Source organism: Trachypithecus francoisi, unplaced genomic scaffold, assembly GCF_009764315.1.
Source record: "Trachypithecus francoisi isolate TF-2019V2 unplaced genomic scaffold, Tfra_2.0 Lachesis_group12, whole genome shotgun sequence".
Classification (NCBI taxonomy): domain Eukaryota; kingdom Metazoa; phylum Chordata; class Mammalia; order Primates; family Cercopithecidae; genus Trachypithecus; species Trachypithecus francoisi.
Window position 1 is genome coordinate 54511 of NW_022681457.1, and position 121896 is coordinate 176406.

A 121896-nucleotide genomic window follows, 5' to 3' on the forward strand; every position below is an offset into this window, starting at 1 on the left:
GCCAGGTGTGGTGGCCCATGCCTGTAGTTCCAGCTGCTTGGGAAGCTGAGGCAGGAGAATCACTTGAACCCAGGAGGTGGAGATTGCAGTCAGCCAAGATTGCACCACCGCACTCTAGCCTGGGCAACAGAACAAGACTCCATTTCTAAAAAATACCCCAAACCACCTATGAGGGAGGCCCACACATGAACCCCCATTTCATAGGGAGAAAACGAGGCTCAGAAAAATGAAATCATTGGCTGCTGTCACACAGCCAGAAAGTGGCAGGACTGAGGGCTAGCCCCTCACTCCTAGCCACGCTCTAAGAGCCTGGAAAGTACCAGAAAGCTGGCCAGCCATGTAAGTCCTTTTTACGTGAGCACTGTCACAGCCGCCCGTTCCAGGCAACCACACGTCATTCAAACCCAAGCAGCCCAGACCATCTCATCAGGCTTGGGGCTGATCTGCTTGGTTGAGAAGGAAAGGGATGGAGTGTGCTCATCTTACCCCTGCTTTCCACTGTAGGCAAGCTTGGAGAGGCAGAGGAAGAGCCCCAGACTGGGAGTCAGGACCCGGGGGCAGGCCCTGATGTCCTACATGGGGCCATACAATTAGCTGGGCTGGATACGCAGCCGAATCTCGTGAGACTTGGTTTGGTGACTGTCACGATGGGAAAACCCTTTGGGTCCTGCTTAAAGCCACAGGTCCTGTGGTCTGAGCACTTGCTTTGCACTTGCTGTATGCAAGATGTGATGCTAGATCCTCAGCACAGTCCATCAAACCCAATCCTCACAACACATCGCTCCCTCCCTGGGACTGAGTCCCTCCCTGGGACTGAGCTCCTGCATCTGACTAACATGTATTGGGCATTTACTGTATACCAGGCATTCTAAATGTGTTATGTGTACAGGATCCTTACACCCTTGTAAGGCAGGTAGGCCTGTCATCCCCATGTGAGATTTGGAAGAACAGAAACACAGAGAAAGACAGTGTATTCAAAGCCACTCAGATAAACTCCCAGAAAGATTAGGTGGTTGAGATGTTGAGAGTCAGAGAGTTGCGGGTTCAAATACTGGTTTTGCCTGTCCTCATTTACATAGAAGGACATTGGGCTGGGAACGTGCCCCGAGCCTGAGTCTCTTCTGTCAAATGGGGCAACTGATCAAACCTGCCTCATCCAACCCCTCTGACTCCTCTTCCTCAGCCACATTCCTGAATGTGGGGGCTGAGATCTCTATCACCCTGGAGCCTGCCCAGCCGACCGAAGGGGACAACGTCACGCTGATCGTCCATGGGCTTTCGGGGGAACTGCTCGCCTACAACTGGTATGCGGGGCCCACACTCAGCGTATCGTACCTGGTGGCCAGCTACATCGTGAGCACAGGCGATGAAACTCCTGGCCCGGCCCACACGGGGCGGGAGGCTGTGCGCCCCGATGGCAGCCTGGACATCCAGGGCGTCCTGCCCCGGCACTCAGGCACCTACATCCTGCAGACGTACAACAGGCAGTTTCAGACTGAGGTGGGCTACGGACACATGCAGGTCTATGGTGAGACACCCCCCAACACCCCCCTCTGCCCCAGCCGGGCCTTCCAACCTCCTTCTCAATCCTTCTTAAAAAAAAAAAAAAAAAAAATCCAACAAATGTTTAAACCATCAGTGAAAAAGTTTCTAAAATAACCTCAAAATGCTCATCTCCTTCAGGATGGCCTCCAGGATTAGACCTGCCTCCTAAACCCTTCTTTGTCCCTCCGGCTGAGGGTGTAGGGGCACAGCCACAATCTGGCCATGCCCCTTGTCTGGGGAAGGGAAGGCCCTCGGAGCAGGCGGTGCCCGGCCCCCTCCCCCTCTGTCTCTTGCCTCCACAGAGATCCTGGCCCAGCCCACAGTCTTGGCCAACAGCACAGCACTGGTGGAGCGTCGAGACACCCTGCGCCTTATGTGCGGCAGCCCCAGCACCACAGCCGAGGTCCGCTGGTTCTTCAATGGTGGGGCCCTGCCCATCGCTCTCCGCCTGGGCCTGTCCCCCGACGGCCGGGTGCTGGCCAGGCATGGCATCCGCCGGGAGGAGGCTGGTGCCTATCAATGTGAGGTGTGGAACGCGGTCAGTGCCAGCCGCAGCGAGCCCATCAACCTGACCGTGTACTGTGAGTCCTCCTGGCCCCACCAGAGATACCCAGTGTCCAAACCTCATGGATGGGGAAACCGAGGCCAGGAGAGGGGGCCCAAGGTCACACAGTGAGTCAGCAGGCAAGCTGGGGTTGAGGACCAGGGGCCCCTCTTAAAGTGCACTTGCCCTGGCCAGGCACAGTGGCTCATGCCTGTAGTCCCAGCACTCTGGGAGGCCTAGGTAGGAGGATCACTTGAACCCAGAAGTTTGAGACCACCCTGGGCAATATAGCAAGATCCCGTCTCTACTGAAAACATAAAAATTAGCCAGGTATGGTGGCACATGCCTGTAGTCCCAGCCACTCAGGAGGCTTGAGCCCCAGAGGCCGAAGTTGCAGGTGCAGTGAGCTATGGTTGCACCACTGCACTCCAGCCTGGGCGACAGAGCAAGATGCTGTCTCAAAAAAAAAAAAGAAAGAAAGAAAGGAAGAAAAAAACATATACTTGCCCCATATCCTAAAGGACTTCTACAGACCACCTTTACTATTGAATAACCCTTCAAAAGGAAACAGGGCCAGTTGGTTTGAAAAGGGAGCGGGGGAGGAAATAGTGTAATGGGAGGGGACACAAAATTTAACAATATAACCAAAGCATGCAGTCATTCCCAGGGGCAGCAGATGTGCAGTGTGGAATCCTGGGAAAATAAATCACCGAGGTACATGAGGACCCGTGATGTAGAAAAACTTAGTGCCTAGAATCCTAGAATCCTACAACCAGAGAATTCTGGACTTCAGAAGCACTGAATTCCAGACTCTGAGAATCTTAGAACCTCTAGATGCAGAGTTTCTTAGAATCTTAGAATCTAATCCTGAAATCTTAGAGTCTAGAATCTTGGAAGCATAGATTTCTAGAACCTTAGAACCTAGAAGCACCAATTCTTGAAGCCCTAGAATTCTATACTCTTAGAATGGCTTTGTCAGAAAAAAACAAAAAATCATTTAAGCTTTTTTTATTTGTCAATGGAGCCATAGATTTCAAAAATACCTTGAAATGTTATCTGGCCCAACACATTCTTTTTACAGAACAGAAAGCTGAGATGCTCTGAGAGGGAGTGATTCTCAAGATCCCAGAACAAGTTAGAGTTAAGGCCAGAGCTTTTTTTTCCCCTCCACTAGGCCAAGATATTCCCAGGGACCTAGCCTGGTGGAGAGAAAACCAGGGGTTCCCACCTCCACTCCTCCTTCCCTATACTGCTCCATCTCTCCCTCCTGCCCTCACAGTTGGCCCAGAACGTGTGGCCATCCTCCAGGATTCCACCACCCGCACAGGCTGCACCATCAAAGTTGACTTCAACACGTCCCTCACCCTGTGGTGCGTGTCCAGGTCCTGCCCAGAGCCTGAGTATGTGTGGGCCTTCAATGGGCAGGCCCTAAAGAACGGTCAAGACCACATCAACATCAGCAGTATGACAGCTGCCCAGGAGGGGACGTACACATGTATTGCGAAGAACACCAAGACCCTGCTATCTGGATCTGCCTCAGTCGTGGTCAAGCTCTCTGGTGAGTCACCCCCAGCCTGACCACCCCCCAATCCCCATGGAGGCCTCATCAGGCTGTGAGGGTTAAGCCACCATTTGCCCAAAAGAGAATTGGAACATAGTAGATTCACAGTTCATTGATGAGCTGTGACAAAGTGGCATATCAAGTGGATCGCTTTGCATCTGGGTCTAAAGGGAGACAGCCCATGTCCTGCTCACCTGGAGAACAAATGGCAAACCATTGTGGGTTGACAGAGTGGAAAATCACTCAGATGTCACTTCAGGTGGGTGCCACTGTTCTAAATTCAGTCACCAGCTGCTTAGGGGCTTGAGCTACCCCCCTACCACACAGACAGCTGAAATTCTGTGCAGCCAACTAGACTACCCAGTTATCTGACTCAGATGACGGGCATACACACACACACACACACACACACACACACACACACAACTGGAGAATCACAGCCAACTGCTGGCAAATGGAGAAACAGCTGGGGAGGCATTGTCATCTTGCTTCTGTCCTAAAATGACCTGAGGGCTGGGGCAGTGCAGGTGGTTGTCATTTCAGAGCCATTGCAATCCTCAGGCAACATTTTCTCATCTTCCGGGGATGGCGGCTTTGAATATTAAGGCCTCATTAATTCCACCTCAGTTCCTTCCCAAGTGGCCATCATCCCCGGGGGACAGTGGGAAATGGTCCTTCCCTCCCTCCCACTAACAGGCTGGGTCTCATCCAAAGGGTGGATTTTCACCCAAAGCTGAAATGGCATCCCCAGAGGTAAGTGTGCCTCCTGCTCCACTCACCTGGGGCTTTGGCAGCTGGTCTTGACGGGAGACAGGGGGATGGACCAGATGACCTCAGGCACTACCCCAAGCCCTGCCTGTGCAGGCCAAGATGGGGGGTGTCCAAGGTATGCAGGTATGTTCAGGGAGTGGATACACTGCTCCCAAGGGCTTCTAGTACTGTCAGCAACTCTGTGGCAGGTGCTGGGAGAGAGACAGAAGAAAAGGAGACTAATCAGATGGAGGAGACATGGCCTCTGTCCTTGGAGAGACGGTCCTGGGACAGGGAAACGTGGCTCCCTTATTCAAGGAATTGCTGCTCAAAGAGAAGAGGCAATGCCTCATCCTCCATGAGCTTCCAACCAGTAATGAGGGAGATATGACAACTCACCCTCAGTGGGCTCCTAGTCAGATGGAGGAGACACAGTGTGCACTTGGGGAGAATTTTCCTTCTGATGGGGAGACTTGGTCTCCAGGAGACATGGCCCTGTGTTTTTAGCATTCCTAGTCTGATGGGGTATCCACCTTTGGGGTACTCCTAATCTGATGGAGGAGTACAGGTCCCCACTTTCTAGGAATTTCCAGCCTGATAGAATAGACATTTCCTTCTAACTTCTAGGGTCCCCAACTTGATTGGAAAAACCCAGCAACAATTTAGAATTTCTCAATCTGATGGAGGAAACAGTGCTGCCACCTTGTAGGAATTTTCAATCTGATGGAGGAGACATGGCCTCCCACCCTCTAGATGGAAGAGCTATGGTTTACACATTCTGGGGTCTCTCCGTCTGACAGACACAAGTCCCAACCATCTCATGGGGAAGACACGGTCCCCATTTTCTGGGATTTCCACTCTGATAGGGGAGACATGGCCCCTGTATTTCGGGAATTTCCATTCTGATGGAGGAGACATGACCCAACCCTCCAGGGTCTTCCAGTTTGATGGGAGAGACACCTCTCAAAGGCTGGGAATTTGTAGTCTGATAGGGGAGACACAGTCCCCTAGCAGACACTATTGGGACCCAGAATCCACCTCCACCACGACACAAGTCACCTCCTTCCTCAGTCTCCTTCCCAGCACCCTACAAGGGGAGTGCCAGCCAACTAGGGGGAGGCCAGCAGGGGATGGGAGGGGGACACGATGCCAGATGCAGGCCAAGCTGACCCAGCCCCTTCGCTCTCTCCCCAGCTGCAGCAGTTGCCATGATGATCGTGCCCGTGCCCACCAAGCCAATGGAGGGCCAGGACGTGACGCTGACCGTGCAGGGCTACCCCAAGGACCTGCTGGTCTACGCCTGGTACCGCGGGCCTGCCTCCGAGCCCAACCGGCTGCTCAGCCAGCTGCCATCAGGAACCTGGATTGCAGGCCCCGCGCACACAGGCCGGGAGGTGGGCTTCCCCAACTGCTCACTGTTGGTGCAAAAGCTGAACCTCACAGACACTGGCCGCTACACACTCAAGACCGTCACACTGCAGGGCAAGACCGAGACACTGGAAGTGGAGCTGCAGGTGGCCCGTGAGTGTCTGGGAAAGGGCAAGGCATGCCCCTTTTTAGACAAGGGCTCCCAAAAGGAGCCTTTGCTTCCTCCATCAGGCTGGGGGACATAGACCAAAGATGGATATCCCTCCCCCATCAGACTGAAGGGAGAGGCCTTGTCTCCTCCGTTTAACTTGGGAGTCCCCAAATAGGGCTCTGCCTCTTCTATCAAACTAATGACCTACACCGTGGGTAGACTGGCCTCCTCCATCAGACTGAGGGTTGATAAAGGGGACCCCCATGCCTTCTTTCTCAAATAAGAGGTACAGCAGACTGAAGGTTTTAAAAGAGAAGGCATAGTCTGACGGTGGAGCATCCTCTTTCCTGCAGACAGGTGGACCCTAAAACATAGGGTCCATATTGGGGAAATGGGTTAATGATGGGAGTTTACCTCTCCTATCAGACTGCAGGCATAGAGTAAGGATGAATCAGACTGGGAGATCCTATGCAATGGGGATCATGTCTCCTCCTTTCTATTATCGTGAGGGCAAAGTTTCTATCATCAGATGGTGGAGTTTCTCTTTCAAACTGAAATAAGGATGGTCGACTCCATTAGGATGGAGGCTTCTACGTGTGGAAGTTGTGTCCCCTCCATCAGAATGGAAGTTCCCAGATGTTGGGCACCATGTCTCCCCATTGAACTGGGAGCTCTTAGAAGTCAGGAGCAATGTCTCCTCCATCAGACTGGGAGCTCTTAGAAGTCAGGAACAATGTCTCCTCCACTGGATTGGGAATTCCCAAATGTTGAAGACCATGTCACCTCCCTCAGACTGGGAGCTCTCAGATGTTGGGAACTGTGTCTCCCCATCAACTGGGAGCTTCTAAAGTCAGAAACTATGTCTCCTCCATCAGACTAGGAGCTCCCAGAGTCAAGCTCCATGTTTCCTCCATCAGACTGAGAGCTCCCAGAGTCAGGATCTATGTCTCCTCCATCAGACTGGGAGCTCCCAGAGTTATAGAACATGTTTCCTCCATCAGACTGGGAGCTCCTGGAGTCAGGGACTATGTTTCCCTCGTCAGACTGGGAGCTCCAGGAGTGAGGGTCCATGTCTCCTCCATCAGACCGGGAGCTCCCAGAGGCAGGGACCATGTCTTCTCCATCAGACTGGGAGCGGGAGCTCTCAGAGTCAGGGACCATGTCTTTTTCATCAGACTGGGAGCTTTCAGAGTCAGGGACCATGTCTCCTCCATCAGACTGGGAGGTCCCAGAGGCATAGTCCATGTCTCCCCCATCAGACTGGGAGCTCCCAGAGGCACAGTCCAGGTCTCCTCCATCAGACTGGGAGCTCCCAGAGGCAAGAACTATGTCTCCTCCATCAGACTGGGAGCTCCCAGAGTCAGGGACCATGTCTTCTCCGTGAGACTGGGAGTTCCCAGAGTCAGTGACCATCTCTCCTCCATCAGACTGGGAGCTCCCAGAGCCAAGGACCATGTCTCCTCCTGAGACTGGGAGCTCCCAGAGCCAGGGACCATGTCTCCTCCATCAGACTGGGAGCTCCCAGAGCCAGGGACCATGTCTCCTCCATCAGACTGGGAGTTCCCAGAGTCAGGGACCATGTCTCCTCCATCAGACTGGGAGCTCCCAGAGTCAGGGACCATGTCTCCTCCATCAGACTGGGAGCTCCCAGAGTCAGGGACCATGTCTCCTCCATCAGACTGGGAGCTCCCAGAGCCAGGGACCATGTCTCCTCCATCAGACTGGGAGCTCCCAGAGCCAGGGACCATGTCTCCTCCATCTGACTGGGCATCCCCAGAGGTCTATGAGTCCATGTCCCTACAGTAGGGCCAGGTTTCCCCCATTAGCTCTCAGACACTGGGGATAAGATCATTCCCCAAGTCTGGAATCTTGCCTCCCCCAGCAGCCAGAGCACTCTCAGAAGCCATGTCCCTCAGTTCGGGATGGTGCCTCCCCTATCACTGGAAATTTCCAGGATCAAGGACTCAACCACTGCCAGTCACCCACTTTCATCCATTCACTGATCAAACTCTGTTTTTCTGGGTCAGTGTTAGGGGAGAATGCTGTTCAGTGGCAGCAGGCCACCCCGACAAAGCCTCGGGATTCCTTTTCACCCATTCTCTCTTCTCACAGTCAACCTCCCTCCCTCGCACAAGGACCAACGCTACCTTCCTGAACCTGAACCTGGCACAGGCTGAGCGTGGGGTGGATTGGGTCACTGGGTGGCCCGGGGTGGGCAGGGGAGCAGAAGGGGTGGGGGCACTGGGGACCTGGTCCTCCATCTCTCTGACAGCCTCCTTCGTCCCCTCACCCCATCTGCCCCCACAGCCCTGGGGTAGCAGCGTGACCCTGGAGACGTCCAGAGAGAAGAGCTCTTCGCACCATCCTCTGGTCCTCGCCCTGAGTGGGAACCGCTCCCCCCACAGCAAGGATGCCAGGCTGTGGTCCTGCTGTTCTCCTGCCTCCACCCTAGAGCTAGAGCCACAGGGCCCCACTCCCTCGCTGAGCTGTTGGGGAGCCACCGAGGCCATAAAAGTCCTGGTTAATGCACATGTGTGTCAGCCTCTCCTTCCACCACCACTAGCCCTGCCATTTCCTGGCGGCCACACTCATTTCCTTTCCCGCCCAAGACTTTTCTCAGTCTGGGTGTGCACATGCAGGAGGATGGGCCCAGATCACTGTGCTCCACACCCCACTGCTGGATGCCAGGGCCTTGTGCCCCTCCCACAGTGCCCCAGGTTATATGTGAGAGTCCTGCTCCCCAGCTGGCCAAGGACTGCCCCTCTTGAGGCACCAGCATTCTGTGGGACATGGCTCTCCCCTACACTGCACCTCACTTTGTCACCTGGGCTCCAAAACAGGGCTGCTTGTGCTTAGGAAATGACCATATTTTGCAAGAAGACTTCCATCACCTTCTGGTAGTCCTCACCCATTTAATCAAAGACACAACTTTGTCCTGGGATTCCCTGTATGTCTCTCAAACATTACCTGCACAACCCTGAAAATATCTCCATCCTTCTCTAGCCACAGAAAAGACCCTGTGGGTGGATGAATGCAAGCGGGGAAGAGGTAGAGGCCAGGAGTGGAGAGCTGGGAAGTGGGGGCCAGAATGAGTGTGTCATTAATGGGAGCCACAGGCCCCACCCAGCTGCAATGCCCCACTGGAAAGCAGCTCTTGGCATTGGTCAGGAGTGGTGATGGCCGAGTCCAGGCTTAGAATAGAAAGACAGGTTTGGGCAGGGACGAGAAAGGCCCTTTTGGGGATGATTGTGTTGAGTTGGGGTGATGGGTGGTGAAAGACCTCCAGAATGTGGGTTAAAAATCTGTATCATAATCCTGCATTTGCCACGGATTCACTGGAGCCTCAGTTTGCCCATCAGTAAAAAGGTGTGGACTTGAGGTAGACCAGACTTTTCCAAACCATTTTTAAAAGACTCAGAGCCCTTTCTTCAAATGCAAGTTTACACAGCAGGTCAATTTATTATTAATATTTAAAATACAATGCAACAAATATAGCCCCAGCACAGTGGCCCATGCCTGTAATCCTAACACTTTAGGAGGCTAAGGTGAGAGAATCGCTTGAGCCCGGAAATTTGAGACCAACCTGGGCAACATGGCAAAATCCCTTCTCTATTTTTAAAAATAAATAAATAAATGAAACTAACTATAGATACCAATTCAATAGCTACACTCGTCTCCCCCAGAGTTTCTATAGAGTTGAAAAAAATTCCTTAAATTTAAATAACATTGGGATTAGCCAGACATGGTGGTGCACACCTATAGATCACTGGAGCACAGGAATTCGAGGCTGCAGTGAGCCATGACCGCACCACTGCACTCCAGCCTGAGCAACAGAGTGAGACTACATCTCATAAAAAATGTTACATTTTACGAATAAAAGGTAACACTTGGGGCCGGGCATGGTGGCTCAACCCTGTAATCCCAGCACTTTGGGAGGCCGAAGGCAGGTAGATCACGAGGTCAGGAGTACAAGACCAGCCTGATCAATATGGTGAAACCCCGTTTCCACTAAAAAGACAAAAATTATCCAGGCATGGTGGTGTGCGCCTGTAATCCCAGCTACTCAGCAGGCTGAGGCAGGAGAATTGCTTGAATCTGGGAGGCAGAGGTTGTAGTGAGCTGAGATCACACCACTGCACTCCAGCCTGGGCGACAGAACAAGACTCCGTCTCAAAAAAAAAAAAAAAAGTGACACTTGGACTACAGAAGCAACTAAAATACAAGGTATCAACCAGAATCAAATGACAGTAAAAGCATCATATACATCAAACCTGTGGGATAGCCACAGCCATCCTTGAAGAGAAAAATGATAGCTTATCAGCATTGAGAGTACTAAAGGAATGGCCGGGCGCGGTGGCTCAAGCCTGTAATCCCAGCACTTTGGGAGGCCGAGACGGGCGGATCACGAGGTCAGGAGATCGAGACCATCCTGGCTAACATGGTGAAACCCTGTCTCTACTAAAAATACAAAAACTAGCCGGGCGACGTGGCGGCGCCTGTAGTCCCAGCTACTCGGGAGGCTGAGGCAGGAGAATGGCGTGAACCCGGGAGGCGGAGCTTGCAGTGAGCTGAGATCCGGCCACTGCACTTCAGCCTGGGTGACAGAGCGAAACTCCGTCTCAAAAAAAAAAAAAAAAAAAAGAGTACTAAAGGAAAAAGACTTGAAAATGAACAAAACAAGCTTTCTACTCAAGACACTAGAAAAAGTCCACAAAATGAGCCAAAGAAAAAAGCTAAGGAATGAAGAAAGGTAAAAGCAGAAATAGATGAAATGTAAAACAAAACATGGCCAATAAAACCTAAAGCTGATTCTTTGAAAATGTAAATGAAATAGACAGACTTTTTGCAGATGTGATCAAAAAAAAAAAAAAGAGAGAGAAGTATAAATAAGGAACACAAATAATAAAGAGCTAAGGAGATTAATATGTAAGATAAAAGGCCCTGGGGTGGGTGCTGTCTCACACCTGTAATCCCAGCACTTTGGGAGGCTGAGCCAGGAGGATCACTTGAGCCCAGGAGTTCCAGACCAGCCTGAGCAATGTAGCAAGACCCCATCTCTACAAAAATTTTTCAAAAATTATCCCGGTATAGTGGTGCATGCCTGTAGTCCCAGATACATGGGAGGCTAAGGCAGGAGGATTGCTTCAACCCAGGAGGCCAAGGTTGCAGTGAGCTATAATCACCCTACTGCACTCCATCCTGGGCAACAGAGCAAGACCTTGTCTCTAAAATGAGAGGGAGAGAGAGAGAGAGAGAAAAGAGAAACTGGTCTGGTTGAAGCAAAGGTTGCTCAATAAATACACATTGACTGAAGAGGGATCTGTTGGTTGCTCCCCATACCACTGCCCACCCTGCTTCCATGACACAGACACTGCCTCCCTCTCTAGAAGCTGAAAACGTCAGATACTCACTTTCCCAAACTGCCTTGCAGCTACAAGCAGCCATGTGACCAATTCAAGCCAATGAGGAAGCAGAGAATCTAAAGTTCCACCCACTGACTCCACCTCACCTGAAGGGACCCTGAGGGAGCTCTATGGAGTTTTAAAGCTATTATCTAAATTGGTGGTCTCCATTGTGGGGCTTCTAGCTGGGACGTGAGGATGGACTTGAGCCCATACTGCTAACCCCAACACTATCCAGCCCAGAAAGAAGAAATAGCGTCTTTCTTCTGTGAGGATTCCCACCCTCACCCCACCCCCATCCACTCAAGTTCACATAAAAACTTGACATAGATGGGGCTAGAGTCTAGATATAACAGAAATTCTTGGCCGGGCGCGGTGGCTCAAGCCTGTAATCCCAGCACTTTGGGAGGCCGAGACGGGCGGATCACGAGGTCAGGAGATCGAGACCATCCTGGCTAACACGGTGAAACCCCGTCTCTACTAAAATATACAAAAAATTAGCCGGGCGACATGGCGGGCGCCTGTAGTCCCAGCTACTCGGGAGGCTGAGGCGAGAGAATGGCGTAAACCCGGGAGGCGGAGCTTGCAGTGAGCTGAGATCCGGCCACTGCACTCCAGCCTGGGCGACAGAGCGAGACTCCGTCTCAAAAAAAAAAAAAAAAAAAAAAAGAAATTCTTGGCCGGGCGTGGTGGCTCACACCTGTAATCCCAGCACTTTGGGAAGCCGAGGCGTGCGGATCACGAGGTCAGGAGATCGAGACCATCCTGGCTAACACGATGAAACCCCGTCTCTACTACAAATACAAAAAATAGCCGGGCATGGTGGCAGGCGCCTGTAGTCCCAGCTACTCGGGAGGCTGAGGCAGGAGAATGGCGTGAACCCAGGAGGCGGAACTTGCAGTGAGCCAAGATCACACCACTGCACTCCAGCCTGGGCGACACAGCAAGACTCCATCTCAAAAAAAAAAAAAAAAAAATTATCTTCAGTGGCTAGGCTGGGCGCTGTGGCTCACACCTGTAATCCCAGCACTTTGGGAGGCTGAGGTGGCTGATCATCTGAGGTCAGGAGTTCAAGACCAGCCTGGCCAATATGGTGAAGCCCCATCTCTACTAAAAATACAAAAAAATTAGCCAGGCGTGGTGTGATCAAGAAAAACAAAAACAAAAAAAAAAAACACAGAAATGTAAATAAGGAACACAAATAATAAAGAGCCAAGGAGATTAATATATAAGATAAAAGGGCGGCCTGTAATCCCAGCTACTTGGAAGGCTGAGGCAGGAGAATTGCTTGAACCCAGGGGGCAGTGAGCCAAGATCACACCATTGCACTCCAGCCTGGTAACAAGAGTGAAACTCCATCTCAAAAAGAAAAGAAAAGAAAAGAAATTCTCTTCAGTGGCTAGTAAGAGATGTTGGAACTAACATAAACCATTAGATGAAATAGATATACAGGGATTCGTTTATATGGCTAGAAGATTATTTTTCTCACATGTAAAAAATCTCCAGAAGCAAATTGTTCAGAGCTGGAATGGAGGCACTGTAGTGTCATCAGGGACACAGCTCTTTCTATTTTTCTGTTCCATTTTCCTTACCTTGGGACTTCTCTCCTCTCCATCACCTCATGGCCCAAGATGGCTGCTGGAGTCACAGCTGCCTCATCCATGTTCCAGGTAAGAAGCAGAAAGAAGGGGACAAAGGGAAACAAACAAAAAAAATTCCCTCTAGCCAGTTTATGAACTGTGCCCCTTTTAAGGGAACTTTACCTAAGGCCCATTCAAAAACCCCTGCTTAGATCTGATTGGCCAGCTCATAGTACCATGGTCACCCTAGCTGCAAGGGAGGCAGGGAATTTCAGTCATTGCCTTGGGTATGTTGCTGCCCCAATTAACATCAAGGTTCTTATATTAAGAAAGACTGAGAGAATGTCCCGGGTGGGCAACTGGCAGGCTTGGCCACTCCAAGCCTTGGAACTTCTACCTCCCCAGCTAGGCAAAATGGCCTTCCTCACCTGAGCCCAAGGAGTAAGAGTCACAGCCCCAGTAGCAGGGGTTTGGGAAAGATGGGAGCTGCTGCTCTGAGCTGTAATTGTGTGCAGTTGATGCAGAATGAGGCCAGCAGGAGGGGTAGAGGGAGGGAAGGAGAAGCAGCTCAGGTTTCTAGGTCAAGCCAGATCCCATAGCCTCAGGGTGTGGTGGAGGCTCAGATGTCCCCAAGATCAGGTCCTCTGTCCCTCTGGGCATCTCTGTGCTCTTTTACTGAATTATCCCAAGTAGTACAATCCCCTTCATTAAGAGTCTAGGAAATAATAATAACAATAACCACAAAATAATAATCACTCCTATATCTCCAGTATCAGTGTATTAGTCCATTCTCACATTGCTATAAAGACATACCTGAGACTGGGTAATTTATAAAGAAAAGAGGTTTAATCAGCTCATGATTTCTGTGGGTTATACAGGCTTCTGCTTCTGGGGAGACCTCAGGAAACTTACAATCATGGCAGAAGGTGAAAGAGTAGCAAGCACGTCTTCACATGGCCAGCAGGAGAAGAAGGTGGGGTGCTACACACTTTTAAACAAGCAGCACTAGGGGAATGGTGCTAAAACATTAGAAACTGCCCCCATGGTCCAATCACTTCCCACGAGGTCCCTCCTCCAACACTGAGGATCATAACTGGACATGAGATTTGGGTGGGAATGAAGAGCTAAACCATATCAACTGGTTTTGTCCTTTTTCATGCAAGATCTCAATTCCTACAGCAGCTCTTAAGAGAAGTTACTATCATTCCCCCAACTTACATGTGAGGAAACTAAGGCACAGAGACTTGAAAACTTTGCTCCAAGTCCCACAGTTCCCATGGGTCCTAGGTGGAGGTGCTGGTGGGGGAGTCCTCTCCATTCTTCAGCAGAGCAGGGGGTTTCAGGGCACAGCTCTGAGGTCAGACAGAACTCTTTTTAGCTGTGGGATCCTGGGTACATTGCTTGCTTTTCCCCCTTGTAAAATGGAGATGATAATACTGCCCCTGCCTCCTAGGATTGTTGAAAAGATTACATTAGTTAATACAAGTAAAGAGCCTGGAACATGGATGCTCAATAAGTGCCTATGACCCGGACTAAGATGTTAGTTTTTAACAACAGGCAGATGGAAAAAGCAAAGATAACATTTTTCTTTTTCTTTTTCTTTTCTTTTTTTTTTTTTAGATGGAGTTTCGCTCTTGTTGCCCAGGCTGGAGTGCAATGCACGATCTCGGCTCACTGCAACCTCTGCCTCCTGGGTTCAAGCAATTCTCCTGCCTCAGCTTCCCCAGTAGCTGGGACTACAGACATGCACCATCACGCCCAGCTAATTTTTTTTTTTTTTTTGGCATTTTTAGTAGAGATGGGGTTTCTCCATTTTGGTCAGGCTGGTCTAGAACTCCTGACCTCAGGTGATCTGCCCGCCTTGGCCTCCCAAAGTGCTGGGATTACAGGCGTGAGCCATGGCGCCCAGCCTCTTTTTTTTCTGTTTTTTTTTTTTTTTTTTTTTCAGACAGGGTCTCAGTATCATCCAGACTGGAGTACAGTGATGCGATCATGGCTCACGGCAGCCTCCCAAGCAGCTGGGACTACAGGCATGAGCCACCATGCCCGGCAATTTTTGTGTTTTTTGTGGAGTCAGGGTCTTGCTATGTTGTCCAGTCTGGTCTCAAACTCCTGGGCTCAAACAATCCTTTCACCTCAGCCTCCTAAAGTGCTGGGATTACAGATGTGAGCCACCACACCCCGCCTCAAAGATAACATTTGTCCTGGCGAACTTAATCCTACTAAGCAGGTTTGCCTCGATTTATGTAATATATGATGTTCTTTACATTGTAATCACTGAGATTTGCTTACAAAAAGTAATAATAGGCCAGAAGCAGTGCCTCATGCCTGTAATCCCAGCTACTTGGGAGGCTGAGGCATGAAAATCACTTGAACCCAGGAGACAGAGTTTGCTGTGAGCGGAGATCGCACTGCTGCACTCCAGCCTGAACAACAAAGTGAGACTCCATCTCAAAAAAAAAAAAAAAAAGTAATAGGTAGATCACGAGGTCAAGAGATTGAGACAATCCTGGCCAACATGGTGAAACCCCATCTCTACTAAAAACATACAAAAATTAGTTGGCTGTGGTGGCACACACCTGTAGTCCCAGCTACTTGGGAGGCTGAGGCGGGAGAATTCACTCGAACCCAGGAGGCGGAGGTTGCAGTAAGCCAAGATTGCGTCACTGCACTCCAGCCAGCCTGGAGACAGAGTGAGACTCTGTCTCAAAAAAAAAAAAAAAAGTAATAAAAGTAATAACAATAAATGCCTATGAGGTTTTAGAAACACAATGCTCATCATCACAGGTTCCAGGGTTAGGTGCTGTCAGCATAGATTCTCTGACTTGCCCCTCAAAGCTTCCCTTTGAAATGGAACTATCAATACATTGCCCAGATCTCTTAGATGTTTATTAACATAAACATCCTTGCAAGGAACACTGGCTAACACCTATTATCCCAGCACTTTGGGAAGCTGAGGCAGGAGGATCACTTGAGGCCAGGAGTTCAAGAACAGCCTGGGAAACATTGCAAGATCCTCTCTCTACAAAAACAAAAAAAACAAAAAACAGAATTAGCCGGGCATGGCAGCACTTGTCTGTCGTCCCAGCTACCTCGGAGGCTGAGATGGGAGCATTGCTTTCACTTAGGATTTTGAGACTGTAGTGAGCTATGATGGTGCCATTGCACTCCAGCCTATTAGACAGAACAAGACCCCGTCTCAAAAAGTAAAATACAATGAAATAAAATAAAATAAAAAATTTTATATCCCAGGCCCCTGCCTGGGCCCAGAAAACCTTTCTCTCCAGGGCGGGGACTTGAAAGCGGAATTTGTTTTGCTTTGTTTTGTTTTGTTTTGTTTTGAGACAGAGTCTTGCTCTGTTGCCCAGGCTGGAGTGCAGTGGCGCCGTCTCAGCTCACTTCAACTTCTGCCTTCCGGGTTCAAGCTATTCTTGTGCCTCAGCCTCCCGAGTAGCTGAGATTACAGGCGCTGGCCACCACGCCCAGAAAGCAGAATTTTTAACAAAGGGTCTAGGGAATTTTTGTCAGCTGGAAAGTTGGGAGACTCAGATGCAGAGACTGTCTGACAAAAAAAAAAAAAAAAAAAGGAAAGTGAGACACCACAAAGAAGAGGAGGTGACTTGCCAAAGTTACTCAACCATAAAGGAGTGGGGTCAGGATTTGGCCCAGAGAGGAGCAGGAACTAGTCCAGGGTCACACAGCAGGTTTCAGACAAGGGCTGAGACTGGCGCCCTTCACTGTCCTGAGCAGGTCCACAGTGGCTCCTCACCTCCCGCATAAAGCCACGAAACTCTGGTGGCACCGGGGGCCCTCAGATTCCACCAGCCGTGGGCGGGGAGGCAGACCACACCCCTCTCAGCCCCAATCCCTTCCCCCTTACCCAAGCTGCCTTTTCTCAAATAACCACACTGGGGAGGGCAGGGAGTCAGGGTGACCTTGAGGCCAGAATACACAATGGCCCAGTCCCTCTCTGGAGCCCTGCCAGGGAGAGGAAGGAAGCCTGCCCTGTTTTTTTCCACGGACTGGAATGTTGATTCAGGATGGAGAGCAGGGAGGAGGGAAGGGGGAGGAGGGAGAGAGAGAAAAAAGGAGGAAAGAGAAGGGAGTAGGAAGAGGGTGGAGGAGGGAGAAAAGGGGAACAGGGAAAAAGGGAGAAGAAGGAGGTGGAGGAGGTGGAGGAGGAGGAGGGATGGGGGAGGAAGAGGAGAAGAAAGAGGAAGGAGACAGACGAGGAGGACAGAGGAGGGGGTGCCAAGGCCAGACTTTGGGAACCAAGGAGTGAACCCCATCAGCTTCAGCCCATCCTGACACACAGTTTGGAGAATGCCAAGTCCAGAGAGGGCACCCCAAATCTGCAAGGTTGCACAGGACCAGTGCAGCCAAAGGGCCTCACCTGTGCGGCTGTCTCCTGTCTGTGGAGCCAGGAGCTCCCTGAGTCCCCACACAACCTTCAGACGCAGGTGTCATGTTGCACGTGTCTCAGAAGAGAAGACTGAGGCGCCCAGAGGTAGAGTCACATTTCCTGGAGCATCTCCCCTTTGGATCGGACTCCAGGGTCCTTACAATGGTCTGCAGGCCTGCCCGCCCCTCATTCCCTTCATCCTCTCCTCTCCTTCACTCACTACAGCCACCCTGGCCTCCTGGCTATTGTTTGAACAAATCCAGCAACTCCTTTCTCAGGGCCTTCGCACTGGCTGTTCCCGCTGCCAGCAATGTACTTCCCTCAGACACCTGCATCACTCCGGTCAGGTCTCTGCTCAAATGTCACCTCCTCAGAGGGGTCCCCTGTACACCCAAAGTTGTCTGGCTTTATTCTTCACAGCATTTATCGCTTACACAACTAACCCAACTTTATATTTTATAGTTCTTCTTTTTTTTCTTTTTTGAGACAGAGTCTTGCTCTGTTGCCCAGGCTGGAGTGCCACGGCACAATCACAGCTCACTGCAGCCTCGAACTCCTGGGCTCAAGTAATCCTCCTGCCTCAGTCTCCTAAGTAGCTGAGACTACAAGTGCTCACCACCATGATCTGCTAATTATGTGTGTGTGTGTGTGTGTATATATGTATATGTGTGTGTGTGTGTGTGTGTGTGTGTATATATTTTTTTTTTCCCCGAGATGGAATCTCGCACTCTCTTCCAGGCTACTAGAGTGCAGTGGTGCAATCTTGGCTCACTGCAACGTCCACCTCCCAGGTCCAAGTGATTCTCCAGCCTCAGCCTCCTGAGTAGCTGGGATTACAGGTGCCTGTCACCATGCCCAACTAATGTTTGTATTTTTGTAGAGACGGGGTTTCACCATGTTGACCAGGCTGGTCTTGAACTCTATCTAGAATATACAATATATCACACATTTCAACAGAAAAAAAAATCTGACTTTTTTTTTTGGGTGGGTGGCGGGGAGACAGAATCTCAATCCGTCACCCAGGCTAGAGTGCAGTGGCATGATCTTAGCTCACTCCAACCTCTGCCCTCCAGGTTCAAGTGATTCTTCTGCCTCAACCTCCTGAGAAGTTGGAACTACAGGCTTGCACCGCCTTGCCCAGCTAATTTTTGTATTTTTAGTAGAGTCGGGGTTTCACCGTATTGGCCGGGTTTCAAATTCCTGACCTCAAGTGATCAGCCCGCATCGGTCTCCCAAAGTGCTGGGATTATAGAAGTGAGCCATCATGACTGGCCATTTTTTTGTCTTTTTGATGACAGCATCTTGCTCTGTCATCCAGGCTGGAGTGCAGTAGCACAACTACAGCTCACTGCAGCCTCCAATTCCTGGGTTCAAGCAATCCTCCCACATCAGCCTCCCAAGTGAGTAGCTGGGACTACCCTGTGCACCATCACACCTGGCTATTTTTAACTTTTTGTGCAGACAAGGTCTCACTGTGTTGCTCAGGCTGGTCTCGAACTCCTGGCTTCAAGCCGCCCTCTTACCTCTGCCTCCTAAAGTGCTAGGATTATAGGCGTAAGCTGCCATGGCTGGCCAACAATATAATTTTTTAAACGGGCAAATTATCTTAACAGACATTTCTCAAAAGAAGACATACAATGGCCAACAAATATATGAAAAAATACTTAACATCATACTCATCAGTGAAACGCAAATCAAAACCACAATGAGGTATTATTTCACCTGAATTAGGATGGCTGTCATCAAAAAGACAAAAAATGGCCTGTTGTGATGGCTCATGCCTGTAATCCCAGCACTTCGGGAGGCCACTGTGGGCAGATCACTTGAGGTCAGGAATTCGAAACCAGCCTGGCCAATATGGTGAAACCGTGACTCTATTTTTGTAAAAATACAAAAATTAACCAGGTGTAGTGGTGCAAGCATGTAATCCCAGCTGCTAGGGAGCCTGAGGCAGGAGAACCACTTGAACCCAGGAGGCAGAGGATGCAGTGAGCTGAGATGGCGCCTTTGCACTCCAGCCTGGGCAACAGAGAGAGGTTGGTTCCCTTTCAAAAAAAAAAAGGAACAGGGATTCAACAGCTTTGAGGGCCATGGTGAGGATTTTGGCCATCACCCCGAGTGAAGTAGGAGCCACAGAGGCTGGATGGGTTCAGATTCAGGTCCTTTTTTTTTTTTAAGATGGAACCTTGCTCTGTCACCCAGGCTACAGTGCAGTGGCTCACTACAACGCCCTGCCTCCTGAATTTAAGTGATTCTCCTGCCTCAGCCTCCCCAGTAGCTGGGATTATAGGCATGTGCCAACACACCCAGCTAATTTTGTTGTTGTTTTGTTTTGTTTTTTGAGATGGAGTTTCGCTCTTGTCTCCCAGGCTGGAGTGCAGTGGCACCATCTTAGCTCGCTGCCTCCTGGGTTCAAGTGATTCTCCTGCCTCAGGCTCCTGAGTAGCTGGGATTACAGGTGCCCACCACCACACCAAGCTAATTTTTGTATTTTTAGTAGAGTCGGGGTTTCACCGTATTGGCCGGGTTTCAAATTCCTGACCTCAAGTGATCAGCCCGCATCGGTCTCCCAAAGTGCTGGGATTATAGAAGTGAGCCATCATGACTGGCCATTTTTTTGTCTTTTTGATGACAGCATCTTGCTCTGTCATCCAGGCTGGAGTGCAGTAGCACAACTACAGCTCACTGCAGCCTCCAATTCCTGGGTTCAAGCAATCCTCCCACATCAGCCTCCCAAGTGAGTAGCTGGGACTACCCTGTGCACCATCACACCTGGCTATTTTTAACTTTTTGTGCAGACAAGGTCTCACTGTGTTGCTCAGGCTGGTCTCGAACTCCTGGCTTCAAGCCGCCCTCTTACCTCTGCCTCCTAAAGTGCTAGGATTATAGGCGTAAGCTGCCATGGCTGGCCAACAATATAATTTTTTAAACGGGCAAATTATCTTAACAGACATTTCTCAAAAGAAGACATACAATGGCCAACAAATATATGAAAAAATACTTAACATCATACTCATCAGTGAAACGCAAATCAAAACCACAATGAGGTATTATTTCACCTGAGTTAGGATGGCTGTCATCAAAAAGACAAAAAATGGCCTGTTGTGATGGCTCATGCCTGTAATCCCAGCACTTCGGGAGGCCACTGTGGGCAGATCACTTGAGGTCAGGAATTCGAAACCAGCCTGGCCAATATGGTGAAACCGTGACTCTATTTTTGTAAAAATACAAAAATTAACCAGGTGTAGTGGTGCAAGCATGTAATCCCAGCTGCTAGGGAGCCTGAGGCAGGAGAACCACTTGAACCCAGGAGGCAGAGGATGCAGTGAGCTGAGATGGCGCCTTTGCACTCCAGCCTGGGCAACAGAGAGAGGTTGGTTCCCTTTCAAAAAAAAAAAGGAACAGGGATTCAACAGCTTTGAGGGCCATGGTGAGGATTTTGGCCATCACCCCGAGTGAAGTAGGAGCCACAGAGGCTGGATGGGTTCAGATTCAGGTCCTTTTTTTTTTTTAAGATGGAACCTTGCTCTGTCACCCAGGCTACAGTGCAGTGGCTCACTACAACGCCCTGCCTCCTGAATTTAAGTGATTCTCCTGCCTCAGCCTCCCCAGTAGCTGGGATTATAGGCATGTGCCAACACACCCAGCTAATTTTGTTGTTGTTTTGTTTTGTTTTTTGAGATGGAGTTTCGCTCTTGTCTCCCAGGCTGGAGTGCAGTGGCACCATCTTAGCTCGCTGCCTCCTGGGTTCAAGTGATTCTCCTGCCTCAGGCTCCTGAGTAGCTGGGATTACAGGTGCCCACCACCACACCAAGCTAATTTTTGTATTTTTAGTAGAGACGGGGTTTTGCCATGTTGGCCAGGCTGGTCTCGAACTCCTGACCTCAGGTGATCCACCCGCCTCAGCCTCCCAAAGTGCTAGGATTACAGGTGTGAGCCATCATGCCTGGTCCTGATTCAGATTCTAACAGGATCCCTCTGGCCATCAGGTAGAAAGAGACTACTGGGGGCAGAATTGTGCTGCAAGGGACGAGAAGAGCTAGGGGTCTCCAAGCTTTGAGCCTGAGTCACTGCAAGGATGAAGCTGCCATTTCTGAGGCCAGAAGCCTGCAGGCAGGGCTGGGTTGGAGGTCGGAATGAAGATATGCCTTGTTTAAGGCCAATGAGCAGGGAGCCTCACCCGAGGCACACAGGCTCCAGGCGGGAAGTTGGCGACAAGTTGTGGACTGTGGTTTTCACCTGCCTCGTGGGGCCCCCTCATCCTCTCCCCGAACTTCCCCTTACGCCCTGGTGGAGCCAGCTTTGTTTGTTTCCCTCCCATCATCCGTTTCATGATGGGGAAGGCTGGTTTTCCCCTAACCCAGCAGACACCTCTTCCCTCAGCCTGTCCCTGACCCTCCCACCTCGGGAAGCCCCAAGCGGGCCTCCCAGAATGTCCCGGCAGGATGGGGCTACTGCTACCATTCATCTAGCCAGATGAACCCCAAAAGGGGAAGTGGGTCACCGATAGTCACCCGGCCCATGGTCAGCTGGGGACTTCAGGATTTCATCCCTTCACTGCCCCACCACAGCCCTGGGAGCTTTCCATGCACGCTTCTCATCCTCCCCACATTTCACACGAGAAAACAGGGGCTCCAAGAGAAGCCCACACTCACCTAAGGAGCTCCAAAGATGGGGGCGTCTGGATTTGAACCCAGGTCCTGGCAGATGTTGTAAGCTCAGAGGAGAAGGCAGAGAGGGTGAACAGAACCCAGCCCTGCCCTCCCAGATCCAGTGGGAAGGCAGACTTGTCCCCAGGTAATAATGGCCCAGCAGAATTCACAGCCTGGGATGGAGGCGCCCAGGAGGCTGCAGGAGCTCAGAGCGGGTGCCTGACCCAGCCTGGGGTCAAGGAGGGCTTCCTGGAGGAAGGGACAGCTCAGCTGATACCTAGAGGATGAGTGGGGGTTACTAGGTGTAAATAGTGCAGGGAGAGAGAAGAGTATGTGCAAAAGCCCAGGGTTGAGAGGGAACCTAGGGGCTTCCAGCAAGGCGCAGCAGCTCACGCCTGTAATCCCAGCACTCTGGGAGGCTGAGGTGGGCGAATCATCTGAGGTCAGGAGTTCAAGACCAGCCTGGCCAACATGGTGAAACCCTGTCTCTACTAAAATACAAAAATTAGCCAGGCGTGGTGGCCTGCACCCACAATCCCAGCTACTCAGGAGGCTGAGGCACGAGAATTGCCTGAACTTGGGAGGTGGAGATTGCCGTGAGCCGAGATCACACCACTGCACTCCAGCCTGGGCAACAAAGTGAGATTCCATTTTTCTCTCAAAAAAAAAAAAAAGTGGGAACCCAGGGGCTTCTAAATCCAACCATGTCCTGGCCCTGATTAAAATCTCCTACGACTGCCCTGGCAAACTCTTTAGTTTGGCGTTCATTCATTCATTCATTCAATAAACATTCCCTGGAGTGCATTGTCAGTGTCAGGCCCCGGGGAACACAGCAGTGACCACGACAGCACCACCAGACTGTGACCCCGAACAGGGAGCTCATGAGTGCAGAGACATCTACTCCAAGACCTGAAGGAGGAGCAGGAGAGATGCTGGGGAAGAGGCAGGGAAGGGTGTTCCTGGCAGAGGGAACAGCCTGTGCGAAGGCCTGAAGGTAAGTTTTGCATATGACACCTTTGAGAAACTACTCATTGTCAACTGAAGCACAGGCTTGTTCAGAAGGAGTCAGCCTTGTGGACGGGTGTGGACTTCCTCCCAGGGCACCGGGGAGCCACCGTGGAGTTGTGAGCAAGGCAGAGGCAGGGATAGGCTTGTACTTCCGAGAGACTCCCCCAGCTGAGTGGTGAATGGAGTGACGCACAGAACCCAGTTTCAGGAGTAGTTTGGGACTTGGACCCAGGTCCCAGGGAAAGAGTCCAAGGAGCCCTTCTCTGGCCTTCCAAGGCGCCGCTCTCCCCAAGTTCCAGATGGAAGGCGTGCCCATGGCAACCGCTAGGTGGTGCCCGTACACCACCAGCCAGGTCTTTGTTTGCCAAAAGAAGATCAGGCCCGGAGCTGGACAGAACTGCCCCTGGGTCAGGAGAGCAAATCCTCTCTGTCTTTAGGTCCTGGCTCCCTGGCCAGGCATCCTGGGCCCATTTGACTCCCGGGCTCAGGAAGGAGCTGGCTGAGCTGCAGCGAGTATGTTCTTTTTTTTTTTTTTTTTTTTTTTTTTTTTTTGAGACGGAGTCTCGCTCTGTCGCCCAGGCTGGAGTGCAGTGGCCGGATCTCAGCTCACTGCAAGCTCCGCCTCCCGGGTTTATGCCATTCTCTCGCCTCAGCCTCCCGAGTAGCTGGGACTACAGGCGCCCGCCACATCACCCGGCTAATTTTTTTGTATTTTTTTTAGTAGAGACGGGGTTTCACCATGTTAGCCAGGATGGTCTCGATCTCCTGACCTCGTGATCCACCCGTCTCGGCCTCCCAAAGTGCTGGGATTACAGGCTTGAGCCACCGCGCCCGGCCTACGAGTATGTTCTTTATCTCTTTCCTCACTTTGGAATCTCAGACTGGAGCACCCTGGCTGCCACTTCAGACAGGGGGATTCTTACCTCCCTCATCAGACTAGCAGGCTCCTTGTCTCCCCACCAGTTTGAGGAGTTCCCCATTTCTATCATTCATTTGGAAGGTCATCAGCTCTCCCAGAAGGCATGGGAGCCCTTCCACAGCCCCATCAGACTAGGACTACCCGTCTCCCCCATCCGATTAGAAATGCTTTGTCTCATACATCATAATGTTGCTCCTCACCTTCCCTGACAGACTTGAAATACAGACTGGACACTCGTTCTTGCTGCAGAGGGCTGGAGTTTCTTATCTTCTTCACTGGATTTGAACAATCCTGTCTCCCTCATGGGATTTGGTGAGAGCTCCTTAGTTTCCTTATTTTTCCCACTGTGCTGGGCCGCCTTGTCCCCCACCATCAGATGGGGGAACACCTTGTCTCCCAGTCAGACCAGAGGGTTGGACTCCTCCGCCCTTGCAAAGGTTCCTGAGTCCTTCTTACATCCATAGGAGGAACCATGCCTATTTTACCAAGAGGGAAACTGAGGCACAGAGAAGCAAATACCACTTCTCTGTTGAGCTGCAGATGCCTCCCCCTCCTCCTCCGCCGACTGCTCTGCCCCCCCCTCTCCCGCCCCCGCCCCTGCCCTGGGTAACTCCCCTGGCACCGGGAGTAGGGGAATTTTGCCCTGCTGGCCTCTGCACCAACCACCTCCCCTTATCGGCAGCGTCACCAGCCACCGGTGGCAGCCCAGGGTTAAAGTCCAGAAAGAGCTCCGGCGCAAAGCGGATAGGGAGGGAGGAGTGGCGCCCAACCCAGAACGGGGACTCCCCGGAGGTCGACCTCTCACGCTGCTGGGAGCAGAGAGGATGGGCAGGGCTGTGTCCCATGGTAAGGTATGGGTTCAATTCTTCTTTTCTAGTGTGGTCTTGACCTTGGAACTTCACCCCCACTGGGAGCCTCAGCTTCTCCAGCTTTAAGGAGTCAGGTGTGTGAAAACGCCCCAGCTCTGGAGTCAGACTCCAGGCGTTTGAATGCCGGCTCCTGTAACCTGCTGTGTGAGATCTGGGGCCATCGAGCTTGTCTCTCTCAGCCTCAGTTTCCCCAGTTGTGCAATGAGGATCCCTACTGGGTGGTGGTGAAGGCTCCATGAGTTCACGCACAAGAAAACCTTGGGACAGTGGCTGATAGTGGCGTCAGCAAGCCAGCATGCACCCCACCCTTTCCTTCCAAGAAAATTGCCTCCTAAATCTATGGTTGGTAACCTTCACCCCTCCCTCTTTGACCTACCTCCTAACCGAGGCCCCCTGGTGTCTTGCTGCACAGCTGGTCTCCCTGCCCGCACCATAGTCAGAGGCATCTTTGGAAACCCAATCCTGACCCCCGCTCAGAATCTGCCACGACTCTGCAGTGCCCCAGGAGAAAGCCAAGTGCTGTACCGCAGCTACAGCCTGACCACTCGCTGCCTGTATTTTCTTTCTTTTTCTTTCTTTCTCTTTTTTTTTTTTTTTTTTTTTAAAGACAGGGTCTTGCTCTGGCCCCAGGCTGGAGTGCAGTGGCGCCATCTTAGCTCACTGCAGCCTCGACCTCCTGGGTTCAAGCGATCCTCCCACCTCAGCCTCCTGAGTAGCTGAGACTACAGGCACATGCCACCACACCTGGGTAAATTTTTAATTTTTTTTTAGAGATAGGGTCTCACTCATTGCCCAGGCTGGTCTTAAACTCCTGGGCTTAAGCGATCCTCTCGTCTCAGCTTCCCAAAATGCTGGGACTACAGGTATGCACCGCCGCACCCAGCCTCCTTTCTGGTTTCCTAATAAAGCCTTTTGTTCAACTCCTTCAAACACTTCCCCATACTCTTCAGGTCTCAGCTCAAACAGGCCAGGCCCAGTCCCCTTGGTCCTCTCTATCCTCCCTCTCCTGGTTCCCTGTACCTCTCCAAAAGCCCCCACCACCGAAAGAAGTAAAGATGTGGGGCCAGGTGTGGTGGCCCACACCTGTAATTCCCAGCACTCTGGGAGGCTGAGGTAAGTGGATCACCTGAGGTCACAAGAATTGATTGAACCCCAGAGGCAGACATTGCAGTGAGCTGAGATTGCACCACTGTACTCCAGCCTGGGTGACAGACAGACTCCACCTCAAAAAAAAAAAAAAATTGGCCAGGCAAGGTGGCTTATGCCTGTAATCCAGCACTCTGGGAGGCCAAGGTAGGCAGATCACTTGAGCCCAGGAGTTCGACCCAGACTGGGCAACATGGTGAAAACCCCATCTCTGCAAAAAATACAAAAATTAGCTGGGCATGGTGGTGCCTCTACTAAATAATACAAAAATTAGCTGGGTGTGGTGGAATGCACCTGTAATCCCAGCTACTCAGGAAGCTGAGGCATGAGAATCACTTGAATCCGGGAGGTGGAGGCTGCAGTGAGTCAAGATCATGCGACTGCACTCCAGCCTGTGTGACAACGCAAGATTCTCTCTCTCAAAAAAAAAAAAAAAAAAAAAACAGTCCCCACTCTGGTCCAGCCACCATCACAGATGGCCTGGACCATGCAGTCACCTCCTCACGGGGCTCCCTGCCTGGGTCCTTGCCGTGTGCCCGCAAGAACCTGTCTTTCCCCAACATGCAGCCACAGGGATCCTGTTAACACCTAAGTCATCAGGAGGCTAAGGCGGGAGGATTGCTTGAGCCCAGGAGGTCGAGGCTGCAGTGAGCCAAGATGGCACCACTGTACTCCAGGCTGGGCAACAGAGTAAGACCCTGTCTCTAAACAATAATAATAATAACAAATTAAATTAAATTGAAACCTGGCCTGGGCGTGGTGGCTCATGCCTGTAATTCCAGCACTTTGGGAGGCCGAGGCAGGTAGATCACCTGAGGCCAGGAGTTGGCCAACATGGTACGTGGCCAACATGGCGAAACCCTGTCTCTACTTTAAAAATATAAAAATTAGCTGGGCGTGGTGGCGCATGCCTGTAATTCCAGCTACTCAGGAGGCTGAGGCAGGAGAATTGCTTGAACCTGGGAGGCGGAGGTTGCAGTGAGCCGAGATGGCGTCAGTGCACTCCAGTCTGGGCAACAGAGTGAGACTCCATCTTAAAAAAAAAAAAGGCCGGGCGCGGTGGCTCAAGCCTGTAATCCCAGCACTTTGGGAGGCCGAGACGGGCGGATCACGAGGTCAGGAGATCGAGACCATCCTGGCTAACACGGTGAAACCCCGTCTCTACTAAAAATACAAAAAACTAGCCGGGCAACGTGGCGGACGCCTGTAGTCCCAGCTACTCGGGAGGCTGAGGCAGGAGAATGGTGTAAACCCAGAAGGCGGAGCTTGCAGTGAGCTGAGATCCGGCCACTGCACTCCAGCCTGGGAGACAGAGCCAGACTCCGTCTCAAAAAAAAAAAGTCAGATTATCCCTCCCCTGCCCAGAACCCTCCATGGCTCCCATCTCCCTCTGAGTAAAAGCCTATGTCCCTACAGCGGCTCATAAGATCCTGATCCATCTCCTTGCCACCATCCCCACCTCCCCATCCTCCCTTCCACTCTCCCCCAGCTCATTCTGCTCCAGCTACACTGGCCTCAAATAGCCGTTCCCACCCACCTCTGGGCCTTGGCACTTGCTGTTCCCTCTGCCTAGAACGCTCTTCCCCCAGATGTCCACATGGTTCATTCCCTCCCCTCCCTCAAGTCTTAGCCCCAAACGTCATTCCTTGGAGGGCCTCCCTTGGCCGCTGGATTTAAATAACAGCTTCGACTTCCTACCCTCCATCTCCCTCATTCCCTCACCAGCTTTATTTTTCTCCATAGCAAATACCTGCCATTGGCTGTATTTTCCTTGTCTTGTCGACTGTCTCCTGGATGGATGGAAGAGTCTGTGACTCCCCAAGGACAGGAATCTTATTTGTTCAGGACCGGGGCATGGCCTGAAAAACCTGTTAGCAGAATGAATGAATCGTATGTGTTTGTTTTGAAAAGGTAAGGCGTTCACAAGTTCCAAAATTCAAAAAGGACCAAATGGCAGTGAGCAGTCGCTTGCCTACCACGACTCTGCCCGTCCCCTCCTCAGTCCTGTTCTCACCTCCCAGTTTCCGTTCTTTTTCTTTTCCTTTTTCTTTTTTTTTCCAGTGGTGCCAGCATAGCTCACTGCAGCCTCAACCTTCTGGACTCAAATGACCCTCCCACCTCAGCGGCCCTAGTAGCTGGGACCACAAGCATGCACCACCATGCCCAACTAATTTTTGTATTTTTGGTAGAGACGGGGTTTCACCATGTTGCCCTGGCTGATCTTGAACTCCTGGGCTCAAGTGATCCATCCATCTTGCCCTCGCAAAGTGCTGGGGTTACAGGTGGGAGCCACTTCCCCTGTAATCCATGTGTACTTCCCTCTTTATGCAAATTGCGCATGGTCTTGCTGTGGCCTGCGTTTTCCCCTAGCAATACAGCAATACATCTGGAAGATCACACCGCATCAGCACCAGAAAAGCTTCCTCCTTTTTTTTTTTTTTTTTTTTTTTTTTTTTTTGAGACGGAGTCTTGCTCTGCCGCCCAGGCTGGAGTGCAGTGGCCGGCTCTCAGCTCACTGCAAGCTCCGCCTCCCGGGTTCACGCCATTCTCCTGTCTCAGCCTCCCGAGTAGCTGGGACTACAGGCGCCCGCCTCGTCGCCCGGCTAGTTTTTTGTATTTTTTAGTAGAGACGGGGTTTCACCGTATTAGCCAGGATGGTCTCGATCTCCTGACCTCGTGATCCGCCCGTCTCGGCCTCCCAAAGTGCTGGGATTACAGGCTTGAGCCACCGCGCCCGGCCGCTTCCTCCTTTTTTTAAAATAGTTGCACGCACAGTGTCGACTGGTGGACAGAAGAGAGCTCTTGCCGCAATTGTTATTTATTTATTTATTTATTTATTTATTTATTTATTTATTTATTTATTTTTTGAGACGGAGTCTTGCTCTGCCACCCAGGCTGGAGTGCAGTGGCCGGATCTCAGCTCACTGCAAGCTCCGCCTCCCGGGTTCACACCATTCTCCTGCCTCAGCCTCCCGAGTAGCTGGGACTACAGGCGCCCGCCACCTCCCCCGGCTAGTTTTTTGTATTTTTAAGTAGAGACAGGGTTTCACCGTATTAGCCAGGATGGTCTCGATCTCCTGACCTCGTGATCCGCCCGTCTCGGCCTCCCAAAGTGCTGGGATTACAGGCTTGAGCCACCGTGCTCGGCCCGCAATTGTTATTATATTTCGGGACTGGTGTGGCTTGATGCCTAGGAGCTCAGCATCATCTCTCAGACCCGGACTCATGTCGTAGCTCTACAGCCAGAACTCCTACAGGCTGCTGGTGGCATGCAAGCCCCGAGCAGCCACTTTGGAAAATGGTTTGCCAACTTCCCACAAGATTAAATATACACTTCCCATAGGACCCAACAATTTTATTCCTTGGTATTGACCCGAGATAAATGAAAACCTATTTTCACACACACAAAAAAACTGTATGCACACACTCACAGCAGCTCTGTTCATAATTGCCAACAACTGTAAACAACACAAATGTCCTTCAGCTTGTACGTGGGTAAGCGAGCTGTGGTCCATCCACAGAATGGAATATCACTCGGCAATGAAGAGGAACTGCTATCGATACACACAACATGGATGGACCTCAACTGCGTTATGCTGAGTGAAAGAAGCTAGGCTCAAAAATTACAGTATTCAGCCGGGTGCGGTGGCTCACGCCTGTAATCCCAGCACTTTGGGAGGCCGAGGTGGGAGAATTGCTTGAGCCCAGGAGTTTGAGACCAGCCTGGGCAACATGGTGAGACCCCATCTTTATAAAAATAATGATGATGATGATGATGATGATGGTGATGACGATGATTATACTGATAATAGCTACATTACTCCATTTACAAGACATCTGGAAAAGGCAAAACTATAGTGACAGAAAACAGACCTGTGGTTGCCAGGGGTGGGGTGGGGGATGGGCGTGACCCCAAAAGGGCAGAAGAGGGGTTTTAGGAGTGGTTGGACATATCCATATTTTGATTCTGTTGGTGACTACATAACCACATGAGCCTGTCAAAGCTTAAAGAACTGCATGCCCCACAGGTACTTCCGGAGGCCAAAGCAAGAGGCCAGAAGTTGAAGACCAGCCTGGGCAACAAGTGAGACCCCATCTCCACCAAAAATACAAAAATTAGCTGGGCGTGGTGGCATGCACTTGTAGTTCCAGCTAATGAGGAAACTGAGGCAGGAGACTCGCTAGAGCCTGAGAGGTCGAGGCTGCAGTGCAGTGGTGATAGCACCACTGCACTCCAGCCTGGGTGACAGAGTGAGACCCTTCCTCAGAAAAAAAAAAAAAAATTACACGCTGAAAAGAGTGGATTTTACTGTAGGTAAATTTGTTAATGATTTTTTGTTTTTAAAGGACTATGTATTCTGTAATCCCATTTACATGTCATCCTGGAAAAGCAAAGTTATAGGGATAAAAAGCAGCCAGATGTGGCGGCTCATGCCTGTAATCCCAGTACTTTGGGAGGCTAAGGCAGGTGGATCACTTGAGGTCAGGAGTTTGAGACCAGCCTGGTCAACATGGTGAAACCCCATCTCTACTAAAAATACAAAAATTAGCCAGGCGTGGTGGCTGGCACCTGTAATACCAGCTACTCAGGAGGCCGAGGCAGGAGAATCACTGGAACCCAGGAGGTGGAGGTTGCAGTAAGCCGAGATCGTGCCACTGCACTCCAGCCTGGGTGACAGAGCAAGACTCCATCTCAAAAAAAAAAAAAAAAGGCAGATGTAGCTGGGCACGGTGGCTCATGCCTATAATCCCAGAACTTTGGGAGGCTTAGGCAGGTAGATGACTTAAGGTCAGGAATTCGAGACCAGCCTGGCCAACATGGTGAAACCCCATCTCTACTAAAAATACAAAAATTAACCAGACACGGTGGCGTCCGCCTGTAACCCCAGCTACTGGAGAAGCTGAAGCAGGAAAATCACTTAACCTGAGAGGCAGAGGCTGCAGCAAGCCAAGATTGCGCCCCTGCACTCCAGCCTGGGTGACAGACCAAACTCTGTCTCAAAAAAAGAAAAAGAAAAAAGAAAAGAAAAGAGGCCGGGTGCAGTGGCTCATGCCTGTAATCCCAGCACTTTGGGAGGCTGAGGCGGGCAGATCACGAGGTCAAGAGATTGAGACCATCCTGGCTAACACGGTGAAACTCCATCTCTACAAAAAATTCAAAAATTAGCTGTGGTGGCAGGCACCTGTTAGTCCCAGCTACTTGGGAGGCTGAGGCAGGAGAATAGCTTGAACCCAGGAGGCAGAGGTTGCAGTGAGCAGAGATCACGCCACTGCCCTCCAGCCTGGCAATAGAGGGAGACTCCATCTCAAAAAAAAGAGGGGGAGCGAAGAAAGAAAAGAAAAGAAAAAGCAGATTGGTGTCTGCCAGGGTCTGAGGACAACAGGGGGAGATGACTGCAGGGACGGCACAGGGGACCTTTTCTGGGCGCTGGAAAAGTTCTACATCTTGATCAGCATATGATTAAATGATTGTACATGTTTATCAGAACTCATCTAACATACTTCTTTAATTTAATTTTAATTAATTTAATTGATTTATTTTGAGAGAGTCTCGCTCTGTCACCCAGGCTGGAGTGCAGTGGCAAGATCACAGCTCACTACGATCTCCACCTCCTGGGTTCAAGTGATTCTTGTGCCTCAGCCTCCCAAGTAGCTGGGATTATAGGCATGCGCCACCACGCCCAGCTAATTTTTTTTATTTTTTGTAGAGATGGGGTCTCGCCATGTTGCCCAGGCTGGTCTCAAACTCCTGGGCTCAAGTGATCTGCCTGCCTTGGCCTCCAAAGTGCTGGGATTACAGGCATGAGTCACCACGCCCGGCCAAACACACACAGTTGAAACAGGTGTATCTTATCGTATGTAAATTATACCTCAATACAGTTGATTTTCAAAATCTAAATTACTGGCCAGGTGCGGTGGCTCAGGACCGTAATCCCAGCACTTTGGGAGGCTGAGGCAGAAGGATCACTGGAGCCCAGGAGTTCAAGACCAGTCTGGGCTGCCTGGCAAGACCCTGTCGCTACAAAAAAAAAAAAAAAAAAATGCAAAAACTAGCAGGCATGGTGGCACACGCCTGTAGTCCCAGCTACTCAGAAGGCTGAGGTGGAAGGATCACCATATACCCAGGAGTTCAAGTCTCCAGTGACTTACATCGCACCCACTGCACTCTAGCCTGGATGACAAAGTGAGACCCCATCTAAAAAAAAAAAAAAAAATTCCTTTATTAAAAAATCAAAACCGTAGTGGTCGTAGGTAGCAAAAATATAAGAAAAGCAAGGAAATTATACCATAAAAGTCAGAATACAGGTTACCTTTCCAGGAGGGAGGGAGCTGTGAGGCATGAAGAGGCATGAAGGAACTTCTGAGCAACTAGTGACACTATGTTTTTTGTTCTTTTGTTTTTTTTTTTTTTTTTTTGAGACAGAGTCCTACTCTGTCACCCAGGCTCGAGTGCATTGGCGCAATCTCAGCTCACTGCAACCTCCACCTCCTCAGTTCAAGCAATTCTCCCGCCTCAGCCTCCGGAGTGCCTGGAACCACAAGGCGAGCACCACCACACCCCGCTAATTTTCGTACTTTTAGTACAGATAGGGTTTTGCCATGTTGCCCAGGCTGCTCTCGAACTCCTAACCTCAGGTGATCCGCCCACCTCAGACTCCCAAAGTGCTAGGATTAGAGGCATGAAGCCACCATGCCTGGCCCAGCAACACTATTTCTTAACCTAACTGTTTCCTTTACAAAAGTCTCTGAAACAGAACAGTGTATTTTAATTGTATGCAATTCTCCCCATGTTATATTTCATAATTTTCAGGGATTTTTTTTTTTAATCACACGATTCCAAATCTCTGTTCCTCAAATGACGTGGCTTTCCAGGGGGCAGTGGGCAAAAGTTCTGAGCCCTGGCACGGAGACCCGAGGGTACACTGGGAACCCACAGGAGAATTTGGGATCCAGAACACCAAATGCAATCTGATTTTCCCAGAAGTGAGCAAATGTACTGTGACTCTGTGTGACCACAGTGGGCTAAGCAGAGGCCACAAGCCAGCGCCTCCCCGCCCCCACCCCACCTCCTGCAGAGCGTGACATCAGTAAGAGTGGTCATCTATTTCTCTTCCCGCCAGCCACCCAGAGCCTGGCTGTCCCTGGGAGGAGGTGCAACCTCAAGAATCCTGGGCCAGTCCTGTTCTTTTTGGATGTGGAAATTAAGCCTGCCCAGGATCTCTTGGCTGACAGGCTGCGGTGTCGGCATTTGCTCCTGGCTTGTGACCACCTGACTCCGCAGGGATGAGGCAGTAGAGACAGCCCTGCCCCATCCTCAGTATCCTGGGAATGCGTTGGAGGGTAGGGTGGCCCAGACTGGGACACTGGGATGACAGTTGGGAACAAGGGAGGTGAGTGTGCCATGTCCCGGGCTCAAATGAGGAAGGGCCCAGTGTGACTCGGCTTTCCCAGGAGCCTGAGGGACTTTTGCCTCTGTATTTTTAAACCCTGGTGGCCACAGGGCAGGTTGTGGCCTTGAGTAGGGGAGGCACCGACTTCCAGGGAAAAGGCTGGAGTTTGACGAAAGGGACTGTCCCTTCCTCCTGGATGGGCACCATGCTCCACCCTGCCGGGGTGGGCTTGAGAAGAGGGGCTTCTAATTCAATGGGAGGGCTTGCCCCTACTCAGGGAGTGGCTAGGCTGATAGGGGAGGCATGATTTCCCCCAACTCAAGTCAAAGGAACCACAAATCTGGTGAAGCAGGTACATACCAGCTCCCTCCTGGGGAAATTTATATTTCCTAGTCTAGTTTGAGGGACAAAACTTAATTTTACTTGGACAGCACTCCTAGTCCCAGGAAGGATTTAAGCTTTACAGCGTAGTGAGCTCTAGTCTGATGGAGGAGGCAGGACCCAAACTCACCCTCAGGGAGGTTTCCTATGAGGGTGGAGGCATGTCCATTATCTTCAGGAAACTCTAGTCTAGTCTGACATTCATCCAAATGTCCTCGGGGAGGAGGGGCAAAATTGCTCCCCTCAATTGAGAATCTAGCAGGCATGCTGCCCCACCTTATTTTATTCTTCCTTTTAGATCTAGTCCTGAACCCAGATGCCCCATGCATCTTCAGGGAACTGATGGGAGAGACAAAATCCACTTTTAGAGATATCTAATCTGTGAAGAAGTCACACTTTCATTCTCAGGGAGATTCTGATCTGATGGAGGAGGAAGAATGCAATCCAAACCCTCAAGGAACTCTTACACTGACGGGAAACATGTCCCCACCTTGGGGGCCTCCAAGTCTGGTGGCAGAGGTCTTCCTCCCATCCTTGGGAAGCTCTAGTCCAATGGGGGAGGCACTCCCCCACCATGTCAGCGCCTTCTTTCCCTTACCTTCTCCCTGGCCTCTGGCTGCCTGAATGAGCACGGCAGGGGGCTTCCCCTCCCCATCTCCCTGGTGAATCCTAGAATCAGGGAACTTCTGCAGGAGGACACCATGGTTCCCCAGCCCTGGGACTTCCCTTTATCCGTCAGCCCAAGCCCAGGGCCTCACTGGGGGGCCAGACATGCCTGCCCTGCAGATCACGGCTTACCTATCACCCAGCCCCCATGACACCCTGGTTATTGCATGTCCACAGCATCCCAGGCCCCGCTGGGGCTTTCCATGCCTGACCTCGCCAGTACCCTACCCTGAGAAGGAGGAGTCTCTCCTCACTTTACAAACAAAGCTTAGACGGCATGGCACTTGCCAGAGGCCACGCAGCCAGAAACTGGCAGAGTGGGGAACAGACCCAAATAGGTCTGACTCCAGAGCCCCGGCTCTTTAGGAACAAGGATGAGGATGATGTATGTATACAGTCCTTGCTTTCTGCCAGGCAACCCTGCCAAGGGCTGTATTGCTGACTCACTAGATCTTCTCAGCCATGGTGTTGTTATTCTCATTGTCATTGTTCTGTGACTCAGACAGGGAAACTGAGGCCCAAAGAGATTAGATGAGTATGTAGCAGAGCCAGTACTCACAGTCAGGTTGTCTGACTCCAGTGCCATTGTCACAGCTCAGCTCCCCCAGAAGACAGACGTTTATAGGGAATTGGGCATGCAAAAGATTTATGGACCAGCCTGGGCAACATAGCAAGATCCCATTTCTGCAGAAATTTTAGAAATTAGCCAGGCGTGGCTGGGCACGGTGGCTCACACCTGTAATCCCAGCACTTTGGGAGGCCAAGGCGGGCAGATCACTTGAGGTCAGGAGTTCGAGACCAGCCTGACCAACATGGAGAAACCCCATCTCTACTAAAAATACAAAATTAGCCAGGCGTGGTGGCACATGCCTGTAATCCCAGCTACTCGGGAGGCTGAGGCAGGAGAGTCCCTTAACCCAGGAGGCAGAGGTTGCAGTGAGCTGAGATCCTGCCATTGCACTCCAGCCTGGGCAACAAGAGAGAAACCCCATCTCAAAAAAAAAAAAGAAAAAGAAATTAGCCAGGCTAAAGGAGACTGAGGTGGGAGCATTGTACCTGTGGCCCTAGCTATTCGGGAGACTGAGGTGGGAGACTCGCTTGAGCCAGGAGGTTAAGGCTGCAATGAGCTATGATTGCACCACTGCACCTCAGCCTGGGCAGCAGAGTGAGATCCTGTCTCTTACATACATATATATCTCTTAAATACATATATATACACACACACATATACATATATAATATATATAATATATATATATGCAGGGCACAGCACCTCAGAAAGGAAAGGGGGAAGCAAGAGGAGTGAGCAAGGGGGACCATCAAGTTGTAATGCCCCCCCACAGAAAGGCTTTTTCATTAGAGAAGTCCCACACTGGTCAGAAATGGCTAGCACCTCTGAACCCCACCTGTGATTGGCTGGAGACTGCCCAGGAGACCATGCCCTGGCTGGTAAGCTGAGGCAGACCTCAAAGAAGCCAACTGCCAACGTCAGAGGCTGTCGGCTATCTCTGCATGCCTGGCAGCAAGATCAAAAGTCCGTTTTTTTTTTTTTAATTTCTGAGACAGGGTCTCACTCTGTTACCCCGGGCGGAGTGCAGTGGCATGATCATAGCTCACTGCAGCCTCAGCCCCCCAGGCTCAGGCGATCCTCCCACCTCAGCCTCCCAAGTAGCTGGGACAACAGGCATACCACCACCATGCCGGAAGTTTTGTATTTTTTTGTAGAGGCCAGGAATGGTGGCTCATGCCTGTAATCCCAGCACTTTGGGGGGCCGAGGCAGGAGGATCACTTAAGGTCAGGAGTTTGAGACCAGACTGGCCAACATGACGAAACCCCATCTCTACCAAAAATACAAAAATTATCCAGGATTGGTGGCACATGCCTGTAGTCCCAGCTACTTGGGAGGCTGAGGCAGGAGAAATCACTTGAACCCAGGAGGCAGAGGTTGCCACACCCGCCACTACACTCCAGCCTGGATGACAAAGTGAAACTTTGTCTCAAAAAAAAAAAAAAAAAATTTTTTTGCTGGGCATGGTCGTGTGTGCCTGTAGTCCCAGCTACTTGGAAGTCTGAGCCAGGAGAATCTCTTGAGCCTGGGAGGTGGAGGGTGCAGTGAGTCAAGATCGCACCACTGCACTCCAGCCTGGGCAACAGAACAAGACTCTGTCTCAAAAAAAAAAAGTGTATTTTTTGTAGAGATGGAGTCTTGCTCTGTTGCCCAGGCTAGTCTCGAACTCCTGGGCCCTGGAGATTCTCCCATCCTGGCCTCCCAAAGAACTGGGATTAGAGAGATGCGCCGCCACACCCAGCCAACAGGTTTTTTCTTGAAGGGGGATGTGAGCTGCCTGTCTCTGTGGCTGCCACTCCCATACCTATACGAATAATAGCAATCATTCTAAAATAATATCTTCCATTTACTGAGACTTTCCTCTGTGCCAGGCCTGTGCTGACGTGTGTGAATTCATTTGACTCTCACAACACTGCCGGAAGGCATGCACTGTTTTTACCCTTGTTTTATACATGAGGAAACTGGGGCTCCGAGAGGGTAAATAAATCACTTGCCCAGGATCACACAGCTGGTAAGTGACAGAACTGGGATTCGAACCCAAACAATTAGACAGGGCCCCATTCACGGATGAGGACACTAGCCCACTAGTACCCGATTGTCTACTGTCACCTCGCTGAGACCACTGGGACCTTCCTTCCTACACCCCACCTTCCCAGACCCCCATCCACCCACCCAGGGCAGATACTGATCTCCACACTCCCCCCACCGAATCACCCCGCTGTGATCAAGGCAGCTGGCAGGGACGGCGGAGGGGTGGGCGAGAGCGCCTAGTCTCCCTGGCCTGCCAAGAGAGGATGTCGCAATCCTCTGACTCAGCGTCGTGCGTGCAGACCCTGCAAGAGGCAGAAAGGGGAAGATTAAGTCTTGGCTTAGGCCCCAGATGGGCTGATTCTGCTGAATGCCAGGAGCTCCCACAGCTGCCAAGGCTCCAGGGTGGGGAGGAACCAGGAGGTGCAGGCCATGCTCCAGGAAGCTGGCCCGCATTCACCCGTGGGGGTGGGGCAGAGCAGCCTCAGGGAGCCGTGTAGACTTCCAGCCCAGGGCCCAGACTGGAGGCAGCCTGACCTTGGGCATGTCCCTCCCCATCCGGGCCTAGAGTCTCTGTATCCCTCTGTCTGCAGATTTCACTTGCTCTCCCTGAGCCTCCCTAGAGACTCCAGTAGTTGTTCCTTCTCAAGCGACCCCTAAGTCTATCTCTAGTTTTTTTTTCTTTTTTGTTTGAGGCAGGGTCTTGCTCTGTTGCCCAGGCTGGAGTGCAGTGGCGCGATCTCAGCTCACTGCAACCTCCGCCTCCTGGGTTCAAGCGATTCTCCTGCCTCAGCCTCCCGTGTAGCTGGGATTACAGGCACCCGCCACCACGCCCAGCTAAGTTTTGTATTTTTAGTAGAGACGGGGTTTCGCCATGTTGGCCAGGCTGGTCTTGAACTCCTGACCTCAGGTGGATCCTCCAGTCTCGGCCTCTCAGAGTGCTGGGATTACAGGCGTGAGTCACCATGCCTGGTCCCTTAAGTCTAACTCTATTCCCTCCTGCTGCAATGCCATCCTCTCTCCACCCACGGACCCTCCCCATACCAAGAGGCAGCAGAGAAGAGCTCCAGGGTGCAGATCTCCATGGGTGTCCTCGGGCACGTGACTTTCCCTCTCCATGCCTCAGTTTCCCCATCTAAACCATTTCTTCCCAGGGAGAAGGGGTCTAGAATCAAACTGGAAGGGTGCGCCTGCAGTCTCCGAGACTCATGACCACTTCTCCCAGGTCAGAAGCGTGCTGGGGTCACAGGGACCTGGCTTGAAATTTCAGCTCTCCCCAGTTCCTCACCATGTGACCTGGGCAGTGAGTTCACTTCTCTGTGCCTGTTTCCTCCTCTATAAAATGGGGTTTTTAGCTGAATTTTCTTACAAGGTGTTGAGAGGATTACGTGGGCCAATTCTTAGTTGCAGCTCAGCCCAGAGTGAATGTTTCTGTCTCGTCTCCTCTGTGTATAGAAAAGGGTGAGAAGGAGGCCCTGGTCTGCTGGATAGGGTAAGGGTTAAGGCCAGCAGTGTGGAGACAGAAATAAACATTATTCATTCATTTATTCCACACACTTTTCTTTTTTAATCTGCTCAATAAGCCTGTGAAACAGGATCTGTTATCATCCTGTTATTATTACTATTACCATTATTTTGAGACAGAGTCTCACTCTGTCGACCAGGATGGAGTTCAGTGGCATGATCATAGCTCACTGCAGCCTTACACCTCAAGCGATCCTTCCATCTCACCCTCCCAAGTAGCTAGGACTGCAGGTGCCCTCCGAGCCCAGCTAATTTTTAAAAATTTTTTGTAAGTCTGGCGTGGTGGCTCACGCCTGGAATCCCAGCACTTTGGGAGACCGGGGTGGGTGAATCACAAAGTCAGGAGTTCGAGCCCAGCCCAGCCAATACGGTAAAACCTCATCTCTACTGAAAATACAAAAATTAGCTGGGCGTGGTGGCGTGAGCCTGTAATCCCAGCTACTCAGGAGGCTAAGGCAGAAGAATCACTTGAACCCAAGAGGTGGAGGTTGCAGTGAGCCAAGAGTGCACCATTGCACTCCAGCTTGGTCAACAAGAGCAAAACTCCATCTCAAAAAAAAAAAAAAAATGTAGAGACAGGGTGTCACCTTGTTGCCCAGACTGATCTTGAACTCCTGGTTTCAAGGCATTCTTCCTTCTACCTTGGCCTCCCAAAGTACTGGGACTACAGGAGCCCACCGCATGCCCAGCCCCATTCCCCATTATTAAAGTCACAAGGGGCTGGGCACAGTGGCTCACACCTGTAATTCCAGCTACTCGGGAAGCTGAGGCAGAATTGCTTGAACCAGGGAGGCGGAGATTGCAGTGAGCCAAGATCATGCCACTGCACTCCAGCCTGGGTGACAGAGCGAGACTGTATCTCAAAAAATAAAAACTAAAAAATAATAAAGACACAAGGAAGGCACAGAGAGGGAAAGCCACCTGCCTAAGGTCACACAACTGGCACATGAAAGAGCCAGGGCTCAAAACTGTGTCTCTAAGCCCACCATGTTGAATCCTATTTTCCCCAGTGAAGCAGGTCCTGCTATTGAAAATATAGGGCCGGGCGCGCTGGCTCAAGCCTGTTATCCCAGCACTTTGGGAGGCCGAGACGGGCGGATCACGAGGTCAGGAGATCGAGACCATCCTGGCGAACACGGTGAAACCCCGTCTCTACTAAAAAACACAAAAAACTAGCTGGGTGAGGTGGCGGGTGCCTGTAGTCCCAGCTACTCCGGAGGCTGAGGCAGGAGAATGGCATAAACCTGGGAGGCGGAGCTTGCAGTGAGCCGAGATCCGGCCACTGCACTCCAGCCTGGGCGACAGAGCAAGACTCCGTCTCAAAAAAAAAAAAAAAAAAGAAAACATAGGATATTTGATGAGGACAATATAATATATAATGTTATATTATTATTATTATAAAACTAATAGCAGCTAAATTGCATTGAGAGCTTTCTATACATCAGGCTCCATAGGACAGAGTCACATTTTCTTGATGTGATCCACTCTGCCAATGAGGAAGCTGAGGCTCCACGAGGTTAAGTAACCACCCGGAAGTCACAAAGCTAAGGATCAGGAGACAGGACTTGCACCCATGCCTCAATTCAAAACAAAGGAGGCCAGATGTGGTGGTCATGCCTGTAATCCCAGCACTTTGGGAGACCAAGGCAGGAGGATCGTTTGAGCCCAGGAGCTCGAGACCAGCCTGGGCAACACAGTGAGACCCCTGACTCTACAATTTTTTTTTTTTTATTAGCCAGTCATTGTGGCACATGCCTGTAGTCCCAGCTACTTGGGAGATTAAGGCAGGAAGATCACTTGAGTTCAGGAGTTCAAGGCTACAGTGAGCTATGATCCCACCACTGCACTTCAGCCTGGGAGACAGAGCCAGATCTTGTCTCAAAAAAAAAGCAGGACAAGACCCAATAATTGAGCCAGATGGGAACTTAGGCCCTGACCAGCCCTACTCTCTCCTCTTAGAAAGAGAAATTGAGGCCCCTAAGAGCAAGAAAGCTGCCTCAAACCTACAGACTTCCAGATGGAATTTCGTTTCCCTCTCAGGACTTTGAGCAGGTAAATTCCTGGCCTTTCCTCTCCCAGGATGGGTTGGGGGAAAAGAAGCAGCAGCTGGGCAGGAGATCTGAACAGGTACAAAGCGCGGCCTGCATGAGGGGAAAGTGGTTAGACACCAAGGAGAACTTCCGGGCCTCCTCTGGGAAGTTTCTGAGACTCATCCAGGGGCTGCCCCTGCGGGTGTGGGCCCTCCAGAGGCCAAGGCCCAGAGAAAGGAGACCCTAGTCCTTTCTGTCTGGGGTGCAAGGAGCGGGGGGAACAGTGGGGGCGGCCATCCTAGTTCCGCGTCCTCCGTTCCCGACATTGGAGGGAGGCTGCTATGGGAGCTGGGACTTTCCTGAGAGCAGAAGATTCTGGGAAATTAGAGACAGCTGCAGGGCGGGGCTGCCTCCCAGCCTCCCTTCCCTTCCCTCCCCTTGGTCCCCGCTGGCTCCGGAGGCAGGCCTCTCTACCCCTCCACCCCATGAGCTCCTCCTCCCCTAGTCCATACCTTCCATCCTCAGATCTGTTCCCCCAACCTCTTTCTCCTCCCTCAGATCTGGCCTCTACCCTCAGACTCTCTCCAAATCTTCTTCCCTCAGACTCCTCTTTCCCCTCCAACTCTCTCCTCCTCCCTCAGAGCTGCATCTCCTCACTTAGTGCTTCTCAGACTCCTCAGACTGTGCCTTCTCCCTCAGATACTCTCCCCTTCCCTCACCTCCTCTCGCAGACCCTTACCTCCTCCTTCAGACCCTCACCTCCTCTCTCAAACCCTCGCCTCCTTCCTCAGATGCTTATCTCCTCCTTCAGACCCTCACCTCCTCCCTCAGACCCCCACCTCCTCCTTCAGATCCTCACCTCCTCTCTCAGACCCTCACCTCCTCCCTTAGCCCCTCACCTCCTCCCCCCAACCTTACCTCCACCTTCAGACTCTTACCTCCTCCTTCAGACCCTCACCTCCTCTCTCAAACCCTCGCCTCCTTCCTCAGACTCTTATCTCCTCCTTCAGATCCTCTTCCGCTCTCCCACTAACCCATCTATTTCTTTCTCAGACCTGTCTTCCTTCTTCAGATCCTCCTCCTTCAGACCCTATTATCCCTTATCCAACCTCAGAGAACTTTCAGCACCCTCTCTCCCAGCAGCACCCTCTCTCCCAGCGGGAAGCTCTCTCCCAGCCCTTCAAAGCCCCCACAGGACCCATCACATCTTCTCCCCTCTCCAGTCCTGCTAGGTTGGAACCACTGCACCACCTGCCCCGAGATGCCAGGAGTGGGACAGGCTTGGGTGTCCTTCCGACCCTACCTCTGAGGGTCCCCACCCTAAGCCTCACCCCTCCAAACCTCAGCTTTCCTTTCTGTGCAGTGGGGTAGTGCTCCACACCCCTCTCCTGTTTCTGAGGGTCCCCAGAAGTGGGGTTGGGTGGGCAGGGAACACAGCACTCAGCCTATCCAACCCAATTCCTCCCCTCTCTTCCTTTGCTGTGGCCCCTGCAACACCAGCAGGCAGGGGTTGCCATTGGTCCCATTTTCCAGAAGAACAAACTGAGTCTCAAGATGGAATGGCTCGTCTAAGGTCCCACCGGGAGCAAGGGGTAGAGGTAGAATTTGAACACAGGTCTGTGATCGGGATGTTTCACCATGAAGGGGGGTAGGCAGAAAGGATCACGGAGGGAAGGGATGAGGCCTCTCCCCACAGCCACTTCTCACATCCTGGGTTAACGATCCACTCGGGTGGGGCCTGAGTCCGGCCAAAGTCCCTTCCCTGGGCCTCAACACCCACTTTCAAGGTCCCAGGGGACATAAAAAGTGCATAAAGATAGCAATAGAGATGGGGAGACAGAGACAGACGGGCGGGAGACAACCAGAGGGAGGTCAGGCAAGTTGCGAAGATAGAAGGAGACCGGGGGAGAGAACCAGAGAGACGCCGCATGCCCCCTGGGCAGGTCCGGGGTGCAGCTGCCATGCCCCGCCCTCTGTGTGCCCAAAGCCTCCCTCTCCACCTCCTGTGACTCAGTGACCCGGACTCAACCCCAGCGGCTGCCCCGCCCCCAGGGAAATCCGGGAAAGCCCCGGACCTTCGGGGCCCCACCCCGGGGCGGGGAGAGGCAGAGAAGGGGAGGAGACTGGGAAGAGTCCCGCCTCCTCCCTCCTTCCCTCCCATCTCCTGCTTGAGTCATGCCCCCAACCCGCCTGGCTTGTTCCCCACCCATCAACCCCTCTTCGCGGTGGGAGGGGAAGTAGGGGGGAAGCCAAACTGCTCCCCTCTCCTGCAGCACCGGCCTCGGTTGCGCTGACTCTGGCCTGGCGTCTGTGTCTCTTGCTCTCTCTCTTTCTCTCAAGATCTCTGCGCCTGTCTCCATGTCTCTTTCTGTGCACCTAGGATTTTCCGAGCACCCACCCCTGTGCCCTGTGGGCCCTGGCTGGGTGCAGGGCCCCCAACGCGGGCAAAGATACAATCAGTGGAGCGCTCCCCACCCTCACCCCACCCCCAGCCCCTTTAGACCCACAGCTGAAGAGACACGTGGAGTGGCAGAAATGGAAGAGAGGAGGGAGAGGAATCGTTCCTGGCCGCCTGCTGAGTGCCAGTCCTTGCCCCGGGTGCGTCTCTTCACTCCCACTAGGGAGGAAACGGCTCAGAGAGGGGAAGTGTTTGACCAAGGTCACCCAGCGAGGAAGTGGGAACCGAGATTCGAACCTGCGTCCCAGAGATGCCAAGGCCTCCTGAGAGGCAGAGAAGCAGACAGCAACTGAGAGACAGACAGATGGTGACAGACGTAAAGAGACAAAAGAGAGAGACAGAGACCGAACAGAGCACACAGAGACAAACGCGGGGGTGCGGAGAGAAACACCTACTCAGACAGAAGAACCAGAGAGACAGTTACAGACTCAGCGATACAGAGGCTGAGAGATAGAGCCAGAAACACAAAAACAGAGGCAGAGAGACTGAGAGCGGCCCTTGGCAGCAGGGCTGGGGACACCCCCCCACCCTCCGACCCCGCCTCCTCTCCCCCCACCCCTCCTTTCCTCCCGCTCCCCAGCCAAGGCCTGGCTGCCCCGGGCGCCGCGGGCCGGGAGGGGGCAAGCGGGGCGCGGCGCGGGCGGGGCGCACAGCAGGCTGCACCACAGAGCGGCGGGAGCAGCGGCGGGTCCAGGAAACCCCTGGGGCGTACGGGTGGCCCCGGGGGGGGCCCGGGGGCGGGGAGGCGGGCGGCCGGCACCGCCCCGGCCGACAAAAGTCCCTTCAGTTCAGCCGGCTGCAGGGGAAGTCCCGGCGCCCGGCGAAACCACCCTCCCGTGCAGCCGAGCCCAGCCGCTCTCCGGCCGCCGTCCCCGGCGGCCCCATGCCCCGATGCCCCGCGGGGGCCATGGACGAGGGGCCCGTGGACCTGCGCACCCGACCCAAGGCCGCCGGACTCCCGGGCGCCGCACTGCCGCTCCGCAAGCGCCCGCTGCGCGCGCCCTCCCCGGAGCCCGCCGCTCCCCGCGGCGCTGCAGGCCTTGTCGTCCCCCTGGACCCTCTGCGCGGCGGCTGCGACCTGCCGGCGGTCCCCGGGCCCCCCCACGGCCTGGCCAGGCCGGAGGCGCTGTACTACCCGGGTGAGTGGCCCCCCCGAGGGTCTGGGCCTGGTGGGAGCCACACAGAGCATAGGGTCACCAGAGCCAGGAGACACAGCTCGAGGCACAAACCCGTGTCTCTCCAGGAACCTGGGGGACAAGAGGATATAACCCCAGGTTCCAGGGATACAGATAGGAGATCATCAGGAAGCCAGTAAGCTGTGCCTTGGGACACAGGGATCTGGGGGTTTGGGGACCCTGGGGGGCAGAGCCCAGGGGCTGAGTGACATGGGGGGGCCAGGGACAATGCCCACTGGTACAAATATGGGGGTGTCAGGGAATCAGGACACAGAGCCTGGTGTCCTGGGGACAAAAAAGTACAAGCTCTTAAACCAGATGTGTAGGGTTATGAGGAAGCTGAGCTGGGCTGGAGAAACTGGGGTTCCTTGTATCCTGATATTAGAATCAAAGGAAGTCAGGGTAACAGAGACTGGGGTTCTAAGGAGACAGATACCGAGGATCTCAGGATGTCACAATCTCAGGAACCCAAGATATCTGGAGACATGGGCATTATGAAAACAGAGATGGGGTTCTGAGCACCCCAATACCTGGGATCACAAGGATCCAAGGAAATGAACCAGAGCTCCAGGGACCCAGATACCAGGGGGTGTTGAGGACCCAGGGGAACAGAGACCCGGGGTTCTGGGTACTCAGTTATGTGGGACCACAAGCGATCAGGGTCCTATTTGAGGTCAAGATCAGGTGGGCCGGAGGGGATCGGGGGACTGAAGATCCTAAGATTGGGTAATTCTGAGACTCTGGGTAATTTAGAGGCAGGATGAAAGATTCAGGAGTCTCCAGACAAAAAGCCTCAGGGCCCCAAGGCCTGATATTGGAGATACGGGAACCTGGAAACTTAGGAGTTCAAGAACAGAGGACCCATAAGGATCAGCAGAGGACAAAGACTACACAGTCTTCTCTCCAACTCATCTCCATCCCTGATCTCAAGAAGGGGTGTCCCCTACCACAGCTGTAGCCATGTCACCATCCCCAATTGACCCCCAAAGCTGCAGAAAGCCCTTCTCCAGAGCCCCAAGACTTTAGGTAGTTTCTGCACCTTCCACCCCATCAGTGTGACAGCTGGAGAGCCTCAAGCTATACGCATCAGGAATTCTGCCACGGCCTCCCAGCTTTCCCATTCCAAGAGTAAGAACGCAGGCCTCAGTTTTCCCCGTCTGTGTGATGGGTTGGTATAGATTTGCCTGCTGCGGTGGTCCCCCACCTTTTGTTTTTGTTTTGTTTTGTTTTGTGTTTTTGAGACAGAGTTTTGCTCTGTCACCTAGGCTGGAGTGCATTGGCGTGATCTCGGCTCACTGCAACCTCCGCCTCCCAAGTTCAAATGATTCTTGTGCCTCGGCCTCCGGAGTAGCTGGGATTACAGGCATGCACCACCACACCTGGCTAATTTTTGTATTTTTAGTAGAGACAGGGTTTCACCATGTTGCCCCGACTAGTATTGAACTTCTGAGCTCAGGTGATCCACCCGCCTCGGCCTCCCAAAGTATTGGTGTTAGAGGCATGAGCCACTGCGCCCGGCCTGCCATGGCCCCTTTTTTAACAGTTTGATCTAAAATTACCCACGCGTGGTGGTGAGCATCTGTAATCCCAGCTACCTGGGAGGCTGAGGCAGGAGAATTGCTTGAACCTGGGAGGCGAAGGTTGCAGTGAGGCAAGATCGTGCCACTGCACTCCAGTCTGGGCAACAGAGCAAGACTCCATCTCAAAAACAGTTTGAACAAGCTTCTGGTGACACCTCCTCTCTCCCTCCACTCTCTCCAAATCCACTCTACATTTATCCCACACCCTGCACCCAGCTGTTCATCAGCCACAAAATCACTCCGCAGACAGTCCCTCGGGTTCCCTGCTAGGTGATGATGGCTGCGCCCTCTGTTCTTAAGGGACCCTTTGTCTGATTGGAGATTGGGGTCAGAAGATAAGTGACAATGAGGGTGACCAGCCGTGGAGGGAGAGGAAGCTGCTGGAGCCCAGAGGAGGGATGTGGAAGGGGGTTTGTTTTAGGCCCTGAGGACCCAGTATGGGATACAAAAGGGACCTGGGAGAAAAGGTAGGTGACACTGCAGGATCAAAGATCTGGAAGTGGGGAGCGGGTTGAGGGTCTGTGGGTGTGGCCTCACCCACGTCCCTCCTCTGTCCTCCATTGCCTAGGAGCCTTACTGCCTTTGTACCCCACTCGGACCATGGGCTCCCCGTTTCCTCTGGTGAACCTGCCTACACCCCTGTACCCCATGATGTGCCCCATGGAACACCCTCTTTCTGCTGACATCGCCATGGCCACCCGTGCAGATGAGGACGGAGACACGTGAGTGACAGTCCCCTATTAAGGGGAGGGGTGGTTGGGAAGACCAGCTGTCCATAACACAGGGCCACTCAGCTCCCGTGGACCTGAGTCAGAACTCGGTCTCCACCGCAGGCTGTGTGACCTTGAATAAGGTCCTTCCCCTCTCTGAGCCTCAGTTTCCTCCTCTGAATAATGGGCACCCTGAGAGCATTTACCTCCTAGGACACTATTTTTGTTTGGTTTTTGTTTTTGTTTTTTTGAGACAGAGTCTCACTCTGTCGCCCAGGCTGGAGTGCAGTGGCACGATCTCGGCTCACTGCAACCTCACCTCCCAGGTTCAAGCAAGTCTCGTGCCTCAACCTCCCGAGTAGCTGAGACTACAGGTGCCCACTGCCACACCCAGCTAAGTTTTGTATTTTTTGATAGAGACAGGGTTTCACCATGTTGGCCAGACTGGTCTCCGACTCCTGACCTCCAGTGATCCACTCACCTTGGCCTCCCAAAGTGCTGGGATTACAGGCGTGAGCCCCAAGCCCACCCCTAGAACACTATTTTTGGAACAGTGGTCTTCAGATTTTTTATCACAACTTAAAAACAAGAACGACAGTTCATTGATTAACTTACTATATGAATTATACATGTAAAACTCCTATCACTGGACCTAGCATAAATGTTGAGTGTTTGTTAATATTACTATTACTTTATCTCAAACCCAGCACACACACACACACACACACACACACAACTTGAAATTAAAATTGCACAAAACGAAACAATACTCACCCTTACTATGTGGGTTCTACTTTGACATTTTCTTTTTTTTTTTTTTTTTTCCTATTTTTTTTTCTGAGACAGGGTCTCGATCTGTCACCCAGGCTGGAGTGCAGTGGTGCAATCATAGCTCACTGTAGCCTTGATCTCTTGGGCTCAAGTGATCCTCCCACCTCAGCCTCCTGAGTAACTGGGACCGCAGGCACTCCTCCCACACCTGGCTAATTTTTGTTTTTTTTGTTTTTTGTTTTTTGTAGAGACATGGTGGTCTTGCTATGTTGCCCAGACTGGTCTCAAACTCCTGGGCTCAAGTCATGTTCCCACCTTAGCCTCCCAAAGTGCTGAGATTACAGGTGAGAGCCACTGAGCCCAGCTTTACAGCTTTACTTTGCCATTTTCTATTCTAGTTGACTTCATTGTTTTGTGGTCACAGTCCACTACATTAATTTGAAGATCCCCTAAACTGATTTCACAACCCCCACGGTTTATCACCTGCAGTTTGAAGAACATGTTTGTGAGGCTGCTGAGAAGTGTTGCACGGGAGGGTTTAGTCTGTGCCTAGCACATAGTAAGCACTCACTACAATTGATCATCATGATTCTTATTATTCTATCGACCTGGGTTTGAATCTCAGCATGGCCACTTTCTCCTCCCTCTATGCCTCAGTTTCCCTGTCTGTAAAAACAGGAACCATCACGTGTGAGGGTCTCCGGGAGGAAGAAATGATATGATTTATACAAAGCGCTTATGTGAGAATTAGTCTGGGGCCTGGAAACCACAGGTGGAGATGAACAGGCCTACTTCTGCAGAGAAGTAGCAGGGGGGCTGCTCCGCCACTGGCCCACTGAGTGATTTCATGTCACTGAGTCTCAGTTTCCCTATTTGGAAACTGGGTCTCATAATAGCACCTATCACAATTAGGATTCAGTGAGATCTTGTACACATGTTTTAATACAGTGCACAGAACAGGGCTGGGCAAAGAGTAAGTGCTCAAAGCATGGAAATGAGTAGTGTTTGAGCAGAGCTCCCAGGGTAGGTTGCAGGCCATCTCCAGAGCCCTAGCAGGAGAAAGTGGCTGAGATTATAAAGAGCTAATAAAACCTAGTTCCCTCACTTTCTGGGTACCTCTGGGGGGTCATCTATGAAGTGGACTTAATTAGTCTCTGCCCCCAGGGGTGAACTCTCCATGCCGTTGAAAAGCAGTGTGCTTGCTAGAGGCCGCTCGGCCCACCAGTCTCCAGTCCCGGGCCCTCCCCCCACCTTCCCTCCCCGACTCTCCCCCAAGGCAAACACTTCTGCCTCAGCTGCCTGCTGGGGGAAATCCCTTCCCGCAGAACTTGACCGCAACCCAGCTGCTCTGCCTCCCCCACGTCAGCACCCGTCACTCACTCTCAGCCTCCCCCCTCCTGGCGCTTCCTCCAACCCTTAACCCCTTCCGCTGGGGCTGAGACTTTACCGGAACGGGCAGCGGCCCGGCCCCAGCCTGCGCCACCGGCTCCACTTCACACCCGCGGGGGCGGGCAGTGGGGGCGAGGGGGGCGGGGGACGCTAAGTCTGGGTCCCCGCAGAAGCCAAAAGGTTGGGAGGCTGGGCTTGCATCTTCTAACAGGCGGGTACGAGCCTTGGGGCATTTGGACCCCCAAGAGGTTAGGGACTGGGCAGCTAGAAACCTGGGGAGGGGGTGGGATGACGGGGGGCGGGGTGGGGGTGATGTTCTGAGTCTCAGAAGGCAGAAGTTGGGAAACTGTATTCCTTAATCTCCGAGGGGATGAGGAGCAGCTTGGCAGCTTGGGGACCTGGCACTCAGAGGGACTTCAGGGGCAGGACCAGATACAGAAATTTGCAGAGTCCCTTGCTCAAAACTTAAGAATTTCACGACAGCGGCAGCAGGACATTCTAAGCGCTGGGCGGGTGAAAATGCTTACGCCGAGGGGCCTGAAAGTCTCTGTCCCCAAAGGGGCAGGGATTGAGGCGCTATATTTCTGGGTCTCTGAGGGAACAAGGACAGGCAAGGTAGTTTGGGATCCTGGAGCTCCGAAGGAGGGGGGACGTCCTTATTCTTAAAGAAGAGTTAGGGCTATTTCTGGCTCCCAGAGAGATGTTGGGAGTGGATGCCGGGATAAGGAGGACTTGCAGCCAGCTGGAGTCTGAACCCTAACGGGTGGAGTTCCAGAGGGTCCCCCAGGCTGGAGGACTCGGGATTATATGCCCCCCCCAACACACACACCTCAAGGGAGCTAGGTCTTCTTTGGCTGGGCTCCCCTATCCCCCGCCCCATTCGAGGGTGGAAGTTGGGGTGCCGGGGGTGGCCAGGGTAGATCCCCGGCGGGACAGGCTTCCCTCCCCCGGGAGCAGGAAGCGGAGCCCCGCCCAGCAGACCTGTTACTGGAAGTCCGAGGGCTGGGTCGCCCCTCCCGTCCCCACTTCCTCCAGCCCCGCCCCACCCCCTGCGGCCCGCGCGTTTATGGGAACTCAGGCCTGGACGGTTTCTCTGAAATCATTCGCTCCGTCTGCCCTCACTTAACCCTGGCCGCCCCGAGAGGGACCTAGGCCAGGCGTCCTGGGAGACGCAGAGAAGCGAGGAGCCTTCCCAGGGACACCGGCCCCTCCCTCAACATTTTACTTTTAAATTTGGCTTTCACGAATTAGGAGTCAGGTTCAGCAATTCACCTGCGTGATCTCACCCTGGCATGTGGGCGCTGTACTTTACCTAAGAGTAAACTGAGGCTCCAAAAGGCCGCCATGGCTTTGCCCTAGCACATGGCTAGGCTAGGAGGGGTTGTGGCCCAATTTGCAACTCTGGCCCCAGGATTTCTGCATTTCCATCAGAACCACCTGGGAGGCTGGTTTAAACTGGATTCTACAGACACATTCCACAAGAGAGACGAGTGGTGGTGAGAAAGGAATTACTCAGTAAACAGACTTTAAATAAAGATCCTGCCACCCACTGTGTACACACAGTCCTCCTTGGGTCCTCCACTCTGTCCCCCATCCCATGCAAACATGCACAGGTGTGCACACGCACACGCGCGCGCACACACACACATCAGTCTCCAAATAGCTGTTCCAGGTTGGGGTCTCTGGAAACTGAGCAGGAAGTTCCCTGGAAATGCTCTCCATCAACACCTGTGGGATGAAGGAAGCCCATCTGGGCAGAAGGAGAAGTTGAGCTGCTGTGTCGCCTCCACGCGGCCTCAGACATCCCACAGGGAATATTGAAGCTAGAATGGCCTTCAGCATTGGGGTCAGGAGGCTAGGCCTTCTACGCTGGCATTAACCAGTGACTGGATGCCATTGAAGGGCAACTGCTCTTGATTCACATGGGGCGTGACCTTGGGCAAGAAGCTCTCTTCAGCTGAGGGTAATTCCCAAATGGTCTGAAAGTTGATGATCTTCCCAGAAGCTGAGGGAGTAAATCCTTCAGTCTGGAAGGGGGTTCTGGGCTGTACATCCTCCAGAACAATGGCCCCATCCCAGTTTGTCCTTATCTCCCTTTTAGTCAAAACTTTTGTTCCAGACTGGGCATGGTGGCTCATGCCTGTAATCCCAGCACTTCGGGAGGCTGAAACAGGAGGATCACTTGAACCCAGCAGTTAGAGACCAGCCTGGCCAACATGGTGAAACCCTGTCTCTACTAAAAATACAAAAATTAGCTGGGCGTGATGGTGCATGCCTGTAATCCCAGCTACTAGGGAGGCTGAGGTTGGATGATCATTTGAACCCGGGAGGCAGAGATTGCAGTGAGCGTGAGATAGCACCACTGCACTCCAGCCTAGGCGACAGAGCAAGACTCCATCACAAACAAATAAAATAAAATAAAAGGGTCCCTCTGGCTGTTGTGTGGGGGACAGACAGTAGAGCATAGGTGGAAGCAGGAAAACCATGAGGATGGAATTGTGCTAGACCAGCAGGGAGCCAGTGGTGGCTAAAGCAGGATGGAGGGAGTGGGTGGTAAATCAGGATGGAAGGAGTGGGTGGGGAGAAGTGTTTGGATACTGGGGACATTTTCAAAGCATTCAACACATTGGAGTTAGCATTGCCAACAGCATGAGGGTGAGAGGTGAACAGCTAGCTCCTAATGCCTTTATGTGATTCTTTACTCCCCCACCCCCAGGCCTCTCCATATTGCTGTGGTGCAGGGTAACCTGCCAGCTGTGCACCGGCTGGTCAACCTCTTCCAGCAGGGGGGCCGGGAGCTGGACATCTACAACAACCTACGGCAGGTGAGCCTGGGTCTGAGGGAGGAGGGCTGGGGCCTAGACTCCTGGGTCTGAGGGAGGAGGGTCTGGGGACCTGGACCCCTGGGTCTGAAGGAGGAGGGGCGGGGGGCCTGAACTCCTGGGTCTGAGGGACGAGGGGCTGGGGCCTGGATCCCTGGGTCTGAGGAAGGAGGGATTGGTGCCTTGACTCCTGGGTCTGATGGAGGAGGGCTGCAGGCCTGGGCTCCTGGGTCTGAGGAAAGAGAGCTGGGGCCTGGGCTCCTGAGTCTGAGGAAAGAGAGCTGGGGCCTGGGCTCCTGGGTCTGAGGAAAGAGAGCTGGGGCCTGGGCTCCTGAGTCTGAGGGAGGAGGGCTGGGGGCTTGGGCTCCTGGGTCTGAGGGAGGAGGGCTGGGGGTCTGGACTCTAAGTAGGGAGGTGCTCCAGGCTCCTGGTTCCTGGCGAAGAAGGGCTCTGGGGCCTTGGACTCCTTGTTCCTGAGAGGGAGGGGGCCTAAAGACCTCCCAGGTGAGGAGGGAGGGGCTGGGGACCCAGAATCTCGGTACTAGGGAAAGAGGAGGTTGGAGGCCCAGTCTTCTGGGTCCTGGGGAAAGAGAAACATGGGTCCCCCACTCTTGAATCTGAGACAGGAGGTGGCTCAGGTTTCTGTTCGTGGGGAAGACTGCAGGATGAGGAGTAAGGGTTCAGAAAACCTGAGGGAGGCAGGACTAGAGAGCAGGGCTGGACACAGAGCCCTCACAGTCACTGTTCCCCAGACACCGCTCCACCTGGCTGTAATCACCACATTACCGTCTGTGGTCCGGCTCCTGGTGACAGCTGGTGCCAGCCCCATGGCGCTGGACCGCCATGGCCAGACGGCCGCCCACCTGGCGTGCGAGCACCGCAGCCCAACCTGCCTGCGAGCCCTGCTGGACAGCGCAGCTCCTGGCACGTTGGACCTGGAGGCTCGCAATTACGACGGTAAGTGTCTACCGCGGGGCACGGCTGGGCTGTCCAGCGGACCTGGAGTCCATCAGCGGCCGCAAAGCCCCAGGCCTAGGTTTCACCAAACCTTCCCCTCCCTCAGGGCTCACCGCCCTGCACGTGGCAGTGAACACCGAGTGCCAAGAAACCGTGCAGCTCTTACTGGAGCGCGGTGCCGACATCGACGCAGTGGTGAGCGCGCATTAGGAGCTGGGAAGGAGCGGGGCCTTAGTAGGGGCGGGGTCCTGTCGGGGGCGGGGCCAGTGTGGGGCTGGCGTGGGAGAGCGCCCGCGTGGGGCGGGGCTTGGAGTATCTGACCCGAGAGAGGCTGGAACCCACGAATGGGATGCGGTCGAGATGGGGGTCGCCGGCTGCTGGAGCAGAGTTTGGAGAAACTCAAAGACCTTCCCTTCCCGCCGCAGGACATTAAGAGCGGCCGCTCCCCGCTCATCCACGCCGTGGAAAACAACAGCCTTAGCATGGTGCAGCTGCTGCTGCAGGTGCGTACAGCACGCCCTGAGCCTCGCGCCCACCCTGTCCTCTGACCGCAACCCGGCTCTGGCCCCAGCCTCTAGCTCTGACCCCGCCTTCCAGTTCTGGCTCTTGCTCCTGCTCCGCGTCCAGCTCTGACCCTTCCTTTAAGGCCTAGTTCTCTCAACCCTCGGGCTCCACGCCCCTGGCTACGAACATGTCCCATTCCTCCCCTGCCCCCTCAACGGCCTAGGCCCCGCCCTGCGATGGCCTGGCCGACCCCGCCTTCCAGCTAGGCCCTGTCCACGCATTGTCCTTCCTCCTTCCAGCCCCCCCGACTCCTTGGGGCGCGGGCCTCGGTGTCCAGCTCCGGTTCATTCAGCGCCGCCAGCGCAGTCCCGCTTGGCCCGCCCTTGGCTGTGGCTCCTACCTTCCTGTGACCCCACCCCATCCGGTGCCGCCCAACGTGCCGGCCACCTACCCGGGCCTCCAGCCCCTGTTCCCTTGCCGGGGTGACCCGCGCGCCTTCCTGACCCGGCCCTCCCGTCCAGCAGCACGGCGCCAACGTGAACGCACAAATGTACTCCGGCAGCTCCGCGCTGCACTCAGCGTCCGGCCGCGGGCTCCTCCCGCTGGTGCGCACACTGGTCCGCAGCGGCGCTGACAGCAGCCTCAAGAACTGCCACAACGACACGCCGCTGATGGTGGCGCGCAGCCGCAGGGTGAGCAGGGGCGGCTGTGGGCATGGCCCTTGCACACGTGTGTCCGCGGGTTGGTGGCAGGAGAGTGTGCCAGAGCGCAGAGGTGTGAGGGTGTCTGTGCCGCTGCGTGATGGGGAGTGGGTGAGTCTCTGAGAGCGAGGGTGTGAGTTCCAGAAATGAGGAGAGACTGGCACCAAGAAAAGAAGTGCCTTGCCCATCTTTTCCTACTGAGGGATGGAGAGGCCACCATCTGGATCCCGTGAGCTAGGAGGGATAGAAGGAGAGAGAGCTGTGAGGCAGGGGTGGCTCTATGGTGACGCCCATCTTCCTACAGGTCATCGACATCCTGAGGGGGAAGGCCGCCCGGCCTGCTTCCACCTCCCAGCCAGAACCATCCCCTGACCGGAGCGCCAACACCTCCCCCGAGAGCAGCAGCCGCCTCAGCTCCAATGGTGAGAAACCGCTCCCAACCTCCAGCCCTGGCGCCTCCTCCCTCAGACCCAGGAATCCCAACCCACAGCCCCTCCTCCCTCAGATCCAGGAGTCCAGGCCCCTGGCCTCCTCTCTCAGACACAGGAATCCCAAACCGTACCCCCTCCTTCCTCAGTCCCAAGATTCCAGGTCCCTAGCCTCCTCTCTCAGACCCAGGAGTCCAGACCCCTGGCCCCTCCTCCTTCAGACCGCAGCCCCTCCTCCATCAGACCCCCCAGCCCCTCCTCCCTCAGACTTCAGCCCCTCCTCCCTCACAGCCCCAGTCCCTCTTCTCTCAAACCTCAGCCCCTCCTCCCTCAGACCCAGGAATCCAGATTCCCAGCCCCTCCTCCCTCAGACCCAGGAGTCCACACCCCTGGCCTCTTCTCCCTCAGACCCCAGCCCCTCCTCCTTCAGACCCCAGCCCCTCTTCCTTCAGACCCAGGAGTCTAGGTCCCCAATGCCTCCTTCCTCAGACCCAGGACTTAAATCCCTAGCCCCTCCTCCCTCAGACCTCCTGCCCCTCCTTCCTCAGATCCAAGAATCCAGACCTCCAGCCCCTCCTCCTTCAGACCCCCAGCCCCTCCTCCCTTAGACCTAGATCTCAGGCCTCAGCCCCTGCTCTCTGGGTCTAGCCTCTCACCACCCTCCCCCTCTGTCTCTCTTCCTTCCTCAGGTCTTCTCTCTGCATCACCGTCCTCCTCACCCTCCCAGTCTCCCCCCAAGGACCCCCCTGGATTCCCCATGGCTCCTCCCAATTTCTTCCTTCCTTCCCCATCTCCACCTGCCTTCCTGCCCTTTGCCGGGGTCCTCCGAGGCCCTGGCCGGCCGGTGCCCTCCTCCCCAGCTCCAGGAGGCAGCTGAGGGGGATGGGGGGGCAGATCTTGGACTCATGAGGAGGGGCCCCCTGCCCTGTGGGGTCAACCCTTCTGGAAACTGTGAAGATCTCACTCTGCCCCCCCCCCATCTTCGGGACCAGGATTTGCACAGAAGCACATGCACCTGCCCATACAGCCCCTCTTCTGAGCACAGTTCCCCATCCCGCTCCCTGCCCAGGACTCTGACCCCCGTATTCTCAGGCACCAGTCCCTGTCCGTAATGTCACCCACACCTTCCATTTCCGTGTCCCCTCCCAGAGCTGGTGGACCCAGGGAACAGCCACTCCCCTCCACACTCTACCAGACAACTGAGGAGGGGAGAGGTGGGCTGTAATGGGCACGGATCACGATGTAAATTATTAAGCATTTTGGTTGGATTTCTTTTGTAATAAACTATTTTTGTACCATATCCCTTGGGTGCATGGGCCTCTTTCATGAGATGGAGCTGGCGGAAGTGTCTTCGTGTGTGTGCACACCCATGCACTGAATCCAGTTGACTCCCGGAGTGATATTGTGAGTCTCAGACAGACAATCTCCTATGTATCATTCTGGGACTTCTGGTGTGTTTGATTGTGAATGTTGCCATCATTGTCACTGTGCCATTGTTTCTAAGGAGAATATGGTGTGTGGTATCTTTTTTTTTTTTTCCCAAGACAGAGTCTTGCTCTGTCACCCAAGCTGGAGTGCAGTGGCACAATCTCGGCTCACTGCAACCTCCGCCTCCCGAGTTCAAGCGATTCTCCTGCCTCAGCCTCCTGAGTAGCTGGGACTACAGGCACGCGCCACCACGCCCAGCTAATTTTTGTATTTTTAGTAGAGACGGGGTTTCACCATGTTGGTCAGGCTGGTCTTGAACTCCTGACCTCATGATCCTCCCATGTCGGCCTCCCAAAGTGCTGGGATTACAGACGTGAGCCACCGTGCCTGGCCAGTGTGTGATATCTTTCCAGGGCACCCTGTTGGATTCCGTAGTGAGCCCGGGCATATGTGTTTCTGTAGTGTGGGGGTCCCGGTGATAACGCACAGCTGACTTCAGCCCCAGTCATCTCTGGCTGGCCGAGTGTGTGGTGTTTGGGAGTGTTCCTAATATTGAATCTGGGGTGATGCTGTGATTGTTGCGGTGTGACTGCCTCTCATGGCGTGAGGCACTTTTACTCAGTGGTTCCACAGGGCCTCTCTAATGGACCACATCTGTGGTTTTTTGTTGTTTTTTTGTTTTGAGACGGAGTCTCACTCTGTCGCCCAGGCTAGAGTGCAATGGCGTGATCTCGGCTCACTGCAACCTCCACCTCCTGGGTTCAAGAGATTCTCCTGCCCCAGCCCCCTGAGTAACTGGGATTACAGGCACGCACCAGCACGCCTGGCTAATTTTTGTGTTTTTAGTAGAGACGGGGTTTTGCCACATTGGCCAGGCTGGTCTCAAACTCCTGACCTCAGGCGATCCGCCTGCCTTCGCCTCCCAAAGTGCTGGGATTACAGGCCTGAGTCACCATGCCCAGCCACACATCTGTACTTTGACTCTGGGGTATGTCTCTGTGTGTCAGTTGGGGTTTGTAATGGTTTCCTGTTGCCACTATAACAAATCACAAATTCAGTGACTTGAAATGATGCTAACTTTTTTTTTTTTTTTTTTTGAGACAGAGTCTCACTCTGTCGCCCAGGCTGGAGTACAGTGGCACAATCTCAGCTCACGACAAACTCCACTTCCCTGGTTCAAGCCATTCTCCTACCTCAGCCTCCCAAGTAGCTGGGACTACAGGCCTGCACCACCACACCCGGTTAGCTTTTTGTATTTTTAGTAGACACAGGATTTCGACAGGTTGGCCAAGCTGATCTGGAACTCCTGACCTCAGGTGATCCACCCACCTCAGCCTCCCAAAGTGCTGGGATTACAAAAGGTGTGAGCCACCGTGACAGTCAAAGAATGCTAATTTATTCTCTTACAGTTCTGGGCATAACAAGTCCAAAATCGAGGCCAAGCATGGAGGTTCACACCTGTAATCCCAGCATTTTGGGAGGCTGAGGCAGGAGGATCCCTTGAGACCAGGAGTTTGAGACCAGCCTGGGCAATATAGTGAGACCCTGTCTGTACAAAAAAAAAAAAAAAAAAAAGCCAGGCAAGGTGGCAGGCACCTGTAGTCCCACCTACTCGGAAGACTGAGGTGGGAGGATAGCTTGAGTCTGTGAGTTCGAGGCTGCAGTGAGCTATGATCGCACCACTGACTCCAGCCTGGGCAACAGAGTGAGGCCCTGTCTCAAAAAATAAATAAATCAAAGAACCATGGTGTTAGCATCTGCTTCTTGTGGTGAAGGCTTCAGGCTGCTTCTACTCATGGCAGAAGGCCAAGGGAACCACACGTGTGCAGGGATCACGTGGCAGGAGAGAGAGAGAGAGAGAGAGAGAGAGAGAGAGAGAGAGAGAGAAAAGCGCCAGGCTCCTTTTAACATAATCTCTCATGGGCGTTAATGGGGAGAACTCATTCACCTTCCAGGGAGGGCATTAATCTGTTCATGAGGGATCTGCCCCTGTGACCCAAACACACCTCACATTAGGCCCACCTCCAATCTTGGGAATAAAAGTTTTTTGTTTTATTTTTTTGAGACGGAGTCTCGCTCTGTCGCCCAGGCTGGAGTGCAGAGGCCTAATCTCGGCTCACTGCAGCCTTTGCCTCCAAGGTTCAAGCAATTATCCAGCCTCAGCCTTCCGAGTAGCTGGAATTACAAGCATGCACCACCATGCCCAATTAATTTTTGTATTTTTAGTGGAGACGAGGTTTCACCATGTTGACCAGGCTGGTCTCGAACTCCTGACCTCAAATGATCTGCCCGCCTCAGCCTCCCAAAGTGCTGGGATTACAGGTGTGAGCCACTGCGCCTGGTCCAAATTTCTTCATTTTTTTTTTTGATAAAGAGTCTCACTCTATCACTCAGGCTGGGGTGCAGCAGGAGATCCTAGCTCACTGCAACCTCGACCTGGGCTCCAGTGAGGGGATCAGATTTCAACATGAGGTTTTGAAGGAAAAAATATTCAAACCACAGCATGGGGGTGTTTTCTGTTTGTTTTTTGTGGGGGTTTTTTGTTTGCTTGTTTGTTTAATCTGTGGGGGTTCTCTGGGTCGTCAGGTGAATTGCTGATAGTGAACATTTAATCACCATCACTCTGTAATGTAGTTGCATCTATGGGGCCAACTGCCTTAACAACTTCCTGGATGTCATTGCTGGGGTCCGTGAATGGCTGTGTGTGTGCACACAAACACTCATGCACACGCACTTCTGGATGGCCTGTGTGAGCACTGACTGGGTGACTTGTGTGTGCCTGTCCCTCCTGACCGGGACATCCATGCGTCTTTCTGTTTGCAACCGTGTTTCAGTGTTTCTGACTCAGACCCTGGGCTCTGGTATCTCTGAAGCTGCCAGACTTGAAGGGTACGTGAACGTCCTTTGCTGGCCAGGCACGATGGCTCACACCTGTAATCCCAGCACTTTGGGGAAGGCAAGGTGGGAGGATCACTTGAGGCCAGGAGTTCAAGACCAGCCCAGGCAACATAGCAACACCCTGGCTCAAAGGGAAGGGGAGGGGAGGGGAGGGGAGGAAAGAGAGAGTGGAAGAAAGGAAGGAAGGAAGGGAGGAGGGAGGGAGGGAGGGAAGGAAGGAAGGAGGGAAGGAGGGAAGGAAGGAAGGCAGGAAGGAGAGAGAGAGAGAAAGAAACAGTCTTTCTGTGTTTCCTGGTCACCATAGTGAGATGCTGTCTCTACAAAAGATGAAAAAATGTATTGGCTGAGCATGGTGGTGTGTGCCTGCAGTCCCAGCTACTTAGGAGGCTGAGGTTCAAGCATCACTTGAGCCCATCGTGTCAAGGCTGCAGTGAACTACGATCACACCACTGCATTCCAGCCTGATGCCAGAGGGAGATCCTGTCTCTCTTTTTTGTTTTGTTTTGTTGTTACCAAGTCTCACTCTGTTGCACAGGCTGGAGGAGTGCAGTGGTGCAATCTCGGCTCACCACAACCTCTGTCTCCCAGATTCAAGCGAGTCTCCTGCCTCAGCCTCCCAAGTAGCTGGAATTACAGGCATGCACCATCACGCCCAGCTAATTTTTTTGTATTTTTAGTAGAGACAGGGTTTCACTATGTTGATCAGACTGGTCTCAAACTCCCGACCCCAGGTGATTCGCCCACCTCAGCCTCCCAAAGTGCAGGGATTACAGGCGTGAGCCACCGCACCCAGCCAATATTTATGTTTAATCCTTAGAGCAACTTGCAGGTTTGCTCCAAGGTTTAAACATGAATATCAGTCAAGCTAATTGTGCTCCCCTCCTTGTATGCAGTGGCCGAAAACAGCAGTGCCCTCGGTAGTATACACAGCCTGCTGCATTAGGGGTGGCCTTAAGGGACCTTGGAGATAGCCCTTTCCAATGTATGTTCATGTTTCCAACTTTGACCTCACCCCAGTCTAGACTCCAGACAGGTATGTAAGGCGCCTTTGGAAAGCCTCAGGGTGTGGTGACCAGGGTTCACATTGGCTAAGGCATCACATCCATCTGCACCAAGCTGCAGAACATGGAACATGTGATCGAGGCCTACCCAGGGCCAAGTTCAAGTTTCCTGGCCACCAGAAGATCCGCATCTCAAGGAGGTGGGACTTTACCAAGCTTGGTGCAGATCAATTTGAAGACACGGTGGCTGAAAAGCAGCTCATCTCGGATGCTGTGGCATCAGGTACACCCCCAATCATGGGCCCCTGGAATAGTGGCGAGCCCTGCTTACTCACACCCACCAATAAATCCTGCTTCCTGTCCAAACTGATTAAAAAAAAAAAAAATGAACAGGGCACAGTGGCTCATGCCTGTAATCCTAGCACTTTGGGAGCTGGAGGTGCGCAGATCGATTGAGCCCAGGAGTTCAAGACTAGCGTGGGCAATATGGTGAAACCCTGTCTCTCCAGAAAAAAAAAAAAAAAAAGATCAAAGGAAAAACAAAAATTAGCCGGAGTGGTGGTGCACGCCTGTAGTCCCACCCACTCAGGAGGCTGAGGTGGGAGGATCACTTGAGCCCAAGAGGTCAAGGCCACAGTGAACCAAGATTGAGCCATTGCATTCCAGCCTGGGTGACAGAGAGAGAGACTCTGTCTCAAAAAAAAAAAAAGAGGGGGGGGAATAAATTATGTGCAGTACTTATTACAGGCCATGGCGCTGAGTAAAAGCTTCATAAATGGGAATTGCTGTTGCCATCATCTAAGAATTTTTGATAGTTTTGATGTCAGAGGAAAAAAAGTAGAGATGATGAGACCTATTATTTGTCCTGGTGGAAAAATGGAACAATGAGGTCATAGCCTAAATGTATGTTTTAGCTACATTTTTTATTCCACAGTTGTAACCAAATTAAAGAATATAGCTGGGCATGGTGGCACACACCTGTAGTCATAGCTACTCGGGAGGCTGTGGCATGAGGATCACTTGAACCCAAGGGTTTTAGACCAGCCTGGGCAACATAGTGAGACCCCATCTCTTAAAAGACTGAAGTGGCTCACATCTGTAATTCCAGCACTTTTGGAGGCCAAGGCAGGAGAACTGATTGAGCCCAGGAGTTTGAGATCAGCCTGGGCAACATAGCAAGAGCCTGTCTCTACAAAAAAAAAAATTTATATTAGGTGCCTGTGGTCCTAGCTATTCAAAGGTTGAGGCAGGGCACAGTGGCTCACGCCTGTAATCCCAGCAGTTTGAGAGGCCGAGGAGGGTGGATCACAAGGTCAGGAGATCGAGACCATCCTGGCTAACAGGATGAAACCCCATCTCTACTAAAAATACAAAAGCAAAATTAGCCGGGCGTAGTGGCGGGCACCTGTAGTCCCAGCTACTCGGGAGGCTGAGGCGGGAGAATGGCGTGAACCCGGGAGGCAGAGCTTGCAGTCAGCCGAGATCACGCCACTGCACTCCAACCTGGGCAACACAGCGAGACTCCATCTCAAAAAAAAAAGAGGAGTTTAAAGCTGCAATGAGCTATGATTGCACCACTGCACTCCAGCCTAGACAACAGAGACAGACCCTATCTTTAAAAAACATATAAAATAAAGGGCTTGACTAACATGGCCAAAGCCTGGGTAACATGGCAAAACCCTATCTCTAAAAAAAAAAAAAAAACAAAAAAATAACCAGGCATGGGAGCGTGCATCTATAGTCCCAGCTACTCAGGAGGCTGAGGTGGGAGGACCACTTGACACTGAGCGATCAGGGTTACAGTGACCTATGATTGCACCACTATGCTCCAGCCTGGGTGACAGAGTGAGACCCTGTCTTAAAAAATATAATAAATAAAAGAAGAAATATAGTAGCTTTTTTATTTTTTTTATTTTATTTTTTTTATTTTTTATTTTTTTTGAGACGGAGTCTGGCTCTGTCACCCAGGCTAGAGTGCAGTGGCCGGATTCAGCTCACTGCAAGCTCCACCTCCGGGTTCACGCAATTCTCCTGCATCAGCCTCCCGAGTAGTGGGACTACAGGCACCCACCACTCGCCCGGCTAGTTTTTTATATTTTTTAGTAGAGACGGGGTTTCACCATGTTAGCCAGGATGGTCTCGATCTCCTGACCTTGTGATCCGCCCGTCTCGGCCTCCCAAAGTGCTGGGATTACAGGCTTGAGCCACCGCGCCGGATAGCTTTTTATTTTATTTTTTCTTATTTTATTTTACTTTATTTTTTTTTGAGACAGAGTCTTGCTCTATCACCCAGGCTGGAGTTCAGTGGCACAATCTCAGTTCACTGCAACCTCTGCCTCCCAGGTTCAAGTCATTCTCCTGCCTGAGCCTCCCAAGGAGCTGGGATTACAGGTGCGCGCCACCACGCCAGGCTAATTTTTGTATTTTTAGTAGTGATGGGGTTTCGCTATATTGGTCAGGCTGGTCTTGAACTCCCGACCTCAGGTGATCCAACCACCTCGGCCTCCCAAAGTGCTGGGATTACAGGAATGAGCCACCATGTCCAGCCTATAGTCGCTTAAATAAGATGAGTGTCTATTTTTCTCTCACGTAAACCCAGTGAAAACCCGCATCTAGAATAGTAGCCAAGGATGTCAGAAATCGAGGCTCCTTCTACCTGCTTGTTCTGCTGACCTTACCTCACACTTCCATTGTGTGGTCCAAAATGGCTGCTCCAGCTCCTACCATCACATCCACAGTCCAACCATTGGGAAGAAGAAACAAAAGCCAATTGTATGCCCCTACCCTTTAAAGCTACATCCCAGAAGTCATACACATCATACACATCACATCCTATTTGGCCAGAATTCAGTCACATGACCACACCTATAACAACAGAGGCTGGGAAATATGGTTTTATCTGGGCGGCATTTACCCAGCCAAAATTCAGGGGTTCTGTTACAAAAGGAAGAGGAGAGAACGGTTATTGAGGGACCACACGTGTATCTGTCACAACCAGGGCTCTGCCACCAAATGACTAAATGACTCAAGGTGAAGTGACTTCAACACACTGAGCCTCAGTTTCCTCGCCTGTAAAACGGGAGTCCCCTCCACCCCTCGGGGTTGATGGGCTATTGGGCATTTAATGAGAGCGTGGGTGTCAGGCACTTGGCACAGGACCTGGCCCATCAGCAGCCTGGACTGTGTTGGAAGTCCTCTTGTGCTTGTGGGTCTAGGCTGTGGGTGATGTGGCTTTTTGTGTATGAGAAACTGTCCCTGGGCCTGAGAGCTGAACCCAGCACTGAACTTTGTAAGTAACTTCTCTAAAACAAGGGATCTGGCCTGTGTACACACGGAAATCCCCTCTCAGCCTCCTAGACCTTGGGACTGGGCATGTGTCCTTCCACACTCTTCCCCTTCCGCTGGAGAAAGGCAGACTCCAAAGATGGGGGAAGGCTCCTGCTTGGGGCCTCCGGCCTCCCAGCGGTCACAGAAAAGCACTCACAGCCTGGCCAACATGGTGAAACCCCGTCTGTACTAAAAATACAAAAATGTGCTGGATATGGTGGCACACATCTGTAGTCCCAGCTACTAGGGAGGCTGAAGTGGGAGGATTGCTTGAACCCAGGAGGCGGAGGTTGCAGTGAGCCAAGATCGTGCCACTGCACTTCAGCCTGAGTGACAGAAAAAAAAAAAAAATTAAGCACTCACCCCTCAACTTCCAAAGTTCCTCATGGGTGACAGTCCTAGCATTCCGGGGACAGCTCTAACGCCAGAAGTCATACCTTCAATGTATCTCTCAGGGCCCCAGTCACTTGTTCTCACATCGACTAAACCCAGGAAGGCAAAGGACATCTCTCCTAGATGTGTGCATGAAATCTGCCAAATTCTAAATGCCTGTGACATTCCAAAAAATGACTTTAAGAGCACTGGCCGGGCGCAGTGGCTCACACCTGTAATCCCAACCCCTTGGGAGGCTGAGGTGGGAGGACAGATTGAGCCCTGGAGTTCAAGACCATCCTGGACAACATAGGTAGACCCCGGCTCTAACCCCAAACATGGTGGCACGTGCCTGCAGTCCCAGATACTCAGAAGGCTGAGGTGGGAGGATTGCTTGAGCCCAGGAGCTCGAGGCTGCAGTGAGCTGTGACCATGCCACTGCACTCCAGCCTGAGTGACAGCGTGAGAGTTTGCCTCACACACCACACACACACACACACACACACACACACACAGTCAGGGCATCGTGGCTCACACCTGTAATCCCAGCACTTTGGAAGGCCAAGGTGGGTGGATTGGCCAGGAAACATCACAAACCCAAATCAAGGAGAACTTCTCCAAAATAACTAGCCTATAATCTTCAAAAATGTCAATTCCATGAAAAACAAAGAAAAGCTAAGGAACTGTGCCAGACTGAAGGAAACTGAAGAGATGAAAACTTTTTGCTATGACAGTTTGGGGATAGCTGGCAATTTGCATACAGGCTGCACTGTTAGATACTAGTGTCACTGAGAAATGGACACTGCTCCTCTGTACTTTGGTGGTGTAAGAGAATGTCCTTACACTTGGAAATACAACTGAAGCATTTAGAGGCAAAGGGACATAATGTCTGAAACTATTCTTGCAACTTCTCTATAACTTTAAAATGATTTCAAAAGAAAAGCAAATGATTTCAAAGTAAAAGTCATGGTTTAAGAATCTGTGGGTTTGACCGGGCGTGGAGGCTCTCGCCTGTAATCCCAGCACTTCGGGAGGCCGAGGCAGGCAGATCACTTGAGGTCAGGAGTTCGAGACCAGCCTGGCCAACATGGTGAAACCCCGTTTCTACTGAAAATACAAAAAATTAGCCGGGTGTGGTGAGATGAGCCTGTAATCCCAGCTACTTGGGAGCGTGAGGCACGAGAACCGATTGAACCCGGGAGACGGAGGTTGCAGTGAGCAGTTGGCACCACTGCACTCTAGCCTGGGCGACAGAGTGGAATTCCGTCTCAAAAAAAAAAGAGAGAGAAAGAAAAAAAGAAAGAAAAGTCTATGGTTTAAGGTTCTATGTTTCCGAGGATCTCTAAGTCTGTGCATGCATTTGTGGTCAGAGTCTGGGGAGTTGGGGGCGTAAATGAGCTGCTTTAGACACTGCTTTGAGGGTGTGACCCGGACCTTAGGGTGTGGTTAAGGTCTAGGGGTGGGGCTAGGGCCTTGGGGGTGTGACCACAGTCCAAGAGGCGAGGCCAGGGCCTCAAAGGTGTGGCCACAGTTTGAGGCGTGGCCGAGAAACTCCGTTCCCAAGGGAGGCGGTAACCCTGTACTCAGAGCGCCCTCTTGTGGCTATACTCAGGTCTCCACTTTTTATTTAATAGCTTTATTTCGTTTTATTTTTTTCAACTTTCATTTTAGATTCAGGGGGTACATGTGCAGGTTTGTTACCTGGGTATATTGCATGATGCTGAGGTTTGGGGTACGATTGATCCCATCACCCAGGTAGTAAGCATAGTACCCAACAGTTTTTCCGCCCTTTCCCCCTCCCTTCTTCCCTCCCCCCTTTAGAAGTCCCCAGTTTCTATTGTTGCCGTCTTTACGTCCCAGAGTACTCAACGTTTAGCTCCCACTTACAAGTGAAAATGAGCAGTATTTGCCTTTCCGATCCAGCCTAACTGTTTTATTGAGATATAATGTGTATACCATACAATTTACCTCTTTAATGTGTACAATTCTGGCCGGACACGGTGGCTCACGCCTGTAATCCCACCACTTTGGGAGGGTGAGGCAGGAGAATTACTTGAACTCAGGAGTTCAAGACCAGCCCAGGCAACACAGTGAGATCTCGTCTCTAAAAAAATTAAAATAAAATTGTAAAAAGTATACAATTCAGTGACTTGGTATAGTCACAGAATTGTGCAATTATCACCAGATTCTTTTTTCTTTGTTTTGAAATGGAGTCTATGTCACCAAAGTTGGAGTGCAATGGCACTATCTCAGCTCACTACAACCTCCACTTCCCGGGTTCAAGAGATTCTCCTGCCTCAGCCTCCTGAGTAGCTGGGATTACAGGCGCATCTCACCACGGCTGGCTAATTTTTGTTTTTTAGTAGACAGGGGGTTTCACCATGTTGCCTAGGCTAGTCTCGAACTCCTGACCTCAGGTGATCTGCCTGCCTTGGCCTCCCAAAGTGCTGGAATTACAGCTGTGATCTGCCCAGGCTGGCCAGTGACTGGCTTCTTTCACTTAGCATTATGTTTTCAAGGTTCATCCATATTGCAGTATGTATCAATACTTCATTCCTATTAGTGGGGGGTGACGTGCACCTGTGGTCCCCGCTACTCGGGAGGCTGAGGCAGGAGGATTGCTTGAGCCTGGAAGATCGAGACTGCAGTGAGTTGAGATCGTGCCACTGCACTCCACTCTGGGAGACAGCGCAAGACCCTATCTCAAAACAAACAAACAAAAAATCATTCCTTTTAATGGCCGAAGAATTTTCCGTTGTATGAGTAGACCACATTTTGTTTATCCATTCTTCAACTGATGGACTTTGGGGTTGTTTCCACAAGTCTTTGGGTAGATATATGCTTCCAGTTCTCTGGGATATATATATACACGTAGGAATGCTCTAGCCCTATGTTTAACATTTTGGGGAACTGCCAAACTATTCTCCAAAGCAGCTGCACTATTTTACATTCTCACCATCAGTGTAGAGGGTTCCAATTTCTCCATATCCTTGCCAACACTTGTGATTGTCTGTCTTGTTTATGACAGCCATCGTAGTGGGTGTGAAGCCGCATTCACTGTGATTTTCATGTTCATTTCCCTAATGGATCATATTGTGGAGCATCTTTTCCTGTCATTCACTTCATTTGTATCCACTTTGAGGCAAATCTGGAAAAAGAATTCATATAGTTACAAAGTGGATACAAAAAACCTGTCAAATCTGGGAAAAGAGTTCATATAGTTGCAGATTTTTTTTTTTTTTTCTTTTTTAGACAAGATCTCACTGGGTCATCCAAGCTGGAGTACAGCAACACAATCATAGCTCACTAAAGCCTCAAACTCCCAGGCTCCAGCAATCCTCCCACCTCAGCCTCAGCCTCCCCAGTAGCTGGGACCACAGGCAGCGTCCCACCACGCCCAGTTTTTTTGTTGTTGTTGTTTTGTTTGTTTGTTTGTTTTTTTGAGACGCAGTCTCACCCCGTCGCCCAGCCTGGAGTGTAGTGGCATGATCTTGGCTCACTGAAGCCTCCGACTCCTGGGTTCAAGCGATTCTCCTGCCTCGGCTTCCTGAGTAGCTGCGATTACAGGCGCGTGCCACCACACCTGGCTACTTTTTGTATTTTTAGTAGAGACGGGGTTTCACCATGTTGGTCAGGCTGGTCTCGAACCCTGAGCTTGTGATCCGCCTGCCTTGGCCTCCCAAAGTGCTGGGATTACAGGCATGAGCCACTGTGCCCAACTTGTTAGTCTCAAACTCCTGGCTTCAACCGATCCTCCCACATCAGCCTCCCAAAGTGACAGGATTACAGCCGTGAACAGCACACCTCTTCCAGCTTGTGGTGTTCACTGGTAATCTTTGGTGTTATTTGACTTATAGATGCATCACTCCAATCTCTCTGCCGCCATCATCATATGTTGTGTGTGTGTGTGTGTGTATCTGTAACTGTATCCAAATCTCCTTTTCATAAGGACATCAGTCAGATCTAGGACCTACCCTGATCCAATAGAACCTTATCCAAATCTGATTACATTTGCAAAGACCTTATTTCCATATAGGGTCACATTCATAAGTTCCAGTGAACACGAACTTGGTGGGGAAGGAAATGATTCAACCCAGGCTACTCATCATTATGTGTTTATGACATACACTGCTGGTATTTGTGTTCAGTTTATTCACCTTAATTGCTGCACAAGAGTTTATTGTGAGAATACACCACAATTTACATCAGGCTGCTGGTGGTGAATACCCACCTTGTTGCTACTTTCCTCCACTTCCGACAAGAATTAACATCCCTGAACATGTCTCTTGGTGTTTCTTAGGGCAGTATTTTTCAAACGGCCAAACAAGATCCATTAGTGGGTTGTGAAATCAATTTAGTGGGTTATACACAATTTTTCCTTTAATGAAATGGAATTAAATAGAAGCTATTAGAGTGCATGCTCATAGTCCGAGTGACAGCTCGTCTGTGAAACTTTTGCTTCAGGTGTCTATAGCTGTATTAATGTCCAGCAGAAGTGTTTATAAGCCACAGCTCTGAAGGAGGTAGCTGGACAAACGACCTGTCCATTTGTCCAAAGGTCTCGTGGATGCTGCTAAATTGCTCTCCAATGTTTGTTCATCTGCATTCATAGCAGCTCCTTGCCAACACTTGCATAGTCAACACTTTGAACTTTTGTCAGGCTAATGGGTTTTCAACCTGTTTGGTTTTGTTTTTTGAGACAGAGTCTCACTCTGTCGCCCAGGCTGGAGTGCAGTAACATGATTTCAGCTCCCTGCAACCTCTGCTTCCCAGGTTCAAGCGATTCTCCTGCCTCTGCCTCCCAAGTAACTGGGATTATAGTCATACCAGCATGCCCAGCTAATTTTTGTATTTTTATTTTTATTATTTATTTTTTATTATTTATCTATTTATTTATTTATTTTGAGATGGAGTCTCGCGCTGTCACCCAGGCTGGAGTGCAGTGCCACAGTGTTGGCTCACTACAACCTCTGCCTCCTGGGTTCAAGCAATTCTCCTGCCTCAGCCTCCTGAGTAGCTGGGACTATAGTCGCGCAACACCACGCCTGGCTAATTTTTGTATTTTGATAGAGAGGGAGTTTTGCCATGTTGGCCAGGCTAGTCTCGAACTCCTGACCTCAAGTGATCCACCTACCTTGGCCTCCAAAAGTGCTGGGATTACAGGCGTGAGCGACTGCGCCCAGCCTAATTTTTGTATTTTTAGCAGAGATGGAGTTTCACCATGTTGGCCAGGCTGGTCTCAAACTTCTGACCTCAAGTGATCCGCCCGCCTTGGCCTCCTAAGTGCCGGGATTATAGGTATGAGCCACCGCAACCGGCTCGATCTTTTTTTTTTTTTTTTTTTGGTCATTTTTTAATTTAAAGAAAAATTTTAAGATTTTCAATTCCTACAAGATAGTGGTGGGGCTAAGGAGGGGCTCAGGGTGCATTGGGAGGTTTGACTCTCATCCTAAGCCCCCTGCCCTATGACCTCAAAGGGCTCTTAAGAATTCAGTGTGCAAATGTTTGCAAAGCATTACACACAGGGCCTGACAGACAGCAGGTATTCAATAAATGCTAGCTATGGCGGGTGTAGTGGCTCACACCTGTAATCCCAGCATTGTGGGAGACCCAGGCTGGAGGATCGCCTGAGCTCAGGAGTTCGAGACCAGCCTGTGCAACATAGTGAGACATTGTTTCTATTAAAAATAAAAATTAAAAAAAAAAAAAAGCCAACATGGCAGTGCATGCCTGTAGTCCTAATTACTAGGGAGGCTGAGACAGGAGGATCACTTGAACCCCGGAGGTCAAGGCTGCAATGAGTGGTGATCAAACCACTGCACTCCAGCCTAGGAGACAGAGCAAGACCCTGTCTCAAAAAAATAAAATAAAGTAAAAGTTAGTTATTACTATTATTCTCTGATTCGAAGTTCTCTAGATACGTGCACATTTGCAATCAGAAGTTGGCCTGTTCTGATCAGGCATGTGGCTCACGCCTGTAATCCTAGCTCTTTGGGACGCTGAGCAGGCAGGATTGATTGAGCCCAGGAGATCCAGGCTGCAGTGAGCTATGATCAGTCCACTATCACTGCACTCCAGCCTGAGTAACAGAGCAAGACCGAGCAAGACCCTGTATCACAGGAAAAAAAAAAACAAAAAACAGAACTTGGCTTGGCCTGGGATGGGGCGTGGCGAGAATGCCTTGCTTAGGTGCGAGGCCCACAGCGCCCGCCCTGATGGCTGCCGAGCGAAGGCTGATGTTACAGGTTCTACAGGTTGGGTGAAAGCCACACCCAGCCACCCCTACGCAAACAAGTTGCTCCCCGCCCCGACAGTCTTGAACCCCATCCTCCCGCCTGGCTTCTTCGGGACTCAGGAGTATCTTAACTCTGGCCTGATTTCTCCCATGCCACACCATTATTAGGACCCAGAAATCTTGTTGCCAAATTCCTGCCCCCTCAGACACCCACTTGCCAACCCTTGCTTCTAGGGAACCCACGGGCCTTGTGGCTCTGTGCCTCCTTCCTCGGAGACAAAGAGATAGCAATGCCTCCCTGACCAGTTCCCCGTTGAAATCTCAGTTATCTGACCTTTAACCCCATGCCATGACCAAAGACCCAGACCTTCGACAAGGTGCTGTGTCCAAGTTCCACCTCCCGGTAGCTCCCGGCCCTTCCCATCCCCTCTCCAAGAAGAGTCCTGTGGCAGGGCAAAGTGGCTCACACCTATAATCCCAACACTTTAGGAGGCTGACGTGGACGGGTCACTTGAGCTCAAAAGTTCAAGACCAGCCTGGGCAACATAGTGAGACCCTGTCTCTACTAAAAATACAAAAAATAAAATAAAATAGCCAGGACTGGGGATGCGCACCTGTGGCCCCAGCTACTCAGGAGGGTGAGGTGGGAGGATCACTTGAGTCTGGGAGACAGAAGTTGCAATGAGCTAAAATCTCACCACTGCACTCCAGCCTGGGCGACAAAGCAAGACTCTATTTTAAAAATAAAATAAAATAAAGTAAAAAGTCCCAGGCCTCCCCTAGCACCTTGCCCGCCTCTGAAGGGACCCAGACATTCTACCTGCACTTCCCACCCACCCATTGAGAAGCCCCCTCCTATCGCTACCCACCAAAGCCACCCCACCCTGCTTCTTTTTGAGAATCAAACTCAAACCGCATCAGCTAATTTTTTTTTCTTTTTTGTATTTTTAATAGAGACAGGGTTTCACCATGTTGGCCAGGCTGGTCTGGAACTCCTGACCTCAGGTGATCTGCCTGCCTAATCGCCTGCCTCAGCCTCCCAAAGTGCTGGGATTACAGATGTGAGCCATCGCGGCCGGTCAAATTTTATTTTATTTTTAATAAATTTTTTAGAGATGGAGCCTCATTATGTTGCCCAGGCTGGTCTTGAACTCCTGGGCTCACGTAATCCTCCCACCTCGGCCACCCAAAATGCTGGGATTATAAGCATGAGCCACCGCTCCCAGCCTCCAAATCCCACCTCTTGAAGACGCACGTGCCAGATCCTCCAGCCCCCGCCCGCTTTGGAGACACTGGTACCTGCAGGCCCCTCCCCGGTTCTCTAGGGCCCGCCCTCTCCTTTCACTCTGGGCGACGCGGCGCCTACCCCGGTCTTTCCCGGCTTACGCGAGGCTCCCATGGCTGTGGCGGTGGCCCCGTGGGGGCGACAGTGGGAAGAGGCCCGCGCCCTGGGCCGGGCAGTGAGGATGCTGCAGCGCCTAGAAGAGCAATGCGGCGACCCTCGGCTGTTCATCAGTCCCCCTTCGCTGCGGGACCTGCTGCCCCGCACAGCGCAGCTGCTTCGAGAGGTGGCCCGTGCTGGGCGGGCGGCCGGCGGAGGTGGCCCCGGGGGTCCCGGCGGCTCCAGGGACTTTCTCCTCGTCTACCTGGCCAATCTGGAGGCCAAGAGCAGGCAGGTGGGTGCGCTGCTGCCGCCCCGGGGCCGAAGGGGTGCCAACGACGAGCTCTTCCGGGCGGGCTCCAGACTCAGGTGAGCCTTCGCCCCAGAACAAAGTCCTCAGGGGTGAGGCCCAGGTCTTGCTCCCAGCCCCCTCCTCCCTCAGACCCAGGAATCCAGGCCCCCAGCCCCTTCTTCCTCAGACCTAGTAACTCAGGCCCCATCCTCTTCTCCCTCAGACTCAAGGGTTCAGGCTCTAGTCCCTTTTCCCTCAGATCCAGGGGTCCAGCCCCCAACCCCTCCTCCCTCAGACTCAGGAGTCCAGGCCCCCAGCCCATCCTCCCTCAGACTGGGGAGTCCAGGCCCCGAGCCACTCCTCCCTCAGACTCAGGGATCCAGGCCTCCAGCCCCTCCTCCCTCAGACTCAGAGATCCAGGCCCCCAGCCCCTCCTCCCTCAGACTCAGGGATCCAGGCCTCCAGCCCCTCCTCCCTCAGACTCAGGGATCCAGGCCCCCAGCCCCTCCTCCCTCAGACTCAGGGATCTAGGCCCCAGCCCCTCCTCCCTCAGACCGAGGAGTCCAGGCCCCCAGCCCATCCTCCCTCAGACTCAGGGATCCAGGCTCCAGCCCCTCCTCCCTCAGACTCAGGAGTCCGGGCCCCCAGCCCATCCTCCCTCAGACTCAGGAGTCCGGGCCCCCAGCCCATCCTCCCTCAGACCCAGGAGTCCAGGCCCCCAGCACCTCCTCCCTCAGACCCAGGAGTCCAGGCCCCCAGCACCTCCTCCCTCAGACCCAGGGGTCCAGCCCCCAACCCCTCCTTCCTCAGACCCAGGAGTCAGGCCCCCAGCACCTCCTCCCTCAGACCCAGGAGTCCAGGCCCCCAGCCCATCCTCCCTCAGACTCAGGGATCCAGGCCCCCAGCCCCTCCTCCCTCAGACTCAGGGATCCAGGCCCCAGCCCCTCCTCCCTCAGACTCAGGGATCCAGGCCCCAGCCCCTCCTCCCTCAGACCCAGGGGTCCAGACCCAGCCCCTCCTTCCTACTGGAACCTGGAAAATGGGCCACCACCCAGTTTTCTCCTTCCTTGGGCGCCCACGCTCTCAGCCCCATTTTGCCTTTTCCTCGGTTACCCAGCAGCCCGATTCTGGTTCCCACTATCCCACTATCTCAGAATTCGGGGACCCTATGGGGCTTGCTATGTTGAGGATAAAATAAAAGTTAGCTATTACTATTATTATCTGATTCAAAGTTCTCTAGATGTGTGCACATTTGTGATCAGAACTTGGCCTGGTCTGGCCAAGTACAGTGGCTCACACCTGTAATCCCAGCTCTTTGGGAGGCCCAGCTGGGAGGATCAGGCCTCAGAATGTGGAGACCCCATGGGCTCCTAGGTTGAGGAGAGGTAGATGGACACACCCAAAGAGACTGATCATTAGGTCCCCGTCACGGTTTCTGCCTGGACTACCCACTTGGTCTTTAGTTCCTGAGGAACAGCTGGCTCCAGACCCAAGACCTGCCTGGAGGCCACCTCTGCTGTACTGCACAGAGGAAGAAACCTCAGAGTGACAGGGCAGACGAGGTTTGGGGCCCAGAGCCCAGAACAAGGTCTAGTTCAGTGACCCATGCCACTTCTTTATATCAAATATTTTGTAGTGTCTCTATTTTTTTGGTTTTTGGGACACAAGGTCTTGCTCTGTCACCCAGACTGGAGTGCAGTGGCACCATCATGGCTCACTGCAGCCTCAAACTCGTGGGCTCAAGTGATCCTCCCACCTCAGCCTCCCATGGAGCCGGGACCACAGGCGTGTACCACCATGCCAGGCTAATCTTTTTATTTTTTGGTAGAGAGGAGGTCTTGCTATGTTGGCTAGGCTGGTCTCAAACTCCTGGCCTTATGCGATCTTCCCATCTCAGCCTCCCGCAGTGCTGAGATTACAGGCGAGAGCCACCATGTCCAGCCAAGTGTTTCCTTAATTCATCCTGAAATGACATACAGAGGTTTAACAACCTACCCACCTATAGTTTTTTAATCACTATAATGCTCAAATTATAAGAGAGTGATAAAAGGAATTTTTTTCATAAATATTATCTATGTTTTAAATGACAATGCCAAGGCACAATCATTCTTGGAAGGCAGAGTTGACTAGTCAGACACTCGTACCTGTAGGTAGAACCACCATCATACAGAATCAAATAGTCTTCCCTTAATATATAGGAAAGCTGGATTTCTGCAAAATTCAGCATAATTTTTTTTCTTAGACATGGTCTCACTCTGTTGCCCAGGCTGGAATGCAGTGGTGTGATTTTGACTCACTGCAGCCCCCGCCTCCCGGATTCAAGTAATTCTCCTGCCTCAGCCTCCCGAGTAGCTAGGATTACAGGCACCCACCACCACGCAGTGATAGTTTTTGTAGTTTTTATTACAGACAGGGTTTCACCATGTTGGCCAGGCTATTCTCAAACTCCTGACCTCAAGTGATCCACCCACCTCAGTCTCCCGAAGTGCTGGGATTACAGGCATGAGCCACTGCGTCTGGACAAATCTAATAAAAGGCATATATATAGTTTTTAATTTTTTTTTTTTTTTTTTTTTTTTTTGAGACGGAGTCTTGCTGTGTCACCCAGGCTGGAGTGCAGTGGCACGATCTCAGCCCACTGCCACCTCCACCTCCTGGGTTTCAGCAATTCTCCTGCCTCAGCCTCTTGAGTAGCTGGGATTACAGGTGGATGCCACCATGCCAGGCTAGTTTTTGTATTTTCAGTAGAGACAGGGTTTTACCATGTTGGCCAGGCTAGTCATGAACTCCTGACTTCAAGTGATCCACCCACCTTGGCCTCCCAAAGTGCTGGGATTACAGGCGTGAGCCACCACGCCCAGCAGGAATGGACTCTTACCTTACACTGATGAGATAGAGTCCACAGCCTTATCCCTGCGGGTGTTCCCCGTGACGGGAGGAAGAGGGTGTCAGTGGGAGCCTCAAGGATAGCCAGAGTCCTTGCCCATCCCCACAGGCGACAGCTGGCCAAGCTGGCCATCATCTTCAGCCACATGCACGCAGAGCTGCACGCACTCTTCCCCGGAGGAAAGTACTGCGGACACGTGTACCAGCTCACCAAGGCCCCAGCCCACATCTTCTGGAGGGAGCGTTGTGGAGCCCGGTGAGTAAGCCCTTGTCCTCAGGGACCCTCAGCTCCCGAAGCCCCATCCCGCCCTGGCCCAGGGACCCAGGAGTCCAGGCCCACAGCTGCTTCCCTCCTGCAGAGCCTCCCATCATAGGCTCCGAGAGGCCTCAGCGGTGTCTCCCCCACCCCTCTCCCACCCAGGTGCGTGCTGCCCTGGGCTGAGTTTGAGTCCCTCCTGGGCACCTGCCACCCTGTGGAACCAGGCTGCACAGCCCTGGCCTTGCGCACCACCATCGACCTCACCTGCAGCGGGCACGTGTCCATCTTCGAGTTCGACATCTTCACCAGGCTCTTCCAGGTCAGGGAAGGCTAAGGCTGGGAGCCAGACTTGGGTCCAGGAGGAAGAAGAGGGCTGTAACCTGGATTCCTGGGTCTGAGGGAGGAGGGGCTAGGGCCTGGACTCCTGGGTCTGAGGGAGGAGGGCCTGGGGCCTGGACTCCTGGGTCTGAGGGAGGAGGCTGGAGGCCTGCACTGCAGGGTCTGAGGGAGGAGAGGGCTGGGGGCCTGGACTCTTGGGTCTGAGGAAGGAGGAAGCTAAGGTCCCAAACTCTTGAGTCCTGGAGAAAGAAGAGCTTGGGGTCTTGTAAAAGGGATATGCCTGAGGCTCACCATGGGTGTGAAGGAGGTGGCTGGATTCTCGGGCCCCTGGGGACTCCTTAGGGATGTGACTGCTTTCCTGGTCTCTCTCTGATCCGAACTCTACCCCACCCCAGCCATGGCCAACACTCCTCAAGAACTGGCAGCTCCTGGCAGTCAACCACCCAGGCTACATGGCCTTCCTCACCTATGATGAGGTCCAAGAGCGTCTGCAGGCCTGCAGGGACAAGCCAGGAAGGTAAAGGGTACAGGGCTTGGGAGAACAAGGCTGCAGGGCTCAGGAATCTAGGCTCTGGGCTGGTGCATGGTGGAGCCCAGATGTCCTTCCAAGAGTGGGAACAGAGGTACCCGGGACCCCAGAGAGTTGATAACTCAGAGGCAGGACACTGAGTGCCCCTCCCAGCCCGTCTCTTCTCTCGAGACCTCCTGTACTGTCCCATAATCCTGCAGCTAAGGGACAGTGCCCTCTGTAGCAAGGAGCCCGGAGACCCTGCTTCAGGGTAACGTCCATTTCTGGTAGGTCAGAGCCATGTTGCACCATCTGTTCAATATTTGGAGGGTGACTTTCCCACCTATTGGCATAGGAGACTGAAAAACAAGATGTGTGAGTCCTTAAATTATTTCAAGTCAGGAGTTTTGAGCTCTTGGGTCCCCCCCCCCCACCGCCCCCCCACCGCCCAACAATTCTCAGAGGGCTGAGAATTGAGCTGTCTAGAATACCAAGAGAATAGGAGGTCAGGTTTGTGAGTCTCTGCAGGGCTGAGGTGCAGGAGTAGGAAGGTGAGTGCATTAGCATTCTTCCAGTTACACTTCAAACTGATTTAAGGGAAAGGAAAAAGGAAATAATAAATTCCTATAATTGAAAAGGCCAGGCCTGGCACAGTGGCTCACACCTGTAATCCCAGCACTTTGGGATGCCGAGGCAGACAAATCAATTGAGGTCAGGAGTTCGAGACCAGCTTGGCCAACATGGTGAAACCCCATCTCTACTAAAAATACAAAAATTAGGCCTGGCACGGTGGCTCACGCCTGTAATCCCAGCACTTCAGGAGGCCGAGGAGGGTGGATCACCTGAGGTCAAGAGTTCGAGACCAGCTTGGCCAAGATGGTGACACCTCATCTCTACTAAAAATACAAAAAATTAGCCAGGCATGCGCCTGTAATCCCAGCTACTCGGGAGGCTGAGGCAGGAGAATTGCTTGAACCTGGGAGGCAGAGGTTACAGTGAGCCAAGATCATGCCGTTGGACTCCAGCCTGGGCTATAAGAGCTAGATTCTGTCTCAAAAAAAAAAAAAAAATACAGTCGGGCGCGGTGGCTCATGTCTGTAGTCCTAGCACTTTGGGAGGCCAAAGCAGGCAGATCACGAGGTCAGGAGATCAAGACCATACTGGCTAACAGGGTGAAACCTTGTCTCTACCAAAAATACAAAACGAATTAGCCGGGCGTGGTGGCGGGCACCTGTAGTCCCAGCTACTTGGGAGGCTGAGGCAGGAGAATGGCATGAACCCAGAAGGCAGAGCTTGCAGTGAGCCAAGATTGTGCCACTGCACTCCAGCCTGGGTGACAGAGCAAGACTCCGTCTCAAAAAAAAAAAAAAAAAATACAAAAATTAGCGTGGCATGGTGATGTGTACCTGTAGTCCCATCTACTTGGGAGGTTGAGGCACAAGAATCACTTGAACTCGAAAGGCAGAGGTTGCAGTGACCCAGGATCCTGCCACTGCACTCCAGCCTAGGCAACAGAGCAAGACTCTGTCTCAAAAAAAAAAAAAAAAACCATGAAGGAAAGAAAAGAAGGCCAGGGTGTGGGTTTCAGGCATGGCTAGATCCAGGTGCTCAATGGCTACTGTCAGGAATCATTTCCTGTTCATCCCCTTTCTCTGCTTTCCTCTGTTTGCTGCATTCTCAAACATGGTTTCTCCTCATGGTGGCAAATGACTTCTAGAAGTCCCAGCTGTGTACCCTACCTTCTTAGCAACCTCTGTAAGAAAGGGGGCACCTTGCTCTGACACTTCCAGCAAAAGTCCCAGAACAGACTCCCATCACTGTGGTCAGGGGTCCTGAAATGCGCTGATTGGTCAGCCCAGCCTTGTTTAAACTCCAGTGAAGCAGGGAGAGATCTCCAAATACAAACAGAGCTGTTTTTATCATAAAAGAGCCAAGCAGGCAAGAGGCAGGCAGGGATCTAGCACATGCCGTTGCCTAAAGAATGGGAAACTGGGGGTGAGGACTTAGACACTTGGATTCCCAACAGGGCGGGGGACTAGGAGTTCGCAAAAGGGACTGCGGTGACCACTGCCTCACCCCATCCTACTTACCTCTTCTTCCAGCTACATCTTCCGGCCCAGCTGTACTCGCCTGGGGCAGTGGGCCATCGGCTACGTGAGCTCAGATGGCAGCATCCTGCAGACCATTCCTGCCAACAAACCCTTGTCCCAGGTGCTCCTGGAGGGACAGAAGGATGGCTTGTGAGTCTCCATTCTGGTAGGAGGAGGGTGTCAGCAAAATCTGGTTCGAAAGATCTTGCATGTTGAGCACTGCCAGTAGCCACCACATTTGAGGTTGCAACCATTCACATAGCGGACATCTCAAATCTTGCAGTACTACAAGAGTCCAGCAGGTGGCAGTCAAAGGTCTTGAGGAAGGGGCACCTCTGAGGTTGGCACAAAGGGGCCATAAATAGGCCCCAGCCACAGCTCCAAGAAGTGTGTGAGGCGTTGGCCACAACCGCGGGGGCTGCATTCCTTGGAACTGAGCTCCAGAGCGTTTGATTCTATTTTCTTTCTCTTTTATTTTAGTTAATTTTTTAAAAATGAGATGGGTTTTCGCCATGTTGCCCAGGCTGGTCTCGAACTCCTGGGCTCAAGCGATCTGCCCGTCTCGGCTTCCCAAAGTGTTGAAATGACAGGTATGAGCCACCGTACCCGGCCAGCTTTTGCTTCTAGATATCAGATCCTGCTCTAGAATCTAGATTGATGGCGCAGAAACAGAACTGGAGAACTTGCTAGACTGGTGGTTTTCTTTTTTTCTTTTTTTCTTTTTTTTTTTTTTTTGAGATGTAGTCTCGTTCTGTCACCTTTGCTGGAGTGCAATGGCGTGATCTCGGCTCACTGTAACCTCCACCTCCCGGGTTCAAGCGATTCTCCTGCCTCAGCCTCCTGAGTAATTGGAATTACAGGTGCGCACCACCACGCCCAGCTAGTTTTTTTGTTTTGTTTTGTTTTGTATTTTTAGTAGAGACAGGATTTCACCATGTAGGTCAGGCTGGTCTCAAACTCCTGACCTCGTGATTTACCCACCTCAGCCCCCCAAAGTGCTGAGATTACAGGTATGAGCCACCACGCCCAGCCCTAATTTCTGGATTTTTAGTGGAGATGGAGTTTCGCCATGTTGGCCAGGCTGGTCTCCAGTGATCCTCCCTCCTCGGACTGCCAAAGTGCTGAGATTACAAGTGTGAGCCACCGCGCCCAGCCAAGAAGGCAGGTTTCTTTTCAGAGTTTCACCTTTGGCCAGAAATTTCTTATCAGTCATATCTATATGACTACTGACATACAAGAGAGGAGATAGGAAGATAGGTAGATAGCTAGATAGATTAGATAGATAGATAGATAGATAGATAGATAGATAGATAGATAGATAATTTGCAGTAATTATTAATTTTTTAATATATAATTTTTTCTGACGTTTTTGGTGGGGGCACGGTGGTTCACGCCTGTAATCCCAGCACTTTGGGAGGCCAAGGTGGGTGGATCACTTAAGGTGACCAGGTGATCACCTCAGACCAGCCTGGTCAACATGGCAAAACCCCATCTCTACTAAAAATTTTTTTCAAAATTAGCTGGGCGCTGTGGTGGGCACCTGTAATCCTAACTACTCTGGAGGCTGAGGTAGAATTGCTTGAACCTGGCAGGTGGAGGTTTCAGTGAGCTGAGATCACACTGCTACACTCCAGCCTGGGTGACAGAGCGAGACTCCATCTGAAAAAACAGAACAAACAAACAAAGAAAACATTTTTATTGTATTTTTGGTAGAGATGGGGGGGGGTCTCACCATGTTGCCTAGGCTGGTCTCGAACTCCTAAACTCAAGCAATCTGCCCACCTCAGCCTCCAGAGTAGTTAGGATTACAGGTGTGAGCCACACGCCTGGCCAATTTGCAGTAATTATCTTCTGTAAAATCACCACACACCCTGAATTATTGAATACCAAGCTGTTGCTCCCAGGGGAAATACATTCCTGGATCCTGAGTAGCTAGGACTACAGGTGCACGCCACCACGCCTGGCTGGGTCCCAACATTTTTGTCAACCAATCACAACATAGTAAACTTTACGTATGTTTTTGTTTAAAGACACTTTATTCAAGGCCGGGCGCGGTGGCTCACGCCTGTAATCCCAACACTTTGGAAGACCGAGGAGGGCGGATCATGAGGTCAGGAGATCGAGACCATCCTGCCTAACATGGTGAAACCCAGTCTCTACCAAAAATACGAAAAAAAAAAAAAAAAAAAATTAGCCGGGCGTGGTGACGGACACCTGTAGTCCCAGCTACTCAGGAGGCTGAGGCAGAAGAATGGCATGAACCTGGGAGGCAGAGGTTGCAGTGAGCTGAGATCACACTACTGCACTCCAGCCTGGGTGACAGAGCGAGATTTCGTCTCAAAAAAAAAAAAAAGGACACTTTATTCAGTACCTATCATTGGTTCATTAATATTGAACTTACAACCATCAGCACTATAACTTGTGTCTCAAGGAAGCTTATACAACACACACGTTTTCTCCATAAGACACATCACAACCTTCTTTCACTTAGGAACAAGAGACAACACTTCAGCTACTCTTGGGGACCATTTAAAGCAGAAAAATCAGAGGCCGGGCATGGTGGCTCATGCCTGTAATCCCAGCACTTTGGGAGACGGAGGCAAGCAGCTCACTTGAGGTCAGGAGTTCAAGACCAGCCTGGCCAACATGGTGAAACCCCGTCTCTAGCCAGGTGTGGTGGTGTGTGCTTATAGTCCCAGCTACTCGGGAGGCTGAGACAGCAGAATCGCTTGAACCCGGGAGGTTGAGGCTGCAGTGAGCCGAGATCGTGCCTCTGCATTCCAGCTTGGGTGACAGAGATTCCGTCTCAAAAACATAAAAATAAAGTCAATCATAGAAGTCCCTTCTTATTGTTTTTGCACAGAGGAGGATGCTGCATTAAAAAATATATATTTTTTTAATTTAAAAAATTTATTCGCGCCAGGCTCAGTGACTCACGCTTGTAATCCTGCCACTTTGGGGAGCCCGAGGCAGGCAGATCACCTGAGGTCAGGAGTTCAAGACCAGCCTGGCCAGCAAGGTGAAACCCTGTCTCTACTAAAAATACAAAAAGTAGCCAGGCATGGTGACAGGTGACTGTAATTCCAGCTACTTGGGAGGCTGAGGCAAGAGAATCGCTTGAACCCGGGAGGTGGAGGTTGTAGTGAGCTGAGATCGTGCCACTGCACTCCAGCCTGGGGGACAAGAGTGAGACTTCATCTCAAAAAAAAAAAAAAAAAAAAATTCTCCAGGCATGGTGGCTCATGCCTGAAATCCTAGAACTTTGGAGGCTGAGGTAGGAGGATCACTGGAGCCCAAGAGTTTGAGACCAACCTGGACAACATAGTGAGCCCCCTTCTGAATAAAAAGAAAAAAAATTAGATAGAGACAAGATATCACTATGTTGTCCAGGCTGGTCTCAAACTGCTGGGCTCAAGTGACCCTCCCTCCTCGGCCTCCTAAAGTGCTGGGGTTACAGGTGTAAACCACTGCACCTGGCCAGTGCTGCATGTTTTTTTGGTGTTTCTTTTTTTTTTTTTTGTGACAGGTTCTCACTGTCACCCAGGCTGGAGTGCAGTGACATGACCACAGCTCACTGCTGCAGCCTCGACCTCCCAGGCTCAGGTGATTCTCCCACTTCAGCCTCTCCTGAGTAGCTGAGACCACAGGCACGTGCCACCCATGCCCAGCTAATATTTTTAATTATTTTTTTTTTTTAGACATAGGGTCTTTCTGTGTTGCCCAGGCTGGTCTCAAACCCCCGGGCTCAAGCAATCCTCCTGCCTTAGCCTCTCAAAGTGCTGGGATTCAGGCATGAGCCACTGCTCCCAGCCAGGGCTGCATGTTTTATAAGCACTGTCTTTCTTTCTTTTTTATTTATTTATTTATTTATTTTTAAAAAGTTTTTTTTGAGACAGAGTCTTGCTGTGTTGCCCAGGCTGGAGTGCAGTGGTGCGGTATTCATTCACTACAATCTCTGCCTCCTGGTTTCATGAAATTCTCCTGCCTCAGCCTCCCGAGTAGCTGTGATTACAGACACGCACCTCCATGCCTGGCTAATTATTATTTTATTTGTTTATTTATTTATTTTGCTATTTTTAGTAGAAACGGGGTTTCACCATGTTGACCAGGCTGGTCTCAAACTCCTGGCCTCAAATGATCTGCCTACCTCGGCCTCCCAAAGCGCTGGGATTACAGGTGTGAGCCACCGCGCCTGACCAGCACTGTCTTATTTAATACTCATCACGGCCGGGCGCGGTGGCTCACGCCTGTAATCCCAGCACTTTGGGAGGCTGAGGCGGGCGGATCAGGAGGTCAGGAGATCGAGACCATCCTGGCTAACACAGTGAAACCCTGTCTCTACTGAAAAAAAAATACAAAAAATTAGCCGGGCGTGGTGGCGGGCGCCTGTAGTCCCAGCTACTGGGGAGGCTAAGGCAGGAGAATGGCGTGAACCCGGGAGGCGGAGCTTGTAGTGAGCCGAGATGGCGCCACTGCACTCCAGTCTGGGCGACATAGCTAGACTCCATCTCAAAAAAAATAATAATAATAATACTCATCACAAATCTTTGCCTCAGGCATGATCATGTCCATGTTACAGAAGAGGAAACTGAGGCCAGAAAGGTAGAGTGGCCCCAGCCAAGTCATACAGTGTGTTAGTGGGACAGCCACTGTGGGGCCCAGGTCAGGGATCCTGCACTGCTCCACATGACAGGCCAGGCAGGGCCACTAGCCTCAAGGACTCATGACCCGCTGTGGGTCTGAGGGTTCAGTATTTCATGTGGTATACATGTGGGGATAACTGGAGTAGCGCTGAGGCATGCCAGATAGGCTGAGGAAATGATCCAGTGGGAGACCCAGGGAGTCCAGACCTTGCTTCTTCAGTGTCCTGGAGCCCAGTGCTGAGATCTCGCCTACGACCCTGGTTCTGAGTCTCTCCGGTCCTTGCTGTGTGACCTTGGGTAGGTGCCTTTCCCACCCTGAGCCTTGGGTCACTGTCTGTGAGAGAAGCAGTGGTACAGGTGTTCTCAGAGGATCTTTCCCATCCTGATATTCTCAAATTCTAGGATTTGGTCACTTTCATGATCTGTGACGCTAAAATCTGTTATGCTTGGGCATGGAGGAGAAGGATGAGGTTCTAGAAGAGCTAAGCCAGAGATTTTTCTTTTTTTTCTTTTTTTTTTTTTGAAACAGAGTCTCACTCTGTTGCCCAAGCTACAATGCAATGGCACGATCTCGGCTCACTGCAACCTGTGCTTCCTAGGTTCTAGCAATTCTCCTGACTCAGCCTCCTGAGTAGCTAGGATTACAGGCATGCACCACCACGCCCGGCTAATTTTTATATTTTCAGTAGAGACGGGGTTCCACCACGTTGGCCAAGCTGGTCTTGAACTCCCGACCTCAGGTGATCCACCCACCTCGGCCTCCCAAAGTGTTGGGATTACAGGCGTGAGCCACCGCACCTGCCCTAAGCCGGAAATTTTCATCCCGTTTTCTGGTCTTATTCTATCTCATCCTTGTTTCTGGAGTTTGAGTCACTGAGGTTTTGTGTGCCCTACCTTGGGAGTCTGAGGGGGCATAGCCCTGCCCTGGGGTATCTGAGAAGATGCAGTCCCAACTAGAGGAGGGCAGAGGGAAAATAGCCCCAGGCCAGCAATGGATTGGGGACAAATCCTCATCTCAGGGAGATATGGGCCCTGCAGGGGATAAAGGTCCTTGTTCATCTGGGGGTGGGAGATACTGGATGGCCCTCCCGTCCCCCTCTCTTCCCTTCCCCCAGCTACCTCTACCCAGATGGAAAGAACCACAACCCAGACCTGACTGAGCTCGACCAGGCAGAACCCCAGCAGCGCATCCACGTATCAGAGGTGAGACCCGTGCCTGCACCCGCAGTCCCATTCCCTGACCCTGCCACCCCCACGTTGCCTTGGCTCAGAGGCCTGGGGTTGGAGTGTTGGCCTGGTGGCTGTGTGACCTTGGGTAAATCAGTTGACCTCTCTGAGGCTCAGTTATTCTCCCGGAGAATACGGCTCCTCCTGGCTCCTGGCTCTTTCCCAGGGGTGATCAAGGGAATAAATAAGGAACTGATGCTGCTGAGATCATCAGGACAGCTAATGCATTTAGGCATTTGCCAGCGATGGCCCTGTGCCAGCTCCTAATCTTCACAGCCACCCCACGAGTGAGAGAAAAACAACAATAATAAATACATAATTTATATTTTATTTACTTTTATTTTTAGAGACAGGATCTCTTCTGTCACCCAGGCTGGAGTGCAGTGGTGCGATCATGGCTCACTGCAGCTTCGACCTCCGGGCTCAAGCGATCCTCCCACCTCAGCCTCCTGAGCAGCTGGGAGTACAGGTGTGAGCCACTGCATCCAGCTAATTTTTTTATTTCTCTGTAGAGATGGGGTTTTGCCATGTTGCCCAAGCTGGTTTTGAACTCCTGGGCTCCAGCAATCCTGCCACCTCCACCTCCCAAAGTGCTGGGATTATAGGCATGAGCCACTGTACCTGGCCCTACATTTTTTTAGTATAAATATATCCCTTGCAATATTTGGGACATCTTTATACTTCAAACTGTATTCACTGTTTACATGAAATTCACATTTAGAGGCCAGGTGCCACCGCGCCCGTAATCCCAGCACTTTGGTAGGCCGAGGCAGGCAGATCACCTGAGGTCAGGAGTTCAAGACCAGCCTGGCCAACATAGTGAAACCCATCTCTACCAAAAATACAAAAATTAGCCGGGTGTGGTGGCTCACACCTGTAGTCCCAGCTGAGGCACTAGAGTTGGGAGGCAGAAGCACAAGAATCACTTGAACCCAGGAGGCGGAGGTTGCAGTGAGTTGAGATCACCCCACTGCGCTCCAGCCTGGGCAACAGAGTGAGGCTTGGTCTCAAGAAAAAAAAAAAGAAATTCAAATTTAGGTTAGGTGCAGTGGTTCATGCCTGTAATCCCAGTATTTTGGGAGGCTGAGGCTGGTGGATCACTTGAGCTCAGGAGTTCAAGATGAACCTGGGCAACATGACGAAACCCTATCTCTACAAAAAATGCAAAAAATTAGCCCACCTACTTGGGAGACTGAGGTGGGAGGATCACTTGAGCCTGGGAGTTGGAGGTTGCAGTAGGCCAAGATCGCGACCCTGTACTTCAACCTGGGTAACAGAGTGGGGCCCTGTCTCACCAAAAAAAAAGAAAAGAAAAAGAAAAAATGAAATTCAAATTTAGCAGCATCCAGTACTTTTATTTGCTAAATCTGGCACCACTGGGTGTAGACAACTGGGGAGAAGAAATCTCATAACAAGGAGTGAAGACATGGCCAGGCAAGGTGGCTCACACCTGTAATTCCAACACTTTGGGAGGCCAAGGCAAGCAGATCACTTGAGGTCAGGAGTTCGAGACTAGCCTAGCCAACATGGTGAAACCCCATCTCTACTAAAAATACAAAAATTAGCCACGTATGGTGGCTCATGCCTGTAGTCCCAGCTACTCAGGAGGCTGAGGCACAAGAATCGCTTGAACCTGGAGGCAGAGGTTGCAGTGAGCCAAGATCACGCCACTGCACTCCAGCCTGGGCAATAGAGCAAGACTCCATCTCAAAAAAAAAAGAAAAAGAAAAATAAATAAATAAATTTTAAAAACACACACAAAAAATGAGTGAAGACATGTAGGAGGCCGTTGGGCATGCCAACCTTGGACTTAGGAGAGGGTTCAGGTCTGGCACAGAATTTTAGTTTATTTTTTTTAAAATAGAAATGGGGTCTTGCTATGCTTCCCAGGCTGGTCCAGAACTCCTGGGCTCAAGCATTCCACCGGCCTTGGCCGCCAGAAATGCTAAGATTACAGGCATGAGCCACAGCACCAAGACAGAGGTTTGGGATTTTCTTTTTCTTTCTTTTCTTTCTTTTTTCTTTCTTTTCTTTCTTTTCTTTTTCTTTCTTTTCTTTCTTTTCTTTCTTTTTTCTTTCTTTTCTTTCTTTCTTTTCTTTCCTTTCTTTCCTTTCTTCCTTCCTTCCTTCCTCCCTCCCTCCCTCCCTCCCTCCCTTCTTTCTGTCTTTCTGTCTTTCTTGTTTTGCTCTTGTTGCCCAGACTGGAGTGCAATGGCGCAATCTCAGCTCACTGCCACCTCCATCTCCCAAGTTCAAGTGATTCTCCTGCCTCAGCCTCCCGAGTAGCTGGGACTACAGGCATGCACCACCATGCCCCAGCTAATTTTTGTATTTTTAGTAGAGACAGGGCTTCAACATAGTTGACAAGATTGGTCTCGAACTCCTGACCTCAGGCGATCCCCCCGCCTCGGCCTCCAAAGTGCTGGGATTACAGGCGTGAGCCACCACAACCAGCTGAGGTTTGGGATTTTCTTCCTGTGGCCCAAGTGGTGTCCTCGTGGCTGACACATGCCCCTCGCTGTCTTTTCTATCCTCTCACCTGCCAGGAGCAGCTGCAGCTCTACTGGGCCATGGACTCCACATTTGAGCTCTGTAAGATCTGTGCTGAGAGCAACAAGGATGTGAAGATCGAGCCGTGCGGGCACCTGCTCTGCAGCCGCTGCCTGGCTACCTGGCAGGTGGGTCTGACCCCCACGCCGCCTTCCTGGCTGGTCTCCCCCTCTCTTCAGGAAAAGCCCCAAGAGGATCTCCTCTATGCCTCATTGATCATATGGGGAAACCAAAGTCCAGAGAGGGCAGAGAGCTGCGGGCAACCACTGGAGGCCGGCTGTCTTTCCCCGGGCCTCTGCTTCCACCCCACTCTGCACACGCTGCCTCTGTTTCTGCCTCCCCGGCAATGTTATCGGTGGAAAGCTCTCCTTCCTTCCCTGCCTGGGTGATCCCCAGCTAGTGGCTTCACCTCTCTGAGCCTTAGCCTCGTCCCCTGGAGGACAGGGCTGAGAATAGTGACTTCCCAAGGGCTACAATGAGGCTGGGCATGGTGGCTCACGTCTGTAATCCCAGCACTTTGGGAGGCCGGGGTGGGTGGATCACTTGAGGTCAGGAGTTTGAGACCAACCTGGCCAATATGGTGAAACCCCATGTCTACTAAAAAAAAAAATAGGCCGGGCGCGGTGGCTCAAGCCTGTAATCCCAGCACTTTGGGAGGCCGAGACGGGTGGATCACGAGGTCAGGAGATCGAGACCATCCTGGCTAACACGGTGAAACCCCGTCTCTACTAAAAAATACAAAAAACTAGCCGGGCGAGGTGGCGGGCGCCTGTAGTCCCAGCTACTCGGGAGGCTGAGGCAGGAGAATGGCGTAAACCCAGGAGGCGGAGCTTGCAGTGAGCTGAGATCCGGCCACTGCACTTCAGCCTGGGCGGCAGAGCGAGACTCCCTCTCAAAAAAAAAAAAAAAATAATAATAATAATAATAATAATAATAATACAAAAATTAGACGGGTGTGGTGTTGGGTGCCTGTAATCCCAGCTGCTCGTGAGGCTGAGACATGAGAATCGCTTGAACCCGGGAGACAGATGTTGCAGTGAGCAGAGATCGCACCACTGCACTCCTGCCTAGGTGACAGAGCGAGACTCTGTTTAAAAGAAAAAAAAACAGGCCAGGCGCAGTGGCTCAAGCCTGTAATCTCAGCACTTTGGGAGGCCGAGACGGGTGGATCACGAGGTCAGGAGATCGAGACCATCCTGGCTAACACGGTGAAACCCCGTCTCTACTAAAAAAATACAAAAATCTAGCTGGGCGAGGTGGCGGGCGCCTATAATCCCAGCTACTCAGGAGGCTAAGGCAGGAGAATGGCGTGAACCTGGGAGGCAGAGTTTGCAGTGAGCTGAGACCCGGCCACTGCGCTCCAGCCTGGGCGACAGAGCCAGACTCTGTCTCAAAAAAAAAATAATAATAAAGAAAAAAATAAAAAATAAAAATAACAACGACAACAAAAAAAACAAGGGCCACAGTGAGGATCTGAGCCTGGAAGGGCCTGGCCCAGAAACTGCGGCCACGGCTCCATGGGGATCCCTGGCCTGTGTGCCCCCTCCTGACCTTGACTGTGGTTCCGTTCCTCTCTCACCTTCCCTCCCAGGTTTCCCTCCACATTCCCTTGCTCTCCATGACTCCTCTTCTCTCCTTCCGTCTCCCTTCCTCTGTCTGTCTTCCCCACATCAATCTTTTGGGCAGGGAACTCCTTGTTGGCCCAAGGGACAGGATGGAGAGCAGGGGGGCACTGACCCTTTCCCTCCCGACCTCCCCCAGCACTCAGACAGCCAGACCTGCCCCTTCTGCCGCTGCAAGATCAAGGGCTGGGAGGCTGTGAGTATCTACCAGTTCCATGATCAGGCTACTGCTGAGGACTCAGAGGACGGCAGTGACCAGGAAGGCAAAGAGTTGGAGCTGGAGCAGGTGAGCAGGGCCATCCGGGAGCTGGAATCCACATTCCTGAGGCCTGAGGGAGGAGGGACTGGAGCCTGGACTCCTGGGTCTGAGGGAGGAAGGGCAGGGTCTGGACTCCTGACTCTGAGGGAGGAGGGGCTAGTGGCCTGGACTCCTGGGTCTGAGGGAGGAAGGGTGGGGTCTGGATTCCTGGGTCTGAGAGAGGAAGGGCTGGGGGCCTGGACTCCTGGGTCTGAGGGAGGAAGGGCTGGGTCTGGACTCCTGTGTCTGAGGAAGGGCTGGGCCTGGACTCCTGGGTCTGAGGGAGGACGGGCTGGGGTCTGGACTCCTGGGTCTGAGGACAGAAGGGCTGGGTCTGGACTCCTGGGTCTGAGGGAGGAAGGCTGGGGTCTGGATTCCTGGGTCTGAGGGAGGAGGGGCTGGGGTCTGGACTCCTAGGCCTGAGGGAGGAAGGGCTGGGGCCTGGACTTCTGGGTCTGAGGGAGGCGGGGCCTGAGGCTGGACACCTGGGTCTGAGGGAGGAAGGGCTGGAGTCTGGACTCCTGGGTCTGAGGGAGGAGAGACTGGGGGACTGGACTCCTGGGTCTGAGGGAGGAGGGGTTGGAGCCTGTACTCCTGAGTCTAAGGGAGGAGGGCTGGGGGTCCTGGACTCCTGGGTCTGAGGGAGAAAGGGCTGGGCCTGGACTCCTGGGTCTGAGGGAGGAGGGGCTGGGGTCTGGACTCCTGGGTCTGAAGGAGGAAGGGCTGGGCCTGGACTCCTGGGTCTGGGGGAGGAAGGGCTGGGCCTGGACTCCTGGGTCTGAGGGAGGAAGGGCTGGGCCTGGACTCCTGGGTCTGAGGGCGGAAGGGCTGGGCCTGGACTCCTGGGTCTGGGGGCGGAAGGGCTGGGTTCTGGACTCCTGGGTGTAAGGGAGGAGAGACTGGGGGACTGAACTCCTGGGTCTGAGGGAGGAGGGGTTGGAGCCTGTACTCCTGAGTCTAAGGGAGGAGGATTGCGGGTCCTGGACTCCTGGGTCTGAGGGAGGAAGAGCTCAGGGACGGCACTCCTGGGTTCTAGAAGAGGAGGGCGCTGATAACAAGATTCTCAGGTCCTAGGGAACTAGTCTTTTGCTTCCCCAAGGGCTGGGGCTGTGGCTTTCCTTGGCTGTAACCCTCCTAAGTGTTGGTACGTTGTCTTGGTCTCCGTTATAGCCTGAGTCTAGAACAGTGCCTGAATGCTGGGGCTCAGGCAGGAGAACATGGAAGTGAGAAGAAAATGGCAGCTCACAAGTCCACTCTCCTTCCTCTGTCCCCTCCAGGCGCCCGTTTCGGCTCCTCAGTTGCCCCCACGGCCAGATCTGCCCCCCAGGAAACCCAGAAATGCCGGGCCGAAGGTGGTGAGTCAGGCACTGGTCTGAGGTTGGGGGCTGGGGTCTCCTTCACCTCCAGGGTCCCTGGTTCACCTGTGCACTCAGGGGTGCCAGGGAAGGGACTCATCCTTGGCACCCATTTCCAAGGCACCCATCCCCGCTGTGACCTCATCCCTTGTTTTCTTCCTGGCTCATTCCCCCCAAGGACTTTCTTTTTTTTTTTTTTTTTTTTTTGAAATCTTGCTCTGTCGCCCAGGCTGGAGTGCAGTGGTGCAATCTCGGCTCACTGCAACCTCCGCCTCCTGGGTTCAAGCAATTCTCCTGCCTCAGTCTCCTGAGTAGCTGGGATTACAGGCGCCCGCCACCATGCCCCACTAAGTTTTGTATTTTTAGTAAAGACAGAATTTCACCATGTTGGTCAGGCTGGTCTCAAACTCCTGACCTCGTGATCTGTCCCCTTCGGCCTCCCAAAGTGCTGGGATTACAGGAGTGAGCCACTGTGCCCGGCCTCAAGGACTTTCCTGCTCTCCTTCCAGCATCCCAGATGTGTCCTACCTCAGGGCCTTCTCACAAGCTGTTCCCTTGGCCTGCGCGGCCTTTCCTGAGGCTCGCCTTCCCATCCCTTCTCAGGGAGGCCTTCCCTGACCACTCTGTTCAAGATAGTACCCCCAGCTGGGGTGGTGGCTCATGCCTGCAATCCCAATACTTCTTTTTTTTTGAGTAAGAGTCTCGCCCTATAACCCAGGCTGCAGTACAGTGGAATAATCTCAGCTCACTGCAACCTCTGCCTCCCAGGTTCAAGCAATGCTCCTGCCTCAGCCTCCTAAGTAGCTGAGACTACAGGCATGTGCCACCATGCCCGGATAATTTTTGGATTTTTAGTAGAGACGAGGTTTTGCCATGTTGGCCAGGCTGGTCTTGAACTCCTGCCCTCAGTTGATCCACCCGCGTTGGCCTCCCAAAGTGCTGGGATTACAGGCATGAGCCACCATGCCCGGCCTGCAATCCCAACACTTTGGGAGTCCAAGGCAGGAGGATGGTTTGAGCCCAGGCATTTGAGACCAGCCTGGGCAACACTGCAAGACCCCAACACTACAAAAAAATTTAAAAATTAGCCCAAAGTGGTGGCACACACCCGTAGTCCCAGCTGCTTGGGAGGCCGAGGGGGGAGGGTCCCTTGATCCCAGGAGTTGGTAGCTCCAGTGAGGCATGATTACACCACCGCACTCCAGCCTGGGCAACAGAATGAGACCCTGTCTCTAAACCAATAAAGAAAAAAAAGAGTCTGTAATCCCAGCCCTTAGGGAGGCAGAGGCAGGAGGAAAGCTTGAGCCCAGGATTTCGAGACCTTTCTGGGCAATATAGTGGGACCCCGTTCTCTAAAAAGAAAAAAAAGGAAAGGGTGAAAACAGCACCGCTGTCCCTCCGGCCCCTGCTCTGCTGTATGTTCAAAGATCTTTCGCCACCTGGCAGAGCTTAGGGCTGGTTTTGTTGGCTTTTATCACTGTCAGGTTCCAACCTTCCTGCAGGTAAGGCCTTTGTTGTCTTCTCCATCATATCTCCAGAGTCCAGAACAGTGCCTACCACACACACACATCATAGGTGCTCAATAATTAGATGCCAAATGAATACACTGAAGTGAGTCTTCCCAACAGCACTATGAAGTCAAAAATGTTCCTCTCCCGGCCAGGTGCGGTGGCTCATGCCCGTAATCCCAGCACTTTGGGAGGCTGAGGCAGGTGGATCACTGAGTTCAGGAGTTCAAGACCAGCCTGACCAACATGGTGAAACCCCGTCTCTACTAAAAATACAAAAATTAGCTGGGTGTGGTGGTGCACGCCTGTAACCCCAGCTACTTGGAAGACTGTGGCAGGAGAATCGCTTGAACCGAGGAGCTGGAGGGTGCAGTGAGCCAAGATCGTGCCACTGCACTCCAGCCTGGATGACAGAGTGAGACCCTGTCTCAAAAAAACAAACAAACAAATGTTCCTCTCCCCATTTTCTGAAGGAAAAAAATTCAGAAAGGTGACAGTACTTGCCCAAAACCACACAGCCTGAGAGAGGAGAAGCCAGTGTTGGAGTCTTTAAGGCCCCCAAACCATCTACTTTGTTGTTGTTGCTGTTTTCTTTGTTTGTTTTTCTTTTGAGATGGAGTTTCACTCTTGTTGCCCAGGCTGGAGTGAAATAGTATGATCTCGGCTCACTGCAATCTCGGCTCACTGCAACCTCTGTCTCTGGGGTTCAAGCGAATTCTCCTGCCTCAGCCTCCCGAGTAACTGGGATTACAGGCATGCGCCACCACACCTGGCAAATTTTGTATTTTTTAGTAGAGATGGGTTTTCTCCATGTTGGTCAGGCTGGTCTCAACTCCCAAGCTCAGGTGATCCACCTGCCTCGGCTCCCCACAGTGCTGGGATTACAGGTGTGAGCCACCACGCCCGGCCTACTTATTTTTTCATGAGCCCTGTCCTGGCTTTCTTTTCTCCTCATGCCACCACCCCAGGGTTTTTGGGACCCTGGATTGCTGGGGAGAAGCAGATCTGTTAGCATCTCTGGCTGAGTACACACAGGCTTCGATCAATACTCAGCTGTCTTCAAACAAACAGCTCAGGAAGTCCGGGAACATTATTCAACCACAGCAAACAAGAGAGCCAGCAGGAAGCGGGGGGTGGCGGTGAAACCAGCCAGGGAAGCTAAAAACAGATCCAACCTGCCGCCAAAAGCAAATGGAAACATTAGGAGGCACTCAGCCGGCTCCCTGAGGACAGTGATGGGGGACACAGCCAGGATGGCAGACTGACAGGGACCTCGGGCCTGATGATGACACCTCTGCCTAGGCCGTACCCTCCACCTTGCCCGCCCTTTCCTCCTCTCCCCACACCCTGCCTGATTAAAATTCCAGTCCACTCCCACCTACTCTTTCATTCTTCAAAACATACCATGGAAGAGACAGCCTTGGGTTTGCTACTTCTCAGCAAGCCAACTGTCATAACTTTTTTTTTTTTTTTTTTTGAGCTTTGTTGCCCAGGCTGGAGTGCAGTGGCACGATCTTGGCTCATTGCAACCTCCGCCTCCCAGGTTCAAGCAATTCTCCTGCCTCAGCCTCCCGAGTAGCTGGGGTTACAGGTGCACGCCACCACGCCCTGCTAATTGTTGTATTTTTAGTAGAGACGGGGTTTCATTATGTTGGCCAGGCTGGTCTTGAACTCCTTATCTCCGGTCGTCTGCCCACCTCGGCCTTCTAAAGTGCTGGGATTACAGGCGTGGGCCCCGCCTGTCATAACTTTTGCTATGTGCCCGGCATTGCTTTTTTTTTTTTTTTTTAAGATGGGGTCATCCTGGCTAATACGGTGAAACCCTGTCTCTACTTAAAAATACAAAAAACTAGCCGGGCGACGAGGCGGGCACCTGTAGTCCCAGCTACTCAGGAGGCTGAGGCAGGAGAATGGCATAAACCCGGGAGGCGGAGCTTGCAGTGAGCTGAGATCCGGCCACTGCACTCCAGCCTGGGTGGCAGAGCAAGACTCCATCTCCAAAAAAAAAAAAAAGATGGGGTCTTTGTCTAGCCAGGCATGGTGCCGGGCTCCTGTAATCCCAGCTAATCAGGAGGCTGAGGCAGGAAAGTCGCTTGAACCCAGGAGGCAGAGGTTGCAGTGAGCCGAGATAGTGCCATTGCACTCCAGCCTGGGCGACAGAGTGAGACTCTGTCTCAAAAAAAAAAAAAAAAAGAAAGAAAGAAAGCAAAATGGGATCTCTATTACCCAGGCTGGAGTGCAGTGGTGCAATCACAGCTCACTATAGCCTCAATCTCCTGGGCTCAAGTGATCCTCCCTCCTTAGCCCCCAGAGTAGCTGGGACTACAGGTGCATGTCTCCACACCCGGTTCATTTTTAAATTTTTTTGCAGAGGTGAGGGTGGCGCTGCTGTGGACACTGGATGTGATGGGACTTGGGACTGTGTCAGTGGTCAGTGTCACTGTGGTTGTGATCTGTGTATGGTGCTGTGGCCCCTGGGGTTGCTCTCTGCACACTGCTGTTCTCCATCTGAGAAACCTACCTTTAGGGGACGACACTGCCATTGAGCTGGATCTCATCACCCCACTGAACACTGGGGACCTCTCTGACCCTCAGTGTTTTCTTGGGGAAAATGGGGACCAGCCTGACACAAGCCCCACGGGCTGGGTTTTTTTTGTTTTGTTTTAATTTTTTAATTTAATTAGAGACACAGTCTCACCGTGTTGCCCAAGTTGGTCTCTAACTCCTGGGCTCAAGTGATCCTCCTGTCTCGGCCTCCCAAAACGCTGGGATTACTGGCATTAGCCACTTCCTCTAGCCTCCCCATGAGTTTTGATGAAGCCAGTAAGCTCAGTCACCTATAACCTGAGTCATATCCATATCCTCTCCCTCACCTCTCAGAAATCTCCACTGGCGGCCGAGCATGGTGGCTCACACCTGTAATCTCAGCACTTTGGGAGGCCAAAGTGGGCAAATCGCTTGAGGTCAGGAGTTCAGGACCAGTCTGGCCAACATGGTGAAACCCTGTCTCTACTAAAAAATACAAAAATTAGCCAGGCATGGTGACAGGCACCCGTAATCCCACCTACTCGGGAGGCTGAGGTGGGAGAATCGCTTGAACTCAGGAGGCGGAAGTTGCAGTGAGCCGAGATCATGCCACTGCACTCCAGCCTGGGTGACGGAGCAAAAACTCCCGTCTCAAAAAAAAAAAAGAAAAAAAAAAGGCCGGGCATGGTGGCTGACACCTATAATTCCAGCACTTTGGGAGGCCGAGGCAGGCGGATCATGAGGTCAGAAGGTCAGGAGATCGAGACCATCCTGGCTAACAGGATGTAAAAATACATTTTGTGTATATAAAAATCCAAAAAATTAGCAGGGTGTGGTGGAGGGCTCCTGTAGTCCCAGCTACTCGAGAGGCTGAAGCAGGAGAATGGTGTGAACCTGGGAGGTGGAGCTTGCAGTGAACTGAGATCCCACCACTGCACTCCAGCCTGGGCAACAGAGCGATACACCGTCTAAAAAAAAAAAAAAAGAAAGAAAGAAAGAAAGAAATCCCCCACTGGCTCCTCAGGGCTCCAAGAACTCAAGCCAAAGTCCTCTCCACTGCCCAAAGACCTGGGGCTGGGGATCTAACCCTTCCCCACCTCTCTGATCTCCCCCACTCCACCTCCTTTCCAGCAACATTGGACCCTTGCTGCTCTTCTAACTTGCCAGCAAGCCCCCACCCACTTGAAGCCTCTGTCTGGATCCTTCCTGCACTCAGGCATCAGCTGGGTCATTCCCATCTCCAAGAGGCCTCCCCGGCATCTTCTCTCTCCCAGGTACTTTGAAGGAGACAGAATATGCTCTGAGACATTTCCTTTTTCAGGAGCTGATCAGTCACTGCAAGCCTCGGGCTCAGTAGAGCATCAGCTCCACTAGGACAGAGATAGTTTTCTGTCTTGTTCACGGCTGTCTTCTCAGAGCGAAAAACAAGGCCTTGGCCTGGCACAGTGGTTCATGCCTGTAATCCCAGCACTTTGGGAGGCTGAGGCAGGAGGAAGGTTTGAGCCCAGGAAGTCAAGGCTGCAGTGAGCTATGGTCATATTGCTGCACTCCAGACTAAGCAACAGAGTGAGACCCTGTATTGCTTTGTTTTGCTTTGAAACAGAGTTTAGCTCTTGTTGCCCAGGCTGGAGTGCAGTGGTGCAATCTTGGCTTATGGCATTCCCACCTCCTGGGTTCAAACGATTCTCCTGCCTCAGCCTCCCAAATAGCTGGAATTACAGGAATATGTCACCACGATTGGCTAATTTTGTATTTTTCGTAGAGACGGGGTTTCACCATGTTAGCCAGGCTGGTCTCAAACTCCTGACCTCACATGATCCACCCACCTCAACCTCCCAAAGTGCTGGGATTACAGGTGTGAGCCACCATGCCTGGCCCCTGTTTTTTTGTTTTTTCTTTTTCTTTTTTTTTTTAAAGAAAAGGAAAGAGAGAGAGAAAGAAAGAAAGAAAAGGAAAGAAAGAAAAAGAAAGAGAAAAAGAAAGAAAGGGAGAGAGAGAAAGAGAGGGAGGGAGAGAGAGGGAGAAAGGAAAGAAATGGAGGGAGGGAAGGAAGGAAGGAAGGAGAGAAAGAAAAGTAAAAAGAAAAGAGAGAAAAGGAAAAGAAAAGAAAGAAAGAAAGAAAGAAAGAAAGAAAGGGACTGACCCACTGGAGAGGCTTGGGAACTGTCTGTGGGGCGCATGAGTGAGCAGAAGGGCTGGACACATGGATGGACAGGCGGACAGACAAACTAAAACTTCTTCCTACACGAGTTAGAGGTGAGAGGGAAAAGGCAGCGTGGACTAGGGACAAGGCCAAAGGTCCTGTCAGACGGTGGCAGCCACCACTGTCACCCCTGTCCAGGGCCTGTGAAAGGACGTCCACCCAAGCTGCAGCCTAGCAGAGACATTTCTTTTTTTTTTTTTGAGGCGGAGTCTCGCTCTGTCGCCGGGGCTGGAGTGCAGTGCCCGGATCTCAGCTCACTGCAAGCTCCGCCTTCCGGGTTCAAGCCATTCTCCTGCCTCAGCCTCCCGAGTAGCTGGGACTACAGGCGCCCGCCACCTCGCCCGGCAAGTTTTTTTTTTTTTTTTTTGTATTTTTAGTAGAGACGAGGTTTCACCGTGTTAGCCAGGATAGTCTCAATCTCCTGACCTCGTGATCCGCCCGTCTCGGCCTCCCAAAGTGCTGGGATTACAGGCTTGAGCCACCGCGCCCGGCCGCAGAGACATTTCTTAATCTCCTCCTCCCAGGCACTTCTGGCCCTCCCCAGACTTCAGGCCCCTCTTATCTTGCCAAGAATTAAGGCTGTGGCCTCAACCGCACAGGAAGCCACCTCCAGCCCCCAGGCCAGGGAGGGGGCCATAGAGTAAGTGGAAGGGATTGGAGGGTGGTCTGGGACTCCCAGGTCTAAGACAAAGGGGACAGGGAAGAAGAGCAGAGGGAAAGGTTGGATGCCGGGAATCAACCACCTTCTCAAAATCTCTCCATTGCAGAGACTCCTAAAGGGGAACTCCCCTCCAGCTGCCCTGGGACCCCAGGACCCTGCCCCGGCCTGAAGGTCAGGTGAGTCCACTCCCTAACCCTCTCTGGCCCACTCCACCCCACTCCACCCTTCTCCACCTGGAGGTGACCTCATCTAACCCACCCCTCTCTCCACCTGCAGGGCACCGAGATGTGCTGCTAAAGGGAGCCCCAAGGGCTGGAAGGGGGTTGTGAAACCAAAATAAACTGCCAAGCCTTGTCTGTCCTCCAGGGTGCGAAGGAAGAGTGCAGTGGCCAGCAGGGGGCAGCAGGGGGCAGCGGGCCCAGGGAAAGAGCAGTCCCCAGGCCTGCTCCCCACCTGAACAACAGGAGTCCAGGCCCCAGCCCCTCCTCCCTCAGACCCAGGAGTCCATACTCCAGCCCCTCCTCCCTCAGACCCAGGAGTCCATATTCCAGCCCCTCCTCCCTCAGACCGAGGAGTTCAGACCCCCAACTCCTCCCTCAGACCCAGGAATCCAGGCCCCAGCCCCTCCTCCCTCAGACCCAGAAGTCCAGACCCCCAGTGCCTCCTCCCTCAGACCCAGGAGTTCAGACCTCCAGTCCCTCCTTCCTTGCACTGAGGAGTCCAGACCCTAGACCCTCCTCCCTTGGACCCAAGAATTCAGACCCCCAACCCCTCCTCCCTCAGACCCAGGAATCCAGGCCCCAGCCCCTCCTCCCTCAGACCCAGGAGTCCAGACCCCCCAGTCCCTCCTCCCTCAGACCGTAGTCCCTCCTCCCTCAGACCCAGGAGTCCAGACGCCCCCCAAGTCCCTCCTCCCTCAGACCCAGGAGTTCAGACCTCCAGTCCCTCCTTCCTTGGACTCAGAGTCCAGATCTTAGACCCTCCTCCCTCGGACCCAAGAGTTCTGACCCCAGCCCCTCCTCCCTCAGACCCAGGAGCTCAGACCCCCGCCCCTCCTCCCTCAGACCCAGGAATCCAGGCCCCAGCCCCTCCTCCCTCAGACCAGGAGTCCAGACCCCCCAGTCCCTCCTCCCTCAGACCCTAGTCCCTCCTCCCTCAGACCCTAGTCCCTCCTCCCTCAGACCCAGGAGCCCAGACCCCCCAGTCCCTCCTCCCTCAGACCCTAGTCCCTCCTCCCTCAGACCTAGTCCCTCCTCCCTCAGACCCAGGAGCCCAGACCCCCCAGTCCCTCCTCCCTCAGACCCTAGTCCCTCCTCCCTCAGACCCAGGAGTCCAGACGCCCCCCAAGTCCCTCCTCCCTCAGACCCAGGAGCTCAGACCCCAGCCCCTCCTCCCTCAGACCCAGGAGCTCAGACTCCAGCCCCTCCTCCCTCAGACCCAGGAGTCCAGGCCCCCAGCCCTCTCCACCCTCAGATCTTCAAATGGAATCTGGGACCAGGCACGGTGGTACACGTTTGTAATTCCAAGGCTTTGGGAGGCCAAGTGGGAAAGGTGGAGCCTAGGAAGCCGAGGTTGCAGGGAGCTGGGATTCTGCTATGGCAATCCAGCCTGGGTGACAGACCGAGACCCTGTCTTTAAAAAAAACAATGAAAAAAAAAGAAACTGGGCCCCCAGCCTTGTTTGTGATACCCAGGAGTCCTGCTCTCAGGATTTAGAAGTCCAGAATCCCAAGTTCTCAGAGAACCAGGCATCCAGCCCTTTCCTTCATCATGGCGAAAAAAATCCCTGCACCCAGACCCTGATATCCAGATTAAGTCCCTGGTCAAAAGACCACACATTTCCCCGATGGTTATCCACCTTGCCTTGCCACGGTCTGTTCTCATCCCTCTCTCTGTCCTTCATTCCTCTCTGACATCTTTCTCCCAGAGTAACTGCTAACTTCCAGTCAGTCTTGCTGAGGAAGAAGAAATACCACCTCATGATTCATCTTGGATTGACCTGAGCCTCCCTCCACCTTGTTTAAAATGCCCCATTCCCGGAGACCTTGCCCTGTGCCCAGCCCTGGGCTGAGCAATGCTGACCAGGAAGCAGTGATCACTGCCCCACAAGGGCTCACCTTCCAGTAGAGGAAAGAGATCTGTCCCTAGATAGTGATGACCCAGAGTGGGCGTGGCTGGGGTAGGGAATCCCAGGGGGCTACAGGAACCCAGAGTGGGCACCTCACTCAGCCTGGGAGGTCAGGGAGTGCTTCCAGGAGGAGGCAATATCTGAGCTGAGACTTAAAAGATGATGAGGCCAGACGTGGTGGCTCGTGGCTATAATCCCAGCACTTTGGGAGGCTAAGGCAGGCGGGTTGCTTGAGCTCAGAAGTTCGAGACCAGCCTGAGCAACATGATGAAACTCCATCTCTACAAAAAATTTGGAAAAATTCGCCAGGCATGGTGGCACATGCCTGTAAGTCCTAGCTACTCGGGAGGCTGAGGTGGGAGGATGGCTTGAGCCCGAGAGGTCAAGGCTGCAGTGAGCCGAGATTGCACCACTGCACTCCAGCCTGGGCAACAGGGCAAGACCCTATCTCAAAAAAGAAAAGAAAATTTTTTAAATGATGAAAAAGTATTCTAATGGACAGGAGGCTTGAAAGAATGTATCAGGGTCGGGCGCGGTGACTCACACCTGTAATCCCAGCACTTTGGGAGGCCGAGGCGGGCGGATCATCTGAAGTCAGGAGTTCGAGACCAGCCTGGCCGACATGGTGAAACCCCGTCTCTACTAAAAATACAAAAATTAGCCAGGCATGGTGACAGGCAGCTGTAATCCCAGCTACTCCAGACACTGAGGCAAGAGAATCACTTGAACCCGGGAGATGAAGGTTGCAGTGAGCTGAGATCACACCACTGCACTCCAGCCTGGGCAACAAGAGCAAAACACTGAAAAAAAAAGGAAGGAAGGAAGGGAGGAAAGGAGGGAGGGAGGAAGGGAGAGAGAGAGAGATTGTGAGAGAGAAAGAAAGAAAGAAAGAATTATCACAGATTTAGTTCCAAGCAACAGATGCCACCTCAGGGACAGAAAGGGAATTTATTGAGAGGATTTGGGGTCGCTTACAGAATCCCAGGAGTGAACTGGGGAATCAGGATTGGAAAGTGAGCAGGAAGGATCCTGGCAGCTGGCCAGCAATGGTAACCCAGCCACAGTGACACCACAGAACCGGTCTGATGAGGCCATGGTGGTGATGGCCACTGGACACTGTAGTTGTCTCGCTGCCTCTGCTGCCCCAGAAATAGGATATGGCTGCTCTTCTCATTCGCTGTTGCTGATAATAAATCACTTAACAACTTAGCCGCAAATGACAGCAATCATTGCATTAAGTCTCATGGTTGTTGTAGGCTGGGATTTGAAGAAAGGCGTGGCTGGTTTGTTTTGGCTCAGGATGCAAACAAATGGTGCAATCAGTGATGCTGGCCGCAGGGTGGCTGGGGGTGCTGGACAGGTGGGCATCTCTCTGTGGTCTTAGGGCCTCCCCCACCATGTGGTCTCTGCACTAGCCAGGTTGGGCTTCCCCACAGCATGGCTGCCTCAAGGTAGTCAGACTTTATATGGCCACTGAAGACCTAGGCAGAAGCTGCATGGCCTTTTCTAGCTCATTTTGGGAGTTCCGCAACTTCACTTCAGCTGAATTCTGTTGGTTGCATGCAAGTCACCAGACTACACAGATTTGAGAGGAGGGTGCCATAGACCCCACCTCTTGATGGAAAGAGTATCAAGCTCTGATTGTAGAAATACATGTGGGATGAAAGAGACTGTTGCAACATGGTGAAACCCCATTTCTACAAAAAAAAATAATAATAATAACTAGGAGTGGTGGTGCACACCTGTACTCTCAGCTACCCAGGAGGCTGAGGTGAGAGGATCACTTGAGCCCTGGAGGATGAAGCTGCAGTGAGCCATGATCATGCCATTGCACTCCAACCTGGGTGACAGAGCAAGACCCTGTCTCAAAAAGAAAAAAGAAAGAGATTGTTGTAGCCCTCTTTGGAAAATAGAATCTGTCCCAGCTGCCATGTGTGGCTGGAAGAGATGGCCAATTCCTGATATTCAAAAGTGTGGAAGGATTTGCCAAGTGTGGAAGGATTTGCCAAGCTTAAGTCACCTCAGCTCCAACAGATGCAGGAAAGCAAACATCCATTCTTGTTGGCTTCAACAGAGGGCCACAGAGGCTTTCAGACAGTAGGAATGTCCTTAAATGTGGGAAAGGGCTGCAGATGCTAGGTGATCCTTCCCCCAAAATATCTACTATACCCTACTCCTTTGGTTTTTTGTTGTCGTTGTTGTCGTGTTGTGTTTTTGAGACAAGGTCTCACTCTTTCACCCAGGCTGGAGTGCAGCAGCACAATCTTGGTTCATTGCAGCCTTGACCTCCCCAATTCAAGCGATCATACCACCTCAGCCTCCCCAGTAGCTGGGACTACAGGCACACACAACCACACCCTGTTAATGTGTATTTTTTGTAGATACGGGGTTTCGCCACGTTGCCCAGGCTGGTCCCAAATTCCTGGGTTCAAGCGATCCGCCTGCCTCAGCCTCCTAAAGTGCTGGGATTGCAGGTATGAGCCACTTTACCCGGCTTTGAATGTTCAATATCAATAGACCCTTTGCAGAAGTTCTTATCGAAACTCTCCCTGCACAACCATCTCTCGTTGTACAATCAAAAACGCATTCACGCTGCCACCCAAGACAAAAAATTTCAATAGTTCCATTTTCCAGACCTGAGACTGGAATCAGGGAAGAAACATTCCCTTCCAAATATGTCATTCTGCCCACATTCCACAAGCTGTGAGCTAGTTTTAAAGTTAATCGTCACACACTGTGCGAAAAATAATGGGAAAAAGGTCAAGAAAAGATAAGTCAGCTGGGCACTGTGGCTCCCACCTGTAATCCCAGCATTTTGGGAGGCTGAGACTGGTGGATCATCTGAGGTCAGGGATTCGAAACCAGCCTGGCCAACATGGCGGAACTCTACTAAAAATACAAAATTAGCCAGGCATGGTGGTGTATGCTTGTAATCCCAGCTACTTGGGAGGCTGAGGCAGGAGAATCGCTTGAACCTGGGAGGTGGAGGTTGCCATGAGCCGAGATCGTGCCATTGCACTCCAGCCTGGGCAACAAGAGTGAAACTCAAAAACAATGAAAAGGTAAGTCTGGCCAACCGTGGTGGCCCACACCTGTAATCCCAGCACTCTGGGAGGCTGAGGCAGGAGGATCGCTTGAGCCCAGAGTTTCAGAAAAGATAAGCCTTGTTACTTAAAATATATGAGGATATACACCTGTGACAGCATGGATGGAATTAGAACTTTTTTCTTTTTTTTCTTTTTTCTTTTTTTTTTTTTTTGAGACAGAGTCTCTCTCGTTGCCCAGGCTGGAGTGCAGTGGCCGGGTTCACGCCATTCTCCTGCCTCAGCCTCCCGAGTAGCTGGGACTACAGGCGCCCGCCACCACGCCCAGCTAATTTCTTGTGTTTTTATAGAGACGGGGTTTCACCGTGTTAGCCAGGATGGTCTTGATCTCCTGACTTCGTGATCCACCCGCCTTGGCCTCCCAAAGTGCTGGGATTACAGGCATGAGCCACCGCACCTGGCCTTTTTTTTTTTTTTTTTTTTGAGACCTAGTCTCGCTCTGTCACCCAGGCTGGGGTGCAGTGGCGCAATCTAAGCTCACTGCAACCTCCACCTCCCAGGTTCAAGCAATTCTCCTGCCTCAACCTCCCGAGTAACTGGGATTACAGGCACCTGCCACAACGGCTGGTTAATTTTTGTATTTTAAGTAGAGAGGGGGTTTCACATGTTGGCCAGGTTGATCTCAAACTCCTGACCTCAGGTGATCCACCCACCTCGGCCTCCCAGAGTGCTGGGATTACAAGCGTGAGCCACCATGCCCGGCCATTTTTGTATTTTTTGTAGAGACGGGGTTTCGCTATGTTGCCCAGACTGGTGTCAAACTCCCGGGCTCAAGCAGTCCTCCCGCCTCAGGCTCCCAAATTGCTGGGATTACAGACATGAGTCCCTGCGGCTGACCTGGACCTCAGCTTTTACCCTAAGTGAGGCAGAAGTCATGGGAGGACCCTGGGGCGGAAGAGTGACATGAGTTGACTCATATTTAAAAGGAATCCCTCAGGCTGTTTTGTGAGAATAAATTACAGGCGACAAAGGCAGATGATGGTACAAGACTAGTTTCTGCAAGTCTCCAAGGGGCCATGGCTGCTGTTTTGGTCTTTCTGACTTTTCTCCTTCATACACGTGCCATAGAGTTCTCCTTCCTCACCTAGAACCTCAGATGGTTAGGTTTCTTTCTTTCTTTCTTTTCTTTCTTTTCTTTCTTTTCTTTCTTTCCTTTCTTTCCTTTCTTTCTTTTCTTTTCTTTTCTTTTCTTTTCTTTTCTTTCTTTTTTTTGAGACAGAATTTCACTCTTGTTGCCCAGGCTACAGTGCAGTGGCAAGAGATCAGCTCACTGCAACCTCCACCTCCCGGATTCAAGTCATTCTCCTGCCTCAACCTCCCGAGTAGCTGAGATTACAGGCGCACGCCACCACGCCTGGCTAATTTTGTATTTTTAGTAGAGAGGTGGTTTCACCATGTTGGTCAGGCTGGTCTCGAACTCCTGACCTCAGGTGATCCACCCACCTCGGCCTCCCAAAGTACTGGGATTACAGGCATGAGCCACTGCGCGCAACCTCAGCTGGCTGGGTTCTTGAGGGAGGTGGAAGAGGGGGATGGCTGCTGAGAGGGCATGTACCAGGGTCCAGCCCAAACAGAAGGTGCACAGACCGGGGACAGAAGAGCTAAGGAGTGTGTGTCGGTGCTCACGGTGTGTGAGCTTGACAGCAGCTGGGACTGTCTTGGAGTGCTGCCGCATTCCCCATGAGTGAGTTTGTATTATGTATCCTGGGATGCTCCAGTCTGGGTGGAATCTGCACGTGAGCTTGTGTGCCTTGCAAACCTTCCCTGAGCACCTGCACTGTGTCTGGTCTTGTGCTGGGCGGGGTACCCAGGGGAGGGGCCCTTAGCTCACCACAGTGATCAAGACATCCCTGGTCCTGCACTCACAGGCTCACAGTCCCCAGCCAGGGACCCTCAGAGTGTGCAGGGCTGAGGTTGGGGAGCCCAGAGGGGGAATCTGACCCAGCCAGGGAAGGCAGAGGGGACTTCCTGGAGGAGGGGATGGTACAGCTAATCCTAAAGGTAATCTTTTCCGATGTAACAGTTGCTCTCTAGGATGGACGCAGTGGCTCATGCCTGTAATCTCAGCACTTTAGAAGGCAGGAGGATCACTTGAGCCCAAGAGTTGGAGACCAGTCTGGGCAACATAGTAATGCCCTGTTTCTATTACAAAAAAATAATAATAATAATAATACAAAAATTAGCTGGACATGGTAGCACAAGCCTGTAGTCCCAGCTACTTGGGAGGCTGAAGTGGAAGGATCGCTTGAGCCAAGGCAGTAGTTGAGGTTTCAGTGAACTATGATTGCGCCAGGGCAGTTGAGGTTTCAGTGAGCTATGATTGCGCCACTGCACTCCAGCCTGGGTGACAGAGCGAGACCCTCTCAAAAAAAACAGAAAAACAAAACACGTTGCTCTCCTGTGTGACCAATACATAAAGTAACCTTGACCAATCTAATAACTCCCAGGCTGACCTGTAATCCAAGCCTTCTCTGTGTGTCAGAGCAGGCAAAGCCCAGATCCAGGGCTACCCCAACCCCCAGGCTGATGAGAAGCCTGGGGAACCTCTCCCAGTGTGGCCAGTGACCCTCCAACCTCCCACGTTCTGACCACTGTCCCGGGCAACTAGTGACATCTAGTGGGGGCTTTTGTCCCAGTCTGACCTGGCCTGTAGGGGCCTTGGACGGTCGGACCTGGGACCCACCCTTCCTAGCAGTGGCTGGACGCCTCCGCCTTCCCACAGGTGCCCTGGCCTCTTCCCCTGCCCTCCTCACCTGCTCCGGCCAGCCTGACTCCTCCCCTCCCCACAAGGTTGGGAGGGAATGAAGGAGAGAGCAGGAAGGAGGAAGGGAGGGTGGCATTCCTGGGATTCCCTGGATAGGGGGAAGAGTGGGAGGGCCTTCCATGGGTAAGCAAGCGAGAGAGCACCCTGTACCCCACCCCCAGCCCCATTATCAAAGCCGTCTAGGAGGAACTGGATTTGAAGACCATTGAAGATAAAAGATTAAACTGGTTGACTCCAGGCTACTGGTCAGACGAGGAAAGCAGCCCAGAGCACTGACCACAGGGGAAAAGATCTCCGGGCATACTGGGAACAGCTGCTGGGGGCCACTGGTCAGGCTGCAGGGGTCACTGGTTGGACTGGGAGAGGCCAGTGCAGGCCACTCAGACGGCACGCTTGGGGCCATTAGTTACACTGGGAGAGGCCATCGCAGGCCACCGGTTGCAGTGGGGTCGGCTGGTTAAAATCGACAATGCCAGCCTAGGCTGCTGGTCACAGTGGGGACGAGTCCCCAGGGCCCGTGGTCAGAATAACGGGGAGAGGGTCCGGGATTGCCTGGTGAGATCCCAGCTCGAGTCACTGGCTACACTGGTCCATCAGGCCTCCCCGCTGCGGGCGCTGGTCAGTAAGCCTGGACAGTCCTGGGCTTGGGGGCGGAGGAGCCCCAAGCCTGGCCCCGTGCACTGGGAGGTCCCCTCCGGGCAGTGGGAGGTCCTGGCCCCGCGCCCGGGCTTGGTGGGGACAAGGGGGGCCTGGAGGGCGGGGCGGGGCGGGGCTGCCGGGGGCGGGGCCTCTAGCTCCCAGCCCCGCAGCGGCCGAGCTGCAGCCGGGGCTCAGTCGCCGCCGCCGCTGTGAACATGGAGCCCCCGGACGCACCGGCCCGGACGCGCGGGGCCCCGCGGCTGCTGTTGCTCGCAGTCCTGCTGGCTGCGCACCCAGGTATGGCTCGGGCTGAGGGCAAGGTGGGACACGGGGGAGGCCCCTGGGGACCCCGGGAAAGCAAGGAGAAAGGGCTTTACCCTGACCCCAGGAAGCAAAATGTGGGGACCCCAAGAAGGAGGGATATGGGAGTGTTGGAAGGTACACCTTCCAGTGAGAGATCTGGGGACAGCCGGGGAAGAGAACTGGGGATACCCAGGCGGTGGATCAGAGACAACTAGAGAAGTCAGCTCCCTTCCCACTCAGCACCCTGGAATCTGCGTCCCACCTGTCTCCTTCCTCAGACCCTGGAATTTGGGCCCCCAGCCCCTCTTTCCTCAGACCCAGGAGTCCAGGCCTCCAGTGGCTAGAATGGCTTCCCCCAGGGCACAGAGGATCAAAACCCCAGGGATTCCTCCCTCAAAGGTTCTCAAATTCTAAGAGGTCCAGGGACCCCTTAGAGAAGCGAGGACCATGTTTCCCCACACCAGCGATCCGTACATATTTAGGAGTTTCCAGAGTCCAGTATAAAGAACCCGCCTCCCTCAGGAAAGGGCTGGAGCACCAGCCATGGGCAGTGACAGTGGAACAAAGTGTTTCCAAGTGACAGGCCCCCTTCCTGGGGCCTCAGCTACATTTACACACCTGCATGGGCATGGCGATAGAAGGAGAGGAGGCCCTGGGTGGGGGGCTGGGGACACAGGGACAGAGAGATGAGAGAGATTGGGGAAGAGAGAGGACCTCTTTGCCTCCACTTGCTGTCTGCAGCTCAGACCCAGCCTTAGGCACCAGCCTGGCCCCCATCACCCCTCCCTGGGGACAAGCTGGGGCCAGAGGTGAGTGCCTGGGAATCCAGGCCCGTGGCACACTCATGGTCAGTAGTGGGTCCCCAGGGGTGGGGCTGGGCCAGACTGAGCGGAGAAGGGAAGGGAGTATCTAAGAAGCACTGAGAGCTGATGCCAGGATGCCAGACCAGAGGGTGAGGGAGGGTGGTGGTTTTCCTACAAGAACTACTCCACCAGGCCCCAGCCTCCTCTTCCCTCTGATCCCAGGAGTCCAGGCACTCAGCTTCCAAGATCCTGGGCCTCAACCTATCCTGTTGCTAGATGACTCACCTTATATCCCATTTGCTGTTGTATCAAACGGAGAGGGGGGCCAAGAGGCAGTTGGGGGCTCTGGCTCCAGGCCGGGCAGGTCTCAGCCAGCCTGTCCCTCCCACATTCCTGAAACCTGCCCAGCCCTGTCCCCCCTCACCACCCCCACACACCTATCCCGCCTAAGCTCCGGGCCCAGCCGCAGCCCACACCCCAGCCCCTCACTCATGGGAGAGAGGAAGAGACCCAGGAACTGAACGGTGCAGGTGCAGAGAGAGAGGCAGAGACAGGGACAGAGATGAAGACCCAAGAGGAGAGACACACGCAGAGGTGGAGACAGGGATGGAGAGAGACTTTTATCCATCATCATGGAGGTGGCCCTGCCCAGGGTGCTGGAGGCAAATGACTGAGCCAGGCCTGGCCCTGCCCTGGGGGGGTGGCATGTGCTCTCTTGGGAGAAGCAAGGGCCGGGGCAGTATTACCCCAGGGCCCTGTGCAGCCCAGAGGAGCAGCCCTGAGCTCTGCAAGTGCAGGGAGGGTTGGATTTGAGACCCAGAGATGCAGGGAGAAGGGATGGAGGGTGAAAGGATCTTAGGGAGGAGGGGCTGGGGGCCTGGACTCCTGGGTCTGAGGGAGGAGGGGCTGGGAACCTGGACTCCAGGGTCTGAGGGAAGAGGGGCTGGGGGCCTGGACTCCTGGATCTGAGGGAGGAGGAGCTGGGGGACTGGACTCCTGGGTCTGAGGGAGGAGGGGACAGGGGCCCAGACTCCTGGATCTGAGGAAGGAGGAGCTGAAACCTGGACTCCTGGGTCTGAGGGAGGAGAGGCTGGGACCTGAACGCTTGGGTCCTGGGGGAGAGAGGACCCTGTCTGGAGGGCTCTTCCTGTTGGTGTGGTGGACAATAGCTCAGTTGCCCTCTTGCAGATGCCCAGGCGGAGGTGCGCTTGTCTGTGCCACCACTGGTGGAGGTGATGCGAGGAAAGTCTGTCATTCTGGACTGCACCCCTACGGGAGCCCATGACCATTATATGCTGGAATGGTTCCTTGTGAGTGCTTGGGGCTGGGGGGCCTGGAGTCAGGGCACAGCAGGGCAGCAAAGGTTCATTCTCTCATCAGTGCCTAAGATCTGTAGAGATCCACCAAGCCACATTCCTTATTACAGATGGGGTCACTGAGTCCCACTGAGGAGAAGGGATTTGCAAGGTGCCCCGTGTCTGGGCACAGCTGAGTCTAGAATGACGTTGACCTGCTCTGGACTGTGGGCTCTTGAGAGAGAGAACAGAGGCAGACACCAAGAAAGCAGGAGAGGCTGGGTGCGGTGGCTCATGCCCGTAATCCCAGCACTTTAGGGGGCCCAGGCGGGTGGATCACCTGAGATCAGGAATTTGAGACCAGCTTGGCCAACATGGCGAAACCCCGTCTCTACAAAAATACAATAAAAAATACGGTAGTCCCAGCTACCCGGGAGGCTGAGGTAGGAGAACTGCTTGAACTTGGGGGGCGGAGGTTGCAGTGAGCCAAGATCGTGCCACTGCACTCCACCCTGGGCAAAAAGAGCGAAACTCCATCTCAAAAAGAAAAAGAAAGAAAAAAAGAAAGCAGGAGACTCGAGGGGTCAGGGAGGACTAACGAGGAGAAAAGGCTAGGCGCGGTGGCTCACACCTGTAATCCCAGCACTTTGGGAGGCCTTGGTGGGTGGATCACGAGGTCAAGAGATCAAGACCGTCCTGACCAACATGGTGAAACCCTGTCTGTACTAAAAATACAAAAATTAGCCGGGCATGGTGGTGCGTGCCTGTAGTCCCAGCTACTCGGGAGGCTGAGGCAGGAGAATCCCTTGAACCTGGGAGGCGGAGGTTGCAGTGAGCCGAGATCGAGCCACTGCTCTCCAGCCAGGTGACTTGTCTCTCTCTGCTTGAGAGACAAGCGGAGAGGGAGAGACGGAGAGGAAGAGGGATGGGACCGGAATGAGATGGAGAAAAGGAGACAGGAAAAATCAAGAACTGATAGGGAATGGGGGCAGAAGGTGGAGAGGGATAGAGGGACAGAGGGACCAGGGAGATCCATAACAAGAGAAAAAGAGGCAGAGCCAGGAGCTGCAGGGAGAAAGGGCCCAGAGAGAGAGAGAGACTGAGGAGCACTGGGACACCCGGAGCTGAGAGCCTCCCCTGTGCCCGCAGACCGACCGCTCGGGAGCCCGCCCCCGCCTGGCCTCCGCGGAGATGCAGGGCTCTGAGCTCCAGGTCACAATGCACGACACCCGGGGCCGCAGTCCCCCATACCAGCTGGACTCCCAGGGGCGCCTGGTACTGGCTGAAGCCCAGGTGGGCGACGAGCGAGACTACGTGTGTGTGGTGAGGGCAGGGGCGGCAGGCACTGCTGAGGCCACCGCACGCCTAAGCGTGTTTGGTAAGTGTCCACAGACATCCGCCGAAGGGAGGCAGGCAGGGAGGGGCACAGGGCAGGGGCTTCTGACGTGAACGTCTTTTTCACAGCAAAGCCAGAGGCCACTGAGGTCTCCCCCAACAAAGGGACACTATCTGTGATGGAGGACTCTGCCCAGGAGGTACCTCTCGGGTGAACCCTGGTCCCGGGGTCCTGGAGGAGGAGGAAACAGGACCCTGGACTCCTAGGTCTGAGGGAGGAGGGGCTGGGGACCCCTTGGTAATGAAGGATGAGGGGCAAGGCCCGGCGAGGTGGCTCATGCCTCTCATCCCAGCATTTTGGGAGGCGGAGGCAGGCAGATCACCTGAGGTCAGGAGTTCCAGACCAGCCTGGCCAACATAACGAAACCCCGTCTCTACTAAAGATACAAAAGTTAGCCAGGCACGGTGGTGTGCAACTGTAATCCCAGCTACTCGGGAGGCTGAGGCATGAGAATCACTTGAACCCGGAAGGCAGAGGCTACAGTGAGCTAAGATCACACCACTGCACTCCAGCCTGGGCCATAGAGCAAGACTCCGTCTCAAAAAAAAAAAAAGAAAAGAAAAGGAAAAAAAAAAAGGAGGGGCAGAGGAGGAAGACTCCTGTGTCCTGGGAAGGAGAGAGCTGGGGGACCCAGAATCCTTAGTCCCTGGAGGATGGTGCTGGAGGTCTGGGCTCTTTAGTCTGAGGAGTCAGGGACTAGGAATTCAGACTCCTGGGTCCTGGGAGAGTCACGAGTTAGGAGCCCGGTTCCTGAGTCTGAGTGGCAAGAACTGCTGAGAGAGGAGCCCCGACTTCAGAGTCCTAGCTCCAAACCCATGGCCACGCCTGTGTCTGCCTCAGATCGCCACTTGCAACAGCCGGAATGGGAACCCGGTCCCCAAGATCACGTGGTATCGCAACGGGCAGCGCCTGGAGGTGCCCGTAGAGATGAACCCAGGTGAGCAGCGCAGGAGCTCAGCGGGATGTGGGCTGGGGTGGGTGGCGGGACTGGGGCCTGGCTGACTGCCACCTCCCCTAATCTCTCCCAGAGGGCTACATGACCAGCCGCACAGTCCGGGAGGCCTCGGGCCTGCTGTCCCTCACCAGCACTCTCTACCTGCGGCTCCGCAAGGATGACCGAGATGCCAGCTTCCACTGTGCTGCCCACTACAGCCTGCCCGAGGGCCGCCACGGCCGCCTGAACAGCCCCACCTTCCACCTCACCCTGCACTGTGAGTCTGTGCTGGCCTTTGACCTCTGACCTCAGGCTCCACACCTCATGAGGCCTGACCCGCCACCTGGTGGCCTCACACTCCCCTGTGACCCTCCACCTCCCTACTTCATGCTAAAAAAATGTGCTAGTGCTGGCCGCTGACCTCTGACCTCAATTGGTCACACAAGCGCCATCATGACCTCTGACCTTCGACCTCCACTTAGCACCCTGGACCCCGTGGAGTTTATGACTACATGGTGCTTTACACTCTCTCACACTGAAGCAGGTCCCCCTGTGACATCTGGCTCCAAGTCTCACACTGACCCGTCGCCTGTACGGACCTCTGACCCTTGACCTATACTCACAGTTTATTTCAACCTCTGAACTCTGGCACTTTGCCTCAGAATAAATGTGAACCTGAGGCTTGAAACCTATGACCCCTAACCTTTGACCTGCCATAGCCCTCTACTGGGATGCAGGACTGACCCCTCGCCTGTCCTCTAGCCTTGACCCTTCCCCTGATCACGATTCCCATCTCCCTGCCCTTCCCTTAGATCCAACGGAGCACGTGCAGTTCTGGGTGGACAGCCCATCCACTCCGGCAGGCTGGGTACGCGAGGGTGACACTGTCCAGCTGCTCTGCCGAGGGGACGGCAGCCCCAGCCCGGAGTATACGCTTTTCCGCCTTCAGGTGACCCACCCAAGGATCCCTCTGGGATCGACCCCCCAGCCCCTGACCTCCGTGACCTACTAACCTGCATAACTTCTAATGTGGGACCTGGGAGGCCCCTGGCTTAGTCACCACCTGATCTGGTGGCCCACGAACTAAAAGGACCTCTGACCCCTGATTTGAGAGAGTCAGGACTTAGCATGCCACCTGACTTGACGAACCCTGACCACTGATTCTGGCTTAGCATGACGCTAACCTAGTGGCTTCTGACCTAGCATAAGCCCGCTGAACTAGGTGGCTTCTGAGCCTGGTTCCTTGTCTCCTGTCTCCCAGGACGAGCAGGAGGAAGTGCTGAATGTGAATCTCGAGGGGAACTTGACCCTGGAGGGAGTGACCAGGGGCCAGAGCGGGACCTATGGCTGCAGAGTGGAGGATTACGACGCAGCAGATGACGTGCAGCTCTCCAAGACGCTGGAGCTGCGCGTGGCCTGTGAGAGCTCTGGGGGAAGGGGCAGGCAGGAGGGGCCCTGGTATCAGTGCCTCTGCACCCTCCTCCCCACAGCCCTGAAGTTGCTCTGTCATCCCAGTATGCCTTCAACCCTTTCTCTGCATTTCTTGTGTTTTGGGGTTTTGTTTTGTTTTGTTTTTTCAGATGGAGTCTCGCTTTTGCCGCCTAGGCTGGAGTGCAATGGCGCAATCTTGGCTCACTGCAACCTCCACCTCCCAGGTTCAAGCAATTCTCCTGATTCAGCCTCCCAAGTAGCTGGGACTACAGGCATGTGCTACCACACCCAGCTAATTTTTTGTACTTAGTAGAGACGGGGTTTCACCATGTTGGTCAGGCTGGTCTTGAACTCTAGGCCTCAGGTGATCCACCCGCCTCAGCCTCCCAAAGTGCTGGGATTACAGGTGTGAACCACTGCACCCGGCCTTTCTCTGCATTTCTGTGGTATTTGTCCTGGTTCTCTGAACATCTGCCTCCATCCCTTCTAATCTGTCCTACACAAGGCAGCCAGAGAGACCAGAGAGCTCTCTTTTTTCATTTCTTCTAATATTTTTTTTTTAGAAATAGGATCTTGTCTGTTGTCCAGGCTCGAGTGCAGTGCCATGATCACAGCTCACCGCAGCCTTGACCTCCTGGGCTCAAGTGATCCTCCCGCCTCAGCCTCCCAAGTAGCTGAGACCACAGGTGCTCCACCACACCTGGCTAAAATTTTTTTTTTTTTTTTTTTTTTTTTTTTCAGAGACAGGACCTGGCTTGCTGTGTTACCCAGGCTGGTCTCAAACTCCTCATGTGATCCTCCTGCCTTGCTCTCCCAAAGTGCTAGGATTACAGGAGTGAGCCACTGCATCTGGTCAAGAGCTCTTTCCGTAGCACAAACCTGACCCTCCTCTGCTCAGAATCTGTCATGGCTCCCCAGTACCCTTGGGAGAGAGCCCAGGGGTCTCACCACAGCCTTAGAGGCCCACCTGGCCAGCTTCGCCATTAGTTGATCCTTCTCCCCAGTCAAGGCTATCTCCTCATCACCCCCCAGGATCCTCTGGTTCCCACCTTCACTGCCCATCCTCCCCTACCATCTGTTTCTAACCAATCCCTTGAATCCCAGGCTTCTAAGAACACTTTTCAGTTCACTTTTATCCAGACCCTGGGAAAAGGCTGTATTCTCCCTTAGCACTTCTTGCATATCCCTTCCTGGGGTAGACCCTGCACCAGACGCTGGAAACACATCTGTGAACAAGACAGGCCACCCCTGTTATTTCAGTAGGGAAGACAGATGGTAAATGCTAACAGATCCCTTTCAGTAACAACGGTGTATCTACAGGTGATACCACCAGTGAGAGAGAGCGGGAGAGGGGATTATTTTAGGTGGCGGGTGTTACAGTCTGCTTGCCTGGGAAGCACATTCTGATTTGGATGTTTTCAGGCAAGAAGTTTATGGGAAGTACCCCGGGATCCACACCTTGTGGATCTAGGGAGGTAAAGGAAGCAAGATTTAGCAAGATTTAGAAGTTGGACTGAAGTCTAAAGAAGGCCTCGGGCTGGGTACAGTGGCTCATGCCTGTAATTCCAGCACTTTGAGAGGCTGAGGCAGGAGAATTGTTTGAGCCCAGGAGTTCGAGGCCAGCCTGGGCAACAGAAGGAGACCCCATTTGTACAAAAAAAAAAAATTTAAAATGAGCCAGGCATAGCGGCACACTCCTGTAGTCCCAGCTACTCAGACGCCCAGGTGGGAGGATCGCTTGAGTCTGGGAGGTTGAGATTGCAATAAGCCAAGATTGTGCCACTGCACTCCAGCCTGAGCGACAGAGAAAGACCCCGTCTCTGGAAAAATAAAAATAAAAAAGTAGGCCAGGCGCCGTGGCTCATGCCTGTAATCCCGACACTTTGGGAGGCCGAGGTGAGTGGATCACCTGACGTCAGGAGTTAGAGACCAGCCTGGCCAACATGGTGAAACCCCCTCTCTACCAAAAGTTAGCCGGGTATGGTGGCAGGCGCCTGTAATCCCAGCTTCTCAGGAGCCTGAGGCAGGAGAATCACTTGAACCCAGGAGGCAGAGGTTGCAGTGAACCGAGATCATGCCATTGCACTCCAGCCTGGGCGACAGTGAGACTCCGTCTCAAAAAAAATAAAGAAAGAAAGAGGGCCCTCGGTCAGCCCCACAGGGCACTTGGAATCCAGGATGGCCCTTCACAGTTGTCCCCAGTTGGGGTGAGGAGGGCTGGGCCTTAATCACCCCTACATCAACCAGTCCTCAGAGGTGTGCTAGCCTTAGGCAAGGGGCTCTCAGCAGCTGAGGCAGTTCCCAGAGAGGGCTGACAGCTGCGGGCTGACAGCTGTCATCCTTCTCAGCAGCTGGTGGAATAAGTCCTTCCATGCTGTAGGAAAGATCTGGGTGTCCACAATAGGGTAGGTCAGGGAAGCCTCTGAGAAGAGATATTTGAGTGAGAAACCAGAGTGGACTCAAACGCAGAGCGGCCAGGCACGGTGGCTCACACTTGTAATCCCAGCACTTTGGGAGGCCAAGGCAGGTGGATCATCTGAGGTCAAGAGTTTGAGACCAGCCTGGCCAACATGGTGAAACCCGGCTCTACTAAAAACACAAAAATTAGCCAGGCATGGTGGCTGGCGCCTGTAATCCCAGCTACCCAGGAGACTGAGGCAGGAGAATCCGGGAGGCGGAGTTTGCAGTGAGCTGAGATTGTGCCACTGAACTTCAGCCTGGGTGACAGAGCAAGATTCTGTCTCAAAGAAAAAAGAAAAAAAGAAAAGAAACGCAGAGAGCTACAAGAAGAACACTGCAGACGGAGTGAGCAAGTGCAAAGGCCCTGGGGCAGGCCCCAACTTGGTCTGCTCAAGAAAAACAGCAAGACAACAGGGTAGCTGGGAGCACAGGAGGAGTAGGGGAGGGTGGGAGATGGTTCGAGAGGTGGGTGAGGGCCAGACCAGGCGGCATCTTTTAGGCACCCTCAAGAAGTTTGACCTGGATGCCAAGAGTATTGGGGAGCCACTGCAGAGTTTTATGCAGAGGGGAGGGATGACCAGTGGGTTGTTTTGTTTGTTTGTTTGTTTGTGTTTTGAGTCAGAGTCTCCCTCTGTCACCCAGGCTGGAGTGCAGTGGCATAATCTCGGCTCACTGCAACCTCCACCTCCCAGGTTCAAGCGATTCTCCTGTCTCAGCCTCCCCAGTAGCTGGGACTACAGGCGCGCACCACCATGCTCAGCTAACTTTGATTTTTAGTAGAGACGGGGGTTTCACCATGTTGACCAGGCTGGTCTCGAACTCCTGACATCAGGTGATGCACCCATCTTGACCTCCCAAAGTGCTGGGATTACAAGTGTGAGCCACCGCGCCCAGCCTGACCAGTAGGTGTTTTAAAGAGATCCCTCTGGCTGCTCAGTGGAGGATGAACAAGAGGGAGGAGCAGGCTAGTGAAGAGGTGGTCGGGACAGTCAAACCTGGGGCCAGAGATGGAAGGAAGCAAGAGGATCCGTCCTGAGAGCAGACTAGATAAAGACCTGTGAGACCAGGTGCAGGGGCTCACCCCTGTGATCCCAGCGCTTTGGGAGGTCAAGACAGAGGATCACTTGAGGCCAGGAGTTTGAGACCAGCCTGGCCAACATAGCAACACCTTGTCTCTATTTAAAAACAGAACAGAACAAAACAAAACTTTGCAGAAAAGATGTTTGGGGGTAACAGGGAGATGACCCCAAGGGTTGGGGTTTGAGCAAAAGGTTTGGGTGCTAAAGTCACAGAAGGGACACCTTCCACACCTAAGGTTATTCATTAACCTTGGGCTCAGATGTCAGCTCTGAAGAAAAGTAATTGACTTGGGCGTGTATTTTGGGGTTAGACTGCTAGATTGTTGGTTGGAGAGCCTAGATGGGAGAATGGAGATTTCATGGAGATGGGGTAAGCCAGGAGGAATACTTGCTGTTCTCTGCTTCCAACTGTTCATTCATGTTTGCACCCGCAATGGCCCCTGGAGAGCCCCTAATTGAGTGGGTGGGGGTCTGGGAAGAGTGACAGACTGTCCCCCACTGCAGATCTGGACCCCCTGGAGCTCAGCGAGGGGAAGGTGCTTTCCTTACCTCTAAACAGCAGTGCAGTCGTGAACTGCTCTGTGCACGGCCTGCCCACCCCTGCCCTGCGCTGGACCAAGGTGAGAGGGAAAGGAGCCCCCTCAGGCCCCGCACTCACACCCTCCTCTCTCCCCTCACTCCTCGCCCTCTCACAGAGTCCTCCTCCTCCTCTGCCCTCCCCAGGACTCCACTCCCCTGGGCGATGGCCCCATGCTGTCACTCAGTTCTATCACCTTCGATTCCAATGGCACCTACATATGTGAGGCCTCCCTGCCCACAGTCCCGGTCCTCAGCCGCACCCAGAACTTCACGCTGCTGGTCCAAGGTTCAGGGGGCAGGGAGGGGGTGGGCTTGGATGGGGACAGTGTGGGGTGTGGGACCTGGACAAACAGGACGAGTCCCTGAGTCCTTGGCTGGGGTCTCCTTCTTCTGCTCGATTCCTCTCTTCTCTCTCTCCCTCCTCTCCCTTCACTTTCTTTCCATCCCCACCACCCACAGGCTCGCCAGAGCTAAGGGCAGCGGAAGTAGAGCCCAAGGCAGACGGCAGCTGGAGGGAAGGAGACGAAGTCACACTCATCTGCTCCGCCCGCGGCCATCCAGAGCCCAAACTCAGCTGGAGCCAACTGGGGGGCAGTGTAAGGGACCTTCTTCTCCACCCTGAGCCCCCTCTCACTCATCCAAGTATCGCATCCTCCTTTACACTTCCTGGAAGACTGGACGTCTTTCACCTCTGCCCTCACCCCCACCCCTTGACCCCACCAGCTGGGGCCTGATTGGAGCCTCCACAGCCCGCAGAGCCAATCCCCGGACGGCAGGGTTGGGTGAGCAGCTCTCTGACCCTGAAAGTGACCAGTGCCCTTAGCCGCGACGGCATCTCCTGTGAAGCCTCCAACCCCCACGGGAACAAGCGCCATGTGTTCCACTTCGGCACCGGTGAGTGACTGAGGTGGTGGCAGAGGAGCCAGGTGTGGGGCAGACAGAGCTCACTGCCTGACTCGTGCCTCTCTCTATCCTGTCCCTGCAGTGAGCCCCCAGACCTCCCACGCTGGAGTAGCCGTTATGGCCGTGGCCGTCAGCGTGGGCCTCCTGCTCCTCGTTGTTGCTGTCTTCTACTGCATGAGACGCAAAGGAGGCCCTGGCTGCCGCCGGCGGCGGGAGAAGGGCGCTCCGTGAGTGGCCTGCTATCTGCAATGACCACCATAGCTTAACCCCATCCCTACCCTCAACCCCAAGCTCAACCCATAACCAACCTCAACCACATCTTATCCTCCACCCTACATCCCACCACATCCACCTCCATCCCCAAGCTATCCTCATCCCCAGCTACAGCCCCAAACCCAACCCAGACTAATCCACAGCCATCCTCAACCCATCCTCATCCCCAGCTACAGCCCCAAACCCAACCCAGACTAATCCACAGCCATCCCTGACTCCATCCTCATCCCCAACTACAGCCCCAAACCCAACCCAGACTAATCCACAGCCATCCCTGACTCCATCCTCATCCCCAACTACAGCCCCAAACCCAACCCAGACTAATCCACAGCCATCCTCAACCCATCCTCATCCCCAACTACAGCCCCAAACCCAACCCAGACTAATCCACAGCCATCCTCAACCCATCCTCATCCCCAACTACAGCCCCAAACCCAACCCAGACTAATCCACAGCCATCCCTGACTCCATCCTCATCCCCAACTACAGCCCCAAACCCAACCCCAGACTAATCCACAGCCATCCCTGACTCCGTCCTCATCCCCAGCTACAGCCCCAAACCTAACCCCAGACTAATCCACAGCCATCCCTGACTCCATCCTCATCCCCAGGTACAGCCCCAAACCCAACCCCAGACTAATCCACAGCCATCCTCAACCCATCCTCATCCCCAACTACAAACCTAAACCCAACCCAGACTAATCCACAGCCATCCCTGACTCCATCCTCATCCCCAGCTACAGCCCCAAATCCATCCCCAGACTAATCCACAGCCATCCCCAACTACAGCCCCAAACCCAACCTAGAGCCATTCCCAAACCCATCCCCAAGCCAAAATCAACACCATCCCCTCCCTAATCTCCTCTCCTGCCCCTAGTTCAGTCTCATCCCCAACTCTATCCCTGTCTCCAATCCCAACCCTACCCCCAATCTCTCCTCAGCTCCAGTCCATAACCCCCTTCAAATCATCCCCATCTAAACTCCTCTCCAGCCCTGGCCACATCCTCATCCTCCCCAACCTCCAGCCCCAACACCCATCCCCCTGAGCTCACCCTTAACTCCAGTTTCTCCTCCAATCCCATCTCTCACCATCCAGCCCTCACCTAGCCACTTCCCAACCCTAGTCCCCCACCATCCCGAAGCCAACTTCACCCGTGTCCCCATCCCCAATCACCCTTGTCCCCATTCCTGACTCCAAATCCAACCCCTAAGCCTCCTCAAGCCCCTCCTCATCTAACCTTGTCTCCACCCCTAACCACATGGCCATCTTCACCTCCAATCCGTAACCATCCCAGACTGATCCTAAAACCAACTCCAGCTCCGTTCCCATCTCCAACCCCAATAGCATCTGCATCCCCATGCCCAACCCTAACCCCAGTGCCATTATCAGCCCCTACCGCATCCCCATGCCATCCCCACCCAGCACACCCCCATCCTCACCTCCATCCCCAGCCACATCCCAGCCCCACCCACCCCCATCCTCAGTTCTTCCCCCCGCCTTGTGCACCTCCAACACGATGCCTCCACCGGATGCCTCTTCCCCGCAGGCCGCCAGGGGAGCCAGAGCTGAGCCACTCAGGGTCGGAGCGGCCAGAGCAGACCGGCCTTCTCATGGGAGGTGCCTCTGGAGGAGCCAGGGGTGGCAGCGGGGGCTTCAGAGACGAGGTGGGTGAGGGCCTGGGCACCCTGGTGAGAGGGACCTGCTGGGCAGTGGAGCATGCCCGTGGGCACAGGCTGACCTCTCCATCCGCTCCCCAGTGCTGAGCCAAGAACCTCCTAGAGGCTGTCCCTGGACCTGGAGCTGCAGGCATCAGAGAACCAGCCCTGCTCACGCCGCCCCCACCCCCGCCTTCCCTCTTCCCTCTCCCTGCCCAGCCCTCCCTTCCTTCCTCTGCCGGCAAAGCAGGGACTCACAGCGGCTGCCTGCCTCTGGGAGGGAAGGAGAGGGAGGGTGGGTGGGTGGGAGGGGGCCTTCTTTCAGGGAATGTGACTCTCCCAGGCCCCAGAATAGCTCCTGGACCCAAGCCCAGGGCCAGGCCTGGGACAAGGCTCCGAGGGTCGGCTGGCCAGGGCTATTTTTACCTCCCGCCTCCCTTGCTGGTCCTCCCACCTGACGTCTTGCTGCAGAGTCTGACACTGGATCCCTCCCACCCCACTCCTGGTCCCGCTCCTGCCTCCACCCCACCCCATCATCTGTGGACACTGGAGTCTGGAATAAATGCTGTTTGTCACATCAACACTATCCTGTGGCCAGAGCTTCCTCTGGGAGTAGGGAAGGGAAGAGCAGTGCAGGTGATCCCCCCTCTCAGCTGCCACCACGTCCACCCCTTGCAAGACCTTGGAAGAAGTCTGATGTCATGGAGAAAGAAATGAAACAGGGCTGGGCACCATGGTTCATTCTTGTAATCTCAGTGGTGGTGGCTCACATCCGTAATCCCAGTACTTTAAGAGGCTGACACTGGAGGGTGACTTCAGGCCAGGAGTTCAAGACCAGCCTGGGCAACATATTGAGATCCCATTGCTACAAATAACAATACTAATAATACAAAAATTAGCCAGGTGTGCCTATAGTCCCAGCTATCAGGAGGCTAAGGTGGGAGGATTCCTTGAGCCCAGGAGTACGAGGCTACAGTGAGCTATGATTACGCCATTGCACTCCAGCCTGGGCGACAAAGTGAGACTTCATCTCTAAAAAAAGAAGAAAAGAAAAACAGGCCAATCTCGGTGGCTCACACCTGTAATCCCAGCACTTTGGGAGACCAAGGTAGACGGATCACTTTAGGTCAGGAGTTTGAGACCAGCCTGGCCAACATGGTGAAACCCCGTCTCTATTAAAAATACAAAAAAATTAGCTGGGCATGGTGGCGCCAGCCTGTAATCTCAGCTATTTGGGAAACTGAGGCAGGAGAATCGCTTGAACCCAGGAGGCAGAGGTTGCAGTGAGCTGATATCGCGCCACTGCACTCCAGCCTGGGCAACAGAACGAGACACTCCGTGAAAAGAAGAGAGAAAGAAATGATAGCATGAGAGCGGGTGAGCACCCAGAGGGCAACTTAGCTGGCCGAGGGTGGAGGGAAAGACGCCGGGTCCTGAGGGCGCTGGGCTTGGTCCCCGAGGACCATCGCCTGCCTGGAGGTGGGGTGCTGTCCCCTTAAGTAAAAGTTCCCAGTCAGTTTTGCCAGAGCCCCAGAGGGAATTGAAGCTGGGCGAGGAAAAGCTCCCTCTCAACTGTAGAGTCGATGGAATGAGGGATGGAGCCAGCTCCTCTGGGGAGGAGTCCCTTGGGAAAGAGGGGGGAGCTGGGAGGAATCCAGAGAAAAGGGGGCCTGGGGCAGAGAGGACACAGAAACATTACAAGGCCAAGAAAGAGGGACGTGAGAAAGGGATGGAAAGATTTAGGGGGAGGCAGGAGGGATGAGTTGAGAAGCTCCGAGAGTCCCAGAGTAAGAGACAAAAATACATTTGGGGAGACAGACAAAAAGAGTAGTGGGCCAGGTCTGGTGGCTCATACCTACAATCCCAGCACTTTGGGAGGCTGAGACAGGAGGAGCTCTTGAGGCCAGGGGTTTGAGACTAGCCTGAGCAACATAGCAAGACCCCATCTCTACAAAAAATAAAACATTAGCCAGGTATGGTGGCACACAGCTGCAGTCCTCAGCACAGGCAAGAGGATCACTTGAGGCCAGCAGCTCAAGACCAGCCTGGGCAATATCGTGAGACCCCATCTCTACAAAAAAATAAAAAATTACCCGGGCATGACGGCAAACACCTGTGGTCCCCGCACTTTGGGTGACCAAGGCAGGAGGTTCACTTGAGCCCAGCAGTTCAAGACCAGCCTGGGCAACGTAGCAAGACCACATCTCTACATAATTTTTTCTTAAGAAAAATACAGAGAAAGAAGAACTGGGGTTCAGAGAGATCATTGCAGTCGGAAAGGGACAGAGGAAATGCAAGCAGCAGCCTAGACGCACAGAGGGTAGCGGGAGGCCAGCACGGGTGACTGGCTGGCAACCTCACCTCTCTGAGCCTTTCTTGTGCATCGAATGGGAATCAATTGCACTTTGGCCACGGCAGGCTGCTGTGAGGTGTGTCAGTGTCATCTTACAGCCATGTGGGGCGATGGGAGCGCTGCACTCACACACCACCCAGGGCCTCCTAGCATTGCCTTCTCAAATCTCAGGCACGCAACTCCACTCTCTGCTCTCAGTCAGCTCAGCCACGAAGTGGACAGGGTGGGATCTGTCACCATGGGAAATTGTTGGGATGCTACAGAAGCCTCCTTCCTGGTAGGTAACCAAGCAGCCTCCTCCAAGCAAAAGAGCTCATGGGCCACATTAAGGTGCTCAGATTCCATGGTTTATTGAATTCGTTTAAAACAAACACAAGGTTATTGTTTGTTTTTCAACTGTGTGGTGGTAGGAAGTGCTCCTGACGGTTTTCCCATGGCAATAATTTACTCTTTGATTTCACCCACCACTACTATGACAGCTTTCTCTCACTGATTCACAAAAAAATTGGGCTTTTCTTTTGTCATTCTTTTTTTTTTTTTTTTTTTTTTGGTGGAGTGCAGTGGCAAAATCATAGCTCACCACCTCAAACTCCTGGGCTCAACTGGTCCTCCTGCCTCAACTTGCTCTGCAGCTAGAATCACAGGTACATGCCGTCACACCCAGCTAAATTTTTATTTTTATTTTTTGTAGAGATGAGGTCTCAAGCTCCTAACCTCAAGCAATCCTCCTGCACAAAGTGTTAGGTATGAGCCACCATACCTAGCCTAAAAAAATTGTTTTTTAATTTTTTTTGAGACAGGGTCTCACTCTGTCACCCAGGCTGGAGTTCAGTAGCGAGATCTCAGCTCACTGCAACCTCCACTTCCCAGTCTCAAGCGATTCTCCAGCCTCAGCCTCCTGAGTAGCTGGGTCTACAGGCATGAGACACCAACTCCTGGCTAATTTTTGTGTTTTTTGTTGAGACGGGGTTTCACCATGTTGCCCAGGCTGGTCTTGAACTCTTGAGCTCAAAATGATCTGCTTGCCTTGGCATCCCAAAGTGCTGAGATTACAGGCCTGAGTCACTGAGCCAAGCCTCTAAAAAACTTTGTATTAACAACTTCCCCCAAAAAACCTGCAGTTCAAACTCCTGTCAATGTGTGTGAGGTGCCCATTACTCCATACTTTGGCCGGTACTTGCAATTATCCTCTAAATTTTTGCCTACTTGATGGAGAACAAAATGGCTTTCTTATTTGTTTCTTAATTTTTTTTTTTTTTTTTTGAGACTCCTGTTGCTCAGGCTGGAGTGCAATGGCACAATCTTGGCTCACTGCAACTTCTGCCTCCTGGGTTCAAGGAATTCTCCTGCCTCAGCCTCCTGAGTATCTGGGATTACAGGCGCCTGCCACCATGCCCGACTAATTTTTGTTTTTGTTTTTGTTTTACATGAAGTCTCACTCTGTTGCCCGGGCTGGAGTGCAGTGGTGTGATCTCGGCTCACTGCAACCTCTGCCTTCTGGGTTCAAGCAATTCTCCTGCCTCAGCCTCCTGAGTAGCTGGGATTACAGGCACCCGAAACTACGCCCAACTAATTTTTTTGTATTTTTGGTTGAGACGGGGGTTTCACCATGTTGGCCAGGCAGGTCTTGAACTCCTGACCTCGTGATTCACCCACCTTGGCCTCACAAAGTGATGGGATTACAGGTGTGAGCCACTGTGCCCAGCCTAATTTTTGTATTTTTAGTAGAGACGGGGTTTTACCATGTTGGTTAGTCTGGTCTAAAACTCCCGACCTCAGGTGGTCCACTCGCCTCAGCCTCCAAAAGTGCTGGGATTACAGGTGTGAGCCACTGTGCCTGGCCAATAATTTGGTGTTGAGGTCCCTTTCATGAGCATGGCCATAGACTCTGGCTTTGCCCTGCCTGGGCTCCAGGGGATTAGATCATAAGTGTTTACAATGTGCTTTTCAGCAGATTTTCCTTTATCCTGGCAGGCAGCCCAATGCCTAAGTGTCTGACTCGTACACAGGTGTCCCTGTCACAGGAAATGTGTTTATACTGGCCAAGATCCTTGTGGCTCTTATCTGACCTGTGCCCAGTTTATTCCTGACCAGGAAAGAGATTAGGTTCAGGTGTGTCAGTCAAGTGAGACAAAAGGAGGCAACTCAACAGAACACATGAAATATTAGAAAGAGGCAGGGCGCAGTGGATCATGCCTATAATCCTA

At 52.8% G+C, this 121896-nt stretch overlaps 4 protein-coding genes and 1 pseudogene across 7 annotated transcripts; all 5 read left to right on the plus strand.

Moving 5' to 3' along the window:
- Window positions 1-1123: 1123 nt before the first annotated feature.
- Window positions 1124-6582, plus strand: CEACAM16 (CEA cell adhesion molecule 16, tectorial membrane component). Its single transcript, XM_033229271.1, has 4 exons — window positions 1124-1528; window positions 1848-2126; window positions 3369-3647; window positions 5595-6582. Exons 1-4 carry the CDS (start codon window positions 1129-1131, stop codon window positions 6011-6013), a joined length of 1377 nt encoding a protein of 458 aa, XP_033085162.1. The 5' UTR covers window positions 1124-1128; the 3' UTR covers window positions 6014-6582.
- Window positions 6583-42718: 36136 nt separating this feature from the next.
- On the plus strand, window positions 42719-55281 carry BCL3 (BCL3 transcription coactivator). The gene is made up of 9 exons (XM_033223605.1): window positions 42719-44083; window positions 46268-46421; window positions 51286-51394; window positions 52144-52348; window positions 52455-52543; window positions 52774-52851; window positions 53377-53544; window positions 53858-53975; window positions 54671-55281. Exons 1-9 carry the CDS (start codon window positions 43828-43830, stop codon window positions 54856-54858), a joined length of 1365 nt encoding a protein of 454 aa, XP_033079496.1. The 5' UTR covers window positions 42719-43827; the 3' UTR covers window positions 54859-55281.
- A 3875-nt stretch (window positions 55282-59156) lies between these two features.
- Window positions 59157-59280, plus strand: LOC117094045 (annotated as a pseudogene).
- Window positions 59281-70566: 11286 nt separating this feature from the next.
- On the plus strand, window positions 70567-96435 carry CBLC (Cbl proto-oncogene C). Of its 4 annotated transcripts, none has more exons than XR_004440403.1 (12): window positions 70568-70992; window positions 73911-74057; window positions 74223-74379; window positions 74795-74916; window positions 77010-77147; window positions 82756-82843; window positions 85414-85545; window positions 87179-87325; window positions 88615-88692; window positions 95454-95569; window positions 95697-95766; window positions 95867-96434. XR_004440403.1 is itself a non-coding variant. In XM_033223604.1 (11 exons), exons 1-10 carry the CDS (start codon window positions 70640-70642, stop codon window positions 95757-95759), a joined length of 1425 nt encoding a protein of 474 aa, XP_033079495.1. In that variant the 5' UTR covers window positions 70567-70639; the 3' UTR covers window positions 95760-95761; window positions 95867-96435. The 4 variants fall into 4 exon arrangements, 2 of the variants coding, with proteins under 2 accessions (XP_033079495.1, XP_033079494.1); XR_004440404.1 differs by having other exon boundaries at window positions 95697-95761; XM_033223604.1 differs by lacking the exon at window positions 95454-95569 and having other exon boundaries at window positions 70567-70992; window positions 95697-95761; window positions 95867-96435.
- A 7928-nt stretch (window positions 96436-104363) lies between these two features.
- On the plus strand, window positions 104364-117920 carry BCAM (basal cell adhesion molecule (Lutheran blood group)). Its single transcript, XM_033223606.1, has 15 exons — window positions 104364-104521; window positions 106519-106640; window positions 107775-108003; window positions 108090-108160; window positions 108862-108958; window positions 109050-109232; window positions 109768-109904; window positions 110217-110373; window positions 114430-114545; window positions 114649-114790; window positions 114964-115100; window positions 115254-115398; window positions 115490-115634; window positions 117228-117345; window positions 117439-117920. Exons 1-15 carry the CDS (start codon window positions 104440-104442, stop codon window positions 117442-117444), a joined length of 1887 nt encoding a protein of 628 aa, XP_033079497.1. The 5' UTR covers window positions 104364-104439; the 3' UTR covers window positions 117445-117920.
- Window positions 117921-121896: the final 3976 nt, after the last annotated feature.

Bases quoted from the DNA above. Each gene is read 5' to 3' on its own strand.
- BCL3 (XM_033223605.1), top strand. From the start codon at position 43,828: ATGCCCCGATGCCCCGCGGGGGCCATGGACGAGGGGCCCGTGGACCTG. The intron at 51,395-52,143 runs GTGAGCCTGGGT...ACTGTTCCCCAG, and splicing joins TCTACAACAACCTACGGCAG to ACACCGCTCCACCTGGCTGT. The intron at 53,976-54,670 runs GTGAGAAACCGC...TTCCTTCCTCAG, and splicing joins CAGCCGCCTCAGCTCCAATG to GTCTTCTCTCTGCATCACCG.
- BCAM (XM_033223606.1), top strand. From the start codon at position 104,440: ATGGAGCCCCCGGACGCACCGGCCCGGACGCGCGGGGCCCCGCGGCTG. The intron at 104,522-106,518 runs GTATGGCTCGGG...GCCCTCTTGCAG, and splicing joins CCTGCTGGCTGCGCACCCAG to ATGCCCAGGCGGAGGTGCGC. The intron at 115,635-117,227 runs GTGAGTGGCCTG...TCTTCCCCGCAG, and splicing joins CGGCGGGAGAAGGGCGCTCC to GCCGCCAGGGGAGCCAGAGC.
- CEACAM16 (XM_033229271.1), top strand. From the start codon at position 1,129: ATGGGGCAACTGATCAAACCTGCCTCATCCAACCCCTCTGACTCCTCT. The intron at 1,529-1,847 runs GTGAGACACCCC...TTGCCTCCACAG, and splicing joins CGGACACATGCAGGTCTATG to AGATCCTGGCCCAGCCCACA. The intron at 2,127-3,368 runs GTGAGTCCTCCT...CTGCCCTCACAG, and splicing joins CATCAACCTGACCGTGTACT to TTGGCCCAGAACGTGTGGCC.
- CBLC (XM_033223604.1), top strand. From the start codon at position 70,640: ATGGCTGTGGCGGTGGCCCCGTGGGGGCGACAGTGGGAAGAGGCCCGC. The intron at 74,058-74,222 runs GTGAGTAAGCCC...TCTCCCACCCAG, and splicing joins AGGGAGCGTTGTGGAGCCCG to GTGCGTGCTGCCCTGGGCTG. The intron at 77,148-82,755 runs GTGAGTCTCCAT...CCCTTCCCCCAG, and splicing joins GAGGGACAGAAGGATGGCTT to CTACCTCTACCCAGATGGAA.